Source organism: Oryctolagus cuniculus, chromosome 16 (genome assembly GCF_964237555.1).
Source record: "Oryctolagus cuniculus chromosome 16, mOryCun1.1, whole genome shotgun sequence".
NCBI classification, from domain to species: Eukaryota; Metazoa; Chordata; class Mammalia; order Lagomorpha; family Leporidae; genus Oryctolagus; species Oryctolagus cuniculus.
In genome coordinates this window covers 15652600-15786657 of record NC_091447.1, presented here as the reverse complement: position 1 = coordinate 15786657, position 134058 = coordinate 15652600, and the positions used below count along the sequence as shown (strand labels likewise).

At 41.7% G+C, this 134058-nt stretch overlaps 1 protein-coding gene, 1 long non-coding RNA gene and 1 pseudogene across 7 annotated transcripts; 1 reads left to right on the top strand and 2 right to left on the bottom strand.

Moving 5' to 3' along the window:
• Nucleotides 1-14124: 14124 nt before the first annotated feature.
• On the bottom strand, nucleotides 14125-36406 carry LOC127492598 (uncharacterized). Its single transcript, XR_007922103.2, has 3 exons — nucleotides 35871-36406; nucleotides 34489-34547; nucleotides 14125-16653 (listed from the first exon to the last, which is right to left on the bottom strand). It is a non-coding gene; the product is annotated as an uncharacterized lncRNA (long non-coding RNA).
• An 11933-nt stretch (nucleotides 36407-48339) lies between these two features.
• On the bottom strand, nucleotides 48340-133724 carry STK31 (serine/threonine kinase 31). Of its 6 annotated transcripts, none has more exons than XM_051852819.2 (24): nucleotides 133628-133724; nucleotides 131499-131545; nucleotides 131358-131410; nucleotides 126115-126213; nucleotides 123671-123745; nucleotides 121802-121960; nucleotides 114219-114577; nucleotides 112452-112626; nucleotides 108500-108615; nucleotides 104731-104890; nucleotides 100827-100949; nucleotides 99222-99401; nucleotides 98653-98769; nucleotides 96270-96389; nucleotides 88395-88526; nucleotides 85594-85695; nucleotides 83506-83586; nucleotides 77470-77595; nucleotides 76737-76862; nucleotides 76454-76540; nucleotides 75481-75630; nucleotides 70807-70929; nucleotides 65517-65585; nucleotides 48340-49199 (listed from the first exon to the last, which is right to left on the bottom strand). In XM_051852819.2, exons 1-24 carry the CDS (start codon nucleotides 133675-133677, stop codon nucleotides 48972-48974), a joined length of 3057 nt encoding a protein of 1018 aa, XP_051708779.2. In that variant the 5' UTR covers nucleotides 133678-133724; the 3' UTR covers nucleotides 48340-48971. The 6 variants fall into 6 exon arrangements, with proteins under 6 accessions (XP_051708779.2, XP_051708778.2, XP_051708782.2 ...); XM_051852818.2 differs by having other exon boundaries at nucleotides 133502-133635; XM_051852822.2 differs by lacking the exon at nucleotides 133628-133724 and adding an exon at nucleotides 133282-133437.
• On the top strand, nucleotides 80176-81128 carry LOC103349425 (S-adenosylmethionine decarboxylase proenzyme 1-like; annotated as a pseudogene).
• Nucleotides 133725-134058: the final 334 nt, after the last annotated feature.

Genomic DNA, 134058 nt, shown 5'->3' with positions numbered 1-134058 from the left:
CATGATAAATTCATAAACGAAGCTGCAAAGTGCTATGGAAGCAGAGAGGGAGAGGGAGTCCCCACTCGTCCAAGGAAGGATGGCGAGGCAAGGTTTCTCAGAGGAGGCAGCGTGCCGGGCTCCATGGTCAGAGTTTTGGCAGCAGCAAAGACCTGCTATGCCAAGTCCACATGCGCTCTGCACGCGCCTCAGCCCAGCTGCCTCCTCCCTTGCCCCCTCCTTGCTCCAGCCTGCAGTGCCCCACTTGCTTGCACTTCACTCCTAGCCCAGAGATACTTTCCTGATTTTCCTTAATTATATTATCATTGCATCAAACATGTTTTGGAATATCTGCCCTGTGAAAAGCTGACTTTGCTTAGCTTTTCCTCTAACATTTAACGCTCCCAAGAAACATTTTAATACTCCTTCTTGATTAGCTAAGACCCAAAGAGGGTAAGCAACTTGCCCAAAGTTATGGCCAGAACATGGCTGTGTTGGGCTTCAAGCCACATCCACCCTCTGTCCACTGCACCCACTGTCTCCCCTAGTTCTGAAGCCAGCCTTGCCTGCAAGTACTTCACACGTCCATCTCTATGAGGCAAATACCAACATCTAGTCCAGCCAGCAAAGATTCTGGAAGATCAGCGTTATTTTTTTTAAAGATTTATTTATTTTTTACTTGAGAGTCAGAGTTACACAGAGAGAAAAGGAGAGGCAGAGAGAGAGAGAGAGAGAGAGAGAGAGAGGTCTTCCATCCACTGGTTCACTCCCCAGATGGCCGCAATGGCCGGAGCTGCGCCAATCTGAAGCCAGGAGCCAGGAGCCAGGAGCCAAGAGCTTCTTCCAGGTCTCCCAAGTGGGTGCAGGGGCCCAAGGACTTGGGCCATCTTCTACTGCTTTCCCAGGCAAACAGTGGAAAGGTGGATCAGAAGTGGAGCAACCAGAACTAGAACCGGCATCCATATGGGATGCCGGCGCTTCAGGCCAGGGCATTAACCCGCTGCACCACAGTGCTGGCCCCCAGGGTTATTTTTTGATGATGGACTCATGGATTTTTTTTTTCTTTCTACTTTTACACATTTCAAAAAACTTTGTTTTGGGAATGTTCATTTGGCCTACCAGTCAGGCCAACAGTTGAGACAGCTGCATATTGGAGTGTCTGTGTTTGAGTCTAAGCTCTGCTCCCAGTTCCAGCTTCCTGATGATGAGCACCCCGGGAGGCAGAAAATAATGACTCCATGGGGCCAGCGCTGTGGCACAGCAGGTTAATGCCCTGGTCTGAGGTGCCAGCATCCCATATGGGCGCTGGTTCGAGACCTGGCTGCTACACTTCCCATCCAGCTCTCTGCTATGGCCTGGGAAAGCAGTAGAAGATGGCCCAAGTTCTTGGGCCCCTGCACCCACATGGGAGACCTAGAACAAGCTCCTGGCTCCTGGCTTCGGATGGGTGCAGCCCCAGCCATTGCGGCCATCTGGGGAGTGAACCATCAGATGGAAAACCTCTCTCTCCCTGCCTGTCCTTTCTTTGCGTAATTCTGACTTTCAAATAAATAAATACATCTTAAAAAAAAAAAAAAGAAAAGAAAAGAATGATTCCAGTAGTCAAGTCCTGACCCTTGTGGGAGACTCAGATGGAGTTCCTGACTCCTGGCTTGTGGTAAGTGAACTAGAGAATGGGAGACCTACCTACCTGCCTATCTCTACCTCTCTCTCTCCCTCCCTTTCTCCTATCCTCCCTCCCTTCTTACCACTCAAATAAGTAAAAACAATGTCTTAACTGCTTTTGTCTGAGATATATTATTTATGAAGTGGAAGTAGTGTGTAAGTATTTACTTTCTACTGGAAGAAGCAGTGCTGTGCACGAGAAGATAAAATGGAAACCCAGGTCAGGAGATGGTGGGAAGGGAAGAGCTGGGGTAAGAGAAGGAAGAACAAGAAAGCCAAAGGGAAGGGTCACACAACTCCACTTCGGCGTCCTTTGACTTTTAAAAAGCCTGGACACAGGAGCTGACACTTGCTGAGCGTCTGAGATGCCTACACCCCCCATGTTTGGAGTGCCTGGGTTCAACACCTGGCCCCAGCTCCTGGCTCCAGCTTCCCCTCAATGCAGATTCTGGGAGACAGCAGATGATAGCTCAAGTAACTGGATTCCTGCCACCCATGGAGGAGGCCTGGGGTGAGTTCTTGGCACCTGGTTTTGGCCCATCTTGAGTCACTCAGGCATCTGAGGAGTGACCCAGCAGACGGGAACTCTCTCTTTTCTCTCAGTCCTCCTGCCTCTTTAACTAATTAATTAATTAATAAAAAGACAAGACCCACAAACAGTGTCCAGAAAACACTGCTTTAAAACCATGGAGGTATCTGACTCTGAAGTAGCACCTTGACAGTAGGGACTCCATTTTGGAGCACTTGAGACTGCATTCTGGGAAAGTAACCCCCCCCCCCACCGTGAGACTCTGGTCTGAAACTATGATCTCAAATAGTCAGACAATAGCAGTGCACTACATCACCCTTGGCAGAGCACAAAACCCCCTAGGCATGATTGCTCAAGCTTAAAAGTAGAAAGGTTGCGCCTGGGGTTACCTGGGCTAATAATAAAGATGTGATTTGTCTATGTCTTAAGATCATAATTGCTGATTGAAAGATTTTAGCAACTGCTTAGCAACCGTGTATTCTCTCCCCCCTCTCGATTTTGCAGTTTTTGCCTTTATAAACCCTAACCTTTAGTTCCTCGCTGCTCCTCTGTTCTTGCAGCTTCAGAGAGCCCCAACATGTTGGATCAATAAATCCTTAACCCTTTACTGGTTGCATGAGAGAAAGTCTCTTGGTGTCGTTCTTTGGGCGGTGGGCATTTTCGGACCCTAACAACTCCACCCAGAGCTGGGACAGGTCAGATGGGCAAGCCCAGAGTCAGGGTGCAGAGCCATGCTCAAGAGGGGGAGGTTTTTCCTATGAGTGTGTTGTTTTTACAATTCTTATAATTACAGTTTTTTTAATTATCATAATTGTAAGTATTGTAAGTATTTATGGGGTACGGAGTGGTAATACAGTACATATATATACTAACGTGTGGTGACCAAATCAAGTGGACTAGCTTTTCTGTATCTTGAAACATCTATTTTTTTTTTTTTTTTTTGACAGGCAGAGTGGATAGTGAGAGACAGAGACAGAGAGAAAGGTCTTCCTTTTGCTGTTGGTTCACCCCCAATGGCCACCACGTCTGGCGCACTGCACGCTGATCCAAAGGCAGGAGCCAGGTGCTTCTCCTGGTCTCCCATGGGGTGCAGGGCCCAAGTTCTTGGGCCATCCTCCACTGCACTCCCGGGCCACAGCAGAGAGCTGGCCTGGAAGAGGGGCAACCGGGAAAGAATCCGGCACCCTGACCGGGACTAGAACCCTGTGTGCCGGCGCCGCTAGGTGGAGGATTAGCCTATTGAGCCGCGGCGCCGGCCCCTATATTTTTAAATTTTGAATAATGATCACACTTGCCTGCAGGCTTTGGTGCAACACTGCAAAGTACATACACACATATGCCGGGCAAACCAAAGGAGTCAGCGTTTCCCTCTGCCCATCATCACTCTATGCTTCCAGTTCTGTACACCTGTCTGCTCCCCTGTCTGTTCCTAAGGTAGACCACAGGTTCTTGTGAACTCATCCCCTGTGCTGCCCAACGCTAGCACCTGACCCACCTGCCCCTCCTTCCTTCCTGCTCCCCTACCTTGTCCATCCTACTCAGACTGCCAGCTGGGGATTCTGCCCTGCCTTCTGATGTGGAGACAGCATTCACTCCCTTGTGTCTGGGGTGCTGTCAGCCCCTCCAAGCTTGGATGCAAACCAGAAGCTGACAACTTGGCCCCATGGCCCACTCCACAGGGCCCAGGGTCTGACTGCATTGCCTCGGGACTGGGATGCATGCCAGGAGTCAACCAGCCAGGGACACCCATGGAAGGCCCTCCTCTGCGCAGACCCCTGCCTTCTATCGTGTGCCCTGGGGGCCAGGAAGGCAGCCCTCCCACTGTCACATTGTCAAAGAGCACTAGCCAGGGTGTGTCAGAGCTACCCCCAGGGTCCTCCTGCCAGATCCCACAGGGCCGGACCCCACCCCACGCAGAAGCCCCATCAACCACAGCCTGGACATTTCCAACTCCCCTTTGAGTCTACTCTGTTTCTGTGAGATCCTTTCAAAGCCCACGTGGGTTATTAAAATTAAACCCATGTGGTTCACAGAACTATTAGAAGTTGAAGAGGAAAACAAATCAGGAACCCAAACAAACCATACCAGTGCTTCCTTCTGTCACCAGCACATCAAAGGGCAGGTGGATGTGGTCTTCTGGCCGCTAGGAGCTGGTTATCACAGAAGAAACGGATTTTATTGAAAGTAAAAAAAGCGAAAGTCAGCAAATAGACCAATTTATGCTCCTAGGAAGCAGTGAATGCCAGGGGCTGCATGCAGATAAGATTATCAGAAATGAAATGTACAGCAGGAATAGCCTCTCTCTCAGCCTGTTTCTCATAGTCCCTCCACTGATAAAGACTCACCAGGAAAGAAAACCTCAGCCGCACGTCTTTGCAAATGGGAGGAAGAGTCAGCAGAGAGATAGAATCTCCGCGGGGAAAGGAGCAGCAGCATTCCGGGAAGGAAGTTGAGAGAGAAAGAGAGAGATCTGTATCTACGGAGAGATCTTCAGAAAGTGCACAGACATGCCAATGTGCAGCATGACCACACTATGCATGTGTCTTATACATTTTCTTTTTTCTTTTGACAGGCAGAGTGGACAGTGAGAGAGAGAAAGAGACAAAGGTCATCCTTTGCTGTTGGTTCACCCTCCAATGGCCGCTGCGGCGGAGGCACCGCGCTGATCCGAAGCCAGGAGCCGGGTGCTTCTCCTGGTCTCCCATGGGGTGCAGGGCCCAAGGACTTGGGCCATCCTCCACTGCACTCCCTGGCCACAGCAGAGAGCTGGCCTGGAAGAGGGGCAACCGGGACAGAATCCAGCACCCCCACTGGGACTAGAACCTGGAATGCCGGCACCACAGGCGGAGGATTAGCCTGTTGAGCCACAGCACCGACCTTAGACCACCATTTTCTCACAAACTTGTTGGAGTTCCCCCATGTAAGTATATGTAATATGCACGTATATGTGCATGCAGCAATGTATATAATACAGATTGTATGATTACATACCCGGGGGCAGGGGGTAAGCTCTGCTGTCAAAGCAGAGGCAGAGTCTCCAGTGGACTCTGCACCTCTGACCTCACAGCACAACCACTGTTCTCCTCCCTGGAGAGGCTGGATCTCCTGATCCGGGGACTGCAGAGAGGAGCCACCGATGCGCTGCGGGGGCGCTGAAAGGAGGGAGGCCCTCTGCCCTCCCCCGTGGGGCGACTGCACAGGAACATGTTCATTTTCCTAGGAACGCGTCTCAGATGCACTGTGAAACGCAGCCTTCTCCAAGCCATGGCCCTGGGACAAGGAGCCCAAGCTATCAGGTTCACCCCCGACCTGGCACTTACAGGGACTACCATGTGCCGTCACTCAGCTCCAAGGTCCCGCACATGGCCTGCGACTAGGGGACTAGCGACTCCCCCGCAGCAATGACTGCTCCTCCGGGCACAGTCAGTTGTCTTCTTGCTTTCTGTGTGTGTGTCTACCTGGCTGCTGTCCCTGCTTCTCACAGGGGCTGACAGCACTAAGAAAGCTCCGTGCACTTGCAGCATTTCCCCCGACAAGGACACAGGCAGGGCCAGCTTTGTCCCAAACCAAGCAGGACACGATGCCAAGGTGCTGTGATTTTAAGGCTGTGCCTGAATTCACACAAGCTGGCCTATCCTGGGGTCTACATCTCTGCGTACTGATGATGTCTAGAATACAAGATGGTCAGATGTGCCGTTACAAAACACAACAAATTCCACAAGTACAGGGCATTTGAAGCAGTTACTTGAGTAAGGCAAGCAATGTTCTCAGCCATGCTGGGTGGCTGTGTGGAGACTGAGCAGAGGAAAGAACAAGGACACACCCTAGAATTTCTACTGCAACCCAGAGAACCCCAGGTCCAGCCCAGGTCCTGCCAGCTGATCAGCCCTGGTGCTCAGAGGTCTACGAGATAAAGCTGAAAGTAGCCTTATGTGCAACATCCACTTTGTGTAACTTCATGCTTAAATACAGCACAAAACTCTCTTAGGCCTCGCGCGTCTGCTCTCACTCATCACTGCCGTCTCCTGTGGTCACTCATGGAAAGTTCTAGCACTCTCACCTGCTCACTTCCCCCCTCTCTCTCTATCCCTCCCTCCCTCTGCTACCGACTCTCCAAACTTCCTCCCCTCTGTTTAGTGTTCTGTCAAACATACCACATGGAGCTCATCCCAGATAGATTGCTGATTCGTTCAGAAAAACTTATGAATCATATCTCCGGTGTTTCCACTGAGCTCATTAAAGCCTGAATTTTAAGTGTGGAAACCTGGCAGATAGTAACCTGCAGGAACTTACTGACTGCCATCTGCTGGTTCACTCCCCCAAATGGCCAGAGGCCAGGGCTACCCAGGCTGAAGCCAGGAGCTCCTACCAGGTCTCCCACATCGGGGGCTGGGGCCCAAAGCACGCGGAACATCTTTCACTGCCTTCCCAGGAACATTATCCATCCAGGTGCTGGGATTAGGCGGGAATCGGAGTATCTGGGACCTGAACCAGCACTCCAGTATGGGACTCCAGCACCACAAGCAGCAGTTTAACCCACTGCACCACAGTGCTGGTCCCTCTGTGTTTATTTCTATACATGTCTGAGCAATGGAAACCGGCTAAAAATCACCTCCCATGTGGAGCTGCGTGATCCGCTTTCCCTTGCACTCACTCTTTCAAATCCTCACTGGACGACCTCTGTCCCCACTAGACAATGTGGGTGAAATACCAAGCAAAAGAGCCATGAGCCCAGCACCCCCAGAGTGAGCATGCAGTGACAGACATGCCTGCCATTAGACACTGCACTTAGGACAACCGTGCTTCAATCAAAGCTCAGCAGACAGGTGTTGAAACCAAACTTTTGAGTAAATGAACGATTGGCTGATTTCAACACTTTTATATGGAGAGAGACAGACAGACAGACAGACAGAGAGAAAGGTCTTCCTTCCGTTGGTTCACCCCCCAAGTGGCTGCCAGGGCCGGCGCTGCGCCGATCCGAAGCCAGGAGCCAGGTGCTTCTCCTGGTCTCCCATGCGGGTGCAGGGCCCAAGCACTTGGGCCATCCTCCAATGCACTCCCTGGCCACAGCAGAGAGCTGGACTGGAAGAGGGGCAACCGGGACAGAATCTGGTGCCCCGACCGGGACTAGAACCCGGGATGCCGGCACCGCAGGCGGAGGATTAGCCTAGTGAGCCATGGCGCCGGCGATTTCAACACTTTTGAGAAGTTATGTCTGGTGTAGTTATATTTTTTATTTTAAAATTATGTCTTGTGTAGCTATATTTTTTACTCTTAAAATTATTATGTTTATTCCTAATATACCTCTGGTTGATTGGCTACTGCCTTAGTCTGCTCAGGCTGACCCAGCAATATTCCATAGGCTGAGTGGCTTAAACAATAGTTTATTTCTTACAGTTCTAGAGGCTGAGAAATCTAAAACCAGGGTTCCAGATGGGTTGGTCCCCCAGTGAGGATTCCCTCCTGGTTTGAGGACAGCCGCTTTCTCCCTGTGCCCTCGCATGGGAGAGAGAGATAGCCCTGGTCTCTCCTCTTTTTATAACCTTAGGGGGGCCCCACCCTCATGGCCTCACTAAACTTCATAGTTACATATAAATGCCCACTACCATCACAATAGGGATTAGGGCTTCAATGTATGAATTTGGGGAACTCAAACGCTCAGGCCCTAACAGCTACAATCTTTCATTGCCCAATAGAAGGTAAAGCAGGAGTTTCCAGGGAAGTTGATTTTTGTTTATTTGTTTGATGTTAATGATTAGTGTGTTTATTATAAATCAGAAAAGAAAGGCTCCCAGGGACAGAAGTCCTCCTTCACAGAAAACCCCGACAGCAGCAGCCGGTGGTGGGCTCTGGTCCAGGGGCTTCAGCTCCTAGCTCCTGGAAGGGAAGGAGCCAGACAGAACAATCCTCGGGCCCCTCCAGTTCCACCACGGTCGGGTCCTCCTGCCGGGAGCTACCTTCAGCATGGGTCATCAACGTGAGGGTTTCTATAGTCACCTTTCCCACCAAGCTCTGGTACAGAGCGCACAGAATCCCGTAAGCACTCAGAGCGGCCCAGTCCATCAGGGAGGCAAAGGCCCTCCCTCTCCCCTGCACTCCCTTCCCAATCTGTGTTGCCAGGTCTCTGCTTAAAGCACCCCGAGTCCTCCTGGAGGCACTGTGCACACTCCTGATAGGGAGAAAGACAAAGCAACCAAATGGAAGCTAGGGCAGAGGGCATCTGGAACTGGAAAAATAACACCTGATTCCACTTAGGTAGGAGGTGCTTCTTGGCAGTTGGAGACAAATTCTATTCAAACCCAGTGTAACAAAGAAAAAATTCAACACCTGAACACTATACCTCCTCAACATTTAAAAAAGATGGAGGCAAATCCAGTACTGCTCCTGACATGAACTGTAGTTTCCAGTGTGAGTTCTGACAATATGTGACTACAGTCAGGACTCCTCAAAGGAAAAAAAAAAAAAAAAAAAGTCTCGCTGAAGACCTACTATACAGCATGTTCATGGTGTACTATATAGCATCTTCAGGTTTCCTCCCTGTGTTTCTCCCAGATAGCCCTAATCACAACTGGAGATTTTAATAGAAGTAGATTGTTAATAAAAATTAAAAGGATTGATCTCTTTCCCCCTGCTGTTTTCCATTAGCAGTGAAATTTGCTGTATTATTTCTCCAATGTTCACTTAAAACAGCTCACGAATTTTAGATGGAGACCTAAGCCAGGAAGAACAGTGACCACAAAATAATGAACTAACCATCAGAAATTTGAACAATGAAGTTTACATAAATCACACTCATGTGCATTGAGACAGCCCAACCCCCAGACAAGACAATGCATGCTGAGAAATCACATGGGAAAGCAGATTTATTATTTTTTAATTTGTATTTATTTGAAAACCAAAGAGAGAAAGAGAGTCAGACAGACAGAGATCTTCCACATTCTGGTTTACTCCCCAGATGCCCACAACAAACAGAGCCAGATCAGGCCAAACAAAACCAGGAGCCTGGAACTCCAGCACCCGTTGCCCCCAAGGGTGTGCATTATCAGGAAGCCGTAATCCAGAGCAGAACTCAGGCCGCAAAGCCAGACTCTCCAACCCAGTAGGCAGGCGTTCCAAGTGGCATCCTAACCTCTCCACCAAACACCAACCCCAGATTTCTTCTGTTTGCACTGAGCTTTACCATTCCTTCCTTTGTGCTGGTAGGCGGTGACTACCATTGTAAACAGGAGCTGTGAAATCCAAGACAAAATTACAGATCGTCTCTCAAAGTGCACACCAACAACTGTGCTCATTCCTGAGCCCCCTCTGCCTGCAGACCTGGGCCAGAAGCCTCCACATGCAGCCCTGTGAAAAGGCAACATTCTCTCCATTTACAGGAGACAGAACTAACGCAGGGTCACTCAGTGGGTAAGTGATAGACTCTCAGATGCTGATGCATTCCTAAACTCCTGGGGTTCCTACACTCACTGGGGAGCACAGAGGCCATTACAGGCCTGAGGGATAAGGGACACTTACTCCACAGACTGGAGTGCATCTGCCCAAAATTCACACTCTTGGAAGCTCATCCTCCAATCTGATTGAACTTGGAGATAGGGCCTTTTGGAGATGATATTTTTTATTTATTTTTATTTTATTTGAAAGGCAGAGTTAGAGAGAGAGAGAGAGAGAGAGAGAGAGAGAGAGCAATCTCCCATCTGCTGGTTTACTCCTCAAATGTCCACAACAGCCACGGCTGGCCAGGCCAAAAGTTTGAGAACTCAATCTGGGTTCCTCAAATGGGTGCAGGGATCCAACCACTTGAACCATCGTCTGCTGTCTCCCAGGGTGTACATGAGCAAGAAGCTGGATTGGAAGCTGAGGAGCTGAGATTTGAACCAGGTACTCTGATAATGAAATGCAGCCACCCAAGCAGCAACTTAACCACTGCACCAAATGCTTACCCCCACTGAGATTATTAAGGTCGAATAAGGTTATAGGGTGGGGCCCTGATCCAACAGGATTATTGTCCTCCTAGGAACAGGCATCAGAAAGTCCAAAAGTGATCTCTCTTGCTAACCTCATCATTTCTTCCATCATTTCTATTCTGCCACCAGCCTGATCTTTCTAAAAGACAAACTGATCCTTACTCTCCCTGCAACACTTCACTGGGGTTTTCAATGGAATTTAGGGAATCAGAACGGGCATCAAATAGGTGCATAAAATCCAAACCTAAGATCACAATGTGAGGAGTAATGACATTTGGTTCATTTTCACAGTAAGGTGTTTAGCTGTGAGTAGAAAATCACTGACAACTAGCCAGCGTAACAGCTTGCAGATGTATGGAAAGCTACAAGTAGCTAACCAGCCTAACAGCTAGGTTACAAACCACAAAGTACATGTACCTGGAAAGTCCCGAAGCAAACAGGGAGGTGAGCAAACAGAACATCAGGGGTGGTTAACGTAGCAAAACTAAAACAGATGGGGATACTAAAACTTATGCAGCTCAGGGAAGACCCTGCAGTACTCAGCCAGTGAGGAATCGGGGGAGGACCTTGGTGCTAGGGAATAAATAGCTTGCCGTAACTGCTCTGGGTGTCCTGCAAGACACCAGCTCTTGCAAGACCATTAAGAAAGTCTCGTTTTTGCTGGATCTCAAGTCCAAGTCCATCCTATGAGTGGACAGATGAGAATATTTCCCACAACAGGCTCATCATGGAGTCTCAGTTGGCTTTGCCAGAGCTGTCTCTGACCACCCTCCACAACACATACCCTAGTCAACTACAACATATCCTGAGATGCTCTCTCCCCCCAGAAATGCATTCTCTCCAATTCATAGCCTGCCCATCCATCTAGATAGTTCCTCACCTCTCAAAACAAACCCTATCCGCTCCTCGTCATTGCTCTGGGGGGCTGCCCCTCCTCAATGGACACCACAGTGAGCAAGAGGGCTTTCACTGTGTGCTCCTTACTATTTTCCAATGAATAGGAAATGCCTGCCCTCCTCCCCAGGCTTGCTGTCTTAGACATGATACCTCCGCACCCCCAGCTGGTTGTTACTCAGACCAAAACCCAGGAGTCACCTTTGATTCCTTTCTTTTTCCTCCACTGTTAACCATCAGTAGGCTATATCAACATTACCTTCGAAATATAATCTAACATAGGAATGGGCATATGGTCTAGCAGTTAGGATGCCCTTGTCCCCTGTCAGAGTATCTGGGTTCAATTCCTGGCTCCAGCTCCTGACTCCAGCTTCCTGCTAATGCAGACCATGGGAGGCAGCAGGTGATGGCTCGAGTATGGAAACCCTGACACCCACATGGCAGACTAAGATTTAGTTTCCAGCTCCTGGCTTCAGCCTAGCCCACCCTGGGCTGTTGCATGAATCTGGGGAGGGGACAGGAGATGGGAACTCTCTCTTTGCCTCTCATATATCTTCTTTAATTTTAAAGATATATGCATTTCCAACACCACTTCTATCACAATTCCAGTTCAAACCACTATGTCTCTCATCTGAATTACTCAGTGCCTGCTGCCTTTGAAATCAATAGCTCGTTCTCCACAGAACAGCCAGAGCAATCTTCTGAAACAAGAGACGATGCTACTCCTCTATTTAAAACCTTCCAACAGCTGCCTCTCACACTAAGCAAAGATTGAAGTTCCCTGTCATGACCAAGGGCATCGTGTCATCTGACACCTGTTACTCAAGGTATGGCAAGGACCAGGAAGGCATTGCAGGAACCTTGTGAGAAGGACATCATCTCGGGCTCCAGTCCAGATCCAAGGAATCAGATTCTGCATCTCAGTGAGAGCCCAATTGTCTAACATGCACACAGAAGTTGAGCAGCATTGCTACAACCCACCCTCCTCCCTCCAGGACTCAGTCACTCCTCTTCAGCCACATCATCCCTTAGCTATTCCTTGAATGCACCAAGCATGTCCTACCTCGAAGCCCATCCACCTGCTGCTCCTTACCTTAAAATCCTAGTTCCCCAGGCTGTCATGTGCATATCACTGTCATCAGTCAGTCCTTTTCTCCCCTCCAAAGAGGATATCTATGGCTATTTTCCTACCACTAAGCCTTCCCTCCTTTCCCCAAGATCCTCTTCCCTATTCTGTTTCCCCATAGTATCTACAAGTCTCTGGGACAGCTCTTTATTTGTCTATGCACATACTGCCTCTCTCCCACACTAGGATGTAAGTGCCCTGGGAATAGGACCTTGTCTTCTTCACTGTTACAATCCTGATGCTTTAAAAAGTGCTTGAGATGTTGCAGATGCTTAATAAATATTCTTTGAAAGAATTTATATGAAAATGAGTGCATCAGAGAATTGCTTCTCCTTGATCACTATTTGTCTCAGCACAGTTTTAAGTTAACAAAATAAAAATTAGGAAGTTAATTGCTTCTGTGCCTTATTGACTATGTGCTTTATCAAAAATTAGAAAATGTGCTGCAACAAGTTTTGCCTGTTTTTGTAATAATCTCTGCCAACGCAGTGGGTGCAGCCTTGGTCCCTGCAGAACTCAAAGGCTCCATCTCAGTGCCCCTTTGACTGACAATAGATCCAAACAGGCTCAAAATCTGGGCAAGCATCCGTGGGTCGGGGCAGGGGAGTCACAGCAGAACACTGACCTTATAAGACTACACTCCTCAATAAAATTTCAATCTTCTCAATTCAATATTACACTAATATGCATCTAGCATGGATACCGGCCTCTGGTCCCAGCTCAAGTTTCTCCATTTTTCCAGCCCATGAAGATTATTTATGATCTGAACAGCTGTGAAGTTGAAACTCCTAAAGATCCAGACCATACAGTGAAAATCTGTCCTCACAGCTGTCCTCCCCAGTGGCCACCAGTACTACCTATTTCTTATCCTAAAATAAGAATAGAATGGAATAGAATGCATTTTTATTCTTTTTCTTACATAAATGGTCATAGATTATGAATGCTTTTCAGTATTTTGATTTTGTTTAACTTAGCAAATTAGCATGAAGGCCAATGACTATCAATACATAAATATTCCCATTTTTCCAGATGTCTATAGTTTTTCATTTCATATCATAGTCATTACCTGGTTCCATTTTGTTGGGCAATTAGGTTATTTGAAAGCTTTTTCTGTTACAAACAAAGCTTCCACAAATAGCCCATGCATGAATCAATGCATTCATGTAGTACTTACTGACTTCGACCCATTGCACAGGCATGGGGTTTACATGTCACAGAATTTTCTTGTGGGTCTTCAAAATGAATCCTACATGTACATGAATACAGCCATTATGGAAAATATGAGCGTTCCTCAAAAACCTAAAACTAGAGCTGCCATAGGATCCAGCAGTCCCACTTCTGGGTACACATCTCAGGAAAATGAAATCCATCTGTCAAAGGAAAATCTGCACTCCCATGCTGACTGCAGCACTATTCACAATATCCAGAAAGGGAAACAACCTTAAGTGTCCATCAGCTGAGGAATGAATAAGGGAAATGTGGTGCATTTACACAATAGAGTAGTGTTCATCTACGAAAAGGATGGAATCAGGGCCTTTGCACAGATAGAACTGGAGGTCATCAAGTGAGATAAGCCAAGTACAGAGAGACTAGCGATCTTATTCAAATACAGAAAACTACCACCCCCCCAAAAAAAAGGTGATCTCATAGAAGTTAAAAATATGGTGGCTACCAAGGGCTGGGAAAGGAGACCTTGCCCAACAGGTCCTGAGTTACAGCTAAATATGAGTAAGAAGTTCTGGGGTTTCACTACACAGTGAGATGACTATTGATAATATTGATGTACTGTACATTTCTCTATTTAAAAAAAAAAACTAGAAGATAGAATCCTAGATGTTCTCAACATACAGAAATGTTTGAAGACATAAATATATTTACCTTAATTGGACATGACACAACATATACATGTACTGAAACATCACAGAGCATCCCATAAATATGTACTATAATATTCACTGCTAAAAATTTTTTTAATTCACATGTGTACTGTGGTTTAGCAGGTAAAGCCACCACCTGCAGTGCTGGCTTCCCTTATGGGCACTGGTTCAAATCCCAGCTGCTCCACTTCAGATCCAGCTCCCTGCTAATGTGCCTGGGAAAGCAGCAGAAGATGGTTCAAGTCCTTGGACCCTTGCACCCATGTGGGAGACCTGGAAGAAACTCCAGGCTCCTGGCTTTGGATCAGCGCAGCTCAGACCATTGCAGCCTTCCGGCATGTGAACCAGCAGATAGAAGACCTCTCGCTCTTTCTGTCTCTGCCTCTCTGTAACTCTGCCTTTCAAATAAATAAATAAATCTTTTTTTAAAAAAAAAATCTTATTGCCAATCAATTCCCTCCTCATGTGCTCATTTCCTGGCCATTCCATGATTTTTCTTCCCTGCCTGCATCTCTGTGCTAATTGTGTGTCTCTCCTAACTAGCAGTCTGTTTTGCACTTAAGAAACATGATGAGATTCATAATGTTCATCCTTGACTTCAAAACCAGGTGAAAACGCCACAGATGTGCTGGGGACGGACAAGGCAGGCCGTGGCTACACACAAGCAACATCCCCATCATGTGTCTGCTGAAGGAGGCAGAGATGGCACACTTCAGGTCTCCTGGCTGTGATGTGTGGGTAAGCCTGTGAGTCCTTGAAGACTTGGTAGAGTCCTTAAACCCTGAGAGATTGTCTATGATTGGTTTATAGGCACATAAACCATGCATAACATTCTCCCAGTTCTTCTCCCAAAGATTATGTGTAGTACCTTATAAAGCAAAGACCAGACACAAGTCATAGTCAGCATGATGCTTTATGAGGAAGGGGGATCATTGAAACTATAAAAACATAAAATAATGCTAAGACCATTTAATGAAGACAAAATGACCTCCTGTCAGCAAAATTCTCCTGAGGACGCCACTTGCCCTACTACAGCAGAAGTGGCTGAGGCACCACAGCCACCAAACTCTGCCTACTGCACTTTTTAAGAAGGGAGGACACAATGAAACAAAAGTGTTTTGTCCACTTTGAAATACAGGGAATACCTTGAGAAGGACTTTCATGGTATATTTTCTCATTTAATCACCAGTAACATTGGTGTGGACAGTTTCATTCTCATGTTGCAGATGAGATTTAGACAATTTAAGTAACTTGCCCAGGCTTACCCAACTACTCAGAGCCAAGCCTAAACCATTCCCAAGTCCTTACATTTTACACTATAATACACAGTCTCCCTTCCAGGCACTCTGCTATGTCATGGATTAAACCGCTGTAAATTGACCCAGGAAACTAATCCCTAAACTCATTTTTGTGGGGAAATGGGTAACTTGCATTAAGAAACCCACACATGAACTTTTACTCATTCCCTGGGTTCATTGCTACCACTTACAGATCTTCCTACCAGCAGACATTGGGCCTAGTGGTTAAGATGCCCAGGCCCAGGCCCCACACCAGCGTACCTGGGTTCATTTCCTGGCTCCAGCTATGCTAATGCAGTACCTAAGAAACAGTGGTACTAGAGTTCCTGCCACCACATAGGAGACCCGGGTTGCATCCCCAGCTCCCAGCTGGTACTGGCCATTGCAGGCATTTGGGGAGTGAATCAGCAGATGAGAGCGAGCTCTCTGTCTCTCCACCTCTCAAACAGCCAACCTAGCACAAAGCAGATAAAAGACTGCATAATTATTGGTGGTGTTTTAGCCATGTCCCCACGTCTTAACATTGTCCATTTTACTATCCATTTACTATCTTGTTATTCTCCATTTAGGGTCCTTATAATTTTCAACACTAGGTGGAATGCTCTTTTTTTATGGAAAAATGCATCTTTGTCAATTATTCAGTGGATGAAAACATTTGCTTCCTTAAATCTGTGGGCAGCAATTTCTCTCCTAGAACAGTGCCAGACACACAGTAGGTGCTTCTACAACTGCTGGTGAACGAATGAATGAACACAGCATGTGACTCACAAAAGGCAACTGAACTTCGGCAAACTGGTTTGCCTGAAGGATCAGAATCTGGAAGGAGACCGATTCACTGGAAACCAATTCCCTGAATAAGCAATTTCCCAATGTTAGAGCCAAACTGAAGCAAAGTGGTGACTCGATCATCTGACAAATTAACCATTTGGTAAACTGATGTTGGCAAACTAGTTATTAGGTAAACGAGTCTCTTCAAGAAAATCAGCCATTGTTTCTAGAGCACCTCCTGAGCCACAACACGGGTTTGCCTCTTAAAGCCAAGACCCAGCCCGTGTGCCTCGGCAACACTGTCCCCTGAGCGGGCCTCTGTCAGATCTTCCACCCAACCCTCTTCTCCCCCACTTACGTGACACTTCCCTTTTCCACAGCCTTCCACTCCTCCAGCTGCTGCCTCCTGCCATGACGGATCTCCCTTTCTCCTTGGCTCCTCCAACATGAATGTCAGGTCTACAGCTCTGGGCACGTCCTCTCTGTTGTCACCCCTTCTCATTCCAGCTCTACCCTAATCCACCTTCCATATCATGGACTATTGCAGGCAAACCTTTATCAGAGAGAAAATAAATAAGTAAATGTATGCTGGGGCCAGCAGTGTGGCTTAGCGGGTAAAGACGTCACCTGCAGTGCCAGCATCCCAAATAGGCACTGGTTTGAGACCCGGCTGCTTCACTTCCAATCCAGCTCTCTGCTATGGCCTGGGAAAGCAGTGGAGGATGGCCCAAGTCCTTGGGCCCCTGCACCCATGTGAGAGACCCAGAAGAAGCTCCTGGCTCCTGGCTTCGGATCAGCACAGGTTTGGCTGTTGAGGCCATCTGGAGAGTGAACCAGTGGATGGAAGGCCTCTCTCTCTCTCTCTCTCTCTCTCTCTGCCTTTGCCTCTCTGTAACTCTCCCTTTCAAATAAATAAATAAATGATTTTTTTTAAAAAAGTATGCTTCAATAGATAACTGATGCACTGCCCAGAGGATACCTTTCGAGGCCTTCTGATTCTAGCCTTCGTTGCTGGGCACTGTCTATGTACAGCACAATCCGTCTGGTCATTTATGTCTAGCCATGTTCATTATCTTTGAGTTATTTTGAAGCTATTCACAAATATTTATGTTCTTGGAATTCTCTTTGAACCAGTTTCAAATTTGCCAAGTTCCTTCACTGGATAAATTAAATTAAAAAAATGTTCATTTTTCACTTCTGTAGGAGAATCATGACTTTACTTTTTTAAATTACTTTTTAACACACCCCTTTTCCTGTAAGCTACTTGCATCTTCAAACTGTAGTCACAGAAATGGGAGTCAAGGTTAAAATCCATATGCTATACTGTGTGGCCTCAAATAGCCATACAGGCCAGGGTAGCTTGGTTCAACATGACCAATTATTCTAAATGCTTATGGTTCCTTCTTTGCCTTTACTTTGTATCATAATGAAAATATTTGCAAATAGTTGACACATGAGTTGTTATTAACTGTATTACTGATATATAATTTATATGCCATAAAGTTCATCCATTGAAGTGTACAATTCAATGTTTTTAAGCTTATTCACAAGTTGTACAGCCATCATCACAATTTCAGAACATTCTCATCACCTCAAAAAGACACCCTACTTACATTAGCAGTTTCTTCGATTATTCCTGACCCCCAAGCTGCTAGCAATCCCTAGTCCACTTTCTGTCTCTAAGAACTCCCCTATTCTGGATATTTCATGTGAATGGAATCATACAATATACAATACAATATATGGCCTTTGTAACTGCTTCATTCACTTAACATAGTGCTTTCAAGGTTAATAGATGCTGCAGCATGTTTCAGCACTTCACTTCTCTTTATAACTAAACTTCATTCCATTACACTGATGTATCACACACATTTTATTTATCCATCTGTCAACTGATGGACATCTGAGTTGTTCTACTTTTTGTCTACTATGAATAATGTGGATGTGAACACTCACATACAGTTTTCACATGGGTGTGTGTTATTTATTTTGGGTATATACCTAGCCTGGGTCAAATGGGAATTTTTTTTTTTTTTTGACAGGCAGAGTGGACAGTGAGAGAGAGAGAGACAGAGAGAAAGGTCTTCCTTTGCCATTGGTTCACCCTCCAATGGCCACCGCGGCCGGCGCGCTGCGGCCGGCGCACCGTGCTGATCCGATGGCAGGAGCCAGGAGCCAGGAGCCAGGTGCTTTTCCTGGTCTCCCATGGGGTGCAGGGCCCAAGCACCTGGGCCATCCTCCACTGCATTCCCTGGCCACAGCAGAGAGCTGGCCTGGAAGAGGGGCAACCGGGACAGAATCCAGCGCCCCGACCGGGACTAGAACCCGGTGTGCCGGCGCCGCTAGGCGGAGGATTAGCCTCCGCCAGCCCAAATGGGAATTTTTTTTAAGATATTTTATTTATTTATTTGAGAGGTAGAGTTACAGACAGTGAGAACAAGAGACATAGACATGATTTATTTAATGTTCTTGTGGCCATTATTTTAATTGTGACTATAATTTTTAAATGCCTTCTGAAAATTTGGGGAGCAGGGAAGGATGGCCATGTTCTTCGGTACTTGCATGTAACGGCCCATCCTAGTATCTTTCCTGCTTATCCTTGGCAATCCCTGAAGATACTGCTATTCCACACCACCGTTACTACAGAGGCTCCATGTTATCTAACTTGTGTAAGAGGGTGAGAGAGGGACTTGGTCTCATGCTCATTCCTGGCACCATTGTGTAGCCATGTAATTGACACACATGCCTGCTTTCTTTTTTATGTTTTTTTTTTTTTTTTTTTTGACAGGCAGAGTTAAACAGTGAGAGAGAGAGACAGAGAGAAAGATCTTCATTCCATTGGTTCACCCCCCAAATGGCCACCATGGCAGGTGCACTGCGCCGATCCGAAGCCAGGAGCCAGGTGCTTCCCCCTGGTCTCCCATGTGGGTGCAGGGCCCAAGTACTTGGGCTATCCTCCACTGCACTCCCGGGCCACAGCAGAGAGCTGGACTGGAAGAAGGGCAACCAGGACAGAATCCGGCGCCCCGACCGGGACTAGAACCCGGGGTGCTGGCACCACAGGCAGAGGATTAGCCAAGTAAGCCAAGGCACTGGCTAACGTCTGCTCTCTTGACACAGAATCCACTGTTGTATTTCATTCTCTTCAAGTGACTGTCGCGATTGCTTACCCCCCTTTGGAAAATACTGTTACTTATGCCACAGGACTGCTACACTTCATTATTAATAGAATATTAATTTTGTTAGTTGATGTGGACACGTGGTCAGCCAGGCAAGGAAGAAAATCTCAGTCCCTTGTAGCTAGGTACGGCCGCATGACCAGAGGGTGTGTGTACAACTCCTGATACACTCTCTTAAAGAAAAGGATATGCCCTTTCCCCTTTCATTGTCATCTTTCCTTCTCCCTCAAATGTAGACACGGGGCTAAGAGCCATTTTTAACATGCAGATGAGGGCACAAGCTAGGGAAGATGGAGCAGCTAGAGAGGAGTTTGGGTTGCTGCACTGTGAAGCTGCCACTGCGGCTCTAAACTAGTAGCTCTGTCTAGTCTGCTACCTGAGCAGGTAAATTGCTTCCCTGTTCAAGTGATTGCTATTTTGAACCTGCACCTTGACTAATACAACCCATCACCATAATCCTCCCCTAGGCAATGGTCCACTCCCTACCACCACCGGGCCTTTCTATCCTGTATAGACATATTTATTGATCACACACCCCCTGTTGACAATATGGAGATATCTCAGCTTCTCATTAGAACCTGCATTTCCCCTTCCAATCAGTGCAGAACCAGGATGCACCAGCCATAATCCACTCCACACCACTTCCTATATACTCCACCACTTCCTTAGCATATTTCTGAAAATAGCATTTCTCCCTTCATAGGTCTGTTTTTCTCTTTCCTTTCCCTCTTAAACACAAAATATCAACCTTGACAAATGCTATCCTCATTTCTCTCCATATACTCCCCATATTGAGCCCAGTTCTTCAAGACCCAATAGGAGCATATCTATGTGGACAGAGAGAGAAAGAAAGGGGGAGAGAGATCTTAAGGAATGAGCTCATAGGATTGTGAAGGCTGGCGAGGCCACAGTCTGCAGATAGGAAGGCAGGCTGGGGACTTGGGGAAGAGCTGATGCTGAAGATCAAGCCTGAAGCATTTGGCAGACTTCCCTGTTCTGGGGACAGCTCAACTTTTTCTCTGAAGGCCTTCAGCTGATTAGACAAGGTTCACGCATAAGAAGGAGGGTGATCTGCTTTACTTGAAGTCTACTGATCTAAATGTTTATCTCATCTAAAAAAAAATGCTTCATAGAAACATCCAGAATTTTTGACCATATAACTGGGTCCAATGGCCTAGCCATTTGACATATAAGGTTGACCATCATACACTTCCCCCATTAATTCCACGAATCTCACTTCTATTTCTTCAATGCTACAGAAATTATGCCCCATCCCAGAATCAAGTTGTAGACTGTAAAACCCTTCATGTACCTGAAGTTTTAAACATTTGATATATATCCTTTTTCTCTGGCAATAGTCTATCAGATTCTCAAAGAACTATCATAGTAATCATTAAACCCACTGATTTTTCCCATCATCCTCCCCTGTGACCTATCTGTGACTCCTTGCCCTCCTTGTAGTGTTAAAGAAGCCAATAAGTTCCACTTAGCTGTTCAAAATGCTTCAATTTGTTTCTGTCCTGGGCAGCCAATGGAGTCCTGACCAGCCCTCCAAGGTTCTCAGTCTGCTAGTCCTCTGGCCTTAAATTTCCTCTTGGAGATTCTTCCCTACTCTCATATCTTGGATCCTATTTCTGGGATAGTAGTTTAGAAAGATCTTTGGTGCTGGAGCTTTTAGAACTCAGGTTAAGCCTCAGATCTACTCATCTGCACCTAAGCAAGTTAACTTACCCTCTCTGAACTCCCTGCTTCCTCTTCTATAAATGGAGGTAACACAACCTACTTCATATTGTGTGATGGAATGAGAAGGTGAGAAGGTCATGCCAAGATGGCTGCTGATCACAGAAACTGCCTGACAACAGGCCGTGATTGGATGGCTTCAGAAACCACATGACAACAGAGCCTGACTGACAACAGGCTATGATTGGATGGTTTCAGAAACTGCCTGGCAACAGGCTGTGATTGGTTAGGGCATAGACCTCCCCTTGACTGGATTGGCTGCCTTGGCTATATAAGCATCTGTAGCAACTGAAATAAATGAGTCTGTGGGCTGCTTGCCTCAGGCCTGCTTTCACCCGACTCCTGGGGTCTGTGTGGTGACTCCGCGCCTCTTGCCCACACCATGCTCCTCCTCTCAGAAATGAATCCACAGCAACAATAGAGTAAATTAGATTTCAGTGAATCTGGAACAATAAATGGTGGTTGTCTCGCCACCTCCCTTTTCTAAGCAGATAATTTCCAGGACCAAGCCTTTAGCACTTGCCTCCCTACCCACACTCAAGCTCAGCCTTTTTCTCTCTGCCAGTTCTTTCCACTCAGACATCCTACCATTGTATGTTCAATCTGCCTAAAGGTGAGGCTATGTTCCCCTCGAAATCACTACTTCCTCATCATCTTACAGTTTCCCTGCATGGTATCGCTGTTCTCCATAGTGAATCTTTGACTCCTCTCTCTCCTCAGTTACTTTACTGACCCAGGCACTGCAACCTCTCACCTGTCCATTGAAATGTGTCCCCTTTTAATTCACATGATACCATATGATTTACATCCTAATCACCTCCAACTGCACTGGTGTCTTTTGAATCCTTTTCTTAACTCTACAAAGTCCCCACTACACTCTCTACTCAAGGCCAGGTTTGGGATGAAAAAACACTTTGTTGAACCATATCCTATACTGCAGTGCCTAGGTTCAAGTCCCAGCTCCAGCTCCTGACTCCAGCTTCCTGCTAATGTGTATTAGCAACAGTGATGGCTCAAGTAGATGGGACCCACATGGAAGACCTGGATTGAGTTTTCCATTTCTGGGCTTCTACAGAGCCCAGCCCTAGCCATTGCTGGCATTTGAGGTAAACCAGCAGATAGAAGTGCTTTCCATCTCTCTCTCTCTTGCTCTCACTTTTGCCTCTCAAGCAAATAAATAAAATTTTTTAAATAAAATAAAATTAGGCTGGCATTGTGGCTCACTTGGTTAATCCTCCGCCTGTGGCGCTGGCATCCCATATGGGCACCGGGTTCTAGTCCCAGTTGCCCCTCTTCCAGTCCAGCTCTCTGCTGTGGCCAGGGAGTGCAGTGGAGGATGGCCCAAGTGCTTGGGCCCTGCACCCCATGGGAGACCAGGAAGAAGTACCCAGCTCCTGGCTTCGGCTCCTGGCACAGCGCCAGCCGTAGCGGCCATTTGGGGAGTGAACCAACAGAAGGAAGATCTTTCTCTCTGTCTCTCTCTCTCTCACTGTCTATAACTCTCTGTCTCTCTCTCTCACTACTCTGCCTGGCAAAAAATAAAAAATTAAATAAAATTAGATCTCAAAAACTAAAGTATACACTTAAGTGTTGAAATTTAACTGAAATGTGATCCCTGTTAAACATAAGAGTGGGAATAAGAGAGGGAAGAGATGTACAATTTGGGACATGCTCAAGCTGACTTGCCCCAAATGGTAGAGTTAGAAACATACCAGGGGGCCGGCGCCGCGGCTCACTAGGCTAATCCTCCGCCTAGCGGCGCCGGCACACCGGGTTCTAGTCCCGGTCAGGGCGCCGGATTCTGTCCCGGTTGTCCCTCTTCCAAGCCAGCCCTCTGCTGTGGCCAGGGAGTGCAGTGGAGGATGGCCCAGGTGCTTGGGCCCTGCACCCCATGGGAGACCAGGAAAAGCACCTGGCTCCTGGCTCCTGCCATCGGATCAGCACGGTGCGCCGGCCGCAGCGCGCCGGCCGCGGCGGCCATTGGAGGGTGAACCAACGGCAAAGAAAGACCTTTCTCTCTGTCTCTCTCTCTCACTGTCCACTCTGCCTGTCAAAAAAAACAAAAAAAAACAAAAAACAAAAAAAAAAGAAACATACCAGGGGACTCCAATTTAATCCTATCAAGGTGGCATGTACCAATGCCATCTCACTAGTCCAAGTGATCAATTTCAGTTCACAATTGATCATAATGAAAGTTCTAAGAGTCAAAGGGAGCACATAAACAAGTCTAGTACCTGCTAATACTAACAGATAGAATAAATAAAGGGGAGAGTGATCCAACATGGGAAGCAAGATACTCAGCAGACTCATAGAATGGCGGATGTCCTAAACAGCACTCTGGCCTCAGAATCAGCCCTAAAGGCATTCCAATCTGGCTGAAAAGCCCATGAGAGTATTTCAGGCATGGAAAGCCAAGACACTCTGGCAAAAAAAAAAAAAAAAAAAAAAAAAAAAAAAAAACAACAACAACTAAATGAAAGATCTCTGTGAGTGAGATCCCAGTGGAAAGAACAGGTCTTCAAAGAAGGAGGTACCTTTCTCTGAAGGGAGGAGAGAACCTCCACTTTGACTATGACCTTGTCTGAACAAGATAAGAGTCGGAGAACTCAAGGGGCTTCCATAGCCTTGGAAACTCATGACTGGTGCATAGGGAGATTACTGATGCCATAAACAGGAGTGTCAATTTGTAAAGTCAACAACAGGAGTCACTGTGCAACTTACTCCTCATGTAGGATCTCTGTCCTTAATGTGCTGTACATTGAGGCTTAATGCTATAACGAGTACTCAAACAGTATATTTCACTTTGTGTTTCTATGGGGGTGCAAACTGTTGAAATCTTTACTTAATGTATACTAAACTGATCTTCTGTAAAAAAAAAAAAAAAAAAAAAAAGAAGAAGAAGAAATTATCAATTCCCAACTTGACTCTCACTGGGATTAAACATGACAATAGGTCTTATCTGATTTCATCATCATTTAAAAAATCATCTATTATTTTTCACTTTATGTTTCTGTGTGGTAGCAAACTGTTAAAATCTTTACTTAATGTATGCTAAACTGATCTTCTGTATATAAAGAGAATCGAAAATGAATCCTCATGGGAATAGAAAGGGAGAGGGTGTGGGAGAGGGGAGGGTTGTGGGTGGGAGGGACGTTATTGGGGGGAAGCCATTGTAATCCATAAGCCGTACTTTGGAAATTTATATTCATTAAATAAAAGTTAAAAAAAAAAGAAGTAAAAAAAAAAAAGATTTCTTGTTAAGATGCAAAAAAAAAAAAAAAAAAAAAAAAAACACTAAAGTATACAGCATGGACTCTAGCCTGGTGTTCAGGTTGTGCTGATCTGATTCCAGCCCATAGCTACCCTTCACAAACCTCGTATTGTAGTCAAAGTAGTCTAGCCTAACCCCTTACACACCTGGTACCCTCTGTCCCTCCACACTGCACTCCTGCTCCTGGCATTCCATCCTTCATGGACATGTCCCCCTGCTGTCTATCTACCCTGAACCTTGTATCCCCTGAAATCCATGAAAATTCCACCTACTCTTAGAGCCACCCTGGATAACCCAGCCCAAAATAAACTCGGAATCCTCTGAAGTCAACTTAATCCTATCATAATTGCATTAGTCAGTGTCCTGGAAAAAAAAAACACACAATATATTAAAGTAAGGATAATTTGAAGAGAATTTAATAAAGGAATTTTTTATAAAGGTGTAAACAGGTAAGCTAATCAACTATTAGCCATCCAAAGCTTCTGGTTGTGGGACACAGCCAGTCACCAGCAGCCATGCAGGGAGAAAGACTGGGAGATAAATAACCCATGCTTACTCTGCTTCCTTCCAGTCATTTGCTTTTAAAGACTTATTTATTCATTTGAAAGTCAGAGTTACACAGAAACAGAAGGAGAGGCAGAGAGAGAGAGAGAGAGAGAGAGGTCTTCCATCTTCTGGTTCATTCTCCAATTGGCTGCAACAGCCACAGCTGCACCAATCCAAAGCCAGGAGCCAGGAGCTTCCTCTGGGTCTCCCACAGGGTACAGAGGCCCTAGGACTTGAGTCATCTTCCACTGCTTTCCCAGGCCATAGCAGAGAGCTGGATCACAAGAAGAGCAGCCGGGACTTGAACTGGCGTCCATGTGGGATGCCAGCGCTGCAGGCAGCGGCTTTACCTGCTACGCCACAGCTCCAGCCCCATCTTCCCCTCATTTTCTACCAGCGTTCTCAGTAGACTGACCCCAACCAGAGGCCCCAGGTTAAGGAAGTTTGTTGATATAGTCAGCTTCTAAGGCACAGAGCAAGGGGTGGATGAGTATGGACTTGAAGAATTAAAGAGCAGATACTGAGCACATCAAAGAACAAGCTCTCTAGTCCATCCTAGGAAATGATAATATTTTTAATCAACTTAGTTCTAAATGCATTGAAAAACAAAATGGGGGTAGATATTAAGCCTAGCAATTAAGACACTTACGTCCCATATTGTAGTTCCTGGGTTCAAGTCCAACTGCACACCTGATTCCTGTTTCATGAGAATGCAGATCCTGGGAGGCAGCAAAAATGGTTCAAGAAATTGGGTCCTTGCTACCCAGATGGGAAACCTGTTTTGAGTTCCCAATTCATAGCTTTGGCCTGGTACAGTCCCAGGCATTATGGGCATCTGGGGAGTGAAATAGCAGGTGGTAGATCTCTCTCACACACACTTTATCTCTGAAATAATTTTTAGAAGTGGGGACCAGCGCTGTGGCATAGTGGGTAAAGCCACTGCCTGCAATGCCGGCATCCCATATGGGTGCTGGTTTGAGTCCCGGATGCTCCACTTCCCATCCAGCTCTCTGCTATGGCCTGGGAAAGCAGTAGAAGATGGCCCAAGTCCTTGGGCCCCCTGTACCCATGTGGGAGACCCAGAAGAGGCTACTGGCTCCCAGCTCCTGGCTTCAGATTGGCACATCTCTGGCTGTTGCAACCATATGGGGAGTGAACCAGTGGATAGAATACCTCTCCCCTCTCTCTCTCTCTCTCTCTCTCTCTTTCCTTCTCTCTCTGTGTAATTCTGACTTGCAAGTAAATAAAAAAAAATCTTAAAAAAAAGTGAATTTAAAAAAATGATTAGGGAGATGGGTAGATAAAGCAACTATAGTAAAGCAAGTATATAACATGTCAATCAGAATTTAGAGTTGAGTACATTGATATTTACTGCAAATCAGCTTACTGTATGACTAAGTCTTCTCATAATTAAATATTGGAGGAAAATATTGTAAAGAAATAGAAAAACTTTTCTTCTATACATACAACTATTTTTTCTTTATATGTTCTTTATATTTTTGGTGTAACTTTTTCAGGCAGCTGAAATCTCATAAGCAAAGTAATTCACAAAGAATTGGGAAATAAAATACTCATCCTGCTATTGTATTACCTTTTAATAATATTAACAATGATATGTAAATTCCTCTTCCACAATGGATATTCTAGTCAACTAGTCAGTTTTCCTAGAGTCTCAACATCTTAGAAGAGATAGATACAGAAAGAAAAAGAGATAGATAGAGATAGAGATAGACAGAGAGAGATAGAGTCTTTTTTAAAAAATCTCCTGAGGTTGAGTAAGAAAATAACCTTTTTGTAAGATGAAGCTTGGCATTATGAATTGTCTTTCATACTCAATGTTTGCAAAGTTATCACCATCAAAATGCAACTATGAAATAATCTTAGGTCTCCTAAGCTTATTTTAAGTCTGGCAGACTCTAGAAAAGAAACATGGTCTCAGAAAGCCCAATGGCTATTTCTTACAGGATAGATGCCCATTCTGCAATTCCAACAGATAAGATTATTTCTTCATTAGGGATGTAAGTGCAAAGTCAGTTGTTTCTTTTGCATTACCACTGAGATGAGAAAAGGGAAAGCAGGGAGTGCTCTCTTTTCACCTCTAGTCCATCACATTCCCCTCCACAATCCATGTTCTATCTTACATCCTCAGCATCAGGATCAATGCCGGGCCCACGACGAGGAGATGACTTACCAATCCTAATGGGTGTGTTTTGAATGCCCAGACCACAAGGATGGGAGGAGGCAGCCTGATGCAGAGGAGAATAGAGACGTTACGGAGGAAAGCTCACCAGACATGCACAGGGAGTGGCATGCTCTCTGTGAGGCCAGCTGTCTTCCAAGCCCACTAACCAGGCAGCACTCTCTCCATAGCTGGGTGACTAAGCTCCTTTCATTTGAAGACATCTGGTCTTAAAACATTAAAACAGCCAATCAATTCATAGTTACGTGCCCATAGGAGATGGCTTTTCTGAGTTTTATTTCTTCATTTGTAAAATGAGTTCATGGTTACATATAGCTTATAAGAAACTATCACTCTGTTTTTCAAAGTGGTCAGAAGCTCTGCCTCCTTGGCAATGAATGGTATTGTTAGTCTTTTGAATTCAATTAGCATTCTTTCTAAATGATATAAAATGGTGTTTCACTATGACTTTAATTTACTTTTCCCAGATGCTCAGTTATATGAGGATTTATCATGTGGGTATGTCCCACTGGTCTAGTCTCATTTATGAAGTATCTTTTTACCCGTATACTTGTATTTTACTTTTTAACTGACACAAAAAATTGTACATATTTGTGGGGTATCATATAATATTTCTATATAGGTATATATTGTGTGTTGTCTAATCAGGGTAACATATCTATCTCCTTAAACATTTAATATTTATTGTGAAAACTAAAATCATATGGTAAAAATCTTGTCTTATAGTTTTTTTAGAGGAACATACAGTACTTTATCTACAGTCACCCAACTCTGCAACAGAACCCTAGAACTCCTTACTCCTCCATAACTGTAACTTAGTACCCATGAACCACCTTTCCTATTCCTCACTACCCTCCCCAGCCCAAGTATTTTAAAAATATTTTGCTCCTTTTCTAAAATCTTGAGGTTATCTTGTTAATACTGACTTGTAAATGTTCTTTGTATATATTGGATACAGCTCATTTGCCAAGCAGGTGGATTGTGAATATTTTCTGTTAGTCTGTGGTTGGTCTTTTCATTTCCTTAACAATACCTTTTGAAGAACAGGAGATATTTAATGTGATAAGGTTCATTTTATCAACTTTTTAATGATTCACACTATCTAAGAAATCTCAAGGTCACAAAAGCAAAGATTTTCTATGCTGCACACCAGAAGTTTTATAGTTTTCACTTTGAACTTAAGTCTATCATTCCTTTTAATATTGGTGTGTAGCAAAAAATAATAGTTAAGGTTAATTTTTTCCTCAAATGATACAAAATTATTCCAGTACCACTTTTTGAAAAGACTGTCCTTCCTAATAGCATTACAAAGCAACTTCTATGACCAAAATACAAAGACAAATGACCAAAATGTGTGAGTCTTTTTCTAGACTCTTTATTCTGTTCTGCTAGTCTTCACATGTATCCTGATGTTAACATGTACTCTCCTGATTATTATAGATTTACAGTATGTCTGAAAATCACTTACCTTCTCTAACATTGATCTCTTTCAAATTATTTTGCCTATTCTTGGTCCTTTGATTCTCTATGGAAATTTTAGACTCAGCTTGTCAATTCCTGCAAAAACTGCTTTTTTGTAATTATAAATAGAAATAAAATCAGTTTGGGAATAACTGACATCTCTTTTTATTTATTATTTATTTATTTGAAAGGCAGAGTTACAGAGCGTCAGAGGGAAAGACAAATTGGGGGGCGGGGGAAGATCTTCCATCCTCTGGTTCACTCCCCAAATGGCTACAATGGCCGGAGCTGGGCCAATCCAAAGCCAGAAGTCAGGAGCTTCTTTCAGGTCTCTCACGAGGGTGCAGGAGCCCAAGCATTTGATCCATGCTCCAATACTTTCCCAAGCACATTAGCAAGGAGCAGGATCAGAAGTGGAGCAGCCGGGACTTGAGCCAGTGCCCATATGGGATGCTGGCACCACGGGCAGTAGTTTTACTGCAGTGCAACAGCAACAGCCCCAATAATTGACATCCACTACCAGGGCATATCTCTACATTATTAAAATCTTTTTTTAGAAAATTCACTAATCAACGTGAAGTTCCTAAGTACTGTTGCTATGGATTTGTTCTGAGAGGAGGAGCACGGTGGGGGAAAGAGGCACGGAGTCACCACACAGATACTGGGAGTTGGGTAAAAGCAGGCCAGAGATGAGCAGCCTGCAGACTCCTTTATTTCAGTTGGTACAGCAGCTTATATAGCCAAGGCAGCCAATCCAGTCAAGGGGTGGTTTATGCCCTAACCAATCATTGCCTGTTGCCAGGTAAGCTCCTTTGCCAGGTGGGTTTTGAAGCCATCCTGAGTAACTGATGCTCACTTGCCAGTAGCCTTCTTGGCATGGCCTTCTCATTCCACCACATTTCCACCTTCTTGCTTATTTTTGAACAATAGGAGGCATGATCCTTGGCCATACCATTGTTGGCCCTGTTTCTATGTGGTCTCCTCATGCAGCTGTGCCTGTCTTAGGTTGTCCCCCAGGGGATCTACCCGTCGTGGGAGACCACAGAAGTGCTTGTTCAGATAGGGGTAGGAATCAGGAACGATGGTAACCAGGAATGGCATGACCACACGCAGGCTGTGGGCTGTTCAAGTGGCTGACCAGACTTAAGTAGGGTATAAAGCAGTAGCGGATGTGGCTATGGGCAGTTCCTCAGGGCAGGATGATAGGGCAGCAGCTTGAAAATCAGTAGCAGGTGCGTCCACTAACAAGGCTGACTCTGTCTTGTTCAGCTGGTTCTGGTTGACTGTCAGCTACAGGCCTGATGTTTCTGGCTGGTACCCAAATGGGCTGTCCCACATTCTCTGGAAAGACACAAACATAACCTCGGCCCTTGGTTAGCAGAAGCCTTTTTATGTGCATTGGAATGCAGGGTCTAAATTTTGTGTCCACTTTGACATTAACAGCAAACATGCAGGTGGGATGGTGTCTAAGGGTGCCCTGAGAGCCTGGGGTTCCCAGGGACTGCCACAAACATGGGGATCCTCACTGGGTATGGATGGGATGACCTCGCATGTGTTATTGCCTCGAGGTCGTCTAAGTTCATCCCACTGGTATTTAGGGAGTGGCTGACCAGGCATTGCTGCGTTGTCTGCTGTCATGTCATTTTCACTGTCGGAGCTCTCTTTCCCTCAGTCATCAACTGTTGCCTGTGAGGAAGTGGCCTGGAGTGATAGGCTCTTATCACTTGCAGATTCATTATGTTTGGTAATCTGGGTGGGTTTCTGAGAGGGGGGGTATCTCTCTCACGTCTGAATGCTTAACATCAGCATGCCACGCCAACTCTAGCCAAAGGAAAGACACGCACAGCACTGCTGCCATAACAATGCAAATTCCTCAGTGGCTGATGGCATTCTGCAGGGGGTTCCCTACATTAGATGAACAGATAGTGGTGTATCAGATTGTACATATGTCCTGTGCTTAGTGGGGGACTTCCTTGATTAGTTAGGTCAAGGCTGTATGCCCACACGGTGTCTCCAGAGCATCACCTCTCTCCAGTGAGGGAAGATGACTTGGTTCCGAATTCTGGGATGATCAGTCCCTTATGTGAATTCGCCCGGCATACTGAAAGTAAAAGGAGGAGCCGAAAAGTGACGTATGCTTCTGGGCGGTGTGTGCTAACCTGGGGTCATTTAGACCGAGGACAAGGACAAGGAAAGGGGCGTAGGAGGGGGTTCTGTGCTCACCCTCACACAACCAAACAGCACACAAATCACTGAGGGGCCTACTTGGCCTAAATCAAGGGGGGACCTCGCCAGGTCCAAAACGCTATCTCTCTCTCACTCATGTTGACACCAGATGTTGAGGTGTATTTGTTCTGAGAGGAGGAGTGCAGTGGGGGAAAGAGGTACGGAGTCATCACACAGACCCCGGGAGCCAGGTGAAAGCAGGCCAGAGGTGAGCAGCCTGCAACTCCTTTATTTCAGTTGGTACAGCAGCTTATATAGCCAAGGCAGCCAATCCAGTCAAGGGGTGGTTTATACCCTAACCAATCGCTGCCTGTTGCCAGGCAGGTTCTGTTGCCAGGTAGGTTTTGAAGCCATTCCTGAGTAACTGACATTGACTTGCCAGTAGCCATCTTGGCATGGCCTTTCATTCCACCACAAAGTACTAGTTCTACATAAATTCTGTTAAACTTGTTCTAAGTATTATACATTTTTGGAGGCTATTATAGGTAGTATTTTTTGTTTAATTTTAATCCCCTATACAGAAATACCATTGATTTTTACATGTTGACTTTGGGTCCTGAAACTATAATAAACTCACTAGTTAATTCAAGTAGCTTTTGTTACAGATTCTATCATATTTTCTATACAATCATGCTGTCTCCAATTACAACTGTTTTACTTCTGCTTTTCCAATATTTATACCATGTATTTCTTTTTCTTGTCTTATTGCAGTATAGAACCTCCAGGGTAATGTAAAAGAGAAGTAAAGAGAGTAGACACCCCTTCTTGCTCCCAACTTAGGGGCAAAGTATTCATTTCTTTTACTATAAGAAAGGATGTTATTCATAATCACCCTTGATCTGATTGAAGAAATTCTGAGAGTTGCTAGATGTAATGAACAGATATAGAATATGTCCAAGGTTCGTGACTTTTCTTCCATTTACTAAGATGATCATACGGTTTTCCCTTTCAGAATGCTTAAATGGTGATTTCATTGATAGATTTGTGAATGTCATATCTACCTTGAGTCCTTGTGATAATCTCCAGTTAGTAATGATGTATTACCCTTTTAATATATTTCTGAATTTGATTCACTAATACCTTGTTAAAGACTATTGAACTCATGAAGGGGTTTGATCTATTGTTTCTTTTCTCGTAATGGTTTTTATGATTTTGGCACTAAGGTAATTCTGGGCTCATAAAATGAGTTGGGAAGAGTAGCCTTCTCTTGCATTTTCTAAGATTTTTGTGTAGTATTGCTACTGATTCTACATTTGGGCTGAAACAAAATGTTTTGAATTATGAGTTCAATTTGAATAGAAAGAAAGTTATCCCCATTTTTTATTATTTCCTGAGAGACTTTTGGTAATATGTGTCTACCAAGGAATTTGTGCATTTCAAATCCACTTTCATTTAGGCAATGGGATTTAGATTTCCTGGAGTAAAGTTGTTCATAATATAATCTTATACGCCCTTTAATTTTAGTAGGATTTGTAATGAATCTTCCATTTTCATTTCTATTATTGGTCATTTCTGACTTCTCTTCCTCTTCATCAGCCTAGCTAAATATTTATGAATTGCACTGATCTTCACTGATTTCCAGTCCTTTTAATATCCTTTCTTCTACTTTCTTTGGGGGTAATTTGCTCATTTTTTCCTGGTTTCCTAAAATAGAAACTTAAATGACTTCCTTTTCTTTTTATTAGAAGCAATTGATGGGCCGCCGCTGTGGCTCAATAGGCTAATCCTCCACCTTGTGGCGCCGGCACACCAGGTTCTAGTCCCGGTCAGGGCGCCAGATTCTGTCCTGGTTGCCCCTCTTCCAGGCCAGCTCTCTGCTGTGGCCTGGGAGTGCAGTGGAGGATGGCCCAAGTCTTTGGGCCCTGCACCCCATGGGAGACCAGGAGAAGCACCTGGCTCCTGCCATCGGATCAGCGCGGTGCGCCGCCGCAGCGCGCCAGCCATGGCGGCCATTGGAGGGTGAACCAACGGCAAAGGAAGACCTTTCTCTCTGTCTCTCTCACTGTCCACTCTGCCTGTCCAAAAAAAAAAAAAAAAAAAAAAAAAAAGAAGCAACTGATGCCATAAATTTCCCTGTGTGCGCTGCTTTAGCTTTCTGAAAATTTGATATTATATTTTCATTTCCACTCAGTTCAAAATGCTTGTAAATTTCCTTTGTGATTTTTTTTTCTTTTATCTGTAGGTTATTTGAAAGTGTGTTATTTCTCAATATTGGGAGATAGCTATATATCTTTTTTTTTACAAATATATCTTTTATATTTTTTTAACTTCTAATTCTAATTCATCTTAGCCAGAAAGCATATTTTGTATGACTGTGATTTTAATTTTTCTAAATTTACTGGGATTTGTTTTATGGTTTATCCTAGAGAGTGTTCTTGTGTCCTTGAACAATATATTCTAAAGTTGTTGGGTCAAGTTGGCTATAAATGTCAATTAGGTTAAGTCAGTTAATAATTTTCAAGTTTTCTTTATTCTTGCATTTCTGATTTTTCTATTACTGTGGGAAAAGAACTGAAACTTCCAACTATAACAGTAAATTTGTCTATTTGCCTATTTCCCTCTTCAGTTTGATCTTTGTTTGACCCTTTTTTTTTTACTTCTGTTATTAGGTGCATACACATTTTGAATTATTCCTTCTGGGTGAATAAAGTCCCTTATCACTGTGGGATGTTATTGTTTATCCCTAGAAATATTCTTTGTACTGAAATATAATTTGTCTTATAAATTATTCATTAATTTTCAGCTGGATCCTTTTTATTACTTGTCCCATTTATTGTGTTATTTCAAATATTTTACATTTTTTATATCTTAGGCTTCCAGATACTTTTTTAAGGAAGATGCAACATTTAGTAGAAGGCCATCTTCCCTGATTATCATGTTTCTTTTAACATTTAATACTTACAGAACTTAAAAGAACTTGCTATTGTTTTATGAACCTAAGATTTCCATAATAGGTCATATTTACAGAGCATATTACCAAGCACTTTCAAATGCATTATCATATTCCTTTAATAGTCTAAAAGGTGGATCCTATTCTACCTCAGTTTTACAAGAAAAGATGTGGGAGACCAGATAGAAAAAGTAACCTCTATAAGTGGCCTCAAATCCAGTGCTGATTCGGATACAAACATCTAAAATACCACCTACTATGAAAGCACTGGCTTAGAATTCCTTGTAATAATTTGATTATTTCCACTGCTTGAATACTTTTAAAAGTATTTTAATTATAATGATAAATATAACCATACTGCAGTAAATTTAGAAGCATAAGAAAAAAATTACTATTAAAATCACCATCCTAACATAATTTTACCCCTTTCTTTTCATGTACCATAATTCAGAGACTTCTTGAATACACTTAGAAAAAACACACTTATCAGATAAAAGGGTCAGGAGGCAAATCACCTTTGCCACAGTTCACATTCTTCCATTCTGATTACTGATTCTGTGTGGTGCTCTCTGCTACTGAGTTTCAGATCTATTTTTAATAGTTCAATAAAAAAATAAATAAAAAAACAATAAAATTCCTTTAACAATTCAATCTGACTGTTGCAACTTCTAATTTCAGACCCCTAAATTGACTATCTTAAGTTCCTGGTCTGTGATGGCAAATACCCATGCTCAAGGAAAAGAATGTCATAATCTACTAATATCTGCCTTGCGGCAGGAGGTGGCATTATAGTTTTTGCTAACCTTGACTCAGACCTTCATGTTTCAGTTGCTTCTAAATTCTGATAATTGGGAGAATTTTCTTCATTAACTCACCAGTTTTGAATCCAGATTTCTGTTCTGTCCTCTCCTTGGTCCACCCAACAAAACCAACCCTGCTAAGCAAACAACATTCATGAAGTTAAGAAGTCTATCACATATTCACTAATAGAACACTTTCAAAGCCATTTCTTAAAAGATTCATGCAGGGGCACACACTTGGCCTGGCACTTGGAGTATCACATCCAAGCCCGAGGTTTGCCCTGGCTCCACTCTTGATTCCAGCTTCCCGCTAACGCACACCCTTTGGAGGCAGTGGCAATGGCCCAAAACTTGGATGCCTGCCACCCATATGGGAGGCCTGGGTTGAGTTCCTGGCTTGTGTTCTGCTTGATCTAGCCCCAGCTATTGTGGACAATCTCTCTCTCTTCGTTTTTCTCTGACAAATAAATTTTAAAAATAAAAATTTAAATATAAATATATGCATAAAATTTATGCAGGGGGTCTGTGTTGTGGCACAACAGGTTAAGCCGCCACCTGCAATGCTGGTATCACATATGGGCGCCGATTCTAGTCCTGGCTGCTCCGCTTCCAATCCAGCTCCCTGCTAATGTGCTGGAAAAGCAGCAGCAGATGGCTCAAGTCCTTGGGCCCCTGCACTCAAGTGGAGGCAAGGAAGAAGCTCTTGGATCCTGGCTTCAGCCTGGCCCAGTCCCTGCCAGATGCAGCCATTTAGGGAGTGACCAGCAGATGAAGGATCTCTCTCTGTAACTCTGCCCTACAAGAAAATAAAATAAATCCTTAATTTAAAAAAGATTTATGCAGGCTTTATTATGTTACGAAATAGCTATGGGAGGGGCCAGCGCTGTGGTGTCATGGGCTAAGCCTTGGTCTACGGCACCAGCATCCCATATAGGGGCTGGTTTGAGGCCCGGCTGCTCCTTTTCTGATCCAGCTCTCTGCTAATGGCCTGGGAAAGCACTGAAAGACGGCCCAAGTGCTTGGGCCCCTGCACCCGCGTGGGAGACCTGGAAGAAGCTCCTGGCTCCTGGCTGCAGATCGGCACAGCTCTGGCCATTTTGGCCATTTGGTGAGTGAACCAGCGGATAGAAGACCTTTCTCTCTGTCTCTCCTTCTGTCTGTAACTCTACCTCTCAAATAAACAAAATCTTTTTTTAAAAAAATAGCTATGGTATAATTTTAACCAGAAAAAAACTATATGTACAATGTTACAGCAATTTTTAAAAAATAAATTTTAAAAAATAAGGAAACCTAAAAAATTAAAAAAAAAAAAACCCACTGTACATGGTGAAACAAACAGAAGGGAAAATACCAAGTAGTGAATGATTGTTTTTAGGCAACTTAAATATGACATTTCATTTCCTCTTATTTCTATTCTTTTGCCAGCCAGCCCCTCCATCACAGAGCCCGCCACGCACCTCCCTTCTCGCGCGCGGGATGTCGGGACAGGCCACGCCCCTTAGTGCGCCACAGAGTCCCACGTGAGCTGCCGCGTGAGACCTGCTGTCACAGCCCTGCGTGTCGGCGCTGGCCGCAGAAGGCACGGCATGCCGTAAGTCAGGGAGAAAAGACGTGTCTTCAGCGTCGTAGTGGCCAAGCGTCGTGACTTGCTGGAACACGTGACTGCTGAGAGCCGCTGAAGGACAGATGCAGACCCGTGTCAAGCAGCAAGAACACAGCAGCTGGGCCGGCGCTGCGGCCTGGTGGGCTAGGCCTCCTCCTGCAGCACCGGCATCCCAGATGGGCGCCGGGTCCACTCCCGGCTGCGGTGCCTCAGATCCAGCTCCCTGGTTGTGACCCGGGAAAGCAGCGGAGCACGGCCCAAGTGCCTGGGCTCCTGCACGCACGCGGAATACCCGGAAGTTCCTGGCTTCTGGCCGCGGGCTGGCCCATCCCTGGCCATTGTGGCCATTTGAGGAGTGAACCAGCGGATGGAAGGCCTCTTGCTCCTCTACATCTGCCTTAAAAAAAAAAAAAAAAAAAAAAAAAAACTGTGATACATAGTCGCTATTCCCCAAAACGTTTCATATTGAACAAAATAAATAAATAACCTCATAACCTCCGTGTTGTAAATGCCTCCAGTAATCTACCAAACTTCTCCCCTTCAAAAGGGTGAGACAGGACCCTCTCTGGACCCTCACCACCCTGCCCTGAAGCCGCTGTGAGAGTTAATTAGGGACTTTTAATCTCTGGATCAGGCTGGAACGGGCAATTCTGTATCCCATATTACACTCACTCATTCAGGCCAGCCCTGTGCCACACCAGCATCCCGTACTGAAGCACTGGCTCCGGTCCCAGCTCCCTGCTAATGGCCTGGGAAAGCAGCAGAGGATGGCCCAAGTGCTTGGGTCCCTGTCACCCACGTGGGAGACGGGGATTGAGCTCTTAGCTCCTGGCTTCAGCCTGGCCAAGGGCTGAATATCATTGTCATTTGAGGAGTGATGCAGCAGATGGTGGATACGGTCTCTCTCCCTCTTCCCTTCAAATAAATAAAAATAGGTCTTTAAAACATAAATAAAAATGGTTAATAACAATGGTTACTTATTAGCTGTCCATAAACTATCCCTAGCAATGGCTTTGGCCTGAAAAATTACCTTCACGTACAAATTCTGATAAAGGACCCATAACTCTTGCAATAAAGTATTTTGATAAACAGTTGAACATACCCACACATTGAAATATATTTCTTTTCATGTAGAGTGAAGCTTTCAGCCAGTCATTTAAGAAAAATGGTCTTTACACGTGAAGGTAGCAAGCTTCTCTACTACAGTAGTCAAATCATGTGTGGCTTCATTTCCTGAACAGGTGCTACCTTTCCCTGGCCCTCAGAGACAATAAGGGAGATCACCTACATGTTCACCGTCCCGAGAACACAGGGTCCATGAACATTGCCCAGACAGAAGAGCTGCCTTCATCTGGGACTCCTCGGCAAGACAGAGTGCCCTGGGCACGTCTGGGAGCTGCCTTCGAATCGCTGTTCCTGGCACTGGGAGAGCAATTCTTGTTTGTTTTTATGTTTTCACCATCATACCGAAGACTCTCTAGGACCAAGACTCGAGCCTCCTCGTGTCCTCAGGATCTGTCCCCATGTGCCACGCACAGCTTCAGTGACGAGGCATGTGGCACTGCTGTCACCCCTGTCCTCCCTGCCCTGTGAGAAGAGGTGAACCGCCCAGCCGCCCTCGCACCTTGCGGCCTGTGGCAGTTCATGCTCCACAGCTTGTAAATGCAGTGGCTATAAATAAGACTTCATAAACTGTCAACACAAAGGAGGTGAGAACTGACAGCCATAGATCACACTGATGGCCGGAGTACTTTTTAAAATTAATTTATTTACTTGAGAGACAGAAACAGAGAATTCACAAGTACTGGTTCACTCCCCAAATGCCCACAATGGCAGAGCCGGGCAGGAGCCAGGAACTCCATCGAGGTCTCCCACATGTTGGTAGAAACTTTATTCCCCGAGCCATCACCACTGTCCCCCCAGGGTTTGCATTGGCAGGAAGCTGGAGTCGGCAGCCAGAAAGCACATTTTTTTTTCCTTTTTCTTCTTTTTTTTTTTTTTTAAGATTAATTTATTTATTTGAGAGGCAGAGTTATAGAGATAGAGGTCTTCCATCCACTGGTTCACTCACCAAATGACCAGAGCTCTGCCGATCCAAAGCCAGGAGCCAGGAGCTTCTTCCGGGTCTCCCACGTGGGTGCAGGGGTCCAGGGACTTGGGCCATTTTCTACTGCTTTCCCAGGCACATTAGGAAGGAGCTGGATTGGAAGTGAAGCAGCCGGGCCTCGAACCGGCCCCCATATGGGAAGCTGGTGCTGCAGGAGGAGGCTTAACTTCCCACACCACAGGGTTGCCCACCCCCAAACCAACCAAAGCACATTTTTAAATCAACAAGCTGTATAGGTCTGAGAGTTTGCTCCATGACATTTAAGTTATCTGCAGCTACTTTGGCTCAGATTCTCACTCTGAATGTGCTACTTTCTCTCAATAACAAACCACACGCATCCCCAACTTGCAAAAAGACAATGAAACTATTTTATTAAGTTCATTAGTTACTAATCAGCAACCATACTGAAGACTTTCTAGAACTTCCAAGCACTTTAAACCCACTATGAAATGAGGGTTGGGTGGGAGGGATCATTGAGTGGAGAATAAAGTTTATCCTTTGCTTTAAAAGAAAAAGGCTGCTGGACACTTTTACAGCAGCCCATAAGAAATTATCTGAGTCTTCCCACTAAAACAAAGTGTCATCATGTATTTGTCTGCAATCCCAGAGGCTCATGTGGGGGTTGAAAAGGATGTCGTGGAAATAAAATTTTCTGAATCATAAACGGGACTGCAGAAGATGATGCAAGCCATGACTCAGGCAAGCCCAATAATCAGGATCAAAATTGTGCTCACATGCTCCATACGCAGGTTGTCACAGCGATCGTAATTTGCAGTTACCACTGGATTGCCATAAATGGAGCTGATATCAGATAAAAATGAAACATGACGTTCAAGGAAAAGCAAATAAATGTCAAAGCATTCATCTACATAATATTCCGAGCAGTTATGAAACACGATGGCAATAAGTCTATACCTCTGTATGAGCATTTTTTAAGAAATGTGTTGTGTTCCCAGAATATCTATTATAACCAGCAACTTCTTCCAGTGATAACTTTCTTTTCTCCAAAGTAAGCAGTCATGGGGTGATAGGAGAAAGAGAGGAGAGAGGACACTCCCGACTCTGGCTCGGGACTCTAGCTCCCTGAGAATGCACCCCCTGGGAGGTGTGGTGTTGGTGACCCTCTCAGGAAATAAAGGATGGAGGAGACCTTCACAGTCACAGCCTTGGGATGGCTCTCCCGTGTCAGGAAGCACCATCTGAAGACTATTTATAAAAATGGGATACAATGACGAAACAGAAATATGTCAGTAATTTGATTCGTGCACTAAGTGCGTGGCCTTACCTCTCTGGAATAGCTTCTTTCTGTAAAGTACGAGTGTGTCTGAAAACAGTGGCCCTGGTATAGGTTCCTATCTTCCATGATGAATCTCTCTTTGCTCCTATCAGATTTTCAGACGCATGACACTAAATTCTTTGGGAGACACCTTCTTAATTTACACTGTAATTCCCCCTACACTCTTTAAATAGCTTCATTTTATGAAAATTAATATGAATAGGTGACATATACAGCTTATCAAATATTTTCCCTTTAAAAAAAAAAAGACTTGAAATTGGAAAAATCCTTCCTCGTGGCTATTCCTGTAGACAGTTTAATTTACTTGGCTCCACCATGGGATGTGTGCTACCATGATTTTATTTTCTGATAGGTGGAAACAAATTGGCAATTGAAGACAGCCTCCTCCTTCTCTTTAGGAGAAAAGACAAAGAGAAAGTGTTTCTGGTTAAAATGGTTTTCAGTGTTGTGTGGCTCAACTTTTCTCTAAAGAAAGCTATATTCCTTTAGAATTAAAACAAAAGTTTCATCTGGTGGCTGCTTTCTAGACTATGGAGGCTATTCAACCTTGATTCTATTACAATTAAAAGAAAACAAAACATGGAAGAAAACAGATACCTAAGGGATAGATTTGTTGTTACAAAATAGCCTGCAGTCAAAGTTTCAAATCATTCTTTTCGTTTTGTAACAAATATTTGTTGAATTTCTGGTGCTGTGCTAGGCACAGTTTCAAACCTTACAGAATTTATTGTTAAAGAGATGTAGGCATTAATCAAAATAATGACAGTAAAGAAAAATTGTAGTTGTGGTAAGTTTTCAATGCACCAAAAAAAAAAAAAAAAATCTATCTGCACAAGCAGGACTATATTTAAATTTTTCTTAAATTTCCTAGGACAATTTCAAACAGCTGCTAACGTAGACACATTTGCTGTGTAATGAAAGCTGTGGAGTAAGAAAGTCACATTCCAGAGACAGGCATTTGGTGAAGCAGTTAAGATGCCCACATCCCACATTGTAATGCTTGGGTTTGAGTCCTGGCTCCACCCCTAACAGCCGCTTCCAGCTAATGTGCACCCTGGGAGGCAGCAGGTGATGGCTCAGGTAATTGGAAAAGCAGATTGAGTTCCCAGTTCAGCCCCACCCAGCCCTGGCTACATTTAGGAAGTGAACCAGTGGATGGAAGTCCTCTCCATCTCTCTCTCTCTTTCTTTCACACACACACACACACACATACACACACATACACACATCTACCTTTAAAATAAATAAATAATTTTTTTTAAAAGAAATCCATGTCCAAGTCAGAGAAACTGGCAGTGGATAGACTTTTTGAACAAGAAACTATATAATCATTAATCATATCTTGAAATCCTCCAAGAAAACAGGTTTAGATTCTGTAACAAGATGTGTTTAATCACGTTAGATCTTAACAAAGGGTAAATGTATTGTACCCTTCCTCAGCCAAATGAATAAAACGAGCCTGATTTCATTTAGAAATTCCCTTTACTGAAAACTTTCCTGCCGCTGCTTGTCGCAGGATGCTATGGATGCAGAGCGACACCTGGTGGCCATTTGCAAACTTACAGGAAGCCGTTCTGAACCTCCTCCCCGTTTAAGTGTCTGCAATCAAAAATCTCTCAAGATATTAGTGCTCGATAGCTGGGGGCAATCTTAAATCGTCAATGAAGACAAAATAGAAAAATATTAAATTATTAATATTAATGATTATTACCATATAACACCATGTTCATGGTAGAGTTTTAAGCTATGGGTATACGGATATTCACAGAAATTCCTTTAACCTTGCTATATGTTGGAAAATAGTCATTGCAAAATGTTGAAATCTAAGCACTTTTCTTTCTCTCTGTCTCTCTATCTCACTATCCACTCTGCCTGTCAAAAAAAAATAATAATAATAAAAAGAAATCTAAGGACTTTTAATTTGTCGATTTTACAAGTAAGGATTTTCCACCCCGATGTCTACCATAAACACATTTTTAGGCCTCGTTTGTGGATGAGCAGGTTTGTGCTCCTAATTCATGCTGTGTAACTATGACACTGGCACCTGATACTTCATGAGACAATGTGCTTGCTCCAGATTTACTGAGTTTTCACCTGGGCATTGCTGTGTGTGTGCAGGTGACTTGTGTGCAGATTTAGGCTTGAGCCAGAAGATCCCAAGCCACTCACACATGCTGGGGTTACTGAAAAACAAGGGAGCAATCCAGGCATCTGATAACCAGCAGTCACCCAAATATTTATTGAAATAAATACACGTAATTTTCTCATACACAAGGGGACTTCAAAAAGTGCATGGAGGGGCTGGCGCTGTGGCTCACTTGGTTAATTCTCCACCTGTGGCACTGGCATCCCACATGGTCGCCGATTCTAGTCCCGGCTCTCTGCTATGGCCTGGGAAAGCAGTGGAAGATGGCCTGAGTGCTTGGGCCCCTGCACCCACATGGGAGACCGGGAAGAAGCACCTGCCTCCTAGCTTTGGATCGGTGTAGCTCGGGCCGTTGCAGCCATCTGGGGAGTGAACCAACAGATGGAAGACCTCTCTCTCTGTCTCTCCCTCTCACTCTCACTGTCTGTAATTCTACCTCTCAAATAAATAAATATTTTTTTAAAAAGTACATTGAAAATATGTACTATCAAAGCAGTATGTGTGGATTTCAAAAATGTGTGCCCCAAAATAAATATACTTTAAATTCCATTTCTCCACAGATTTTTTGAAGTACCCTTATATGCAAGCTTTTTGTATAACTTAAATGTCATAAACTCAGCATTTAAGAAAAAATGAACAATTCAGTGGTTTGAAGCCTCTTCAGTAGCCGCTATTAGAACATCCCCATCTCACACACACACACAGTCACGTGTACAAAGCCCCATGCCCATTAGCAGCTGCAATCTGTCCTCTCTCCCTTACCCCCAGTCTCATCTACTTCCTGTCTGTATAGATTTCTCTTTTCTCACTAGTGCTTCAGGCACTGTATCCAAAAACCTTTGCCCATCCCAAGGTCACAGAGACTCATGCCTGTGCATCCTTCTAAGAGTCTCACAGAGTTAGCTGTACATTCAGGTCTATGAACCACTTTGTATTAATATCTGCATATGGTGTGAGACAGGGGCCCAGTGTCATTCTTCTTTTCCTACGTTTGATTAACACTTCTTAACGGAACCATGCAATAGTTCAACAATGTATATAGCATAAACTGATCACACCAGTTAGCGTTTCCATTCCGTTCTGTTTGAAGCCTACGAACTTCCCTCTTCTTTAAACAGCATATAACACATAATTGTGAACTACAGGCTCCCCAACTCATTCTTTTGCGTGCGAGTATCCAGTTGTCCCAGAACCACTTGTTGATTGGACTTTCTCCTAAATGAGCTGCACTGGTAGCCTTGTCAAACATCAACTGACCATATGTGGAAGGGTGTATTTACAAATATATAAATAGAAATTAAAACAGAAATTCTCAATCCTATTTGATGGATCTATGTCTATCCTTATGCCAATATTACACTGGCTCAACCACCTTTGCGGTAAGTTTTGGGGGAGAACTGACATCCTAATGATACTGTCTTCCAATCCACAAACATTTCTCTCAATTAACTTACTTCAATGTTTTGTAGTTTCAATGCATAAGCCTTACAATTCTTTTGCTATACTCCTAAGAGTTTTTGGATGATATTGCAAATGAAATTATTTTAATTTCATTTTTAGATTATTTCTAGGACACAGAAATGCAATTCAGGGCAGGAGTTGTGGCTCAGCAGTTAAGCTGCTGCCTGCGACACTGGCACCCCATGTGAGCAGCGCTTCTAGTCCCTGCTCCACTTCAGATCCAGCTCCCTGGTAATGTGCCTGAGACAGCAGCAGAGGATGGCCCAAGTGCTTGGGCTCCTGCCACCAATGTGGGAGACCTGGAAGAAGCTCCTGGCTCGTGCCTCTGGCCTGGCCCCAGCCATTGTGGCCATTTGGGGAATGAACCAGTGGAAGGAAGACCTCTTTTCCCTCTGATTTTGCATTTCAAAAAAAACAAATCAGGAAGGAAAGAAGACACGCAGGGAGGAAGGGAGAGAGGAAGAAATGGTGGGAGTAGACATCTTCATCTTGTTCCTGCTCTTAAGGAGAACAGCTTGTAATGTAAGGAAAACATGTTAGCTCTAGGTTCCTCACTATTTCCAATGGTTGAGTGTTTTTATCATGACAAAGTGCTAGATTTTTTTTAATGTTTTTTTCTACATCTGTTGAGTTGATGCTTTTATTAATACAGAGTATTACTGAATTGGTTTTCAATATTAAACCAGCCTTGCTTTCCTGAGATAAATTCCACTTCTTCAGCTATATACTTTTTAAACATTAAAGATTAATACTTATCTATTTATTTATTTGACAAGCAGAGTGACAAGAAATAGAAAGAGATCTTCTATTCATTGGTTCACTCCCCAAATGGTCACAAGTTAGGGCCACACCAGGCTGAATCCAGGAGCCTGGAACTCAATCCTGGTCTCCCAGTTAGCATGCTTTCCCAGTTAGCAAGGAGCTGGACTGGAAGTGGAGCAGTTGGGACTTGGATCCTTTTTTGTCAGATTGTTTGTTAGTATTCTTGGGACTTTGGTACCTATATTTATAGAAGATGCTGGCCTGTACTTGTTGGGCGAGGTCATTGTCTGGGTTTGATGCTGGAGTAACAGTGTCTGAGAGAGTAAGTTGGGAAGTATTCCTCTTCTAATTGGGAAGAGCTTGTGAAGCAATGGTATCATCTCTTTAAATGGTGGGTAGAATTCACCATGAGTCTTCTTGGCCTGCATTTTTACTCATGGGAATTTTCCAATTACTTGCTCTATTTTATTAAAGGTCTATGCAGAGGCCGGTGCTGTGGTGTAGGGGGTAAGGCCACTGCCTGCAGTGCCAGCGTCCCATATGGTCACAACTTCGAGTCCTGGCTGCTCCACTTCCCATCCAGCTCTCTGCTATGGCCTGGGAAAGCAGTGGAAGATGGCCCAAGTTCTTGGGCCTCTGCTCCTGGCTCCTGGCTCCTGGCTTCAGATGGCCCAGCTCCAGCAGTTTTGGCTGTTTGGGGAAGTGAACCAACAGATGGAAGACCTCTCTCTCTCTTTGCCTCTCTGTAACTCTGCTTTTCAGATAAATAAAATCTTCAAAAAAAATTTTTAAAGTTCTACTCAGATTTTATTCTTGTGTGGTTTCATAAGTTTGCATCATTTTAGGGATTTTCCCACTCTGTCTAGGTCACCTAACTTGTCATCATGCAACTGTTCACAGTAGTCCCCCTGGCGGTGAGTTCAGGTTCTGTAAGTCCTGTTTTAAAGCCTCTTTCACTCCTCATTTTAATAACTGTAGTCTTTTTATTGGTCTAGTGAAAATTTTCCAAATTTTGTTGATATTTTCAAAGAAACAACTTTTGGTTTCACTGATTTTCTGTATTCTTTCAGAGAATTGTTTTTCTGTTATTTCCTGGCTTACCTTTTTTTTCTTCTTTCTGCTCATGTAGGTTTAGTTGGCTCAGTTTTTTTTAATGTTTATTTTCATCTCACTTGAAAGGCACTGCTGTAGTTTCACGTTTTCATTTTCATTCATCACAAATTATTTTTGCCTTGTCATTCCTATCATTTTTGGTTATTTAAGAATAGGTAGCTCAATTTCCATGTAATTGTGAATTTCTAATTTTCCTTCTCACCGATTTCTAATTCCCTCCCACTGTGGCTGAAGAACATAGTTTTTATTATGTAAATCCTTTTAAATTGACTAAGGCTTCCTTTATGACCTCACATGATTCACCCTTCAGACAGATGGGGGGACCTGAGCAGCACTAAGCCTCCCAACTGAACGGTGGCCCTGCGGCTTCTCTTCCTTCCTGTCAGTGGGGTATCTTTTTCCTGGGCTTTACTAACATATGATTGACAACAGCAACCATATACACTTGCAGTGTGTGGTCTATTTTGACATACACCACACTGTGATTCCGAGGATGCTGGGCAGCTAGGACAGGGCAATGGGAACAGGGTCAATTCATTCAAAGCTTGCCCTCCCTATCATTACCTAGCTCTTCTTCTTGAATAAATGTCCCTCAGATTGTTACAAGCCTTTGGTTTATTTCCAGAATTCTGAAAAAGTTGATTTTAATGAGTTTGACCAAAATTTTTGTTGCTTTAATACAGTATTGGATTTTTCAGAAGTCCTTCATCCAAACTGCTGTGCACATACTTCTCACAGCAAAAGATGTGGTCACACCAGCAACTAAGAAGGGGTAAAACATGTCATTTACTGAGGTCAGAAGGGTGCTGGAGAGAGATTTCACAACAGCTGACATTAACATGCTCACTGATTTGACTGAGGGGGGCCAGAGCTTGTCTTCTGAGGTTTCTATTCCTAGTCCTCTCCATTTCAAAATCCGCCTATAAAACAGGACCTTTTTTTTTTTTAATTTATTTTTCCCCACAAAGAAACCTTTTAGTTAAGGAATACAGATTTCATAAGTACAACTGTAGGAATATAGTGCTTCTTCCCACCATACCAGCCCTCCCACCCACTCCCCCCCGCCACCTCCTCCTCTCTCTCCCATTCCCAATCCCATTCTCCACTAAGATCCATTATCAATTAACTATATACAGAAGAACAACTCTATACTAAGTAAAGAGTTTTAAAAAATTTGCACGGAAAAACAAAAAATTGTTCCTCAACAGTCGAGACAAGGGTTGTTCAAAGTCAACAGGAGTCACTGTGCACTTGCTCCTCATGTAGGATCTCTGTCCTTAATGTGCTGTACATTGAGGCTTAATGCTATAACGAGTACTCAAACAGTATATTTCACTTTGTGTTTCTATGGGGGTGCAAACAATTGAAATCTTTACTTAATGTACACTAAACTGATCTTCTGTAAAAAAAAAAAAAAAAAAAAGAAGAAGAAGAAGAAATTGTCAATTCCCAACTTGACTCTCACTGGGATTAAACATGACAATAGGTCTGATCTGATTTCATCATCATTTAAAAAAAATCATCTATTATTTTTCACTTTATGTTTCTGTGTGGGAGCAAACTGTTGAAATCCTTACTTAAGGTATACTAAGCTGATCTTCTGTATATTAAGATAATCGAAAATGAATCTTGATGTGAATGGAAGGGGAGAGGGAGTGGGAAAGGGGAGGGTTGTGGGTGGGAGGGACGGTATGGGGGGGAAGCCATTGTAACCCATGAGTCGTACTTTGGAAATTTATATTCATTAAATAAAAGATAAAAAAAAAAAAAAAAGTCATTGCATCTTGAAGTTAATGTCTTTTTTTTTTTTTTTAGAAATTTAATTAACTTTAAAGAAGCACCCAAGAATGATACATCTATTTTGAGCACTTAGACTTAATTATAATACAACTCTTTGAGGACGGAGGTCCTGCATAGGAAGTTAGTACACAGTGACCCTTGTTAATTTAACAATTAACACTCTTATGTATGACATCAGTGATTACCCAAGGCTCTTGACATGAGCTGTCTAGATTATGGAAGCCTATGGAACCCACAGTCTCCATCAGTGTTTAGATAAGGCCATAAGCAAAGTGGAAGTTCTCTCCTCCCTTAAGAGAAAAGTACATCCTTCTTTGATGACCATTTCTTTCCACTGGTGTCTCATTCACAGAGATCCTTCATATAGGACATTTTTTGCCACAGTGTCTTGGCTTTCCATGCCTGAAATGCTCTTGTGGGCTTTTCAGCCAGACCAGGATGCCTTAAGGATTGATTCTGAGGTCAGAGTGCTGTTTAGAGTGACTGCCATCCTATGAGTGTGCTGTGTGGACTGAAAAGGAGGACCTTTTCACTGCCTCAGCTACGTTAGCAAGATGTACCAGTCTTGACTTTTTCCATTGCTCCAATCCTTCCCTGCCTGTATCATTCCCTCTAGTTGGCTACTTATTTTAAAGCAAACAGGGCTATGTGATTCACTTCTGTGTCTTTATTACTAAATTACCTAAAATTAAGTTCTATTACAAAACAGGAAAGTCAAAGGGTAGCAAAGGCTTCATTTTGTGTTGTTGGTTCCCTTCAGTATCTACCAGATGCCTTTAAGAACTTGTTAAAACAGAATGTCAGGCTCTACCACCCAAAAATTCTGATTTAGTGGCAGTGCCAAGCATCTGTGTTTCTGAAAGGTTCCCAGGGGATGCTGAAAGTACTGGTACAGGAACCACACACTGATGTAGTCAGTGGCTGTTCCCTCAAACAACATGAAATCTGGAGGCCAACCCAGAGGCTGTACATCAGACACAACAGCTCCTTCAAACTTGCTACTCCATCACCCTAGTTCAGGGCTTGCATCCTCAAGGTCAAATTCTAGCCGTCCTGTGGGCTTCCAGACAGTAGGGAAGGAATAAAAGCAAAGGGGACATCACCCAGCTTATCTTTTCAAACAGCCTTATCTGCCAGAAGAGGATCGAGGCCTCAACCACCCGAGGAAATGCTAAATGCAGTCCAGCTGAGTTCACTGCCATTGCAAATAATGCAGAAGCTCTACTATTAGGAAAGAAAGGATGCCTGGATGCTGAATAGGCAACTAGAGACATAACAGCAGTATGGCTGTAGTCTGAATACACCTCAATCATAAAGTTCACATGATTCTGCCTCTTAACTGTTTCACAAATGTGTCCTGCATTAAGCTCCACTTATACTTCCCTAGGTCTTCCTTTCATCATTTCTCACCTCCTTTACTGTAACTGCCTTCTCACTAGTCTCCTATCCTGATGGCAGGTAAAGATGGAATTCAAGAGGCTACAGCTGTTTATAATTCAACGATTCTGCATTTTTTATAAAACTGTTAGGTATGATTGTTTTATGATTTCAAATAAAGCACTCAGCTACCTACCTGGCTTCAGTGCCTTGTATTTTATACTACAAAAACAACACAGTTTCTGCTTTCAGTGCTCTCATTATGCTTTCTCTGCTAATAGGATACCCCTGCCCCTGTCTTCACTTTCACTATTCATCCTTCAAGATTTAATTAAGGTGTCATTTCCTCCAGAAAGCTTTCCCTGACACCACTCCTCCACCGAGGGAGCACCCTCTTTATGAGCCCACAAGCCCAGAGCTGCCGTTGGAGAGCCTGTGTAGAATTATGAAGATCTGTTTGTATGTCTGAATTTATCAACAGACAATGGGCTCCATAAGTGTAAGGACCACACTTTATTTATCCTTTTATTTCCAGAACTGGACACAAAGTAGATGTCAACTATCATTTGTTGAATAAAAGTTATCAACCTTTATCATCAGCCAACCAACATACTGAATATCTACATAAGACTTTGTCCAGCAACCTAATAATCTTTCTTACTGTAAGTGTCATAAGCTAATTATTCAGTTACAAAAATTACATACAGAAAATTCTTTAACAACCCCAACCTTGACAAAATTTCAAAACATAAAAAAACTTTGTATAGCCAAACAATCTTATTTTTCACAACCTGAATAGCAAAGATCCAATGCAACTACGTAAAGAACATTTCCAAATATTTTAATAACCAAACTAAAAGCTTTTTAATGAAACTAACAGAACACTAATTTATCAATCAAAATTGGCTTCACCATTTCTTGTCTTTTCCTTATATTTGTCCAAGTTCTCCACTTTTAATTCTTCCTCCTTTTTATATTGGGTATATTCAGCATCTTTTTCTGCATTTGAAATGGGTTTCTCCTTAGGTAGCAAGAAACATTCAGCATTCAAAACCTGCTCAGCAGTCATTGAACTTCTACAATAAATCAAGCTACAGAGGAGTGACTTGACATTATCATCCTGCAAGAAAAATATTTGTTACAAAACACAACTAAAATCACACACACACAAAAAAAATGAACAAAAGGACAAACCTGTGAGGAAGGATGATTCAATTCTAAAACTCTGTCACTGATGCAAGAGGTAAAGTCAAACTTTTCTAGATCTTTAAAGATTTTCTAGATTTTTAAAGATTCTATTCTATTGTAAAAGGAGACTTACTATTGAGTTACTGGGGGAAAAACAAAAAAGGAAAAAGGGAATCATGAACAAAATCTTTCAGAAACAAGTGAAATTCCAGCAAAGGACATTTGATGACTTCTCTTTTTCCCTCCTTTACAGAACTGGACATTGTGAAAATTCCACACTGGAATGCTTCTTCCACAAAGGTAAACTGTTTAACCAAGTCAACTGTTCTGGCCCCAGTGTTGAAGTGATCACCTCCTAGAAACCCTCCTACCACCACTACCTTTATCATCCTCACAAAGGAGCCTGCATTTGTTATGCACCACCCTTCCAGTAAACAGCAGTAAACAACAGTCTTGTATTTGCCATCATCATTACTCCAGTCAAGGTTCTCATCACACTGAATATAATCATTTGTCTGTTGCTAGTTTTCATTGGACCCTAAGACCCTTAAAGTTAAAAATCTTCATTTATCACTTCATCCCCAGAAATTAGAACAGTAAATATTTGATAAATTAATGAATGCCAATATCCACACTGCACTCTACAGAATATATTTTTAAGTATATTTAAAGAGAATCTTCAATAGATAAAAACCAAAGGGAAGGGAGGTGGCACTTAACCTAGCAGTTAAGGAGCCGGACAAAGCAACTGTGGCCCACACTGGCATACTGGGTTCAATACCAGGCTCTGGCTCCTGACTCCAGTTTCCTGCTATTACAGACCCTTGGAGGCGGCAGTGATGGCTCAAGTAACTGAGTTCCTGCCACCTACATGGGAGGCCTGGATTGAGTTCCTAGCACTGAGCCTTAGTCATTGAGGGCATTTGGGAAGCAAACCAGTAGATAGGGAGATTGCTCTGTCTCTTCTATAATAAATAAAATAAAATAAAATAAACTTAAAACTAAAATAAATTTAAAATAAACTAAAAATTATAAAATTTAAATAAAAAAACCAGCACGCTCTTTCAAAACCAAAAAAGCAGATTTGAAACAAACAAAAGTCCTATCACAAATTGGACAATAAGGACTCTCATCATAAATATTTTCACTTTCCCTAATTTGTAAAGCTTATAGAGGGCTGGCTCTCTGGCTCACTAGGCTAATCCTCCACCTGTGATGCCAGTACTCCAGGTTGTAGTCCCGGTTGGGGCACCGGTTCTGTCCCGGTTGCTCCTCTCCCAGTCCAGCTCTCTGCTGTGGCCTAGAAGGCAGTGGAGGATGGCCCAAGTGCTTGGGCCCTGCACCCGCATGGGAGACCAGGAGGAAGCACCTGGTTCCTGGATGCGATCGGCGCAGTGCGCCGGCCGTAGCGGCCATTTGGGGGATGAACCAACGGAAGGAAGACCTTTCTCTCTCTCAAAAAAAAAAATTCTGCCTGTCAAAAAAAAAAAAAAAAAAAGCTTATGGGATCCCAATAAATACATATTTTACCTTGAAACTAGAAAAATTTTAAATATTTCAAGAACCACAAAAATTCTGATAAAAACACAGAAATGAAAAAACTAGTCCCACCAACTATTAAAGGATATTATAGATTATTTTAATGAAATGAATACAAAAACTAAAGATACACCCTTGCACAAATGAAACTTTCTACATTAACTTCCCCTGATCAATTTTATTGTGACGAGACACCAAATAACAACCTGAATAATAAAATATTCTCATTATATCTGAGTTTCATAAAGCTTCCCTGTCTACCAGTGCTTTTTGCTTTATTTTTGTTTTTGTTTTTTCTTTTTTTGACAGGCAGAGTTAGACAGTGATAGAGACTAGAGAAAGGTCTTTCTTCCGTTGGTTCACCCCTCATATGGCTGCTACAGCCGGCACGCTGCGCCGATCCGAAGCCAGGAGCCAGGTGCTTCCTCCTGGTCTCCCATGCGGGTGCAGGGCCCAAGCACTTGGGCCATCCTCCACTGCCCTCCCGGGCCACAGCAGAGAGCTGGACTGGAAGAGGAGCAACCGGGACAGAATCCGGCGCCCCAACCAGGACTTTCAGACTGGTGCAGGGGCTGCAGGCGAAGGATTAGCCAAGTAAGCCAAGGCACCAGCCTACCAGTGCTTTTAATTGGGGGAAAGGCAAATATACAAAACTAGAAGGATGAAATTAGCCAACTCCAAAAGTAGGAAATGAAATAATTCACCCAATGCATGGCATAAAGAAAAGGAAGAAGGTGTGGGGAAAATTTATAAATCAAAAGAGATTTATGAGATATAGAATTAACTCAGTACATGTGGATCTTGTTGAGGTCTTGATTTGAAAACAACAGCTACTTAATAATACATATATTTGAGGGGCCGATGTTGTGGTGTAGCAAGTAAAAGCCACCACCTCATAGGGATGCCAGTTCGAGTCCTGACTGCTCTACTTCTGATCTCCACTTCTGATCCAGCTCCCTGCTAACAGCCTGGGAAAGCAGTGGAAGATGGCCCAGGTGCTTGGGCCCCTGCACTCACGTGGGAGATCCGGAAAAAGGTATTGTAGCCATCTGGGGAGTGAACCAGCAGATGGAAGCACTCTGTCTTTCCCTCTCTTGTAGATAAATCGTATCAATTTTTACATATATATATAAATATATATAAGAGAATCATGGAAATTATTAATTTTATAAGGCATGATGATATCTTATGTTTCAAACTAAATTTAAATTTAAAATAAATTTAAATTTAAACTAGCACAGGAAGAAAATAAAGACTAGAACAGAAAGTAAGGAAATAGAGAACAGAAAAAGTCAATTAAATCAAAAGCTGGTTGTTTGGGAAAAAAATCAACAAAATTGACATTATATGGATTGACTAAGAAAAAAAGAAAATGTTCAAGTTACTAGAATCTTAAATCAAAGAGGGGAAATTACTACTGAGCCTTCAGAAATAGAAAGGGTTATAAAGGAAAATATGGACAACTACAAGCCAATAAAATAGATGCCTTAGGCGGTGCGCCGGCCACGGCGGCCATTGGAGGGTGAACCAACGGCAAAAGGAAGACATTTCTCTCTGTCTCTGTCTCTCTCTCACTGTCCACTCTGCCTGTCAAAAAAAAAAAAAAAAAATAGATGCCTTAGACAAAATGAACAAACTCCTCAACTGACTCAGAAGAAATAGAGAATATAAATAAACTATCACAAATTAAGATATTAGACTAGGAATAATAAAAATAATAAAGAAAAGCCCAAGTCCAAATATCTTCATCATTGAATTCTACCAAGTTAGAGAAATAAAATTGCGGCCGGTACTATGGTAGAGTAGGTTAAGCCACCACCACCTGAGGCACCAGTATCCTATATGGGCATTGGTTCGAGTCCCGGCTGCTCCATTTCTGATACAGCTCTCTGCTTATGGCCTGGGAAGGCAGTGGAAGATGGCTCAAGTGCTTCGGTCCCTGCACAGTGTGGGAGACCCGGAAGAAAGGTCCTGTCTCCTGGGTTCCGATCAACCCAGTTCCACTGCTGCAACCATTTGGGGAGGAACCAGCAGATGGAAGACCTCTCCTTCTGTCTCTCCCTCTCTCTATAACTCTGCCTCTCAAATCAATCAATCAATCTTTCAAGAAAAGAAATAATATCAGTTCCTCATATGTACTCTTCAAAAAAATAGAGAGAATACTTCCTACTCATTCTATGAGGTCAGCAGTACCCTGAAATGAAGACCAAAGACATCATACATAAAAAAAGAAAAAACTAAAGACCAGTATCTCTTACATATTTGTTTCACAGCTTCTCAACAAATTGAATCCAGAAATATTTTTATATAACTATACACCATGATCATACGGGGTTTACCCCAAGAGTCCATGGTTGGTTTAACCTTCTGAAGTTAGCTAATATAATGCTTCATATCAATAGAAAAAAAGATGGTCTCAATGTAGGAAAAAAATACAGTGCCATTTTATGATTAAGGGAAAAAAGACTTTAACAGAATAGAACAGGATGAAATGAAAGAGAATAGAAGGAAACTTCCTCAACCTGGTAAACAGCATCTACCAAAAACTCCTAATTAACATATTTAATAGTGAAAGACATACTTTCCCCTTTCAGGGCAAAGATGTCTGCTCAACATTGTATAGAAGATTGTAGGTAGAAAAAAATAAATAAATAAGAGAAATCCAGGGGCCAGCACTGTTGCATGGCAGTTTAAACCTCTGCCTGCAGTGCCACCATCCCATATGGGTGCCAGTTTGAGTCCCAGCTGCTCCACTTCTGATGTAGCTCCCTGCTAATGTGCCTGGGACAGCAGCAGACGATGGCCCAAGTATTTGGGCCCCAGCATCTATGTGGGAGACTGATGAAGATCCTGGCTCCTGGCTTTGGCCTGGTCTAGCCCCAGCCATTGCAGCCACGTGGGGGTGAAACAGCAGATGGAAGACTGTCTCTCTCTCCTTCTATTTCTGCCTTTCAAGTAAATAAATAAATAAACCTTTTTTAAAAAATCAGTCCTTTAAAAAAAGACTGGAAAAAAATAAGTAAAACTATATCTATCAATAGATAGCACTTATATAAAACACTAAAAAAAACTACTAAAAATCAGAATTAATGAAGTCAGCCCACCTGCAAGATCTAGGATCAATACAAAAAAGTTAACTATTTTTATACACTTGCAATGAACAACCAAAAAATAAAATAAAACATTTTATTCACAATAGCATCAGAAAAGTAACATAATTAGTAATAAATTTGTTTAACATTTTTTTATTTGAGAGGTAGACAGAGATAGAGAGTCCCCTCACACACACGCTGCCTCCACTAGTTCACTCCACAAATGCCAACAACAGCTGGGGCTGGGCCAGGCTGAAACTGGGAGAGGGAATACAATCCAAATCCCCATATGTGTATCAGGAACCCAACTGAACACCACCACAGCTTCCCAAAGTCTACAACAGCAGGAAGCTGGAGTCCAGAACCAGAGTCAGGACTCAAACATAGGCACTCCCAATGTGAGATGCAGGCATCTTAACAGTTAGACTAAAAACCCCCTCCGACTTAGGGATAAATTTAAAGAGAGAAGTGTAAAATTTATATTCTGAAAAATAAAAAAAAATTGAAATAAATTAAATATCTACATAATGGAGAAAAAACCCCATGCTTATGGATCAAAAGACTTATTAAGATTGTTAAGATGGTGGGGGCTGGCGCTGTGGTGCAGCGGGTTAATGCCCTGGCCTGAAGTGATGGCATTCCATATGGGCGTGGGTTTTGAGACCCGGCTGCTCTACTTCCCATCCAGCTCTCTGCTATGGCCTGGGTAAGCAGTAGAAGATGGCCCAAGTGCTTGGGCCTCTGTACCCACATGGGAGACCCGGAAGAAGCTCCTGGCTCCCCGCTTCAGATCAGCGCAGAGCTCCGGCAGCACAGCCAACTGGGGAGTGAACCAGTGGATGGAAGACCTCTCTCTCTCTGCCTCACCTCTCTCTGTGTAACTGACTTTCAAATAAATAAATAAATCTTTTTTAAAAAAAAGATTGTAAGATGGCAATAGTCCCCAAACTGAACTACATATCAAACACAACCCTTATCAGGATCTCAAGTGACTTATTTGGAGAAACCGACAACTGAATTTTGAAATTCACATAGAATAGCAGGGGACTTAGAATAGATGGAACAATCCTGCCAAAGGAACAAAGCAGGAGAACTTACATTTTTCAATTACACAGCAATGGTAATCAAGACACTATGATATGAGAAAAAGACCAGGTATAAACAATTAGTCCCCAATTTACAATGGTTTGACTTTATAATGGTTGAAAGCAATGTTAATTCAGAAAAAAAAATATTTAAATTCTGAATTTCAAACTTTTCTCAGGTTAGCACTGTGTACTATGATGAACTCTCCAATTCTGGGCAGCTACAGCAAACCACAGTTCCCAGTCATGTGATCACAAGGGTAACTAACCAATACTCCACAGTTCACTGTGTGCTAAGCTATGCAGTTCTGTGCATCCAGTGTATTCATTAGTTTTGAACTTACTCTATTTCTTCTTATAATGGATTTATCTGGATTTCATCCCACTGTAAGTCTACAAGCATCTGTAGATCAATGCAATAGACTTGAAAGTTTAGAAACAAATCAATACATTTACGGTCAACTGATGTTGACACGGGTGTAAAGACCATTCAATGGAGAAAGAAACAGTCTTCTTAATAAATGATGCCAGAGCAAATGAACAGTCACATGCAAAACAAGGAAGCTGTAACTTTACACTTCAATATTCAAAATTAAACTTGAAATATATCAAAGATCTACATGTAAAAATCTAAAATCCTAAAACTCTAAGAAGAAACAGAGAAAAATTTTAGTGACTTTAGATTTGGCAAAGGACTCTTAGATTTGGCACTGAAAGCATAAGCAACAAAGGAAACAATGGCTTTTGTAAAAATTAGAAACTTTTGTGCTTCAAACAACATCATAAAGAAAGTGAAAATACCACCCATAGATATAGAGAATATATTTGCAAATCAAGTAAGAAAATTCAAGTAAGAAACTTTCAACAACTCAATAATGAAAAGACAATAACCTGATTTAAAAATTGGCAAAGGGTGGCAGACATCTGAGCTAGCCCACATGGGTTCAATGCTGGCCTCCAGCTCCTGATTCCAGCTTCCTGATAATTCAGACCCTAGCAATGGGGTTCATGCCACCCACATGGGAGACCTGGATTGGAATCCCTGGCTCCCAGCTTCAGCTCTGGCCCAGTCCCAACATCGCAGGCGTTTAGGGAATGAGCCTGCCTAAGGGAAAACATGCATGCTTTCTCCCATTATTTTTTAACATGTTATGTCAGAACAAAGTTACAAAACAAAAATACAAAGATAGTAATACAAAGATTTCCTTTATACTCCTCACCCTGCTTCCCCTATTAACATCTCATATTAATTACCTTTGTCACAATTTCTGTCTGTCCCTCAAACAAAATATCTTTTAAAAAATTAATGGTCAAAGTGTCAAGTAAGTAAAAACAACAATATAAAAAAATAATGGGTAAAGGATGAAAACATCACCTATTGTAATTGGCTGGTGTGGCTTTAAAATTTTTGTTTCCACTTATCTGTAGTATCTCTGCTTTCTTTAATGAATAAATATTGCTCCAAAATTATATAACTATAAACATATTTATAAAAATAAACACCAGGGCCGACGCTGCGGCTCACTTGGCTAATCCTCCGCCTGCGGTGCCGGTACCCCGGGTTCTAGTCCCGGTTGGGGTGCCGGATTCTGTCCCAGTCGCTCCTCTTCCAGTCCAGCTCTCTGCTGTGGCCCAGGAGTGCAGTGGAGGATGGCCCAGGTCCTTGGGCCCTGTACCCACATGGGAGACCAGGAAGAAGCACCTGGCTCCTGGCTTGGATCGGCACAGTGCGCCAGCCGTAGTGGCCATTTCAGGGGTGAGCCAACGGAAGGAAGACCTTTCTCTCTGTCTCTCTCTGTCTAACTCTGCCTGTCAAAAAATAAATAAAAATAAACACCAGAATACCTGAATAAATAAATAAATAAAGCTCTGTATGGCAATTTTCCAAGGAAGATAAACAAATGCCTAATAAACACATAAAAGGATGCTCAACATCATGGGTTACCAGGAAAATGCAAATCAAAACATACTGAGGCACTATTTCACACTCACAAGACAGCTAGAATCACAAAGTCAGACAGCAAGTGTTGGCTAGGATGAGGAGAAACTGGCACCCTGACACACTGCTGTTGGAAATTTAAAATGGTGTCACTCCTTTGGAAAACAGCCCAGCAGTTCTTGAAACATCTAAATGCAGAGTTACCACGTGATCCAGTCATTCCACTCCCACGGATATGAAAACATATGTCCAGACAAAAACTTGTATGCACATGTTTAGAGCTGCATTATTCATAATAGGCAAAAGGTAGAAACAACTCAAATGTCCATCAACAAACAATAAATAAAATGTAGTATATCTGTTCAACACAGTATTGTTGAGAAATTAAAAAAAAAAAAAAAGTACTGATACTGTACATGGAGGATCCAAAGTGGCTGAACAGGGTACAGCCACGCTAGATGGACGTTTCCGGAGTCTGACTGACAGAAATTTCTGGCAAATAAGTGAAAGCACAACCAAGACTCCACTGGACAAGAGGAGAGAAGGCGGATGCAGCAGCTGCCAGCCACCATCTTACCATATCAAGGTAGGAAGAAACTGCCTCACACCCCGCAACTTGCAGTTTTAGCTCAGAGGGAAGTCTGAGCTAAAAAAGTCATCCACTGACTTTTACTTGAGCCTAGGGAGCTGACTGGGGTCTGAGCAACAGCTGGACTTGCAGCAGGGAAGCGTCATTTCTTCCTTCTCCTCCCCAACTCCCACAGAGCGCAATACTCGGCTGCAAAGTCTGGCAGTGCCTCGCTGTCCCACTCCTACCAGTGTCAGAGTCAGAGTCAGAGTCAGGGCAGTACGTGGTGCAAAGGACAGATCCCCTGCATCCCACAACTGTGGAGGGTTTTGGGCATTAGCCCCAGAGCTATGCTCACATTCACCTTAGCTTCTGGGGGCTAACACCATAAGATGCTGTCTAAAGGAGAGAATCCTAAAGACAGAGAAAACGCTAAATTACATATGAAGGAAAACCAATTAGATTAACATCAGACTTCTCAGCAGAAACCCTACAGACCAGAAGAAAATGGGATGATATAGTCAAGGTATTAAAAGAAAAACTTCCAACCAGCAAAGCTATCCTTTAAAACTGAAGGAGAAATAAAGTATTTTCCAGATAACCAAAAACTGAGAGAATTCACAACCACCAGACCAAGCTTAAAAGAAATTCTGAAGGGCGTCCTGCACTAGAAGTAAATATGAAAACACATGACACCACCAAATTCACTAACAGAGCAGGCGGAACCATTACCCAACCAACAAAATGACAGGTCTTAGTCCCTGTCTATCAATACTAACCTTGAAAGTAAATAGATTAAGTTCTACAACCAAAAGACTTAGGTTGGCATATTACAAAGCTATGGTAATTAAAACATCATGGTACTGGCATAAAAAACTAATACACAGAGCAGTGGAACAGAACAGACAGCCCAGAAATTAATCCACATACATAAAGCTAACTGATTTTTGACAAATGTTCTCAGACCATACCGTGGAGTAAGGATAATCGCTTCAACACATAGTGCTGGCAAAATGGATTATATATCAAAACTGAGAGAATTCACAACCAGCAGACCAAGCTTAAAAGAAATTCTGGGCCAGCGCCGCAGCTCACTAGGCTAATCCTCCGCCTTGCGGCGCCGGCACCCCGGGTTCTAGTCCCGGTCGGGGTGCCAGAGTCTGTCCCGGTTGCCCCTCTTCCAGGCCAGCTCTCTGCTGTGGCCCGGGAGTGCAGTGGAGGATGGCCCAAGTACTTGGGCCCTGCACCCCATGGGAGACCAGGAGAAGTACCTGGCTCCTGCCATTGGATCAGCACGGTGCACCGGCCGCAGCGCGCCAGCCATGGCGGCCATTGGAGGGTGAACCAACGGCAAAGGAAGACCTTTCTCTCTCTCTCTCTCACTGTCCACTCTGCCTGTCAAAAAAAAAAAAATTCTGAAGGGTATCCTGCACTAGAAGTAAATATGAAAACACATGACACCACTATATATATACATATACATATACACATATAACATGAGGATGAGAATATATATATAGAGAGAGAGAGAAAGAGAGATCTATTCCATTTATGTGTGTGTGTGTGAGTGTGTAGAAGAATGACATTAGATCTATATCTCTCACCACACATAAAAATCAACTCAAGATGGATCTAAGACAAAAATTTAAAACCAGGGACTATGAAGTTGCTGGAAGAAAATCTAGGGAAAACACTCCAAGACATTGGTGTATGGGAATACTTTTTGAACAAGGCCCCCAAAACACAGGCAATAAAAACAAAACTAAACAAATGGGATTATCTCAAACTCAGACTCTTTCGCTGATAGTTCTCAAAAGAAGAAATACAGGGGCTGGCACCGTGGCACAGCATGTTAAAGACATGGCCTGCAGCACCAGCATCCCATACGGGCTCTGGTTCGAGTCCTGACTGCTCCACTTCTGATCCAGCTCCCTGCTAATGCGCTTGGTAAGGCAGCAGAGGATGGCTCAAGTCCTTTTGTCCCTGCATCCACGTGGGAGACCTGGAGGAAGTTCCTGGCTCCTAGCCTTGGTCTGGCCCCAGCCCTGGTCATCGCAGCCATTTGGGAGTGAACCATCATCAGATGGATGATCTTTGTGTCTCCTTATCTATCTCTGCAACTTTGCCTTTCAACCAACCAAATAAACCTAAAAAAAAAAAAAAAAAAAAAAAAAGAAGAAGAAGAAGAAATACAAATGGCCAACAAATATATGGAAAAACACTCAACATTACTAGCTATCAAGGAAATGCAAATGAACACTACAATGAGATATCACCTCACCTCTATCAGAATGCCTAAATTCCAAAACATACAGAGGATGCTGGAGAGGATGTGGAGAAAGGGGACCAGTAATACACTGTTGGTGAGAATGTAAATTAGTTCAGCCACCGTGGAAAACAATGTGGAAATATCTTAAAACATTAGAAATAGATTTGTCATATGATTTAGTAATACCACTACTGGGTATATAGGGAAAAGACTCCAACACTATCAAAAAGATACCTGCACTACCATATTTATAACTGCACTGTTCAAAATAGCCAAAATTTGGAACCAACCAAGGTGTTCATGATCAGATGAATGGATAAAGATAATGTGGTATACATATACAATGGAATACTTTTCAGCTATAAAAAAGAAATTCTACCATTTGCAGTAAATTGGACATAACTAGAGGACATCATGTTGAATAAAATAAGCCAGACAGAGAAAGACAAATACTGCACGTGCTCCCTTGTATGTGGAAACTAAAATTTAAGAAACAACAACAACAACAACAAAAAAAACCGTCTGTGTATCAGTACTGCTGCAAATATAGTTTTGTAAAACTTGCTTTATACTTTGTCAAATCAATGGTTAAGAATGTTACTCTACTATAGTTTTAATGAACTGTGATTACTTTAAAATTTACTATATATGGGTGATATGGTCATTTTTTCCATTAAGCTACTGTTTATAGCCATTGTCCATATTCCCACTAAACTAGGGTCTTTTAGCTTTTTACTCATTAAACTTCTTATTTTGTGAAATATTAAGTCTTTTTGCTGTAATATAAATTTAAAATATGTTATCCCAACAACAAAAAGACAGAAAGGGAGAGGAAGGCAGGTGGGAGGCCGGGGGAGGGAGGGAGGAAAGGAATATCATTATTTTCTTAGAATTGTTCCATATAAAACATATTCAATCTGTTAAAAACTAACTAAAAAATAAAATTAAAAAATGCTTTAAAAAGTACTGATATTATAATTTGCACAAACCTTGAAAAATTATGCTAAGTGAAAGAAGTCATCAAAGCTGAGATACTATATGATCCCATTCATATAAATCTGCAGAACGGACAGATAAATCTACAGGCACATAAAACAGACTAGTAATTGCTTAGGGTTAGAGTAGGGGGTGGAGACAAGGGAGGTGATAGCAGAAGAGTTTCCAGGTTCCTTTTGTAGGTGATGAGAATATCCTAAAATTGACTGTGGCGATGGCTGCATATATTTATGACTACACTAAAAACTAATTTAAATGGATAAATTATAAGGATAGATTATTTCTCAATAAAATTGTTCAAAACTGATTATAAAACTTTACTGAAAATCATTTCATTGAATTTAAAACACCTTAAAATAATAAGCAAATTAAAACACTGCCAAACTGGAAGGAAAACATCTGTGTATTTTAGAATTGTGTCTAGGAACCACACTGAATCTGTTCTTTTTGTATTAATAACATATTAACATGAAAATTAAAGAAAATACCATTAAATTATGAAACATGATAAAAAATCTTTATAGCATATTTTTTTTTTTTTTTTTTTGGACAGGCAGAGTGGACAGGGAGAGAGAGAGAAACAGAGAGAAAGGTCTTCCTTTTCTGTTGGTTCACCCCTCAATGGCCGCTGCAGCCAGCGTGCTGCAGCTGGCACACCGCGCTGATCTGAAGCCAGGAGCCAGGTGCTTCTCCTGGTCTCCCATGCAGGTGCAGGGCCCAAGGACTTGGACCATCCTCCACTGCACTCCTGGGCCACAGCAGAGAGCTGGACTGGAAGAGCAGCAACCGGGATAGAATCCAATGCCCCGACCGGGACTAGAACCCGGGGTGCCGGCGCCGCAGGTGGAGGATTAGCCTATTGAGCCATGGCACCAGCCTATAGCATACAGTTCAATTTCAGACATGCTAAGTTATTAAAGATAATAATAACTAGATTCAATGTGATACAGCAATATGTAAAACAAGTCCTAGATAAGTGGAGAAATACTATTTCCCTTACTACAAAGATAATGTTTTCATTAAGATAGCAATTATCCTTCAGATTAACCTATAAATTCAACATAATCCCAAGTCTGAAGAGTGTTTTTCAGAGAACTTAACAAGTCGGTGCCAAAATTCATGAGGGACAATAAAATAACAGCCAAGACAGCATTGAAGAAAAAGGTCCAGAAGGAAAGCCAAAGCCTTCAACAAAGGCACAGTATTTACAGCAGTGCAACATGGCAATGGGTCAGAAAACAAGTCTGTGACACAGAAAGAGCCCCTAGCAGATTCCTCAGTGCATGGAAATTTGGCATAGGACAGAGGGTATTATTAATCAGTAGAGAATAAGACTACTGAATAAATGGTGCTGGATTAACTAACAGTCCACACAAAGATAAAATCATATCCTTACTTCAGGTCATATGTAAAAGTGAATTCCAGAAGAATTAAAAACATGAAGGAAATGGGAGAAAAAAAAGGCCCAAGAAATTAAGAATGTTCACTATGAAAATATAAGGAAGCAAGGCTCCTTCATTCAACAAATACTTAAGCCCTTTACTATGCCTACCCTTGCATAGGGGATAGAGGGGATAAAATGAGGCACAGTATATAGCCCCTGCCCTCACTGAGTTTACAGACCACAAATAAATGCCATGTATTTTTTAAAAACATATTAAAATAATAATCTATTTTTAAATAACAAATTCATACATAGATATTCCTGGAAAGATGTACAAGAAATGAGCAGGAGTGCTGGTGTTTCTATGGAGAGGATTTGGGAAAAGGGAGATAGTGCACATAGATTACTTACATGCTTCCTTTGGTAACTTGAGAATTTTGTATCATCTACATGTTATCTTTTTGTAGGAATTAACCTTAAAATAAACATGAAATTTAACAACAGTGACATGGGTTACCCTCAACTTACAAATACTTAAGCAGAGGCTGAATGTCATCTGTTGATATTTTTGGAGGAATTTTTCTGACAAGTTAATTATTCTCTAATAACTCTTTAAACTTCCTGATTCCATGAATTCATGGAATTCTTCTCCATCTGTGGAGTGCCATCTCCAAAGTCCAGACTTCAGTGTGGTGCCTTGTGTGCAGGCACAAAATGTAAGGAAAGACAATCCCATGCCCAGCACTGATAGCTGCCTCAGATCATAGACGCAAATACTACACAAGCCCATAGTCAACAGAGACCATGTATTTATTCATCTTCATTATACGTACAACTAGCAGGGAGCCCAGCATCTCAAGCCCTTCTGTAATCCCTTCTCTGCAAATGTAGGCTGGGCCTACAAAATTGTTTCTAACAAAGATAAAACATGGGGTCTTCCAAAAGTTCACAGAAACACATATTATGAAAAAGCTATGCATGGATTTCATTATTATGTGCACCAAAATAAACATATTTTCATTCCACTTTCCACAAACTTTCCAAAGCACGCTCATGAAGCAGAGTGATGGGATGCCACATCTCGGAGCTGGTGATGAACTCTGACTTCTGTTTAGCTTGAAGTAACACCTTGACAGTAGGGACTCCATTTTGGAGCACTTGAGACTCCATTCTGGGAAAGCACACACACACACACCCCCCACCGTGAGACTCTGGTCTGAAACTATGATCTAAAACAGTTGAACAACAGCAGTCCACTACATCACACTTGGCAGAGCACAGAAACCCCCTACCATGATCGCTTGGAAGTGGGTAGGCTACACCTGGGTTAATGATAAAAATGTAATTTGCCTATGTCCTACATATGATTAAAACCAATACCTAGAGCAATGTCAAGATTATAATTGGAATTGTTAAGATTATAACTGGTATTGTCAAGATTATAATTGATACTAGTTTCCCATAGGTTTTAGGTCAGCTTGACCCTGGTAACCACGTATTCCCCCCTGTTCCTAGCAACCATGAATTCCCCTCCTGATTTTGTGGTTTTTGCCTTTATCAACCCTGTTGCTTTGGGCTTCAGTGTCAAGAGTTCTTTAGGGCATGATCCCACTCTCCATCGCCGGCAATAAAGGACCATCAAATTTTATCAATGTGTGGAGCTCCTTTGTTTGCACTCGCTCAGGTACAACAAGCTAATAGACTCTACTGCATTCTCTGCTCATACACTCTGATGAAACAAGCTCCATGATGGAAATATGGCAAAGGAACGAATCTACCTCTGGCCAACAACCAGAAAAGAACACGGGACCTCAGGCCCCCCGGCCTCCCAACTGAAACAAACTGAACTCCAAGGACAAATATGTGTGCTTGGAGGCCTCTCAGTCCACAGCTGGGCTCTAAGATGAGAACTGCAAGCCAACACTGGTTGGCAGCCTGTGAGCAACTCTGAAACTGAGGAGCCAAATAAGCATGCCCCAGACTCCTGGCTCACAAAACTCTAAGATAATAGATGTCTTTTCAGTTGTGAAATTTCAGAATAACTTAGTAGAAAGTAATCTGTCTTCTGACCTGAAAGGCCAGGGGCTTCAGGTGTTCACTGTCGGTCATTGACAAATAACAAGAAATTTTCATCACAGATTTTTCTGAAAGCATAAACCTTTATCAATCTTCTTTGCCACCCCATTCCACAGAAATAGCTAAGGAAGCACAACACACACTTTCATAATCTCCTAAAAGCTGTGAATACTTTTCACTGCTATCAAAGAAGAGTGGCAAAGTCGTTTCTAAGGGTGTTGTTAAAAATTTCATGATATATTAGTAGGCACTATAAGACAGAATATTTCTGTGGTCAAATAAGGGACTATGACTAAGCAAAATTATATTCCTTCACTGTAGTCCAAACTATCAAAATGGCATGAGGACTTCTACAGACTGACCATAAAATTTAGACTCGCCATCATATTTAACCTCTTAGTTTACCGGATTCCCACTTTCTCTGAGGAACTAAAAAGCTTCTCCCAAAGTACTTTCTTATACTATACTTACATGTCTCTGTTGTTTACTTGTTCACATTTCTAAATTATTAATTTTCAATGAGGCAATTCTTGCCATTCCAGCACCTGGTTCAATTCCCAGTATAGTCTACATGTTCAAAGAATCCTGGCTGAACACATACATGAATGACAAAGCAAGCACAATGGCATAGATAGATCACCAAAAAAAAAAAAAAAAAGTATTTAAGGAGCCAGTGCTGAGACACAGTAGACTAAGCTGCCATCTGCAATGCCAGCTTCCCATATGGGCACCAGTTTGAGTTGCAGCTGCTCCACTTCCAATCCAGCTCACTGCTAATTTGCCTGGGAAAGCAACAGAGAATGGCCCAAGTGCTTGGGACCTGCACCCACATGGGAAACAAGGATGAAGCTCCCGGCTCCTGGCTTCAGCTGTCTCAGCCCCGCTATTGTGACTAATTGGGGAGTGAACCAGCAGATGGAAGACCACTGTCTTTCCCTCTCTCTCTCTCTGTAACTCTGCCTTTCAAATAAATAAAAATAAATCTTTTTTAAAAAAGTATTTAAGTACTGTAAAAAGCTAAATTGCAATAAAACATTAACTTTAATATAATCTTGGAATACACAGTATACAATATTTATCCTTAATTATTAATTATTTATATCATCAGTGTGACAAACACACAACTCAGCAATGTTAAATTCTGGCAATGGTGCTAAGCAGGGCATTGAATTTTTCCAAACCTTGTTTATCATAAGTGCTATTTTTGGATTCTTACAAAAATTGAAAGATGTTTCCAAATACTTAAGTTTGCATAACTGTGCATGTTTCAAACCAATATATAACAAAAAAAATTTACATACCAAATGAAACTGATCCACTTTTGGGATTCCATCTTCATTTGTTTCAAATTCCTGGTTTTGAACAGAAAGCTGTAAAACAAAATAAGAATAAATAAATTTCCAAAGTATCAAACTACTGATTCTATAAAAAAGTCAAATCTAGACCTCTTCAGATTCTGTTGACTACAGAAAAGCACACTTAAAGAAATCAGGTGAGTTCTTTGTACGGTAAAACCATTTTCAAGAGTGATCAAATGCTTCCTAGGGTTCTTAAAGTTTCAACCAGAGTAGATGTGCACACTAAAAACACTTTAATATTTTTTCAATTAATAAAAAAAAGTTGTGTTTAGAACTTAGTAGTCCTGGGGAATGAAGTTAGCATAGCAGTTAAGCCACTGGTTAAGAGACCCACATCCCATATTGGAGTGCCTGTGCTGCAGTCTTGGCTCTGCTCTTGATTCCAGATTCCTGCCAATGGGCACCTTGGAAGGCAGTAAGTGAACTCAAGTACTTGAGTCCCTGCCAACCATGTAGGAGACCTGGATGGAGTTCCAGGCCCCTGGCTTCAACCTTGCCCAGCTCCAGCTCTTGTGAGCATTTGGTGAGTGAACCAGTGCATGGAAGGTCTCTCTTCTGTCTCTCTGCCTCTTAAGTAAAATGAAAATAAATTTACTTTGTGTAAAACAAATTAGAAAGCCATTCATAGGTTCTTTTTTTTTTTTTTAGATTTATTTATTTATTTATTTAAAAGACAGTTAAAGAGAGAGGAGATAGATCTTCCATCCACTGGTTTACTCCCCAAATGGCTGCAATGATCGGGTCTGAGAAGCCAGGAGCCAGGAGCCTCCTCCAGGTCTCTCACATAAGCACAGGGGCCCAGGCACTTGGGCCATCCTCTGGTGCTTTCTCAGGCACATTAACAGGGAGCTGGAATACATGTGGAGCAACCAAGACATGAACCAGCATCGCAGGTGGCAGCTTTACCAGCTACACCACAACACTGGCCCCCATTCATAGTTTTTTTCCTAATACACACTTTCCATGGACTTTTAAAAAAATTTATTTTTATTTATTTGAGTTACAGAGAGTGGTAGAGACAGGTCTTTCAACCGCTGGTAAACTCCCCAGATGGCCGCCAACAGCCAGAGTTGTGTGGATCCAAAGCCAGGAGCCAGGAGCTTATTCCAGGTCTACTACGTGGGTGCAGGGGCCCAAGGACTTGGGCCATCCTCTACTACTTTCCCAGGCCATAGCAGAGAGCTGGATCGGAAGAGGAGCAGTCAGGACTAGAATCGGCGCCCATATGGAATGCCAGCACTTCAGGCCAGGGCTTTAACCCGCTGCACCACAGCAGTGACCCCTCCATGGACTTTTAAAAGATCTATCCTACGCACAGATATCCAAACTTTACTGCACCAAAATAAACTTATCTTCTAATTCCATTTTCTACAACTTTTTGAAGGATTCTCATATACAACAAGAAAATCTCTAAACCTGAAAATTAAACATCACAGTTCTAAATAATCTATGGGCCAAGGAGAAGTCTCAAAGGAATTAAATATTTGTAGAACAGGATTAAAATACAAAGCATCAGGGCTGGCACTTTGGTGTAGTGTGTTAAAGCCTACAGTGCCAGAATCCCATATGGGCGTCAGTTCGAGTCCCAGCTGATCCATTTCCAATCCAGCTCCCTGCTAATGCTCCTGGGAAAGTAGCAGAGGATAGTCCAAGTTCTTGGGCCCCTGAACCCATGTGGGAGAAAAGGAAGAAGCTCCTGACTCCAGCCTTCGGATTGGCTCAACAGATTCATATCGTGTGGCCATTTGGGGAGTGAACCAGTAGATGGAAGACCTTTCTCTCTGTCTCTCCTTCTCTGTGTAACTCTAGTTTTTCAAATAAATAAATCTTTTAAAAATAACATCAAAATATGGAGGAGGTAGGTAAAGAAGTATATTTGGGCCAGCGCCGTGGCTCACTAGGCTAATCCTCCGCCTTGCAGTGCCGGCACACCAGGTTCTGGTCCCGGTCGGGGCGCCAGATTCTGTCCCGGTTGCTCCTCTTCCAGGCCAGCTCTCTGCTGTGGCCAGGGAGTGCAGTGGAGGATGGCCCAAGTGCTTGGGCCCTGCACCCCATGGGAGACCAGGAGAAGTACCTGGCTCCTGCCATCGGATCAGCACGGTGTGCTGGCCGCAGTGCGCTAGCCACGTCGGCCATTGGAGGGTGAACCAACGGCAAAGGAAGACCTTTCTCTCTGTCTCTCTCTCTCACTGTCCACTCTGCCTGTCAAAAAATAAAAATAATAAAAAAAGAAGTATATTTGGGGGGCCGGCGCTGTGGTATAGTGGGCTAAGCCTCTACCTGTGGCACTAGAACCCTAAATGGGTGCCAGTTCAAGTCCTAGCTGCTCCTCTTCTGATACAGCGCTCTGTTAAGGCCTGGGAAGGCAGTAGAAGATGGCCCAAGTGCTTGGGCCCCTTGCACCCACATGGGAGACCCAGAAGAAGATCCTGGCTCCTGGCTTTGGACTAGCCCAGCTCCAGCCATTGCGGCCATCTTGGGAGTGAACCAGTAGATGGAAGACCTTTCTCTCAGTCTCTCCCTCTGTCACTCTGCCTCTCAAATAAATAAAATCTGTTTAAATATATATATATATATACACACACACACACATATATATATAGGGAAACGGTAAGAGCAAAAATCAACAAAATTGAAAACAGAAAAACAACAGAGAAGCAAAGAGCTGGTTCTTTGAAAAACTGACAAAACTTTAGCAAGATTGGCAAAGGAAAAAAGAAAGGCAAATTACGATACCAGGAATGAAATAGGATATAACAACAAACCTCAAAGGTCAAAAGATAATAAGGCAAGACTAAGAACAACTCTACACATAGAAAGTTGGCAACACAGACAAAACTGGTCTCTTCCTTGAAAAACAAACTGCCACAACTCACCCAATCTGAAATAATCTTCTGAATAGCTCTATGACCACTAAGGGAATCAAATTTGCAACTTAAACATTTCTAAAAACAAAATGCCAAGGCCAAGATAATTTCATTGGCAAATACTAACAAATGTTTAAAACAGAATTAACACCAATTCTATATGATTTCTTTTGGGGGAAAAAAAAAACACTTCTTGTTTCATTTTATGAACTTAATATTAACCTAGTACCAAATCCAGATAAAAACTAAACTAAAACTACCAACTAATATCCCTTATGAATACAGATACAAAACTCTTCAACAAAAATTAAGCAAACAAAATTTGGCAACTTAAAAAAGGAAACATATATCATGACCAAATGGAGTGTATTCTGGTAATGCAAGGTTAGTTCAATCTTGAAATATAAACCAATGTAATCGACTACATTAACAGCATAATGGAAAGAAAATTTACATAGCAATCAATGAAGAAAAAGCACTCGACAAAATTCAATACCCACTCATGAAAAGAAATATTCAGAGCAACAGGAAAGAGGCAAAGTTCATCTGCTGTGAAGTAAAGAGCATCTGTGGCAGCAAGCATTTAGTACAGTGGTTAAGACAACATTCAGGACAACTGCATTCCCTATCAGAGTGCCAGCTCCACTTCCAATTCCAGCTTCCTGTTAACAAACAGCCTGGAAGGTAGCAGATGATGACTCAAGTGGGTTCCCATCACTCATGCAGGAGACCCATACTGAGTTCTGGGCTCTTGGCTTCAGCTTAATCCAGCCCTGGATGTTGTGAGTATTTGAGGAATGGACCAGCAGATAGAAGATATATCTATTTCTATTTCCCACCCTTCCACTCTCCATCTTTCAAAAATAGTTAAATAAGTAAAAATTAGAAGTATTCAAAAAAAAGGGCATCTATCAAAAAACCTACAGCTAATATCATACTGATTTATGAATGCCTCACTGGTTTCACCCATAAAATCAGGAACAAGGTAAAGATGTCCATTCTCAATGATCTTATTCAACATAGAAAAATAAATAAATAAATAAATAAATGAAAAAAAGCATAGTATTGGGAGTTCTAAACAGTATAGTCATATATGTAAAAGAAAAACTGGAGGCAATAAATTAGAAGCAAATAAAATTATCTTTATTTTCACATGTCTCAGTCCATTTTGTGTTGCTGTAACAAAGTACTGGAGGCTGGGTACTCTATAAACAAGAGGTTTATGGAACTAACAGTTCTAGAAATAATAAGAGCAGGACTCTGGCATCTGCTAAGCTCTAGTGAGGGTCTTCTGGCTGCATGAGAACAGAGCAGCTGCCATCACTGTGGAAGGGTGTGCAAGATGGGGAGATCACATGAGGAAACAGGAACAAGAGAGATTCGGGCTCACTCTTTTTATAATCACTTATATATAATCACTATAAGCAAGGTTCAGTGAGAACTACATTAAAATCTTTTCAAGAGTAGTACCTTCACACTCCTGATCACCTTCCACTAAGTCCAACCTCTTAAAAGTTCTACACCATCTCAATGCCACCATACTAGGGACCGAGCTTCCAAGCACATGAAACTTTGGGGACATACACTCAAACCACATTTAAACTAAAACAGCAAATAACACAACTGTCTGCAAAGACAATCTCAAAGAATCTACCAAGTGCACCTAGAACTAATAAGTTCAGCAAAGTTACAGGATACAAAATAAATCACAAAAGCCAACTGCAATTCCTATAATACTAGCAATTAACACAAAGACACCCAGATTGAAAGCATAATACCATGTAAAATTGCTTTCCCAATTTTATGATTGCTTACAATTACTTACAATTTCATGATTGCTGCCATAGTCATATGCTCTGTAGCTTTCATAAATCAATTCACATTTTAACTTTAAATGTATTTTGAGAGAAAAATAATAAAAAAAAACACTTGCTTTATGAACTAATTCATTTTTCCTTAAAGTCATTAAAATATAGAACTAAAATATCCATCAACGTAGTGTCTACAAATTCTCCTGAAGACTAACTTGTGAATTAATATGTGCGCATTGGGGAACAATGAGCCTTCCCTGTGCTCTTCCAACCCAGACATTATCATCATTCCCTTCAGTAAGGCAGAGCCACATTTCACAGAGTTCCTTCCCCTGTAGAGTCACAATGTTTTGTAGTTTTTAGTGTACAGCTCCTGCACACCTTTTGTTAAATCTATCAAAACATCCATAGTTTTGATAGTTTGGTAAATTTTTTAAAATTTCATTTTATATACTGAAATACATATGTAATAAAATATATATTGCATATATACTTTATATATATATAAATATATGTATATATGTCACTGACCTACTTCAGTAACAAATAACATACCCACAATAAAAGACAGCCATAAGCATACAGGTCTGAACTTGCAGAAGGAGGTTTTCCCATTTTCAGTTCAGGTGACATCAAACTCAAGTCACCAACCATCATGTTCACTGAGGCACGCTGACTCTACAAAAACAAGATAGTTTAAATATTTTTACAGGCAACACAGTTGAGGTTGCTTTCCACGAAATATTCTGCAATTAACAGAAAAATTTTGAAATTCTTCATTTTCTTGTTCTCAAATATTATCTAACTTCTGCTATTATAAAATGCCCTTAAAAAATCACACTTAACAAAGCTAACAGTGAGACTTTTATTACATTCAGATTAGATTCAGATGATTCAAAACCAGTTACCATTGATTCTTGCATTAAACATTTAGTATTTTTTAATATTTTATCTATATATATGAGAGGTAGAGTTACAAACAGTAAGAGGGAGAGACAGAGAGAAAGGTCTTAAGTCCGTTGGTTCACTCCCCAGTTGGCCACAATGGCCGGAGCTGTGCTGATCTGAAGCCAGGTGCTTCTTTCCGGTCTCCCATTTGGGTGCAGGGGCCCAAGGATTTGGGCCATCTTCTACTGCTTTCCCAGACCTCAGCAGAGAGCTGGATTGGAAGATGAGCAGCTGGGACTAGGACCGGTGCCCATATGGGATGCCGGCACCACAGGCAGAAGATTAACCCACTGCGCCGGTGCTGGACCCAAACTTTTAGTATTTTTTAAAAGAAATTTTATAAGAACACTTATATTCTCTAATTCTGAATATTCTAAATAATGTTTTTTTTTAAAAACTAAAATTCCAAAAAGTATTTTCTTCCTTACTGGCCATTTTCTAAATTTTCCATTTCTAACATGTCACAGGATGACGAGGAACAAGAGCAGACAAACACTGATTGTACTTCCTACTCTCTCACTCACTTCTGTGTAAACTTGTGCTCAAACCTCTTTAGGTCTAAATTAGCTAATTTAGAAAATGGAAATAATATCTACCTTACAGAGCTACTATAAAGATAAAGGTACTGGGGCCAGCACGGTGGTGCAGTGGGTTAAGCCGCTGTCTGCAGTGCTTGCAGCCCATATGGGTGCCAGTTCAAGTCCTGGCTGTTCTACTTCTGATCCAGATGCCTACTAATGCTCGTTGGAAAGCAGCAGAGGATATGCTTGGGCCCCTACCACCCACGTGGGAGACCTGGAAGAAGTTCCTGGTGCCACCCATTGAGGCCATTTGGGGATTGAACCAGCAGATGGAAGATCTCTCTCCTCTCTGTAACTCTGCCTTTCAGGTAAAAGAAAAGAACAAAAAAGAAAGAGAGGGAAAGTAAGGGGAGGGAAGAAGGGAAGAAGGGAGGGAGGGAGGGAGGGAAGAAGGGAGGGAGGAAGGAAGGAGAGAGAGAGAGAAAGAGAAAGAGAGAGGGGGAAAGAAAAAGAAAGAGGAGGGAGAGGGAGGGAGGAAGGGAGGGAAGAAGAAACCCAGTGATCTAGGAGCTATGGGGTCTGGATAATGTTCTTTGGGGGGAAAAAAAAGATAAAGGCATCTAGCACAAAGCCCAGCACATAGCACTAAGTGCTGACTGGCTCTTCTCTACATACTGTCTTTATCTTTGCTTCTCAAAGTGTGGTCCCAAAGCCTGTAGCCACAGCATTAACTAGGAGCTTGTTAGAAATGCAGAATCTTTAGCCCAAAAATGTTGAATAATAATCTGCATTTAACAAGCTCCCCAGGCGATTCCTATGCACTCTAATACCCAAAAAGCAAGCATCTTGACTACAGACTACTTTTCAAATTTTTCTTCCTAATTAATACTTCAGGCCGAAAGTAGTATGAAAACTGTAGCAAAAACTAAGTTTAATCACTATTTCAAGGTAAATAATTTTAATTGAAGATTAAAACAATGTCTTGGGAAATAATAACAGTTTACAAATGAGTATAAAAGAGGAAGAGTAGGTGCTGGCGTAGCAGGAAAAGCTTCTGCCTGCAGTGCCGGCATCCCATATGGGTGCCGGTTCAAGTCCCAGCTGCTCCATTTCCAATCCAGCTCTATGCTATGGCCTGGGAAAGCAGAGGAAGATGATCCAAGTCCTTTGGGCCCCTGCACCCACGTGGGAGACCCGGAAGAAGCTCCTGGCTCCTGATTTCGGATCGGTGCAGCTCCAGCCCTTGTGGCCAATTAGGGAGTGAACCAGCAGATGGAAGACCGACCTCTCTCTCTCTCTCTCTCTCTCTCTCTCTCTCTGCCTCTCCTTCTCTGTGTAACCCTGACTTTCAAATAAATAAATAAATATTTTTTTAAAAAAAGAGGATGAGTAATTCCTGGAGTAGTCATATCTACAGTTGTGCAAATGGGATGCTCAACAGGAAAACTGAGAACCTTAGAAGTTGAGAACTTAAAATTCAATTTATTTTTCTTATGGTGTTATCTTAATTCTCAAGTGAACTAATGTGATAAAATAAATATTTCAGAAAGTCAGTCTATAATCCTGCACAATCCAGTTTTTTTCTCAATTGAATATTTTCACTTTCTTTTTTTGAGTTACCGTATGAAAATCATACAGACTACACATACAACAGTAGCATCACTCTAAGATTGCAGAAAGCATTGGCATACGAGCATACTAAGAACAGCTTAGATAACAAACACCAGCAAGGATGTAGAGAGACTGGAATCCTTATACATTGCTGGTGGAAATGTAATTCAGTGCAATTGGGGACAGGCATTTGGCACAGCAATTAAGACATCACCTGCACCCCAAGCTGGAGTGCCTGAGTTTGAATTCCAGCTCCACTCCTGATTCCAATTTACAACAAATGCACATTCTGGAAGGCAGCAAGTGATGGATGGCTCAAGTGTCTGGGTCCTTGCCACCCACATGGGAGACCTAGATTAAGTTCCCAGCTCCTAGCCCAGCCCAACCCCAGCTGTTACAGGCTTTTAGGGAGTGAACCAATGGATGGAACAGATCTCTCTCTCTTTCTCACTCTCTCTTCTTCCTCTTTTTTCTCTGTTCCTTTATTTTCAAATGAATAAGTAAAATATTTTTCTAGGGGTTGGTGCTGTTGTGTACCAGGCTGGACTGCTGCCTGCAGTGCCAGCATCCCATATGGGCGTCGGTTCGAGACCCAGCTGCTCCACTTCCAATCCAGCTCTCTGCTAAGGCCTGGGAAAGCAGTAGATGATGGCCAGAGTCCTTGGTCCTCAATACCCATGTAGGAGACCCAGAAGAATCTCCTGGATCCTGGCTTTGGATCAGCACAGCTCTGGCTGTTGCAGCCAACTGGAGAGTGAACCAGCAGATGGAAGACTTTCTCTCTCTCTCTACCTCTCCTTGTCTCTCTCTGTAACTCTGACTTTCAAATAAATTAATCTTTAAAAAACTATTTTTCTAAAAATGATATAACCACTTTTGAAAACATTTATTTTCCTCAAAAGTAAAATATAGTTACCACATGACCCAGTAATTTCACTTAAACAGCAATGAAAACTCTTCTGCAAAAAACTGTACACCAATGTTCATAGCAACAAAACTGATAATAACAAAAATGTAAACAACCCAAATATTCATCAACTGATGAATACATAAGCAAACTGTGGTACAGCCATACAATTAAATACAATTTAGCCATAAAAATAAATGGTGTTCTGATCCATGCTATAACATGGATAACTTCAAAAACACTATGCTAAGTAAAATGAGCCATTCATGAAAGGCTATATATTATATGATTCCATTTATATGGGATATCTAGAACATACAAGTTCATAGAAACAGAAAATGTATCAATGATTTCCAAGGCCTAGGGAGAGGGAGAATAGGGGAGTGGCTACTAATCATTATGGAGCTTCTTTTTGGGAATGATAAAGTTCTGGAACTAGACAGTGGTGACCAATGCAACACTTTATAAATATGCTACTGAGTTGTACACTTTATGTGAATTATATCTCAATGAAGTTGTTACTTTTAAAGGATTATCCATTCCATAATTATATATGTATCCCAAAACATATTATACACTATATATATATATATAAATTCCTATTTGTCAGATAAATAGGAAATTGCTCCATGTGATCATGTATGTTTTGAGGTTAACCATTTTACCAAAAAACAAAATTTGACAATATACTCTTTAATTGTCTGATTTTTGCTACCTCGGTAAATTTCCTATTTGGAGGTAATATGGCACCAAATAACAGTCATCGAAGTTCAGCCAAGACTTGAACTGAATGGAAAAATCTATAGTTCCCAGGTTTCTAAAAGTGTTTATTCTTGACCAAAAAACAGCAACTTATATTTAAGTTTAATCACTGAGAAAAAAGGATGACACCAGCAGGAGAAGGCAGGGAGAGGACCACCGAGTTTCTCTGAGTTATTTCGTACTGACGGAATGTTTCCTGATGAAGAAACAAGCAACAGTGAATGCTACCAATGCCAGTGAGTGTAACGGCAGGTGCTCCTAAGACTTGGGTCAGAATATAGAAGACTTAAACCTGGAAACTCTTGTTCCAGCACCTACCTGACAGCAGAAAGCTATTGACACTATAAGATACTCCTTAACTGAAGGCATCGATGCTATAAGAAATTATAATACACTACCATATTACATGTAAGCACTGAACTATTGCCTAGTAAAATTAAATGAAGTCTAAAACCTATTTGTAAAACCATGATATTATACCACAGATTTGGTGAAGTCAAAATCTCCAACAATTCCTTGCTCACGGTTTAGAGCAAACACGTTGTTCTGATGAAGGGATCCATGAATGATGTCAGCCTTGTGCAATGTGTGGAGGCCCTGGGCAACGCCCTTCATGACCTTTAATGCTTCCTGCAAAGACGTGCACACACAAGAAATCGGGAAATGGGTAAATCCTGTTAACACATGAACCTCTTTAACTTCAAAATGTTCCAGACTTGGAACAGCTATTCGGCAGATTGCTCCAAACAAACCTTTAGTAATAATACAGCATAGAGAGATAATTTAAGGCCAGGTGAAGCCTTGATTATACAACTGGTGATGTGTGTTTGTGCACATAATTCACACATGTACATATATGCATTCATTTGGATAAACATATATATATATATATATGTATATATATATTCTTCAATCTCTCAGGAGACAGATTATAAAAAACCATATGAAGCAGCCAGGAAAGAAGAGACTGAAATCATGTTACTAGGGAGGAAGAATCATTCTTCCTTTATTGTTATTAATTAATTCTAAATCTGCGGTGGTAAGAATTAAAACTGCCACTTAAGCACTTACAAAGAATACTTCAAAAAGTTAGTGGAAAAATCAAAATGAAAGATAATGCACGTATTCCATGAACCTTTTTGAAAAGCCCTCGTTTAATAGCTAGTGCTGTTTTAGACAATGTGCATATAGCACAGCTCAACTGCTGTGAGCTTGGGTTCTACAATCAGAAAGATCTAATTTCAAGTGCTTATTCTGCCTCTGGCCAAGGGACCCTCTGCAAGTCAATCCCTTTAAGCCTCATTTTTTCTCATTTGCATAACAGGATAACTCCTATCACAGGACTGATGTGACAAATAGAATAACACAAGTCAAACTGCTACAGTAGAGCATGCAGTGTGCATGAGGAGTTATTTCTCACTGACCACATGTGTTGAAAGAGTGTTTTACTTACATCTGAAGTTAAAGGCATGCTAGCCTGAACAGCACTCAGGTTTGCCCGAGGATAGTACGGAACCACCAGATACGCCATAGGATCTGACTAAGATGGAAACAGAGAATGTGACTCAAAGGCAAAGATTATTCAACACGTTTTTAGGATACATTGATTCCATATATAGTAGTTTTTGTTTATACAAAAAAGAATCAATCACTGCTCTAAAATTTGAAGTTAAAATTTATTTTTTTTAAAAATTTCCTTCAAGAGATGTAAAGAGATAAAGAGATAAGAACTTTACCTTACACAAGAACAAGAATTTCAGGGGCAGCAGCCCGGACTCCTCTTTAGCATCTCTCGAGGCTCTGTGGTAGGTGGCTGCTCTCCGAATCACCCTGGCTTCTGTGTCAACATCCACAGAATAGCCCTTTTACCAAAATAAGAAGTAATCGCAAAGTTAAAAATTCCTAATTATTCACCTTTTCAGGTTAAATGTAAGAAATGATTTTATGTAAGTTAAATTACATTTAATTTTATTTTTAAAAAGTTTATAAGTACTTTTTCTATTGGCTTTGAATGTTGTAACTTGAAAAGGAAAAATAAAATTTCTACGTGTAGCTTACAATATCTTCTAGAATGGGTAGTAACTAGGGCCAAAGTATTTATCCTACAATCAAGATTAACAGTTTCAGAACAATGACAAGGAGTAGTGTAAGTCTGTGTTGGCAACACAGCTGAAATTTCAAAGAGAAATCCAACAAAAGCAAGCATTTTTAAAGGCTACTGAATAGAATGCAGTAAGTCTGTCCAAAGGAAAGTGAGCATACCCCACTAAAGACAAACACCATCTAGTGAAATGAGGGAAACTTTAAAGTCAAAATTAGACCTGGCAAGCAGACTGGAAGCACGAGCACTACACCAGTCAACTCACATACTTCAGCAGACTACTGAGCTGTTATTCTTTCCTAAGAAGCCACACCCTAACTCCCACTGTACCTCTGTATCTCCCACCAATCAGAGGAACTCAGACTTACCTTTAAAAGAATTACCTGCCCATTAATCTCAGAGCACACCAAAGGACGCTTGCTGCTAAGTTCCTTCATTGGTTCAGCATCAAGAAGATCACGTTCCAAGCTCATAGTAAGAAGACCCCCAGAGTTCTAGGCACAAGTTTTTATTACACTTGAGTAATGCAAACCATCGTGGTACCTCTAAATTATCAGCACAGTGCATTACATGCTATCAGATGGACTAGCCGTCATCAACTTTCCTAAAGAAACCAGTAAATATTAAAATGTTTGACATTTTCTATTTTTTTTTCCAGTTCCTGGCTCTTGAACCCCTCCTGCTCAAAGTATAATCACCATACCTGTAATGGCAGCTACAGTTCTAGAACACACTCAAGAGATGACTGAGCATAACCAGATGTGCTTCCAAGCAACCCTAAAGTTTGAGAAAGCTCCCTTTGGTCATTATGTTAAGTAAAATAAGCCAGACACAGAAAGACAAATATTGTATGTTCTCCCTCATACATGGAAGATTAAAAAATTGTTGATCTGAACTTAGAGAATTACTATAGGCTGGGAAGGTTGGCAGCAGGGGCACAGAGGGAGGTCAGATAATAGGTACCAAAGTCAGACAGAACAAACAAGTTCTACCAGTTCCACAGCACAGTGGGGTGACTATAATTCACAATAATGCATTGTATTTTGTGTAAAGAACTGGAGAAGGGGCAGGCATGGTGCACCAGGTTAAGCCACCAACTGCTATGCCAGCATTCCATATCAGAATGCCAGTTTAAGTCCCAACTGTTGCGCTTCTGATCCAGCTTCTTGCTAATATGCCTGGAAAAGCAGCAGATGATGGTCCAAACACTTGGGTTCCTGCCATCCCATAGGAGGCCAGGATGAGTTCTGAGCCCCTGGCTTCAGCCCGGCCGAGCTGGCTGTTGTGGCCAGCAGACGATAGACTATCTCATCTCTCCTCCTCTCCTCTCCTCCCCTCCCCTCCCTTCCCCCTCTTCCCCATCACTCTGCCTTTCAAATAAATAAATAAATGAATAAATCTTTAAGAAAGAACAGTAACTGAAGGAGAGGAGCTGGTAGGTTCCAAAGCCAAGGAAAAGAAAAGAAAATGGAAAAACTGGTAGCCTAGTTTGAATGGTTCATGCTGTGTACATGTACTGAAATAGTGCACTGCACTCCATAAAAGTGTTCAAATATTACACAATAATCAAAGTTTTAAATAATTTTTAAAACTAAAAATACTTCATGTTTCCTAAATATAGTAAAATGATGACAAATAAAAAAGCAGTTGTAAAATGAGAATGAAAAATATAAAATTATTTTTACTATGAAGTCTTTTTTTTTTTTTTTTTTTTTTTTTTTTTTGGACAGGCAGAGTGGACAGTGAGAGACAGAGAGACAGAGAGAAAGGTCTTTCTTTTCTGTTGGTTCACCCCTCAATGGCTGCTGCAGCTGGCGCACCGTGCTGATCCAAAGCCAGGAACCAGGTGCTTCTCCTGGTCTCCCATGGGGTGCAGGGCCCAAGCACTTGGGCTATCCTCCACTGCTTTCCCGGGCCACAGCAGAGAGCTGGACAGGAAGAGGAGCAACCGGGACAGAATCCGGCATCCCGACTGGGACTAGAACCCTGTGTGCCAGTGCCACAGGCGGAAGATTAGCCTATAAAGCCGCAGTGCCAGCCTACTATGAAATAATTCTAACACCTCTGCCTCAGCTTGAAAATGTCTGCAGAGAGCCGGCGCCGTGGCGCAGTAGGTTGATCCTCCACCTGTGGTGCCGGCATCCCGTATGGGCACTGGTTCTGGTCCCAAATGCTGAATGCTCCTTTTCCAGTCCAGCTCTCTGCATGGGCTGGGAGAGCAGTGGAGGATGGCCCAAGTCCTTGGGCCCCTGTGCCGGTGTGGGAGACCGGAGTGGGGGGTGGGGGAGAGGCACCTGGCTCCTGGCTGCGGATCGGCGCACCTCAGGCCGTTGCGGCCATTTGGGGAGTGAACCAACGGACAGAAAATGTTTCTCTCTGTCTCTCCCTCTCACTGTCTGTGACTCTACCTCTCAAATAAAATAAAATCTTAAAAAAAAAAGAAAATGCTTGCAGTAGTGAAAATGGGCCATTAGATAATGTTTGCTCAACTCTCTAACGGGAAAGCAGCGAGCACAAAAGACTAAACTATATTTGCTACTTTTTCTAACACAATCACATTTAATTTTCAGAAACACACACACACACACAGAGGAATCTGAATGTCAGTAACAGAGCTGGAACAATCCACAGCAGTAGCAGGGGCAGTAGGAGAAGAGATTTAATTTAGTTGATTTACTGTGGTTGATAGGTTTTTGCGAGTCTCACAGTGATGGAAGCTGCACATTTCTTCTTCTTCTTTTTTTTTTAAAGATTTACTTATTTTACTTGAAAGTCACAGTTATACAGAGAGAGAGAAGGAGACGTGGGGGGGGGGGTCTTCCATCTGCTGGTTCACTCCCCAGATGGCCACAATGGCCGGAGCTGCGCCAATCTGAAGCCAGGAGCTTCTTCCAGGTCTCCTATGAGGGTGCAGGGGCCCAAGGCCTTGGGACATCTTCTACTGCTTACCCAGGCCATAGCAGAGATCTGGATCAGAAGGGGAATAGCCGAGTCTCGAACCGGCACCCATATAGGATGCCGGCACTGCAGGCAGCGGCTTTACCCCCTATGCCATAGCACCGACCCCAGCTGCACATTTTTTCAAAGGGACAGAGAAGCTGTTAGAAGTTTGATTTTCCTGGCTGCAACCAAGGATCTGGGGATCTTTGCACTACCCCAAGATCTGAGTGGGACAGAATTTTGAAGGACATGCAATGATTTATCCTCAGGATAACAAAAACTGACAAGCAGGAAGCTTACACACTCAGTCAAAGTAGCATGTCTGTCTCCAAGAATAGTTTCAGTTTGAAGACAAGTGCCACCTCTTGCTGAAAGCACCGGTTCCCTTACTGAAGCTTGCTAGGGATGACAGAGGGTTTGACTCAGTTCAAAGCTTCCTTTAGTCTTTTAAGAATTTCATGAGGCCTCTCACCAATGACACCCACATCGGAATTTCCAGGAAGAAACAGAGTTGTTTCATGCAATATTCCCAAATGGAGCTGTATACTGTATGAAACATAAGAACTCTGACTGTTGGCAATTATATCTTCTAGATTTCCCAGAGAGTCTAGTAATCAGCCAGCAGGATCAAACCCTGGTGACTCTGATGAGTGAGCCTGACCCAGCAGTCACGGACCGTGAAAGACGGTGTTACTCCCAGAGGACATCACTAGTGAGAGTGGAATTCATGATGGATACCTGTTCTGTCATTGATGCCACACTGCTCAATCCTTGTCAGTATTCGATGAATGGAATGAAATCAGGTGGAACTTACTAGACAATTCACAACTCTCCAGAACCAGAATGCTCTTATGTTAGCACCTGCTATGATGACCTGATCGGGAGAGCTGTGAAAGTCATCAAGCCAGGGAAGTGTGTGACTGCCCTGTTTGTTAACCAGAGTTCTAAATGTCACACAGTGCTTTCCTCACCCAAGAAGAATGACAGTTTTAAACATCTTTATTGCCAGAGTGCTAAATTCAATGATCACAATTTTGTTTTTACTAGTTTCACTAAGCAGCTCCAACAGCAGAGTGACCAGAAATGAGGAAACAATGCAAAAAGAGAACACACAGAGAAGGAGGTGGCTACTTTTTAGATGCTGAAATAGGAGCCTTGCTTTCCATAACCACCAGCTTGTGGTTGCACAAAGCTCAAGGTGTAATGACAGTGGAATCATTTTGAGTTGTATGATTACTGTATTAAGGAGTTAGATATCTTGCATGAGCATTCTCTTCTATGTTTAGATATTCTATGCCACTCCTGCTATGAAACTTAAGTGCATGCAGAAAAAAATCTTACTACACGAAATTTTACAATACTTGTGAAAACAACTTGATTTATGTATCTTATGTATTTTCTGCAAATACCGTCCAAAATTCCCCCTCAAACAAAGCTTCCCTCATTAGGTGTTGGCCTGGCCTTTACCATCTGAACTATCCCATTACCTGGCTACAGGATCTTACAACCAGTTACCTCCACTTTCCAGAGTATATTCTCTACTGATGCTATTGCAACCAACTTCTACTTCAAAGAGTTTTGCAGCAGCAATTAAAGTTTTTCTTCATGAGTTGAAAAAAAAGTGAAATGGTTTTCAAATATTCTAATTCTACTAGATACTTCTGTCATTCTTAAAACGAGTAATTTCACACACTAATAATATCTGATAGTCAACTTTTTTTTACATTTTAAATCAAGGTAAGTTTTACTGCAGAGTAGTTTTATTAAGAAAGGTTGTAGGATGTCTTCCAGTTCTTTAAAGTGTTAGTATATTTAAGTAATACACAATATATAATCAACCTACAAAGGATTCTTAAGCCTACATCACAGTTAAATATCTTAAAACCGTTAAAGGCTTCCATAAGCCATGACTCAAATCTTTTATAATCTTCTATAATAAAAGCCATTAGCATATTTATAAAATTTAATTTTCAAGTCCTATATGGCTGTACATATTCACTTACCCATATGACATGAGTCTTTAAGCTACAGTTAAATAATTGCAAGGAAAAACTCACATCATCTTAAAGACAAGTCTAGAAAGACTTTACAGTCATTATTTAACTGTAGGAACCTTAGTGCTACATATTTATGAGGATAAGCCCATATGTTTACATGAACACTCCTTTCTGTAAGCTATTCTCATGGGCTTAGTGACAATCTTAGTGAGGAAATTCAGTCTTTATCTGTGGGTTCTGCAACTGTAGTTTCAACAAACTGCAAATCAAAAATATTTTTATTCTATCTTACTGAACAAGCATAAACTTTTTTCCTTGTTATCATTCCCTAAACAATACTGAATAACAATTACTTACATTGTAACAAGCATTTACATCGTAGGGAGTAATTTAAGTAATCTAGAGATGATTTAAAGAAAATGGAGGGGCCATCATTGTGGCATGGCAGGTAAAGCCATCGCCTGCAGTGCCAGCATCCCATGTGGGTGCCAGTTGGGGTCCTGGCCCCTCTACTTCTGATCCAGCTCTCTGCTGCGGCCTGAGAAAGTCGTGGAAGATGGCCTAAATGCTTGGGCCCCTGCACCCACATGGGAGACCCAGAAGAAGCTCTTAGCTCCTGGCTTTGGATTAGCGCAGTTCCAGCTGTTGCAGCCATTTGGGGAGTGAACGACTAGACGGAAGACCTCTCGCTCTCTGGCTCTGCCTCTACCTCTCTGTAACTCTGTCTTTAAAATAAATAAATAAATATTTTTTTTTTAAAAAAAAGGAAGGATATGAGTAGACTATATGCATTCATGCATTTTATGTAAGGGCTTGAGCATGGCAGGTGCTGGTATTTCCAGGGGATCCTGGAACCAGTCCTCCCCTAGATAACTACTGAGGGACAACTGCACCTCATCAAGTTGCTCATCTGCAGCAAGCAACACAAACCCAGGGCTAACAGATTCTCCTCCAGAGCCAATTTGCCTTTGCAGCTCAACCCTGCCTAGCATGCTGATCTCCCAGCCTTTAAACGCCATCTGCCTGGAACAGCATCTCCACCTCAACTTTTCCACTTTAACCAATTGTTCCAGAGTGATTACAGAGCCAGCTTTAACTTAGAAGACACCTTGCACTTAAATTCTTCATGGCCAGTCGTATCCTGCTTTTATCCTAATAAACAGCAGTTGAAACTTTGTATTACAGCCATTCAAATAATACCTATAATTCAAGTACGTGTCATGCAGTGTATTAAATGATGTGGAAAAAGAGAAAAATACCAAAATAATTGCTGATTAACATAAAAATTTCAAAAACAGATATACTATGCAACTTGTAAAGATAGTCTTGAGAAATGTCCTCATAATACTCAAAAACATTCTTTGAGAATAATTTTATAGAAAGGATACTGTAAAATTAACATAATTAACATCATCACTTCTCAATACTCTCCACAGAGTAGTAATTATCAAAGGAAACAAAGCTTACCATGTACTTAAGTAATCCTATTTCAGGATGAAGCAGAGGCAGTTCAGGAAACCATTTTTGTGCCAAGCTATTCAGTTTCTCCTAAAGTTAAGAAACACATTCAATATATATTCAACTGTTACATGTTGCCCTGCAGGAAAACCTAACAGCATCCTCCTTACTACATATCTAACAAAATACAAGGAATCTTCAAAAACTTCAAGGAAAGGGCCAGGCAATAAGCCTAATTGTTAAGATGGCCGTGTCCCACAGTGAAGTAGCACTGGCTGCTAATCTTCCTGTCAATGAAGGCCCTGGGAGGCAGCAGTGAGGGCGTATTTGATAGAGTTCTGCCACCCACATGACAGGCATGGATTGGGTTGGATCCTGACTTCAGCTCTGGACAAACCCTGATTATTTTGGGCATTTGGGGTATGAACCAATAATGGGAGATCTCTCTGTCTCCCTCTCCCCTACCCTTTTTCTCTGTCTCCCTCCTCTCTCTCTGCTTCCCAAATAACTACTTTTAAGTTGATGGAAAATGAACACTATGAAAAAACTATGCATATATATATATATATATATACACACATATTTCAAAATATTTTGCACCAAAATAAATTTATCTTTTAATTCCACTTTTCACTAATTTATTTATTCAAAAGGCAAAGTGACAGAGAGAAAAAAGGAGACAGAGTGGTAGACACTTCACTTCCATTGGTTCACCCTGAAAATAGTCTCAATAGCCACCTCCAGACCAGGCTGAAGCCAGAAGTCAGGAACTATGAGTCTCCTATGTGGGCAGTAGGGACACAAGTACTTGGGCCATCATCCACTGTTTTCCCAGGTACATTAGGAGGCAGCTGGATCAGAGGCAGAGCAGCGGGGACTCCTGGCACTCCAACACAGATTCCAGTGTCACAGAGGGCTGCTTAATCTGCAGTACCACAACATCAGCCACTTCCATGAATTTTTTTAAGTACTCTCAAACATTTTGGCTTTTAATTCCAGAAATACCAGTGAAACACAAGAGTAACCTTAGATCTAAATTACCATCATACAAACTGAAGAACAACTTTACACAAATAAAGACAAATCCTGCTAAGGTCAAAGCCCATACTCACTTCCAAACTGAAGTGAAAAATTGTGGTAATACATCAATTTTGATCACAACATTGTCATCATTATTAAAATTAAGACTGCAAAACCACTTCTAAATAATGGCTGCTTAATTTTAGAAACAAAAACAGAACAAAAACTTTGAGATAAAAAAATAATATATACCTCCACATAAGTCACTTTAAAGCAAATGTGAAAACTGAGAAGACTTACAAAAGAGAAATAATCTATCACATTTATTAAGGAAACTTCTAGATACCTGTCAAATTTTATCCAAAGGTTCATAAGGTATTATACTCAGATGAGTTTGCTAGACAATCTATAACACTTAAAATGCCTATTATTTTCATAATATTTTTTCAATTTCAAAGCCCTGTTTCTTAGCTAACTACTTCCCCATTACATCCTTTGGACATAAAATATAATTTTCTTTCCAATTAAAGAGATGACACATGACACCTGATTCAGGGTCACAAAAATCAGCAATAGAATGGAAACTTAAAGATGTAACTGATCCCTCAAAAGCCACATATTTTTATTTTGTTACAGTCTTCAACTGAACTATTCTATTCCATTAATGTTTTCACGGCAACATTATACAAAGTATTGTGTTCTATTAGGGTAACATTTCAGCCTTTATATTAAATGGAAAGAGCAGTATAGCAAAGAGTGCTCTAATGTCAATTCTAAAAACAAGCAGAACAAAAGGTTATAAAAATCAAGAGTTAACAGTGATTACCACTGTTACCACCTCATGGGAAAGCTACACAATGTTTTTGAAGTGTGTTTTTCTTCTTTTTAACTTTCTGTAATTTCCACATTGGTACAATGGTCATGAATTATTTTCTTATCAGAAATTTTTAATTTTAAACAAACATTAGCCAACATAACACCTCTAGCCTTGCAAATATAGTCAAAAAATTTCATAAAATGGATCTTCAATTTCTATGGTAAAACCCAATTTAAAACTTCAAAAAATCAAATACTTACATACTCTTCCCTCTCATGATAAATTTCCTGAAAAACACTGTTGCGCAACTGAATTACTTCTCGTTTTATTTTCTCAATTTCGGATCCATCATGGTCATCAGACTTTAATCAGGAGGAAAAAGTGGTTTGACAGGTTTATTAAAATAGAATAAAAACAAGTTTTCTTACAAGCAGCAGTGCAACACCTTTAATACATCACTGTGTGAGCTCTACACTTCCTTCAATACCAGCACACAACAGACCCACGGAACTCTGCTGAATTAATGTAAAACAATGCTAACACTGGCTTTTCCAAACCTACAAAAAGAAATTATGGAAAATAAAGACCTAAAATCAACTACATAGATTTTTATTGTCCCTTAATTTGCTATAGATTTTCTTTAAGATAGAAATGGTTAACTGCAAACACTGAGTAAAATGCTAAGAAAAATAACCAGAATACAACTAAATTCTCTAGAATTTTTATATAATATTTGGTGAAAAAACAAAAGAAACAAACAGGATGAGTCCAATGTGTAAAATAACCTTTCCTGCACCCCATGGGAGACCAGGAAAAGCACCTGGCTCCTGGCTCCTGCCAGGATCAGCGCGGTGCGCCGGCTGCAGCGGCGGCCATTGGAGGGTGAACCAACGGCAAAGGAAGACCTTTCTCTCTGTCTCTCTCTCTCACTGTCCACTCTGCCTGTCAAAAAAAAAAAAAAAAAAAAAAAAAAAAAAATAACCTTCCAGATTATGTATATTCACAAATTCGATGAAACTCCAATAGCATTTTAATAAAGAACCCCCTTAAAAGGTATGTATGCTTTAAAAGTTGAATGTAGGCTGGCGCCGCGGCTCACTAGGCTAATCCTCCGCCTTGCAGCGCCAGCATACTGGGTTCTAGTCCCGGTCAGGGCACCGGATTCTGTCCCTGTTGCCCCTCTTCCAGGCCAACTCTCTGCTGTGGCCCGGGAGTGCAGTGGAGGATGGCCCAAGTACTTGGGCCCTGCACCCACATGAGAGACCAGGAGAAGCACCTGGCTCCTGGCTTTGGTGCGCCAGCCACAGCGGCCATTGGAGGGTAAACCAACGGAAAAGGAAGACCTTTCTCTCTGTCTCTCTCTCTCACTAACTCTGCCTGTCCAAAAAAAAAAAAAAGTTGAATGTATATTCCTCAAGATTTGAAAAATTACACTAAAGAATAGGAGGGACCAGCACTATGGTATAGCAGGTAAAGCCACTGCCTGTACTGCTGGCATCCCATATAGGTACCGGTTAGAGTCCTAGCTGCTCCACTTCTGATCCAGCTCCCTGCTAAAGCACCCGGGAAAGTAGTGGAAGATGGCCCAAGTCCTTGGGCCCCTAAAATATGTTGGAGACTTGGATGAAACTCCTGGCTTCTAGCTTCAGCCTGGTCTACTCTTGACCGTTGCAGCCATTTGGGGAGAAAACCAGCAGATGACAATGAAGATCTCTCAATCTTTCTCTCTCTCTTTCTCTGCTTCTCCTTCTCTGTTACTCTTTCAAAAAAATAAATATTTTTTTAAAGACAGGATAAACTAGAAACCTCTTGAGTATGATACTTGTTCTAAGATAATCACAACTCCACTCCTAATGAAGTACTCAGAAGAAGAGAGATCAATGTGGGTTAAGACATAATATAGATTACTTCTTCCCATAAATCAAATCTACAAACGAACCCCACAGATTCCCAGTAGATACACAAAATTCCACGCTTAAGGAAGGAAGTTAGCCCAGATTAGAGCACCCTATCCCCTCCAGCTCTATTATCATACGAAAAAATTTTTTAAATACTTGAAAGAAATACATTCAGCCATCAAAAGAGATTTAACAAAATATACCAGCATCTTTTTTTTTTTTTTTTTTGACAGGCAGAGTTAGTGAGAGAGAGACAGAGAGAAAGGTCTTCCTTTGTCGTTGGTTCACCTTCCAATGGCCGCCGCGGCCAGCGTCCCAGGCCACAGCAGAGAGTTGGCCTGGAAGAGGGGCAACCAGGACAGAATCCGGCGCCCCGACCGGGACTAGAACCTGGTGTGCCGGTGCCACAGGCAGAGGATTAGCCTATTGAGCTGTGGCGCCAGCCAATATACCAGCATCTTAAAAATACTTTAACAAACCCTACCTCTGGAGAATGTAGTAGTTTTATATCTTCAAAGACATTAAAATGCCCAAACCAGAAGAGTCTTTAAAATTATTCTAAAATATTTATGTTTCCAAATATCAAAATAGTTGGTGCCGGCACTGTGTCATAGAGAGTAAAACCATGCCAGCATCATATGGGCACCAGTTCGAGTTGCAGCTGCTCCACTTCCAATTCAGCTCCATGCTAATGTGCCTAGGAAAGCAGCAGAAGATGGCCCAAGTCCATGGGCCCCTGTACCCATGTGACAGACCCGGAAGAAACTCCTGGCTCCTGACTGAATCAGCTCCAGCCATTGCAGCTGTTTGGGGAGTGAACCAGCAGATAGAAGACCCCCCTCACCTCCCTCTCTCTCTTTCTCTGCCTCTGTCTCTCTGTAATGCTGCCTTCCAAATAAATAAATAAATAAATAAATCTTTAAAACAAAAAAGTAGCCAGGTAAAATGCTTTCAAAGAACATTTAATGAAGTGGAAAAATGTTTATCTTATTAATATAATCTCAATTTTATTCACATATGAAGACAAAAATGTATATAAAGCAAAATATGACTGCAATGGTTCTCTTACCTTAAAGAGTACATTTAAACACTACTTTCTCAAAACAGAGCCCAAATAATGTAAGTTTCATGCAGAATTCAGTAAGAAACAACTGTTTCCTTACCTCTTCCAAATTACTCTTTTCAACCAATTTCCATCTCAGTCGAGCTTTCAGGCCTTTCAATGTCTTCTTAATGGACAACAAGTGATCCACACTGGGACTCTTATTTAGACATTCAATAATCTGCTTTTTAAACTAAGTGAGAGAGAGAATTACCATCTTTTCAAACACAATACACAATATGTACTGGTCACTTACTGACTGCTTAATTTTTGTCTATAAACATTAAACTAGTATTCTAAATTCAGATTGAAACACTAAGAAATTTTGTGATTTTCAACAAAACAATTCTACCAATTTCCTAATTATTCACTCTTTTATTTAGAAAATATCAGTTCCAGGACTCAAAGTAGCAAAGGCAAAAGTAATATTTCAAGCTGAGAAACATACTGTCAATATCAAAGCTAACAAGAATCCTTAATGAGGATATAAACTGAAATCTTCTTTCCCAAAAGAGGTTTGACAATATGTTCCTTTTAAGTCCATAATTACAATTTTAGGAATCTTTGCAAAAATTATGTATACAGATGATGTACAATGCTATTTATGGTAAGAAAAAATTGGAATTAAAGTTAATGTCCAACACAGATGAAAGGTTGGATAATTCTGTTGTATATCTAGGCAGGGATGATGATTCAGTCGCTCGAAATTACCATATAGAATCATTAATCATGAGGAAATGTTCATAATACACCATTAAATGAAGAAAATATTTTCAGATTACTCAAAATGGCAGTTTAAAGAGGGAGCTTGCTGCTCTAGTCTTGGAAAAGATAGGGTTGTTTTTGTTTTTGTTTTTGTTTTTTAACTTTTATTTAATATAAATCTCCAAAGTACAACTTTTGGATTATAGCGGCGTTTTTCCCCCCATAACCTCCCTCCCACCCACAACCATCTCATCTCCCACTCCCTTTCCCATCCCATTCTTCATCAAGATTCATTTTCAATTATCTTTAGAAGATAGTTTTTAAAAAGTGGAAAGCGCAGATTCAGGGAAGAGTTACAGAGAAAAGAGCAGAGGAAACCACACAAATTGGAGGGACACAGTGGACCTACGAGGAGTGCAAGTACACACACAACTCAGGACCCAGCACCCGAGAGCTTCCGCACCAGCATTGGAGAATCAGGTGAGACCAGACTGCAGCAGCCCAAGAACACTGGCAAAAAAGCTGCAGGAAGAACCTAGAGGGAATCCAGCTTGGAGCCCTGTGGGGGACAGTGTACCTGCCAAACTAGATGAGGAAAAACAAAGAGGGGGGGGCTGGGGGGCAGCAGTTCTCTCTCTCCCCTATCACCCTGCAACAGCGTCCTGTAACAAGTTGATAGAGAGGCAGGTGCTATTTTGGGCATGACCAGCTCATGTCTGCACCCAGCTGCCAGCCAGAGACTCCTGAGTCTGGTAGGGAGAAGAGATGGGCTGGGTGCTGGTGACTGTGGGAGGCTTGTGTGCCAGGACTGTGAAAAAACTGAGGCTGCACGGGAGGATTCAGGGTGTGGCTGGGATTTTGGGCAGTCACTGTGGGAGACTCCACATGATCAGGGCTTCCCAGTTACCTGGCAAGGGACATTGCTGGGGAATCTGAACTTACACTAAGGACTGCATAGATCCTTTGCATGGTCCTTGAGGCAGAGCAGATGAATAATATACCCACTGGGGCTAGCGCCCAGGCACTCGTCTCATTTGAGGAGAGGAGCTCAGCTGAGTCTACACCAACAGACAAGAACAAACCTCCCTCTGATTTAAAAAAAAAAAAGAGAGAGAGAGAGAGAGAGAGAGATTTACCACAGCAAACTTGGGTGTATAACCACAGACACACCCTTCACCCTGGAAACACTGAACAGAGCTCCTTGGCCATACCTACCACACGCCTCTAGGTATTCCCTGAAAGCAGACACTTCACTAATCCACTCAGACATAATCCAAAGATAAAAGCTACCACAGCAAAAAAGCAAAGAAGAAACCAAGGAGTATCTCCACAAATGCCAAAAAGCAAACATAACCATTCAAGAAGTAAGATTAAGAAAGACAACATGATGCCCCAAAAGAACACAACACTTCAATACTAGATTGTGAAGATGATGAGACTGAAGAAATGACAGAAATGGAATTCAAAAAATTGATCATAGAATTACTTAGAAGTAATCAGAAGCAAATCCACAAACTAACAAAATCCATATATAACATGAAAGAAAATTTCTCCCATGAAATTGAGATCTTAAAGAGATATCAAAATGGAATCTTGGAAATGAAGAATTTAATAGAACAAATAAAAAATGCAGCAGAAAGCCTTAACAACAGAATTGGTGAAGCAAAAGAAAGAATATCCAACTTAGAAAATAAAGCTCAGGAAATTATATAGTCAGCTGAAATACAAGAAGAAAAAATAAGAAAACTACAAAACACTGTCGGTAACCTACAGGATACTATCAAATGACCCAACACATGGGCTCTAGGAGTTCCTGAAGACGTGGGAAGAGAGAAAGGATTAGGAGGCCTTTTAGGTGAAATAATAACAGAAAAATCCCTAATTTGGAGAAAGAAAGATATCCAACTACAGGAAGCACATAGAACTCCTAATAGACATGATCAGAAAAGATATTTGCCATAACACATTGTAATCAAACTCTTCATGGTAAAATATAAAGAAAAGATTCTAAAATGTCCACAAGAGAAATGCCAGATTACTTCAGAGGATCTCCAATTAGACTCACAGAAGACTTCTCATCAGAATCCCTAAAGGCTAGGAGAGAATGGCAAGATATATTCCAAGTCTTAAGAGAAAAGAACCGTTAATCCAGAATACTATAGCCTGCAAAGCTCTTGCTTGTGAATGAAGGTGAAATAAAGACCTTCCATGACAAACAGAAATTGAAAGAATTTGTCACCATCCATCAGCCCTGCAGAAGATGCTTAAGGATGTGCTGCACACAGAAACACAGGAACATGGTTATCACTATGAAAGAAGGTAAAGGAAAGAAATCGCCCAGTAAAAGTACAAAGGAAGGGGCCAGGTTAAAGCCCCAGCCTGCAGCACTGGCATCCCATATGGGCGCCGGTTTGAGGCCTGGATGCTCCACTTCCTATGTAGTTCTCTGCTATGGCCTAGGAAAGTGGTGGAAGACGGCCCAAGTTCTTGGGCCCTTGCACCCACGTGGAAGACCCGGAAGAGGCTCCTGGCTCCTGGCTCTGGATAGGCTCAGCTCTGGCCATTGCAGTCATTTGGGGAGTGAACCAGCAGATGGAAGACTTTCTTTCTTTCTCTCTCTCTTTCTCTCTCCCTCTCTTCCTCCCTCCCTCCCTCCCTCCCTCTCTGCCTCCCTCTCTGCCTCCCTCTCTTCCTCTCTGCCTCCCTCTCTTCCTCCCTCCCTCCCTCTCTGCCTCCCTCCCTCCCTTCCTCTCTCCCTTCCTCCCTGGAAGTTTTAGCCACAGCCATTAGGGAAGAAAAAGAAATCAAAGGGATACAAACTGGTAAAGAGGAAGTCAAACTATCCCTATTTGCAGATGACATGATTCTATATATAGGGGATCCGAAAGACTCCACCAAGACATTATTGAAACTCATAGAAGAGTGTGGTAAAGTAACAGGATATAAGATCAATTCACAAAAATCAACAGCCTTTGTATACAAAGACAATGAATGACATGGCTGAGAAATAACTTCTAATGTCAATCACATTCACAAGAGCTACAAAAAAAAAAATCAAATACCTTGGAATAAATTTAACCAAGGATGTCAAAGATCTCTATGATGAGAATTACAAAACATTAAAGAAACAGAAGAAGACACAAAAAAATAGAAAAATCTTCCATGTTCATGGATTGGAAGAATCAGTGTCATCAAATGTCCATTCTTCCAAAAGCAATTTTCAGATTCAGTGTGATACCAATCAAAATATCAAAGACATTCTTCTCAGATCTAAAAATAATGATGCTGAAATTCATATGGAAACACAGAAGACCTCGAATAGCTAAAGCAATCTTATACAACAAAAAACAAAGCTGGAGGTATCACAATACTAGATTTCAAGACATATTACAGGGCAGTTATAATCAAAACAGCCTGGTACTGGTACAAAAACAGATGGATAGGCCAATGGAACAGAACAGAAATGCCAGAAATCAATCCAAGCATCTACAACCAACTTATATTTGCCAAAGGAGCTAAAATCAATCCCTGGAGCAAGGACAGTCAGCCTCTTCCACATGCAGAAATATGAAGTAGGACTCCTTACCTTACACCTTACACAAAAATCCATTCAAAATATATTAAAGACATAAATCTATGACCTGATACCATCAAATTATTAGAGAACATTGAGGAAACCCTGCAAGATATTAGCATAGGCAAAGAGTTCTTGGAAAAGACCCCAGAGGCACAGGCAATCAAACCTAAAATTAACAAATGAGATTACATCAATTTGAGACACTTCTGTACTGCTAAAGAAACACTCAGGAAAGTGAAGAGGCAACTAATAGAATGGGAGAAATTATTTGCAAACTATGCAATTGATAATGGATTAATAACCAGAATATACAAAGAGATCAAGAAACTCTACAACAACAAACCAAACAACTCAGTGAAGTGATGAAATGGGCAAAGGACTTAAACAGACATTTTTCAAAAAAGGAAATCCAAATGGCCAAAAGACACATGAAAAATTTTTCAAGTTCACTAGCCATCAGGGACATGCAAATCAAAGCCACAATGAGGTTTCACCTCACCCCAGTTAGAATAGCTTTCATACAGAAATCAACAACCAACAATGCTGGCAAGGATGTAGGGGGAAAGGTACCTGAATCCACTGTTGATGGGAATGCAAACTGGTAAAGCCACTAGGAAGACAGTTTGGAGATACTTCAGAAAACTGAATATAGACCTTGCATAGAACCCAGCCATCCTACTCCTGGGAATTAACCCAAGGGAAATGAACTCAGCAAATAAGAGTCATCTACATCCCCATGTTTACTGTGCATCAATTCACAATAGCTAAGACATGCAATCAACCTAAATTTTCATCAACTGAAGACTGGATAAAGAAATTATGGGATATGTACTCTATGGAATACTACACATCAGTTAAAAAAACAAAATCCGGCCATTTGCAACAAAATAGATGAATCTGGAAAACATCATACTTAGTGAAATAAGCCAGTCCCAAAGGGACAAATATCTTATGTTCTCCCCAATCTGTGATAACTAATAGAGCACCTAAAAGGAGATCTGTAGAAGTCAAATTGACACTTCGAGAAACAGTAACTTAAATAGCCATTGTCTTGACTGTCGGGGAACAGGTTTTTGGTTTTGTTTTGTTTTTCATTTTTTTCTCTTCTTTATAATATTTGCTGACCTCTTTACTTAACATAACATTAATCCTATGTGTATAAAGTCCATTGAGGATGGATCTCATTAAAAAAATAAGAGTGGGAGCCAGGTGCTTATACTGGTTTCCTGCAGTCATTGGAAGGTGAACCAATGGCAAAAGGAAGACCTTTCTCTCTGTCTCTCTCTCTCTCTCTCACTGTCCACTCTGCCTGTCAAAAAAAAAAAAAAAATAAGAGTGGGAATAAGAGAGTGAGGAGGAAGCTTGTAACCATAAAGCAGTATAGTTCTCATACATTCCTATGGACTTACTTCTAAGGGGATACAGTTTAAAAACTTGTCATGGGACTCCAAATCTCATTAGGCTGGGTGTAAAAATGCCATCTTAAGTGTTAAAGTGACCACATTAAGTGTTAAAGTAATCATAAAGATAGGATTAAGTGTTAAAGGGATCAAATAATTAAGGCCAAGTGTCTGGTAATAATAATAGGTAGAATCAAAAAGAAGAGAATGGGGGCCAGTGCCATGGCGCAGGTTAATCCTCCACCTGCGGCACCAGCATCTATATGGGCACTGGTTCTAGTTCTGGCTGTTCTTCTTCCAATTCAGCTCTTTGCTATGGCCTGGGAAAGCAGTAGAAGATGGCCCAAGTCTTTGGGCCCCTGCACCCATGTGGGAGACCTGGAAGAAGCTCCTGGCTCCTAGCTTCAGATCAGCACAGCTCCAGCCATTTGGGGAGTGAATCAACAGAAGGATGGCCTTTCTCTCTGTCTCTTCCTCTCACTGTCTGTAACTCTACCTCTCAAATAAATAAATAAAATATTAAAAAGAAGAAGAAGAGAATGTTCCAATAGGGAAGCAGTCCACACAGCAGAACTCATAGAATGACAATGGCTTTAAATAGCACTCTGACTTCAGAATCATCCTGTAAGGCATTCTGGTCTGGCTGAAAAGCCCATGAGAACATTTCAGTCATGGAAAGCCAAGACACTGTGGCAAAAAAAAAAAAAATGTTCTATATGAAGGATCTCTGTGAGAGAGACCCCAGTGGAAAGACGTGGCCATCAAAGAAGAATGTATTTTTCTCTGAGGAAGAAGAGAACTTCCACTTTGCTTATGGCCTTGTCTAAATACTGATGGAGACTGTGGATTTAAAAGGCTTCCATAGCCTTGGCAGCTCATGTCAAAAGCCTTGAGTGATCGCTGATGTCATACGTAAGAGTGTTAACTGTTACATTATCAACAGAAGTCACTGTACACTTACTTCCCATGCAGGACTTCTATCCTCAGTGAGTTGTATTATGAGAATTAACTGTAAAACTTGTTCTCAAACAGGTTTGTGGGGGGGTTCAAATTGTTGAAATCTTTACTTAGTATAGCGTTGGTCTTCTGTGTATAAAGTTAATTAAAAATGAATCTGGCCAGCGTCGCGGCTCACTAGGCTAATCCTCCGCCTTGCGGCGCCAGCACACCAGGTTCTAGTCCCGGTCAGGGCACCGGATTCTGTCCTGGTTGCCCCTCTTCCAGGCCAGCTCTCTGCTGTGGCCCGGGAGTGCAGTGGAGGATGGCCCAAGTACTTGGGCCCTGCACCCCATGGGAGACCAGGATAAGTACCTGGCTCCTGCCATCGGATCAGCGCGGTGCGCCGGCCGCAGCGCACCGGCCACAGTGGCCATTGGAGGGTGAACCAACGGCAAAGGAAGACCTTTCTCTCTGTCTCTCTCTCTCACTGTCCACTCTGCCTGTGAAAAAAAAAAATTAAAAATGAATCTTAATGGAGAATGGGACTGGGAAGGGAGAGAGAGGAGGAGATGGGGTGGGAGTGAGGATGGAAAGGTGGGTGTGGTGTAAAGAATCACTATATTTCTAAAGTTGTATTTATGAAATTTGTACTCGTTAAATAAAAGGTTTCTTTGAAAAAATAATGAATAAACAGGAGCTAACTCCAATAAAAATTTTTTAAATAAAGAAAATATTTTCAAAATAGCCTACAAGACAAAGCAATGCATCATAGATAGACAGACAGGTGGGTGTATACACATACACACAAGAGTACTTTAAGAAGTTCCTGGAAAAAGAATTAAGAGACAAGTTTACTTTGGTGGGAAAAATCTGAAATCTGTACATAGTTTTTTTTAGTAATGCACATTTTCCACAAACTTCCTTATGAGCTCTTGTATATTATGTCACCTCCAAATAGAATATACTCTGAAACTCTCAGAGTAGGGGTTTTTAAGTCATATTTTTATTTCTTCTTTGCTTTCTGTATATAGCAAGTTTTCTATAATAAACTTTTATGGTTAGAAGAAAATGATAAATGCTGTCAAAGACATAAGAAAATCAAAAGGTTAAGAAAAAAATATTAAGTATATTTTATCAACAAAAATCACAATGTCCACTTTATAGTGAATTCCATTCTATGCCATCTAACAATGACCATTCTGTTAACAATAAGTAATTTACCAACACACTGAATATTAAACTGCTTGTGAAAAAATTTAAGTGTTAAAAATTTCAAAGAAATATATAAAATCAATTAGAGAAAGTGTAATCCAACCTCAACACTGTCCTTGTACTTGGCTTGTACTGAGGCAATGAGTCTTTCCTCTGAACGGATCTTCTGTAGCACTTGACCATATGTATCTAAAATGATCTCCTTGTCTGTATCACCTTGCTCCTAAATAAAACCACACACATGAAATTATGCATAAGGGAAGTCAAAATAATTAAACCTTCAATTAAAATTGATAAAGTTCAAAATGGTACCTTTGATAAACTTCTATAGCCATTTCAAAATATTTTTATACAAAAATATTTTCTAAACATTAGAGAGACTGATATCAAACATGTCCATATAGAAAATTTTACCCCTATTACACTACAGATTACTCCTGAAGCTCCCTGGAGAAGAGTGCTAAAGGAAATCAGGGATATTACTACAATTATACAACAATTACACAACATATAGAATGTCAACCATTATTTTTTTAAATCATTTATTAACCATTTCTAAAATCAAGACTGACAAAAACATATATCACATATATCAGGATTAAATAATAAGGAAATATAGCAATATATACTGTCACATGCTATGAACTAATCTGCAAAACTAAAAAAAGTAAGAAGTAAAATGAAAAGTACAACCACCGCGACTTTAGCAAGCAGCCTAAATAACCTGGAAGGAGTCCTAGTGAGCAATGTTACAATTTGAAAATACTCTTTACAGGAGCTACACAAATTTTTAATTTGATATAGCACTACAGATGTTTGGCACAGCAGTTTAGACACTGCTTGTGATCCCTGCATCTCATATCAGAGTGACTGGCTTCAAATCTAGACACCATGCCCAATTCCATCATCCTGCGAATGCACACACCCTGGGAGGCAGCATTGATGGTTCAAGTAGTTAGATTCCTGCTACCCACATAAGTGACCCAAATTGAGTTCCTGGCTTCAGTTGGCCTGGCCCAGCCCCAGCTATTGTAAAGCATCTGGGGAATGAATCAGGAGGCAGGAAATATTTCTCCTTCCTTTTTTCTCTCTCTTTCATTCTGTGAATATGTGTGTATGTGTTTTGCATGAGTGTATTTACCTTCCAAATAAATTAAATACATACTTTTTTTTTTTTTTGACAGGCAGAGTGGACAGTGAGAGAGAGAGACAGAGAGAAAGGTCTTCCTTTGCCGTTGGTTCACCCTCCAATGGCCGCTGCGGCCGGCGCACCACGCTGATCCGATGGCAGGAGCCAGGAGCCAGGTGCTTCTCCTGGTCTCCCATGGGGTGCAGGGCCCAAGCACCTGGGCCATCCTCCACTGCACTCCCTGGCCATAGCAGAGAGCTGGCCTGGAAGAGGGGCAACCGGGACAGAATCCAGCGCCCCGACCGGGACTAGAACCCGGTGTGCCGGCGCCGCTAGGCGGAGGATTAGCCTAGTGAGCCGCGGCGCCGGCCTAAATACATACTTTTTAAAAGCAAGAGAGAAAAAGGGCTACTGAGCAATCGTGTGTCTACTTCCAGAGCTCTCCTAACTTTCAAGTTTTCACAAGCTCTAAGGAGTAATTTCTTTGAGGAAAAAAAAGATTTTATTTATTTGAAGGCAGAGTTAGAGAGAAAGAGAGAGAAGAGACAGTCAGACAGACAGAGATCTTCCACCAATTGGTTCACTCCACAAATGGCTGCAACGGGTAGGGCTGCACCAGGCTGAAGCCAGGAGCTAGGAGCTTCACTCGGGTGTCCACGACAGGTACAGGGACCCAAGACCTTGGGCCATCCTTTACTGTTCTTCCAGGCACATTAGCAGGGAGCTGGATCAGAAGTGGAACAGCCAGGACTCAAACGGGTGCCCATATGGGATGCCAGCATTGCAGGTTACGGCTTTACCCACTATGCCACAGCACCGGCACCAGGAGTCATTTCTAACAGTCATTGGGTATGATGGACTCAAGAATCAAATGATATAGAGAGCTGATCCTTCACATTAAAAGGAGTTTTCTTTGGCATAGGCATTTGGTTAAGCAAAATGCTGTTTAAGACATCCACATCTCATATCAGAGTGCATGGGCACTTCTTCACTCCAGCTTTCTGCTAATTGCAGACCCTGAGAGGCAGCAGGTGATGACTCAAACAACTGGGTCTCTGCCATCCACAGATGAGATCTCAACTGAGTTCCCAGCTCTAGGGGGAATCTGTAGTCAATCAGCAAATGGGAGTTTTCTTTTTTCCTGTCTCTCCTTAGCATTCCTAGAATTAAAAATTGGGTTTTTTTATGTAAAATATCCCATGAAAGTGAAATGCAACTCTACAGAATAATAAAATTGCACTCTATTTGGATTAGAACTTGATAGTGTTACTCTCTCGAAAAGCTCTGTCACAGGAAAGCTAAGAGCAGCCAGTGAAACCTGCTTCATTAAGGAAGCAAAGACAAGGTCAGTACTCACAATCAGAGACACCTCCAGCTCTTTGCAGAGACAGGACTCAGTCTTCTCTAGGATCTCATCAATGTTACCAACTGTATCATCAGAGCTTGCTGGTTCTTCCACAGAGAGATCAAAAACCTTTTTTGCAAAAAATAAAAACACAACATATCTCATTTAATTAATTCAATTAGTAGCCACTGTGCCCTTACACCTGAAGCAGAGCATTAAGCTATCTCCAGGACAATGTATAGGGAAACAAGAATACAGACAAAAGCTAAAGCACCCGCTGTGGCAACACTCACGTACCAGAAGGGAAAAGGCACTGACACACAGCTGATCTGAGAAAAAGCAGCAGTATAGACAGGTGAGGGGACAATCCAGAGAAAAAAACAGGACCAAAACCAAGACAATGGTTTTTTAGAGCACTGAAAGCAGCGGTGTGAAAACTCAGAGAGTCCTGCACCCTCAGGTGTAAGGTGGGACTCCGACGGGGAACAGGCAGACAGTGTCACTCAGGAACCAAGAAGGCAGATGCTTGGGTATCTATTCTTCTTTGTGTACCAACAGCACCATGCACGCGCTCTCTCTACCTTTAAGGTGCTCTGGAACCACGCTACGAGACGCTGCAGAGAAGCCTCTGTCTCACTTCTAATTTTGGTGAACTCCTCCCGTTTATCACACTTCCAGTCATAAAATTTTCTAAGGATATCCTCAGAGTGTGTTCCTTCTTTGGCCGGTCCATACACTGCTTCTAAAGAGGCTGTCAAATCCTACAGAGAGATACTCTTATGTTTATTAAAGCTTATTAACTGCTCATTAGGATTCAAGTCCAGTGTTAGAATCCAAAGAACAGGAAATCAGAATAAAACTTAGAATCACTTAACAAGGACACAACACAAGGCTATCTAGATAGTGACTTCAGAGTATTTGAGATTTCCAATTTTCAGATTAGGGTACCTAACCTGTATTAAACTTTAAAAATAAGGCAGCCTTAAAGATAACCTTGGTTACAGACTCTCAACCTATTTTACAAACAATTCATAGGAAGAAATAAATCTTTATAGGGTAAAGTAGAAGTTGCTTTGTAGAAAGGTAAATTCTTACTACACCATCACACTTTCATATGCAAGGCTTACTTCACCATTTTGGAAGAAATTAAGCTATATAATTCTACTTAAGAATTATTTCAAACCAGGGCTCCAGCGGTTCCTGAATCATACACAGCATGATCAATACCACATCTTCATCAGGGTATAGAGAGAAACAGGGTCCAGATGTCCCTGAATATTCTCATCTCCAAATTTCTAGCAAGTAGATTCCCAGAAATCCAAATAAGGTAGATAGCAGCCACTGTCCAACTTAGTACCAGAGATACTGACAAAATCATTAAAAATTCAAATACATGAAAGTTAGAAGGATTAAAAAGAGAAAAAAAGGATTGTTTTCAAATTACATGACCATACAGAAAGCTCAGAGTATCAAGAGACAAATGAGAATTAAATCAGCAGAACTGCCAGAAAGACACTGATATATGATAACCTCTATTTGATCAATAATAATGAGGAAATGGAAAATAAGACAACACAAAATAAAAGCAGTCAAAAGTACAAATAGCTTAGAGTTAAGATAAATTGTCTATTTTTAGAGAAAATTTCTAAACAATATTATAGGACCACAAAAACAAAAAAGATCCAAATAAACAGAGAATAGTATTATGTCACTAGGTGCAGTGACCTGCCACTACCACGTTCATTCATTCCAAACTCGACTCACTGCTGACAGTGACAGGGCTGAAGGCACACTGACCATGTGCCTAAAAGCCCTCTAGCTCAAGGATCAGGGTCCCTTCTCCCTAACTCTGATGCATGGCCCTCCTAGATTTTCTGCCAGAATGCAATGGACAACAGGGAGCCCACATGCCTGCTATGGGTCCTATCTCCCGGAGTTTCCTAAATGAATGCTGCTCTAGCAAGCCGGGAGAGTCTGGCCATTCTGCCTTCTTTGTAAAACAGATCCATAAATATTAAATATACCAGAATGAACGTTTAATTCCATCAAAAACCAGAATTCAGCAAAGGAAAAAAATTTTGCAGCTATCAGTACTATCTGAAGTCTCAAGGTTAATACAATTTCACCTCTCAGATGATACACTTATAATTTAAAATATACTTAATTATTTTAAATGTAATTCCAACCTTCAAGGTTTTTAAACGTTTATTAAGAAGTAACTCATCTACTTCCAGAATAAAAACTTCTACTGCCATGTATAGCTTCTGTTGCACTTCATTTCTTTCGGCAATCAAAATATTGCCTTCAGTCTGGAGGAAGAATAAAACAATAACTGTTACTACAGAGATATTATTTACACATTGAACTATATGAAGAAAGTGAGCTCTAAAATTTAACATTACATTCTCCAAACACAGTAGCATACACTGCTCTCCTTAGATCTAAAATGACAAAAAAAAAAAACTCTATTAATTCAAATAACTAAAATTCAACAATCCTGTCCTGCTAATCTATATTTTCCCCTTATCCTGCAAAAGTGGAATTTCCATTTTTCTTTGAGAAAATCAGACAAGATCCTATTATTAATTATATTCTGCCCCCTCCTGCTCCCATACCATCCTCAACTCCTTTACCCACTCATCTTTCAAGAGTCAGTTAAACTCTACTAGGCTGAAACCACCAGTTCACCCAAAAGGAATATGTAGAAATACATGTATGAAAGATACCCAAAAGTCCTGTGCATTGTCTCTAGTACAGTACTTACCAAACTGTACTGAAACTGCTATTATACCCATCCCATAATCAAGAGAGAAAGGATCAGGTCTTAGAAAAATTCTTATCTCCATTACCTATAATATACCTGGCCCATATACTTAACAGCTTAAATTTTAGTATAGTCTTTCTTATATAGCTCAATTAGACTATTTTGTAACAAAAAAAACAGGAAAAGAAACTGAAATAAATACCACTTCTTTCATCCAATAAAAGAAAAACGGCCATCATATTAAGAACTATGCAAACCGCATTAAGTAACAATTTTAAGACCCAAAGTAATTAAAAGAAATAAAATGGCAACTACATCTGAGTGACAATTACGACCTGGTGTTTATCCAATAATCCATCCCTCAATTTACCAAATGAACTTTAAGTCCTGAAACATCAGTAGTGGTAGAAACAAATATTTGCTTTTTAAAAACATTACATTTGGGCCGGCACTGTGGCATAGCAGGTAAAGCCATTGTTTCGGTGCTGGGATCTCATATGGACTCCAGTTTGAGTCCTGGCTGCTCCTCTTCCAATCCAGCTCTCTGCTATGGCCTGGAAAAGCAGAGTCCTTGGGCCCCTGCAACTACGTGGGAGACCCAGAAGAAGCTCCTGGCTCCTGGCTTCAGATCGCCACAGCTCCAGCCATTGCAGCCAACTGGGGAGTGAACCAGCAGACAGAAGAACTCTCTCTCCCTCCCTCACTCCTTCCCTCCCTCCCTCCCTCCCTCCCTCTCTCTCTCTCTCTCTGCCTCTCCTCTCTCTAACTCTGACTTTCAAGTAAATAAATAAATCTTTTTTAAAAATTACATTTTTACTACTAGGATACCAAGTCCTTTTAAAGCTACATACATTAATCCATGCCCCTCTGCTCTGAACTCAAATTTGCTCAAACTACAAAAACAAAAGAAAACCAAAAAAAGCAGTTCTTTTTCAGCTATTCATCTTATTATATAAAAATACCTGAAGAAGTGTTTAATATTGACAATCTGAATTGTCTAAAAAAAAGAATATATATATATATTTTTTTTTTGACAGAGTGGACAGAGAGAGAGAGAGAGAGACAGAGAGAAAGGTCTTCCTTTGCCGTTGGTTCACCCTCCAATGGCCGCTGCGGCCCATGTGCTGCAGCCGCCACACCGCGCTGATCCGATGGCAGGAGCCAGGTGCTTCTCCTGGACTCCCATGTGAGTGCAGGGCCCAAGGACTTGGGCCATCCTCCACTGCACTCCCTGGCCACAGCAGAGAGCTGGACTGGAAGAGGGGCAACCAGGACAGAACCCAGCGCCCCGACCGGGACTAGAACCCAGGGTGCCAGCATCGCAGGCAGAAGATTAGCCTATTGAGCTGCAGCACCGGCCATAAATTTTCTTTCAAGTACTTTTCTTAAGTCAGACATGCCTGGGTTTAAATTTCCTATTAACATTTAGAACACATGAGTATAATCTTGAAAATTCCTTAACCCTTCTGAGCCTGCTTCCTTACTTATAAAATGGGAGCAAAAATGGTCATACTAAACGTAAGTGTAGGAAAACATTTTAAGTTACCTATATATTACCCATGCTTCATATGTATTCAAAACTTATATTTTTTCTTCCATAAGAAGAAGTGACCCATTAGGATCTATATGTAAAGTAATCCAAATCTAACCCTTCTCCAAACTAAGCATTCCCGACAGTCCCGCTCTGAATATCCTGCTCATACTTCTACTTCAGAGCCAGTTGCGTGGCCAACTGGCCCATATACCTACAAAGGAGGAGTAAGACTCTTAGGATATAAACCAAGATGCAGAAACTACCAATACTTAAGACGAGGCAGGCCTAACCTCAAGTACAGACCTCATAGGTGCTATGGAAAGCTATAAGGGGTGGGGGTGGGGGGGAAATATCTTCACAAGGAGTTCTGGTCAGCTTAACATAATTCACTAAAGAAAACTGCAACAGGCAATATACCAGTTCTGAGGCTAACCAAGAACTAATATGAAATTTTTCATTTTTCTTACATTACCCCACACATATAATCAATTCCCATTCAATACCAGGTGGCCAAGACAGTGTCTAACAGTAAGGCAGGGTTCAAAAGTGCAGCATAAAACACATCATTCAGACTACGTGACAAGATCCACATTACTAGACAAGGTGGCTCCATGCCCCTCAAAAGCCATTAACTCTTGGGGCTGGCGCTGTGGCGCAGCGGGTTAACGCCCTGACCTAAGCACCGGCATCCCATATGGGTGCCGGTTCAAGACCCGGCTGCTCCACTTCCGATCCAGCTCTCTGCTATGGCCTGGGAAAGCAGTGGAAGATGGCCCAAGTCCTTGGGTCCCTGCACCCACGTGGGAGACCCGGAAGAATCTCCTGGCTCCTGGCTTTGGATCCGTGCAGCTCCGGCCATTGCGGCCAATTGGGGAGCAAACCAGCGCATGGAAGACATCTCTCTCTCTCTCTCTCTCTCTCTCTCTCTCTCTCTCTCTGCCTCTCCTCTCTCTGTGTAACCCTGACTTTCAAATAAATAAATAAATCTTTTTTTTAAAAAAGCCATTAGCTCTTAAAACTCCCTAGCACAGTTTCCAGGGCCCTCAAGATTCTTTACCAAGTGTTTGCAGTTTATGGTTTCTTCCAGTGGGGATACAATTCACTAGTCAGAAATTATATTTCCCATAAACAATGTTGCCTGGTAATGTGACTGAAATATCATTTTATCATATTATCAAGGAATACAGAGAAGGAGTTCATCAAAGGTGATATTCTCATATAAAATGGGAAAAGATTTTGTTAGCGCTGTATCCACAATTACCATGTATCTACCCTATCTTTTTTTTCTTTAAAGATTTATTTTTATTTATTTGAATAGCACAGTTATAAAGAAAGAGAGGGAGAGATAGAGTGAAAAGAGATTTTTGATTTGTTGGTTCACTTCCCAAATAGCAACAACAGGCAGGGCTGGGCCAGGCTGAAGCAGAGAGCCAGGATTTCCAGCCAGATCTCCTATGTGGGTTAGGGGCCCAAAGACTCAGGCCATCTTCCACTGCTTTCCCAGGCTCATTAGAGGGGAGCTGGATAGGAAGTGGAGCAGCCAGGACTCAAACTAGTGCCCATATGGGATGCCAGCAATGCAGGCAGCAGCTTTGCCTACTATGCCACAATACCGGCCCCTATCCTATCTTTCATATAAGACAATAAAAGAATCGAATTAATAATACAAAGATACAATATAAGTTAAATATTTTAGGTAAATAAAGTATTACAATTCCTGTGGTCCCTCTGCTTTCTCAAAAGGCAGTATTTGTTTATGTTCAATAAATAAAAACCAAAATTATCAACTCACCACATTACCGCAGGTTTGAATCTTCTCCTGAGCTAGATTGTATTCTGCCCAAAGGATCTCTAATTCATTCATAGAAGGTAGGGTAGTAAAGCACCCCTCATCCAACACCTGCATAGCTTCTGAAAGGTCATCTCCAAAACGAACATTAATGTTGACACGCCTATAAAAAAACAAACAGCAAAGAGAAAAAGATCAAGAAATTAGAATGCTGGTGTAAGAACAACTTAAACAGTAATGGTCTAAAGTTACTATTTACAGCACTGGCTGTGAATAAGTACTTTTTTTTTTTTTTTTAAACAGGCAGAGTAGACAGTGAGAGAGAGAGAGAAAGAGAGAGAGAAAGGTCTTCCTTTTGCCGTTTGTTCACCCTACAATGGCTGCCGCGCTGCAGCTGGCGCACTGCGCCTATCCGAAGGCAGGAGCCAGGAGCCAGGTGCTTCTCCTGGTCTCCCATGGGGTGCAGGGCCCAAGCACTTGGGCCATCCTCCACTGCACTCCCAGGCCACAGCAGAGAGCTGGCCTGGAAGAGGGACAACCGGGACAGAATCCGGCGCCCCGACCGGGAGTAGAACCTGGTGTGCCGGCGCCGCTAGGCGGAGGATTAGCCTATTTAGCCACGGCGCTGGCCAGAAGTACTTTTTAAAACTTAAAATAAATCATATATAACTTTAATACAAAAACCTTTAATTAAAAAAATATTTGTGGCAGGGCTGGCATTGTGGTGTAACAGGTAAAGCCACTACCAGTTTGAGTCCCAGCTGTTCCAATCCCGATGAAGCTCCCTGCTAATGGCTTAAGAAAAGCAGTGGAAGATGGCCCAAATGCTTAGAGCCCTGCCACCCACATGGGAGACCTAGAAGACACTATGGGCTCCTGGCTTTGGCCTGGCCTGCTGGCTTTGGCCTAGCTCAGCTCTGGCCATTGCGGTCATCAGTGGAATGAACCAGCAATTGGAAGATCTCTCTCTGTGACTCTCCCTGTCTCTCTTTCTGTAACTTTTTCAAATAAATAAATTTTTAATATATATATATATTTGTGGAAAAATAATTTTATTAGACAGGCGCTTTAACCAACTAAGCCACAGCGCCAAAGCTTGGAAAAATGATTTTTAAAAATATCTTATATAAAAGGACAACTTCAAAAGTCTGCAGAACTTAAAATACCAAATAAACCTTCACTTTCTAGTCTACAATTAGATGTATAAATACTGTATTAAAAATTTTAGACATTGGAGTGGGTGTCTGGCCTAGCAGTTGAGATGCCTGCATTCTTTATCAGAGTACCTGGATTCAATTGCTGGCTCTGGCTCCTGCCTCCAGTCTCCTGCCAATGCACACCCTAGAAGGTAGCAGTGATGGCTCAATAACTGGATTGTTGCCAGTCACTTAGGAGACCCCAATCCAGCCCAGATTCAGTCTTTATAGGCATCTGGGGAGAAAACCAGCAAAAGGGAGAGCACTCTCTTGGTCTTCAATTTTTTTAAAAATGTATACACAGCCAATCCTGCTAATCAAGATTATAGGCACATAGTAATTATACCCTAACAAACAATCAGCATTTGCTGAGCTTAAAAATAAATTTAAAAAAAGCAATCAGAGGGCGGGTGTGGGTGCCCATTTATGTTGCAGCTGCTCCTGTTCTGATCCAGCTCCCTGCTAATGGCCTGGAAAAGCAGTGGAAGACAGCTTAAGTGTTTGGGCCTCTGAATTCACGTGGGAGACCAGGAAGAAGCTCCTGGCTCCTGGCTTCTGATTGGCCCAGCTCCAGCAGTTGCAACCATATGGGGAATGAACCAGTGGATAGAAGACCTTTCTCTCTGTCTCTCGCTCTCCCTATCTATAACTCTACCTCTCAAATAAATAAAACTCTTTTTAAAAAAAGTAATCAGAAAGGCCAATTAGCTGAACTTTTAAGATTCACCACCCAAATGAGTTTTTTGTAGTTTCTAAGTAGACTGCCACCATTTTAATAGCACACTCTTTCCTCAAATGTAGATTAATATTGGGTCACTTTGATACAAAGTCTGGCTCACAGCTTTGCCAGAACAGTCACTTGATTTTTTATTTAGTCTCTACCATGACCAAGTTATTCAAACTCTTAAAAGGCTTATAAACCACTGTCAACTGAAGGATTTAGACTACAGAATATAAATTTTTATCAGGAAAATTAAAAAAAACCACAGTATTCATTCAAGACAATATCTTCTTAGTGTGTCAAAGTGCAGAGGAAAATAAATTACCAGTTTAGCAGTTTGGTGCGTACAGGGAACTAGGGAATGGGTACTTGGCCTACCCCATGCTAGACTGCCCATTTCAAGTCCCAGCTTCACTCCCAGTTCCAGTTTCCTACATAATGCACACCCTGGGAAGCAACAGGGGATCCCTACAGTAGCTGGGTCTCTGCAGACACCTGGGAGATCTGAATTGGGGTCCTAGATTCCAGTTTTGGCCTGCCCCAGCCTGGCTGTTGCAGGAATTTGGAAACTAAGCTGTGTGTGCTGTGCATCTGATTGGCTGGTTGGCACACACTAATGATCCCATGCTCTCACTAGCTCGCTCGCTCGCGCGAGCGTACTCTCTCTCTGCTTCTTAAATAAATAAATTTTAAATAAAAACAGATGCAGAGTATTTGCAGTAGAAAATATTTTCTTTCAAAAAAGGGTAGGGAGGGGCCAGTACTGTGGCATAGCAGGTAAAGCTGCCTGCAGTGCCCGCATTCCATATGGGGGCCAGTTTGAATCCCAGCTGCTCCACTTCCAATCCAGCTCCCTGCTAATATGCCTGGGAAAGCAGCGGAAGAAGGCCCAAGTGCTTGGGCTCCTGTGCCCACGTGGGAGACCCGGAAGAAGCTCCTGGCTAGGCTTTGGATCAGCCTAACTCCAGCCACTGCGGACATTTACGGAATGAACCAGCAGATGGAAGACTTCTCTCTCTGCCTCTGCCTCTAACTCTGCCTTTCAAATAAATAAATAAACTCTTAAAAAAAAAAAAAAGAGTAAGATAAAACCCCTATACAATTCTAAAACAGACTTTTAGTAACACAGAATAAACTACACAAGACTTGCTAACCAATTTTTTCTGATTCTATGAAGATTACTTCACAAATAATCTTTTTTAAACAGAGTACAATTAATTCAAATTACTGAAATATTTAGTTCCAGTATACTCCTGAAAACAACCCCAAAGAAAACTATGGGACACAATAGTTTCTCAACAAACTACCCCTCAGAAGTTGAGTTGATTCTTTTTATGATTTCACTCTCAGCGATGACCTTGAGTCACTTCAGCTCCAAGTTAGTAACAACGGAAAACTCATAAAAACATTATAAAATTCACTTCAAGAAAAACTTCTCTTAATTTCTCTCTTTAAAGCCAAAAAATAAAGATTACATATCACAGCAGAAATAGGTATTCAGCCTAATGGCTAAGATGCCCATGCCCCACATCAGAGCGTCTGGATTTGATTCCGGGATCCATTCTTGGCTCATTTTCTACCTACCTAGACTAGGAGACAGCAATGACAGCTCAAGTATTCGGGTCTCTGCCACACATATTGGATACTTGGGCTGCCAAGCCCCAGCTGTCACGCATTTGGGAAGTGAACCAGCACAAGGGAGATGTCTCCTCCCCTCTCCTCTCCTCCACTCTTCTCTCTCTCACTCCAATAAATTTTTCTCAAAGTAAAAAGGGTGGGCACGCAATATAAAGAAAACACCAGCTAATTAACAATTATTTTAAAGTATCCTTCTCAAAAACATGCTTTTACCTACCTAATTTCTTTCAGTATTTCCACCTTTGCTGCCAGATTTTTCATTCTGGTACCTATACGAGTCTTTAAAGTACTCTCTAAATGTTTTGTCAAATCCATGGTATTTGCTTTCTCTTGCTGAAACGAAGAACAAGCACATCCCAGTGAGATCTAAAGAGGAAACTGTTTTTCTGCTACTATTCAAATGATCTTTTCATTATAATTAAACAAAATTTTAAAGGTTAAAAAATGTTAGGCCACAGGTAACAAAAAACTGGCTTCCCTACTAATTGAGATATAAAAAAGAATCCATTCCCAGTTCTCTACATTCATGTAAATTACAGACTCTTACATCTCATCATATTAAGGAGTCAAAAAGAAACAAAATTTCACAAACTTATCTCTTAAGACTTAGATTTTTTAAATACATAAAAGGTCTCCATAAAAACCAAAGACTCCTAATGATTATCAATGACAATTTGTTACATGATGAAGTCTTTTGTCATTTTGCAATACAAAGAAGTCATAATCATTTCCTCACCTAAGGCAAATTTAACTCCCAGATTTTGAGTGGTACCTAAATTACATGTCTCTATGATTATCCTAAATAATGTATGGAGCAGTACTATAAAGACATGGAAATTTTATGCTAATGATGCTCCAAACAACAATTACACAGAACTTTTACTTAATATTTCAATAATATGCTCTCCAGTCCTGTTTTCTCCAATGCTAGAGGGAAACAGAGAGACAGAACAAGAATACACTGAATGTTCATTAATATTAGGCTATGCTTACGCCCAATGGCTCCCACTTGCTGAGTAGGATGACCATGAAAAATCAGCTACATTCATTCCTAAATCTGTTTATATTTACTGTACTTACTGTAACAGTCTCAAAAAATCTAAGAAACAGGAGGAAAATGAAAAGTTTTTGAATCCTTGAAAATTGTGTTTAAACTGTGTTAAGACTCCATGAAAACAAGGTTTAATAGAATTGCTAATGAATTATATGTGGATGAGAACTATAAAATACTGAGGGAAGGAACTATTTAAATCTAACAGAACTGTGAACTCATATTGCTTCTCAACTGTCTTGAATTCATACTCCACTTGTAAAAACAAACAGAATGTAAATCACATAATAAATAATGAATATGGTTCTTAAAACAAAGAAAAAAGATGGTAGACTTAAACCCAAGCACATCAATAATTATGCTAAATGAAAATGAGCAAAGGGGCCAGAGCTGTGGTATAGCGGGTAAAGCCGCAGCTTGCAGTGCCAGCATCCCATATGGGCACCAGTTCAAGTCCCAGCTGCTCCACTTCTGATCCAGCTCTCCTCTATGTCCTGGGAAAGGCAGTGGAAGATGGCCCAAGTCCTTGGGCCCTGCACCTATGTGGGAGACCCGGAAGAAGCTCCTAGCTCCTAGCTTCAGATCAACATGGCTCCGACTTTGTGGCCAACTGGGGAATGAACCAGCAGGTGGAAGACCTCTCTGTCTCTCTCTCTCTGGCTCTCCTCTCTTTGTAACTCTGACTTTCAAATAAATAAATAAATCTTAAAAAAAAAAAAAGAAAAGAAAATGAGCTAAGCATTCCCAATAAAAAACATTAAGATTTTCCATGTAGAATGAAAGAGCCTACATTCAACTAAATGCTGCTTACAAAAAAACACTTATGAGACCCAAAGAAACAAATCAAAGTTAAAGGATAGAAAAGATACACCATGAAAATAAAGCTATAATACCAAAACACAGATTTTAGGACACGGACTATGTCTAAGTGACAAAGAGGGACACTTCATAAAGATAAAGATAAATGGATCAATTTATCACAAAGATACAATTATAAGTGTGTATGTTCCTAATAGCAGGGCTTTAAAGTTATGAAATAAAAACTAATAGAACATAAGGGAGAAACAGACAAAGCCACAGCAATATCTGATTATTATAACACTTTTCTCTCAGTAAATGATGAAACAAGGAGACAGAAAATCAGGATATAAAATACCTAAAAATATTAACAGAGTAGATCTAATTAACATTTATAAAATACCTCTGCCAAAAACTGTAGAACACACAAAATTTCTAAGAATTCATGAATCATTTCCAAAGATAGAATACATATAGGATAATAAAGCAAACCTCAATAACCTTAAAAGAACTGAAATCACAGAATATGCTCTCTGATACCAAGGAACAGGAGCCAGTGTTGTGGAGCAGTGGGTTAAGGCACTGCCTGCAATGCAGCATCCCATTTGAGCACTGGTTCAAGTCCTACATACTCCACTTGAATCCAGTTTCCTGCTAACCCGCATGGGAATGCAGCAGAAGATGGCCCAAGTGCTTGGATTCCTACTACCCTCGTGTGACAGCAGGATGGAGTTCCAGCTGCTCCTGCTTCCAATCCAGCTCCCTGCTAATGCACCTGGGAAAGCAGCAAAAAAATGCTACAGTGCCCACGTGGAGACAGGATGGAGTTCTAGGTTCCTGGCTTTGACCTAACCCAGTCCCAGTAATTATGGCCATTTATGTAGTGAACCAGCAGATGGAAAAATCCTTCACTCCCTCTCTGTCACTCTGCTTTTCAAATAAATTTTTTTAGAACAAGACATGAAAAAGACAAAACCTAACAAGTGCTGGTAAGGGGTGAAGAGCAATGTAAGCTTGCCTACTGTTGGTGGGAATGTAAGCTGGTACACTTATGGAAAATGGTGTGGAGCTCCTCAAAGCTGAAATTGGAACTACCATACGATTCACTCCTGGATATACAGCCAAAGGAATGGAATCTCTTGTGGAAGAGATATTTGTACTTTCATGTTGACTGCAGCACTCTTCACTACAGTTAAGAAAAGGAAACAACCTAAGCATCCATCCACCTTTGAGTGGATAAAGAAAGGTGGTGAACATACACAATGGACTACCACTCAGCCGTCTACAAACACAATCTCGTCATTTAAAACAATATGGATAGGCTGGAGGTTGCTGTGTTAAGTGAAATAAGCAAGCACAGAAACACAAATATCTCACTACTCATGTGTGGAATCTAAAAAAAGGAAGGAAGGGGAAGGAGAGAGGAAAGTAAGGGAGAGGAAGGGGAGTGGAGAAGCAGGAGAGGGGAGGGGGGAAAAAAAGAAAGAGAAAAATAAAGAAAGAATGGTGATCTCACAGAAGTTAAAAGCATAATGAAGGCTACCAGAGGCTAGGAAGGCAAGGGGAGAGGGAGGTCTGGGGAGAGGCTGATTAACAGGCACTAAGTTACAGCTAGATGGGAGTAAGATGTTCTAGGGTACTATTACACAATATGATGACTATAGCTAATGTTAATGTATTGTATATTTCCTTATTTTAAAAACTACAAGGTAGAGTTTTGGATGTTTTCACCACAAAGAAATGTTAAATGTTTGAGGAGATATTTATCCTGACTGGACATTACATAATGTATATGTATATCAAAAAAATCACATGGTATCCCATAAACATATGTATAGTTTTTATGTGCTTTAAAAGTTTAATAAACAGGATTTGTTCATATGTTTAAATGTTTAACAATTATGAAAACTGAGTGATGAATACACGACGATTAATTATTTAATTATCTCCTTTTGGAAACTTTTAAAATTTCCATATTTAAAAGTTTTTAGAAGAACATGAAATATAAACGAGAAATTATTCTACTTTCAAACACCCAATGAAATGCAAGGACAGTTTGAAGTACAGGAAAAATTCCACCTATAACAAATATAAAGAAAGAAGGAGAGAAGAGGAAGGAAAAAGAAAGGGAAAGAAAAAATGCCAGCAAGAGAGAGAGAGAGAGAGGGCAGAGGTGGAGAAGGAGAGAGGCAGGGAGCAAAGGAAAGGAGGAGGGGAGGCACAGAGGAGAGAGACAGAACAACAGTGGGGTTGGGAAGAAGCACATACAGTACGCAGGGTTCCCAACCAGACACTCCTTACCTGAAGGCACTGAACGTACCTGCAGCTCCCGGGCAGTCTGCTCTACTTTAGATTCTAGTGCCTTGTAACTTTCAAGAAGAACCTCCTTCTCTGTCTTAAGCTTTTCATTTTCTTCAATCAGTTTCTGATCCTGTTTAATTTTTGCCAGGCTGACATTAGACCCTAACTTAAAGTCACCAACAGCCAAACTTTCCCTATTAATAATAAAACAAATTCATTTATTTTAAAAAGCAAGCTGTACAAAGCAAATAGAGATAACAAGCTTAAAGTAAATTATCACATAATATATATTGAAAATTAGTTTAGAAACTAAAATCTTAGCCTAGCTGAACATTTTAAAATAGTTTCACACAAACTAGATTGTGTAAGTGAAGTCATACTTCAAAAACAACTCCTACAACTCTCAAAAAATATATATTCCAACTTCCTCACAGCACTATCCACTCCAGAGAACAAAATTAAAAAGCTTTTTGTATTAGTTCCTTCCAAATCCTCCTTCCCACGATCCCTACTCTATTTCACAGTTTAATTCTTGACACGCTGATAAGATTCCATCAAACAGTGATATCACCAAGACACGGCACCATGGCGTGGGATCATAAAACAGAAGAATGCTTTGGTACATACAAACACCAAATCTGGCTTCCTCTTCAAGCTGATAACTCAAAATTACCGAGGGGTAGGAGTCTGGCACAGCAGTTAAAATGTCGGTTGGGACACCCACATCTCATGTCAGAGTACATGGGTTCAAGTCCCAGCTTCATTCTCCATTCCAGCTTCCTACTAATGCACACTCTGGGAGGTGTGCAAGTACTTGGGTACCTTTTACCCTCATGAGACCTGAATTGAGTTCCTCGATCCTGGCTTCAGCCTGGCCCAGGCCTGACTGTTACAAGCATTTGAGGAATGAACTAGTGGACAGGAGATCTCTGTCTTTAAAATAAATAATAAGTAGGCCGGCGCCGCGGCTCACTAGGCTAATCCTCCGCCTAGCGGCGCCGGCACACCAGGTTCTAGTCCCAGTCGGGGCGCCGGATTCTGTCCCGGTTGCCCCTCTTCCAGGCCAGCTCTCTGCTGTGGCCAGGGAGTGCAGTGGAGGATGGCCCAGGTGCTTGGGCTCTGCACCCCATGGGAGACCAGGAAAAGCACCTGGCTCCTGGCTCTTGCCATCGGATCAGCACGGTGCGCCGGCCGCAGCGCGCCGGCCGCGGCGGCCGTTGGAGGGTGAACCAACGGCAAAGGAAGACCTTTCTCTCTGTCTCTCTCTCTCACTGTCCACTCTGCCTGTCAAAAAATAAAAAAAATTAAAAAAAATAAATAATAAGTAAATAAGTTTTGTAATTATCCAAGAAGTGGGCCACCCTTGAAATCATAAAATTCTATCAAGTTTTTATAAGAAAAGCAAAAACCCTCCCTTTTGTTAAAAGACAATTCCCTGAAATTAGTTAAAATATCTAAAAAACACAAGAAAATGTCCAGATCTTATTTGAAGTTCTGATATTGCCAGAATAAATCAGATTAAGGGCTAGATTTTTTTTATAAATGTATTCAAAAGAGCATAAAATACTATGTGAACCTCAAACAATTCAGGAATGATGTTTTTTCTTTTAAAATGATTTTTAACAAAAATATTCCTGCTAAAGAAGAGGTCTATATGTTTGAAAAAAAATAATCTGAACCTTCTCTCAAAATCACTGACAAAGCACATGCCTTAACTTCTGTTCTACCTTTAAAAAGATCCCAACTATGAATTAACATTACCTAAAACTGAAAACCACAGTCTTACTTTGGAAATGTCACGTGGTTTCCCGCATCACTTTCATTCTTCAAGTCAACTGACAGCCTCCCACTTAAGCGTGGCTTTGGCCTGCTGAAGTTTGACTGGTTTGATCTATGCCCCCATAACGGAATGGGGCTTTTGAGGTTCCTTAGTGCAAGCTGAGCAGGATCCGACTTTTTCTCTTCACAGATGTTAGTGCTGGAGGTGAGTTTGCATTTTTCTGCAAATCCCTTCTTAGCCACCTCTTCCCCTATATCCACGCTGCCATACTCAGCCTGAGCAATGACCGTTCCATCCTGAGAGGTTGCTTTGATCCTCATTTTAATTTCCTTTTCAAAAATCAAGCTCCCCAAAAAGGTTCTTCCCTAAGAAAGATAGGAAAGAAGACATAAGCCAGGGACAGCAACATGCTTCTCTTTGTTTATTTTGTTTCTATCCATTTTTTCCAAGCATCCTATCTCTTCATTCTAAAATCCTTGCATCACTGATCTTACCTTCTTGTTGGCTACATGCAAATGTACTTACTAAACGAGGTGCTGGCTAACTTTTGAATATTGAGTACCTAAAAAAAATAGAAGATATCTGAAGATACCCTGAAACTCAATTAGAGTAAGAACACGTCTATTCCTCCATAAGCTGTAATTCCTAAAATTACCTTGATACACTCTAATTACTTTTTACTTCCTAAATCTCTCAAAGTTCCTGTCCTGATTTTCACTCTGTAATAGAAAGGAAACTACTTTTTCGGGATATATAAAACATAAACTTAAAACACAAAATGGATAGGTACTGTTCGGATTTATTGATCCACATTTCCTTGATTAAACCCATGGATCATATCTCTCAGAAAAAGTAACTCTATTTTTAGCTGTATAACCAGTTGATAAATGTGAAAAAAAATTTTGCAAATAAAGCAAATCATACCACTAATAATCAGAAAAACAAGAGTGTAAGGACCCAACTAAAAACTAGAAACTATAAGATGGCCACATTTAAAAAAAAAAAGAAAAAGTTTGAAAAACTTTCAAGGTCCGAGAAATCAAATGATACTATTTCTATACAGTCATTATTATATGGCAGTACAGAGGGTAGAAGTGACAGCTGCATAGCTTTTGTTTGTTTGTTTGTTTATTTTTGGACAGGCAGAGTGGACAGGAAAGAGAGAGAGAGAGAGAGAGAAAGGTCTTCCTTTGCCGTTGGTTCACCCTCCAATGGCCTCCGCGGCCGGCACGCTGCGGCCAGTGCACTGCGCTGATCCGAAAGCAGGAGCCAGGTGCTTATCCTGGTCTCCCATGGGATGCAGGGCCCAAGTACTTGGGCCATCCTCCACTGCACTCCCAAGCCACAGCAGAGAGCTGGCCTGGAAGAGGGGCAACCAGGACAGAATCCGGCACCCCGACCGGGACTAGAACCTGGTGTGCCGGTGCCGCAAGGCGGAGGATTAGCCTAGTGAGCCGCGGCGCCGGCCAGCTGCATAGTTCTTAACATTTTTGCGCTATGGCCCTTTCACCAACCTGATGAAATCATTGGATGCCGTCTCAAATTAATGTTTTTAAATGCATAAGATTCACAGAATTGCAAAGAAAATTGTTTTATTATGATACAATCTAACAGTAGGTTAAGAACCACTGGGCCTATAGCATTGTGGAGTCATGAGTGGGTTAAGCCTCTGCCTGCGAGGCCAGCATCCCATGTCAGCGCTGGTTCGAGTCCCAGCTGCTCCACTTCAAATGCAGTTCCCTGCTAACGGCCTGGGAAAGCAGCAGGCAGTCCAAGTGCTTGGGCCCTGCACAGAAGCTCCAGGCTCCTGGTTTCAGCCTGGCCTAGCCCTGGCCATTGCAGCCATTGTGGGAGCAGACCAGTGGATGGAAGATCAATCGATCAATTGATCAATTGATCTCTCTCTCTCTCTCTGCCTCTTCTCCTCTCCCTGTAACTTTACCTTTCAAGTAAATTTTTTTAAAAATCTTAAAAGAATTAAAAAAAAAAAAAAAAAAGAACCACTGGCCTAGAACGAAACATCCGATGGGGTAGAGGAGGAGATTCAAATTCTATGGGGGCTCTAAAAAGTTCAGAGAAAACTCTCATTATCTTGTTTTTATTATTAATTCATTTATTTGAGAGGCAGGGAGACAGAAAGAGAAAGCTCCCACCAACTAGCTCACTTCCCAAATGTTCACAATGGCCAAGATCAGGCAGGTCAAAGTTCGGAGTTGGGAACACAATCCAAGCTGCCCACATAGGTAGCAGGAACCCAGTTACTTGAGCAATTACTGCTGTTTCCCAGGGTCAGCAGTAACAGGAAGCTGGAGTCAGGAGCCAGAGCTAAGTGTGTAACCCAAGTACTCTGATGTGCGAGACAGCTGCCTTATCTACTCTCTTAACCACTAAGACAAATGTCCCCACCCCCAAGCATTATCTTTTAACTACAATTTCCATGGACCTTATAAAACTCCCTCATATATCCTCAAAGATCACTGGACATCACTACTAAAAACAAAGAAATCAGAAAAAAAATCATTTTTTTAAACTACTAGCCAAAATAACAATGTATTTCAGGTTCACAAAACATGACCTTCATAAATTTTGAAAATAAAACTTAGAAATACACATTATATCAAGAGCTTGAATTCACCAGAACACCAACAGTAAATGTGTTCCAGAACTTATCACCAACCAAATTGGATCAAGCAGACAAAGTCAACAAACTCAGACTGTGACCCACTGCACTTGTCACATGAAGACAACAGGCAGATGTACTTTTCTGCTTAACTTCTTCCACATAAAACCCTTGATTTCAACCATTATTGTTGAAGGTCTATCTAAGATAAAATTCAAGCACAACTACTTGCCTTATGGAATTGGTATTTCAAGAAACTGTTTTCAAGCAATAAATAGGAAAAAATCTGCTTTCTACAAAAATTCCAATTATCTCAAGTTAAATGTTATAAAGTTTCACTATTCTTTACAGAAATGAGCGTCGGAGTTTGGCAAAGTGGTTGAAATGCCACTCAGGCATCCACATCCCATATTGGAGGGCTTGGGTTCAATTCCCTATTCCACTCCCAATTTGTTTCCTGTTAATGAGTACCCAAAGGGACAGTAAATGATGGCTTAAGAATTTGTGTCCCTTCCACCAAACATGAGAAACTCAAATGAGTTCGCATGTTATGGCTTTGGCCTAGCCTACTCCTGACTGACAAGGGCATTTGGGAAGTGAACCAGGGTATGAAACAGCTTGAGTTGGCTCACTACTCTCTATTTATTTAAAGGAATTTTAAATGAAGAAGTCTAAGCTTTAGGTTTCTCTTTGAAGTCAAATTTCTTTTGGTTATGGTAACTAAAAACAATTAGCACAAAGTTTTCAACCAGATTCTCCCCCAAATAATATAATACAACCACAAATACAGAACAGAAAACTCAAAATGAGTTCTCAGGGCCAGCGCTGTGGCATAGCAGGTAAAGCCGCCACCTGCAGTGCCAGTATGCCACATGGGCACCGGTTCAAGTCCTGGCTGCTCTACTTCTGATCCAGCTCTCTGCTATGGCCTGGGAAAGCAGTAGAAGATAGCTCAAGTCTTTGGGCCTCTGCACCTACATGGGAGGCTGGAAGAAGCTCCTGGCACCTGGCTTTAGATCAGCCCAGCTCTGGCCATTGCAGCCATCTGGGAAGCAAACCAGCAGACGGAAGACCTCTCTCTGTCTTTCTGCCTCTGTGTAACTCTATCTTTCAAATAAATAAATAAATCTTTTTTAAAAAATGAGTTCTTAAGTTGATCTTCTGTATATGAAGGTGATTGAAAATGAAACTCGATGAAGGGCAGGATGGGAGAGGGAGTGGGAGAGGGGAGGGCCGCGGGAGGGAGGGAGGTTGGGGGGGGAGCCAAAACAATACAAAAGTTGCACTTTGTAAATTCACATTTATTTAAAAAAAAAAAACTTATGGAGGGGAAAAAGCCATTGTAATTCATAAACTGTACTTTGGAAATTTATATTTATTAAATAAAAGTTAAAAAAATAAAAAAAAATGAGTTCTGTTGTAATCTTTACTTAGTATAGAGTTGATCTTCTGTATATAAAGATAATTAAAATGAATTTTAATGAAGAATGGGATGAGAGAGGGAGTAGGAGGTAGGATGGTTTGGAGGTGGGAGGGTGGGTATGGGGGGAAGAACTGCTATAATCCAAAAGTTGTACTAATGAAATTTTTATTTATTAAATAAAAGCTTTCTATAAAAACTTAGTTCTCCTCATTTCTAACAAAATTGATGAAAAGACAGATGACACATGGCTATTTTAATACTACAATTTACCTTAACATATATGCCATGTATTCTTTTATAAATGTCAAAATTTTAACTTTTATCATAAGAAATATATTTTCCATTAAATACTGTGAGCTGGAGATACATATACATGTACTTTTAAACATAACTTAGAAATTTAGAAGTTACAAAATAAAATTTAAAACATAAAATTTACCTTTTAAATAAATCTGCTCATTGATTTAGAACATGAAAGCTTTCAATGTTCATTAAAAAATTACTGTCACCCCTCCAAGATACATTTCATCCTGTTCCCAAACTGGTAAGCTTTATTTAAAATGTAGAAAATAGACTAAAAGGCCACTAAACTGTTAAGTCTAAATTCTAACCTCTCTCATTCTCTGATTCTACAAATAATTTTTAAAGAATGGAATTTAGGAACACTTTAACCTTCATTTGATCTCCAGTAATTTAAACTGATCATCCTGAATATCAGTTTCAGCTGCGCTGTAACATGACTGTCAAAGCTAGAAAGTGTGCTGAAGGTTTGCTTTGACTGAATTCTGACTGTACTCCAATGCTAGATACGATGGATGCTCATCTAACTCCTAATAAGCAGGGAGACTGGGTATAGAAAAAAAAAAAAAAAAACACAGATAAAATACTTAACTCCACTGAACTCCCTGTCTTGTGGGGAAGGAAAAGTTAACAACTCACCATGCCCTTCACAGTGAGTGGCTGAAACTGCTGCAAGGGGACAGCCGTCACAGAGACCACATCTGAGCCTTAGACTGAGACTTAATGCCTAAACATGCCTTTTTAACCAGAGATATTCAAGAATAACTTTTTTCTTTTTCTAGAAAACATTCAGTTTGCCAACTGGCTCAACTCTAATCAAAGATCTTTTTAAGCATCTAAATACAATGTTTGTATACAGTGCCACCTAGAAAGAAGCCATGAAGTATTTGAAAACATTCTTAACTGATGTTTACTAGTTCAGTTACAAAACTTAACTTTTTTAATTTTTCTTTTTAATTTTATATTTATTTATTTGAAAGGTAGAGGTTTTTTTTTTACATATTTTTTTTAACTTTTATTTAGTGAATATAAATTTCCAAAGTACGATTTATGGATTACAATGGCTTCCCCCCCATACCGTCCCTCCCACCCACAACCCTCCCCTTTCCCACTCCCTCTCCCTGAAAGGTAGAGTTTTAGACAGCGAGAGGGAAAGACAGATAGAAAGGTCTTCCTTCCACTGGTTAACTCCCCAAATGGCCACAATTGCTGGAGCTGGGCCATTCTCCACTGCTTTCCCAGGCCAAAACAGAGTAAAACTTAACTTCTAAACATGCCTTTAATTTGTGTTTGTTTCCATAAACATTAATATGTGCATCATCTCTTTATGAAAATAGCAATGGACTTGAGTTTTAGCCCTGTCTCTGCCCTTTAGCTATATGACTTGAAATATACTATTTAATACTTCTAGACCAGAAAAATTTCTCATCTGTAAATAACATAGGAGCAGATCAATTTAAAACTGTATAGTTCTAGGCATCCAGGAAATCCAAATTAAGCCACTATCTTGGCCAATACCTTTATATCAAAGAAGGAAATAATATACTTTAGGGGCCAGTGCTGTGGCGCAGAAGATTAACACCCTGGCCTGAAGCGCCAGCATCCCGTATAGGTGCTGGTTCGAGCCCCGGCTGCTCCACTTCTAATCCAGCTCTCTTCTGTGGTCTGGGAAAGCAGTAGAAGATGGCCCAAGTCCTTGGGCCCCTGCACCCACGTGGGAGACCCAGAAGAAGCTCCTGGCTCCTGGCTTCGGATTGGCGCAGCTCCGGCCATTGCGGCCAATTGGGGAGTGAACCAATGGATGGAAGACCTCTCTCTCTCTTTCTCTCTCTCTGCCTCTCCTCTCTGTGTAACTCTGACTTGCAAGTAAATAAATAAATCTTTAAAAATAATAATAATATTGATAATAAACTTTAGACTTCAAGCCAAAACTTATGGCATAAGTTTACAACAGTATCTACATTCTTGTTCATGTGTGAAAGTCTGATTCTACATACAGAAATGTCTCTTGTAAATAACTATAGTGCAGACAAAATAACAGTCAACATATCTGTAAATTTCTCAAAATAAACATAAAAGAGGAAAATACAAAGTTCCCAAATTTTAATCACTCCTCATAACACTGATTAAACCATTTTTCACCTAAGTTAGTTGAGCTGCTAAATAACATTTACAAGTCTGATTATTTGCAATGAAATGTCCCTCACCAGCACTACCACTCACCACAAGAACCTTCTGCATACAAGATTTAAAAGGAGACAGGACTCGTCTAAAACTACCCCTGACATTATCAGATTTACTAACCCTAAACTCAATGGAAAGAATGCAAACTAGAATCTAGATTAGCAGACTATTACTGCCAATGATTACATCAAACAGTGTGAACCTGTGCCAAAATGATAAACTATGATTAACTACAGCCTCACAAATTTCCATTTTGTGATATTTATGGCCAGGGCTAAGCTAAAGATCACTTTTATATACTTTCTCCATACTTGATCTTAGCCAAAACAGGTTAACTATATTCATCATATATGCCACCCAGTTTGCACATTAATTCAACTCTAATCAATGACCTTTTCATTGAACTAAGCATCCCAATGCAGTGTTTGTGTATAGTGCCATCCATAAATAAGAGCTGATATCTCTGAACTCTGAATTTAGAAGAAACTACATTTATTATGTATCACTCTTTTTTTTTTTTTTTTTTTTTGACAGGCAGAGTGGACAGTGAGAGAGAGAGAGAGAGAGACAGAGAGAAAGGTCTTCCTTTTGCCGTTGGTTCACCCTACAATGGCCGCCGCAGCCGGTGCGCTGCACCGCGCTGATCCGAAGCCAGGAGCCAGGTGCTTTTCCTGGTCTCCCATGGGGTGCAGGGCCCAAGCACTTGGGCCATCCTCCACTGCACTCCCTGGCCACAGCAGAGAGCTGGCCTGGAAGAGGGGCAACCGGGACAGAATCCGGCGCCCCAACCAGGACTAGAACCCGGTGTGCCGGTGCCGCAAGGCGGAGGATTAGCCTAGTGAGCCACGGCACCGGCCATGTATCACTCTTATACAAGAAAATTTACCTAGCAAAAATGAACACAAACATAGAGCCACTTTTGCATTGTTTTATAATTTGTATTTTTCACTCATTTATACAGGCTTTTATATTAAGCAAAGTTAGTAAGATTTAACAACATTTTTATTTTGTTTCAAGCAGTTGTACTTATACTAACAAAAATACTTAAACTCTATGACTTGCCTGATCAAACTGGGTAACTTCTTGGCCAGAAGGAATCTGTAGTCCCCAAAGTCTATACTTTTTGGCAACACTAGAAAACTGCAGTTCTGAAGGAATCTCAACTATATCAGATCTATTCAGTATTTCAGTGTTTCCGTAGTCAATGTACCTCACCAGACACTGCAAAAAAACAGGAGACAAATAGTAATACTGAACCCAGATTAAATATCTCCACCAAGAGCCAAACTGATTTGCTGCTTTCTGTTGATTATCTGTCAAGACTGTATTTTATCTCAAATTGAGAAAATGAATTCAGAAATAGAGATCTAGTAATATTCTCACAATACAGAAAACCCATAAAATCACAGTGGTTTATATATTTGGCACTAAATTCCAACAGTAACACTTCTCATCTTCACTCCCCCCCCAACAACTGATATCTTAAATAAACAGGAATTTATAAACTTATGGCCCTCCTCTATTTCTCCTAATGTTAAAATCAATCAACATTCTTAAGTTCATATTAGAAACAAAATCTGAAAAAGCAAAGTTATCAAATTTCCTGTGATAAAATTAAATCTACCCTAGCTAGATCTACCCTCTGAAACTAACTCAAAAACTGACCTTTACCTCCAGCTCTGCATCCATTTAAAAAGTAAAAAAAAAAAAAAAAAAAGATAATTTCTAACAAAGTTGATTTTTGCTCTTTAATTTAAAAAGTTAAAGCTGATCCAAAAGCTATTGCAAAATATGATCTCCTGCTATCAAATTATGAGCAAAGGTCTAACAATAAGAAAGGTTCACTTCACTAACACAAACTATTATCTATGACAAGAATAAATAATGGGTACTTTTAAGCAAACTAATAAGAGCATCTATCAAATTGTTTCATCTTATTCCACCAAAAATACTTACAAAACATACAGATCAGAAAATATACTTCAAGTGCAGAAAGTAGATGTAAAAATTGCACTGAAAGAAAGACTAGGGCAACCCTTCTATACAGCCTATAAGATACAAATGCCACAGCTACTCAGTATCCCATCTCCCTGGAAAATCTCTCGCAAATTCTCCACGTAAAAAATAAAATAGCGTAACACAAAGAAACTCATCACAGTTAACACAGACATGGGAAAGCGGCAAGTCAATCTTTAACACTCACAAGTAAGTAAAAGCTATTCGCAACTTCAGTATTAATCAAATATCCTTTCCTACTCATCAAAAAGTTATTCATTAGCAAGAGTCAAACATAATTATTAAGAACTGAAGCAACAAATAGTCATTTAAAAAAATCCAAACGTTCTATAACTTATTATTAGATAATCTGGGGTGATTATCTAACAAAATTCAGAAGAATATTCCTGAATCTTAACTGTTTTCAAGCTATTAACTTTCTGGTGTTCACTTGGGAAAAAGTATGTTTAAATAGAATTATAAATTTGGGGCTGGTATTATGGCAATAATCCATCTGTGGCACTGGCATCCGGTATGGGCACCAGTTTGTGTCCCAGCTACTCCTTTGCTATGGCCTGGAAAAGCAGAAGATGGCCCAAGTGCTTTGGCCACTGCATATGAGGGAAAAATCAAAGCATGTCCTGGCTCCTGGCTTCAGATCAGCTCAGATCTGGCAGTTTTGGCCATTTCGGGAGTGAACCAATAGATGAAAAATCTTTCTCTCAGTTTCTCCGTCTCTCTGTAACTCTACCTTGCAAATAAATAAATAAAATCTTTTTAAAAAATAAAATTATAAATTCACTGAACCAGATCTTATTACTAATATGAAAAAGTAATGAAGGGCTAAATAAGCATCAAATTCTGGAAGTCGTTCTAGTCAACTAGAATAAATATTACTTAAAGTAAAAAAAAAAAAAAGGAACACTTATTTCTTGCCTTTTCATCACTGATGACTTTCAGTACTTTGCATCTGTACCAACACTTATCTTCTGAAAATAATCCACCATAAATCTACAAAGAGAAAAAGAAAGCAAAGTTAATCTGGTATCTCAATGAAACAAAGCAGGCAAAGTAACTAAGAATAAAAGTTAACATGTGCTAAGCACTATGAGTCAAGAGCACTTTATATACAATAATTGGTTTCATTCTCACAACAACCTCTGAGGCAAGTACCTCTCACCACTACGTACCCGAAGTCCAAGCAGGAGAACTAAGATTCAGACTTCTGACCTCAGAGTGCATTATGCTATTCTGCATCTCCAAAAAGGGGGCAGGGGAGGATTTTTAAAAATCAGAATATTTTTTTAAAAGATGAACATGCATGCAAGAGTGAAAACCATACAATTTTAATGCTGGAAGACAACTCATTCAATTGTTCTCAAACATAAACATCCCCATACAGGCCACTTAAGTCTAATTCTCAACCATGGCAGAATCCCTGTTACCTACCAACCAAGAACAAAGCTTCTATTTTACCTTCTCTATAAAGATATTGGTGTTATTAAGTAGATAAAATTAGACAATGTCCTTAATACTGAACTTTCATTTATTTAAAATTCATATTTTAGTTTAATGATGTTTAATAAAAGTGAGGAGAAAATGTTAACCCTTTCAACATTTTCTCAGCCTCAGCAGTGCTGACAGCTGGGACTGGATGACTACCGAGCAGAGGGGGCTGCCTGTCCTCTGTGTTGTGTATGGCAGGATACCTCCCAGCATCTCCCCTGGCCCCCACCCACTGGATGCCAGCAGCACCAAATCCATTTGTGACAACCAAAAAGGTCTCAAAACATTGCCAATGTCTCCTGTGTGAGAGACAGAGGATAAAAACTCACTCCAGGCTGGTAACTACTTTGAATCACACTGGAACATTACTGTTCCCAAGATGATGGAGAGTGGTTCTTGAGGGATGGTGGGGAAGGGAAATCTTAGATGTCTTGTGGTTTGTAGAGTCCAGCCCCACTAACAACATAAATACATTTACAGAATATCTATGCTGTTGAAGTATCTTGGAGGGAAAAGGCCCAAAGTAGCAGCTAATTCAGACACACAAATGGGTATCTAACAAATCAAATGCTACAAAAGATATGAGTGTCCAATTAGCACGTAAGCCTGTTTCCTCGGCTAACATTCAACAACGGGAAGGAAAAAAGCACAAGTGGCACAGGACCCTCTCTAACCATCTTCATTTTTTTCAAAGATTTATTTATTTATTTATTTATTTGAAAGTTACAGAGGGAAAGACAGAGAAGGATCTTCCATCCACTGCTTCATTCCCCATATGGCTGCAATAGCTAAGAGCCAAGAGTTCATTTGGGTCTCCCACATGGGTAGCAGGGGCCCACACACTCAGGCTATCTTTGGTTCCTTTTCCCAGGTCATTAGCAGGGAACTGGATCAGAAATGGAACCACCAGGACACAATCCGGCACCCTATGGGTTGATGGTGATCCAGGTGGTGGCTTAATTGCCTACACCACAACACCAGCGCAGTTACATCATTTTTAAATAAGCAAACAGGTTTAGTAGCAAAAATGGCATTTGGTCAACAGTCCAACAGTTTCAAATATAAAAGGTCACATTATCTTTAATTAAACTTTTTCAATAATGTGCCAATCATGATTTGGCAAAAGGCAGTTAACAGAAATGGCACATTAGGGTGGGAGTTGTATTACAACAACAGATTAAGCCACAACTAGAGATGCCAGCATGCCATATCAAATGGTCCTAGCCCCATCTTCTCTGCTTCTGGTCCAGTTCCCTGCTAATGTACCTCAGAAGGCAGATAATGATAACTCAAGTACTTGGGCCTCTGCCACACTGATTGGAGTTCCTGGATCCCAGCTTTGGTCTGACCCAACTCTAATAATAGGTATCTGGGGAATGAACCAATGCATGCAGATCTCTGTTTCTCCCTCTCTTTCTGTCACTCTGCCTTTCAAATAAGTAAATCTTCCTTCAAAAGAAGAAAAAAGAAATGGCACATTACTGCAATCCAGTTGAGGGAGGGCTAGGTTAACTTATATTCAGGAATACAGCTACATCCTAACCATTCTATTTTCTATTATTCTGACCACTCTCTAATTACCTAATCTAAGTGGAATCATGCAGTATTTGTCTTTTAGTAACCAGCTTATTTTATTTAGCATACTATCCTCAAGATTCATCCATATTGTAGTCTGTCAAAATTATTTTCAAGATTGAAAAATATGCAGTCCATAGTATTTCTGAGTGAATAAATGTAATGACTGTAATTTATACAAATTCTAAAAATCTGTCCCTTCCTTTCAAATGTACCAAAAATTCCAAAAGCTGTAAAATGTCAGACACAGGAAAGCCTACAGGAGGAAAGGCAGAATTACATCCAAAAATATGGCTCACCTTCTTTGGGTCAAGATTCCCAAAAACTGAATTAGCATGTGGACAAGCTTCAGACAGTGAAAAACCAATCTTCACAATATCCTTATTTCGATCAATACTCTAGGAAGAACAGATACAGCACAGGATTCAACAAAATATTATTTGACAGTGCTATACAAATGAGAATGCTACTAAAAAGATTTTGGAGTATTAAAAAGGAAGACAATTGTTATATTCACATTTTTTCAGAATTCACTGAGTTATTTATAAGAAATGAGATTAGCTTATAGAAAAAGTTTACTTGCCGAAGAGTTCAAATTATTTGGAATTCAAACAAGGTACCAAATATTTAATCATAACGAGATGGTCTCTGCAGACTGGTTGATTTCTGGGCTAGGACATGGAAATGAAAGGATTCTGGACATCTGGCAGTGCTGTAAGTAAAGAAATGCCCAGGGTCCAGCACAGTGGCATAGGGGTAGAGCCACCGCCTGCAGTGCAGGCATCCCATATAGGCACTGGTTCGAGTCGCGGCTGCTCCACTTCCAATCCAGCTCTCTACTATGGCCTGGGAAAGCAGTACAAGATGGCCCAAGTGCTTGGGTCTGCACCCTCATGGGAAGACCCAGAGGAAGCTCCTAGCTCCTGGCTTCATATCAGAGAAGCTCTGGCCACTGAGGCCAATTGGGGAGTGAACTAACGGATGGAAGACCTCTGTCTCTACCTCTCTGTCTTTTGAATAAATGAATCTTTGTTTTTAAAAAAAATAGTGGTTCCAAGGACATCATTACAACTATCAATGACACCATACAAAAACAGAAACTGAATGTAGGGCCCAGAGCTGTGGCATAGCAGGTAAAGCCACCAACACTAGCACTGGTTCAAGTCCTGGCTGCTCTACTTCCCAACTAACTCCCTGCTAATGCGCCTGGGAAAGCAACAGAAGATGGGCCAAGTACTTGGGCCCCTGCACCCATGTGGCAGACCCAGAAGCAGCTCCTGGCTTTGCATTGGCACAGCTCTGGCTGTTGTGGCCATTTGGGCAGTGAATCAGATGGAAAACTTCTCTCTCTGCCTCTGTCTCTCCCTCTCTGTAACTCTGCCTTTTAAATAAATAAGTAAATCTTCAAAAAAAAAAAAGAAACCTGAATTTAAACAGATCCCAAGAAACATCAGAAGCAGCCTTTGTGAATGAAACTCTTGGAATTAGTTCTCTACATTCAGAATACATCAAAATATTCCACATAATTATATTTTGTCACATATGGACTAAAATAAACAGAAGCTCTTCCTTTCCCAAAAAACATGTAGAGGTCAAATATTTAAGATGCCTTCCGTTGCCACTCATCCAAGTAGGCATGCCAGTAATTCTGGAGTGTTCTCTCGTAAATGGTTTATTCAACTGAAAATCATAATAGAAAAACAGAGAATACATGTGAGCAGATCCTGATCTGGACCTGCCACATTATTTTCTAAATCTGTAGTGAACTCTTCTCCTTGCCAACATCACACTCCCACTCTAATCACATTTTGTAATTTACTTCTTGAAACAATTTTTACATTCATTTGGATGTCATTAGTATTTTTTTATCATTTCATCTATTCAAGGTATGTTTCCTAACTTGTGGAAATGTGTATAAATTTCCCCACAGGCTTCAACTTTATGGCTAAATCAGAAACTGGCAATTTACAGACACCCATTTTGATGAAGTTGCTTGAGTCACAGCTACATCCACTCATTTACTGTTTCTGCACTACCACAGCTGCAAGAGACTGGCCCACAAAGCATAAGGTATTCACTATCTGATTCTTTGCAGAAAAGGCTTGTTGACTCCTGTTTTAAATCAGAGCTCCAAATTCAATTAGCAGGTTCATAAATAAGATCAATCAAAATCAATCTAGACTAACACTAACCAACACAACAGTCAATACTCACTGGACATGGACTAGGCTGATTTGAGATGTGCTTTAAGTCTAAAATACACACTAGATTTCAAAAGCTTGTCAAATATATTTTGAAACAATAGTGGATATACTAAGTAAAAATATTAAAGTTAATTTCAGTGTTCCTTTTTATTTTTTCAATGGAGCTGCCAAACATCTTTTTAAAGATTTATTTATTTATTTGAAAGAGTTACACAGAGAGGAGAGGCAGAGAGAGGTCTTCTACTGGGTGGTTCACTCCCCACAACAGGCAGAGCTGCGCCTATCTGAAGCCAGGAGCCAGGAGCTTCTTCCGGGTCTCCCACGTGGGTGCAGGGGCCCAAGGACTTGGACCATCTTGTACTGCTTTCCCAGGCCAAAGCAGAGAGCTGGATCAGAAGAGGAGCAGCCAGAACTAGAACCAGCACCCATACGGGATGCTGGTGCTTCAGGCCAGGGCGTTAACCTGCTGCACCACAGCGATGGCAGCCTAAACATTTTTTATTGATTACTTTTCTGACTCAACTTTCTACTTGGCAGCACTGGTCTAAAAAACCTTATTTAAGCTAACAAATGATCTTATTAAATAATGAACTTAAACATATAATTTATCATCCAATCTTGGGCACTGCTGAGCAACACAGGTGCTATCAGTACACAGACCAGGGGCACAGAACGAGAACATGTGCCATACCCTTTAGAGAATGCTCCATAAGCAAACACATAAATTTGTCACCAGTTTCCTATGAATAATATCCTTCAATGTATTTTCTATATAAATTTAATGATCCCTGGTCAATCATAGTCTTCTATAATTTTTTCTCATAAACTCCTATTTCCCACATTACCAATTCACCTCTACTGTAACAAAAAGGAGTTTCCATGCTTAAGAATTGTAGGAGGGGCCGGCGCCGCAGCTCCCTAGGCTAATCCTCCACCTGCGGCGCCGGATTCTGTCCCAGTCACTCCTCCTCCTGTCCAGCTCTCTGCTGTGGCCCGGGAGTGCAGTGGAGGATCGCCCAAGTACTTGGGCCCTGCACCCGCATGGGAGACCAGGAGAAGCACCTGGCTCCTGGCTTTGGATCAGCATGGTGCGCTGGCTGCAGCGTGCCGGCCTTGGCAGCCATTGTGGGGGTGAACCAACGGAAAAGGAAGACCTTTCTCTTTGTCTCTCTCTCTCACTGCCCACTCTGCCTGTTAAAAAAAAAAAAAAAGATTTGTAGGAGATGGCACTATAGTGTAGCAAAGATAAGGCTGCTGCAGCAGCACTAGCATCCCATATAGGCACCTGAGTCCCAGCTGCTCCACATCCGATCCAGCTCCCTGTTGATGCACCTGGGAAAGCAACAGAAGCTGGCCCAAGTCCTTGGACCCCTACACCCAGAAGGGAGACCCAAAAGAAGCTCCTGGATTCAGATCCTCCCAGCTCTAGCCATTATGGCCACCTGAGAAATGAGCCAATGGATGGAAGATCTGTCTTTCCCTCTCACTCTCTCTGAAACTTTGCCTTTCAAATAAATTAATTAATTTTTAAAAATTATAGAGAAGAGGACAGTTCTGTGACACAGCAAGTCAAACTGCTGCGTGCAGTGCCGGCATCACATATGGACACCAGTTCACGTCCTGGCCACTCCACTTCCAATCCTGCAAATGCACCTGGGAAAGCAGCAGCAGATGACCCAAGTCCTTAGACCCTGTACCCACATGGAAGACCTAGATGAAACTCCTGCTCCTGGCTTCATCCTGGCCCAGCCCGCAGATGAGGCCATTCTGGGAATGAATCAGCAGATGGAAGATCTTTGTCCTTCTCTTCCAGTAATTCTGCCTTTCAAATAATTTTTTTTTTTTTTTTACAGGCAGAGTGGACAGGGAGAAAGAGAGAGACAGAGAGAAAGGTCTTCCTTTGCCGTTGGTTCACCTTCCAATGGCCGCCGCAGCCGGCGCACTGCAGCCGGCACACCGCGCTCATCCGATGGCAGGAGCCAGGTACTTCTCCTGGTCTCCCATGGGGTGCAGGGCCCAAGCACTTGGGCCAACCTCCACTGCACTCCCGGGCCACAGCAGAGAGCTGGCCTGGAAGAGGGGCAACCGGGACAGAATCCGGCACCCCAACCGGGACTAGAACCCGGTGTGCCGGCGCTGCAAGGCGGAAGATTAGCCTAGTGAGCCGTGGCGCCGGCCTCAAATAAATCTTTTTTAAAAAAGTACAGGAAAATACAATTTCCTTCTTCCCCATGTCACATATAGTTCACAAAACCAAAAACTAGTGGGTAATCATGTGCATTAGAAGGCAAATTATCAACACAAGCACTCTGGTGCTTTGCTTTGTATTTTTTTTTAAAGATTTATTTTATTTATTTGAAAGACAAAGTTACAGAGAGGCAGAGAGAGGCAGAGAGGCAAAGAGGCAGAGAGAGAGAGAGGTCTTCCATCCCCTGGTTCACTCCCCAGATGGCTGCAACAGCCAGAGCTGCACCGATCCGAAGCCAGGAGCCAGAGCTTCTTCTGGGTCTCCCACATGGGTGCAGGGGCCCAAGGACTTGGGCCATCCTCACTGCTTTCTCAGGCCACAGCACAGAGCTAGATCAGAAGAGGAGCAGCTGGGACTAGAACCAGCACCCATATGGGATGCTGGCACTGCAGGCCAGGGCTTTAACCTGTTGCACCACAGTGCCAGCCTCCTTGCTTTGTATTTAAGACTGAGTAAACTTATCTGACTTTCGCCTGCCAAGAGAAAATACCTAACTTTATGATGAGAAAAATATTGTATCTCAAATTCAAACTTAAATCGTTACAAAATATGACTGAGACCGTAAAACTTATCTTTATGTAAATTTCTTTATTAATACAAAGAGAACAGATTTTATGCATTCTGTAGGTACAGTTCCAAGACAACAACCACAACTCCCTCACTCTCCTGCTCTCCCCCATCCTCCTTCCTTCCTCCCAGCTCTTTGTCAGTTTCTGCATAGACATAATTTTAATACACTCTACATTCACAGGCTTAATTCACCACTAATAATATTCAACAATTTTAGAAAAGACCCCTAGATGGGGCTATCACTTCACAATACAACAGCTCAGAATTATAAAACTCAAGTAGCCTAGAATGTTGATACTGAGTATAATCCTGTTTCCACAATCTTGTTGATATTGTTTCCACTTTATGTAAGTATACTACTTGTAACACATAAATTTCCATCTGTAACTATTTGCCTTCTAATAATGCCCTGTGCTAAATAAACCAATAAAAATTAAGCAGTGAATAATTTTTTTATTTGTTGGGGTGGAACTAGGTCAGGCAAGGGGGAAAGAGGAGAAAAAATCAGTCTGCTGTTTACCTGGGCCCAAAATGTTACCGCATCTTCCACATGACTTCCAACCACATCTTCAACTAAAACCAAATCAGAATGAAAAGAACATTAGAAATTAATCAATATCATCTAGCTCTTACACCCCAAAATAATTTTTAGTGTCAGTACCTTTATTGTAATGTGTGTCTTCATCCATTTGGACAATTCCTGAAAAACTAAAATAATTCAGTAACAGGTTATAATCATCCATTAACAATGAATAAAGACTAAGCCACATAATGTTCAAATCTTCACAACTATGTTTTGTCGTAAATGAAGTTATTAAAATCAAACTCTACATTACAAATGATTTCAAAGATATTTTCTTCAATAATTAGGTTTTTTTGTTTTCTGTGTATTAGAGTTTACAATTCCATAACATAATCTCAGGGCCAGTGTTGTGGCAAAGTAGGCTAAGCCTCTGCCTACAATGCTAGCAACCCATATCTGCACCAGTTCGTGTCGCCGCTGCTCCACTGCCAATTCAGCTCCCTACTAATGTGCCTGGGAAAGCAGCAGCAGATGGCCCCTGCACCAACATGAGAGACCCGGAAGAAGTTCTGGACCCCTGGCTTTGGCCTGGCCCAGCCCTGCCACTGCAGCTACTTGGGAAGTGAACCAGTGGATGGAAGGTCTCTCACTCTGTAACTCTGCCTTTCAAAGTTCTCTCTGTAACTCTGCCTTTCAAATAAATAAGTTTAAAAAAAAAACCAGAATGCATAGCTCATTATATAATCTCAATCCTCAAATTACCTCTCTAGCCAAACAAACCCTTATAAATTTACCTCGAAGTAAATATTGCATGCACATCTTCACATTTCTGTCTAAAAAATGACCCCCCACAAAAGAAGATTAGAATTCACATAATATAAAATAGAGAAACAATGTGCTACGACAAATGCTTCAGACTGGTATTTAAAAGACACAGTAATTACTACTTTTGAAGTAACCTGGAATTAAAGACTGCAAGACAAATAAAATTTTCCCAAAACAAAAATAATTTTGATATAATAGGCTTAACTCAAAATATTTCCCAAAAAGTCTGCTTTATAATTTTATCCTTAGCACACTAGAAATTGTACTTTCCATTCATAAATGAGGAAAATGTAGACTTTCACAGTTTTACAAGTTACCTAAGAACACAACCATACAGGTCTCAAATCCTATCAAAACTTTTATGACATTTTAAAACTTAAACCCTCTGAGTTTCATTACTTTTTTGGGTTAATTTTTCTTAAGATGTATTTATTTGCAAGGCATAGTTACAGACAGGCAGATTTTCCATCTGCTGGTTCACTCCCCAAATGGCTGCAACAGCTGGGGCGGGGCTGAGTGAGCCCCAAACCAGGAACTTCTGCCGGGTCTCCCACCTGGGCGCAGGGGCCCAAGCAGTGGGCCATCTTCTACTACCTTTCCAGGTGCGTTAGCAGGGAGCGGGATAGGCCCTGGAGCGGCTGGGCGTCAAACCTAGGCCCGCACGGGACGCTGGTATTGCAGGAGGCGGCTCTACCCACTACGCCACAGCTCCAGCCCCTACTTTGCTTCCAAAACACGCCAAGAGGCAGCCAAAGTCTTCAAAACGAGGATTCTTTACAATTAATCAAAATGTGGTTTTTAAATTCAGTGTACCAAACGTGGCTGGAAGGCTTTCTACATAGAATACATGTATATAGTATACACACACACCCCTACTTTGGAAATCTGGGAAGCTGTTCCTAGAACAGCATTAAGTTTGGGTTTCCAAGGCCGACTACGCGGGCGGTGACGCGGAGGCGCCTCCCCGACCCCGCTACTACCCGTCACCTCTGCGAGGCGGGAACGCGGGTCCTGGGCGCGCCTCGATCGTGCGAGGGGCGCCGAGGTCCCCACGCCGCCGCGCTTGCCGGAAGGGGAGTAAACAGCTCCTCCTCACCGCGAGGCGCTGAGGCCCGCGTTCCCTGCACGCTGGAGTGGCCTCTGGGCACCGCTCTCGGACGCCCGGTGTCCGCGTCCCCGCGGCGGCGGCGGGCAGGAGGCCAGGAGGCCAGGAAATGGGCCTGGCCTCAAGTCTGGGGCCTTACAGCGCAACCAGCGGCGAGAACACATCCCGCGCAGGGGTCACCATCGTACCCACCGCACGGACTACTACTGACCTCACACTCTCCGCCACCGCCGCTCTAGAAAAGGGACTCTGGCCCCACATGCCGGATATCGGCCCTCCGCCCACCACCGCGGCCAAGCCCTGGGCCTGCCGCCGCCACACACGTGCAAGGGCTTACCGCGCGTGCGGCCCCGCACTGCGCCTGCGCGCACAGTATTGCGCCATCATCCGGGGTTGCCGGGAGCCGCGGCTCAGTCACGTGGCTACGCAGGGCTCTGGACTGGAGCGCCCAGGGCCAAGCAGGGTCTCCCACCCGCCGCTGCCGACCCGCACCGACTGCGGGGCGCTGACGCCACGCACCAGGGGTACGCGAGCCCGGCCGGGCTTCCGTCCCTGCCAGCCAATGGCCTGCTCCTTCCAGCAGGCGTCAGTAACGTCGGATGGTGACGTGAGATTTCGTGGTCTTTCCGTAATCTAGTCCGGCGGATTTAAATATTAGAAGCCCCTACCTAGTTAGAAGAAATGTTAGTACTCCTTTGTTTTTAATTTAATTTGTTATACAAGTTTCGTGTATTTCATATATACAGATCTCCCACTCCGTCCTCCCAT

Excerpts from the sequence above, each read along its gene's own strand:
- STK31 (XM_051852819.2), bottom strand. The coding sequence starts at position 133,677 with ATGATGGCGCAATACTGTGCGCGCAGGCGCAGTGCGGGGCCGCACGCG. Across the intron at positions 108,616-112,451 it reads AGACTGCCCGGGAGCTGCAG|CAAGAGAAAGCAAATACCAT; the intron begins GTACGTTCAGTG and ends TCTTCGTTTCAG. Across the intron at positions 76,541-76,736 it reads AATTCTTGTTCTTGTGTAAG|TCAGATCCTATGGCGTATCT; the intron begins GTAAAGTTCTTA and ends TTTCCATCTTAG.